The sequence below is a fragment of the Octopus sinensis genome, linkage group LG3 (genome assembly GCF_006345805.1).
Source record: "Octopus sinensis linkage group LG3, ASM634580v1, whole genome shotgun sequence".
Classification (NCBI taxonomy): domain Eukaryota; kingdom Metazoa; phylum Mollusca; class Cephalopoda; order Octopoda; family Octopodidae; genus Octopus; species Octopus sinensis.
Genome location: NC_042999.1, coordinates 57,477,939 through 57,579,369, shown reverse-complemented (window position 1 = coordinate 57,579,369; position 101,431 = coordinate 57,477,939). Strand labels below are relative to the sequence as shown.

The 101,431-nt window shown below is 37.5% G+C and overlaps 2 protein-coding genes and 2 long non-coding RNA genes across 11 annotated transcripts; 2 read left to right on the top strand and 2 right to left on the bottom strand.

Annotated features, from left to right (window-relative positions):
* Positions 1 to 5,511: 5,511 nt before the first annotated feature.
* LOC115209419 (2-acylglycerol O-acyltransferase 2-like) lies at positions 5,512 to 26,364 on the bottom strand. Of its 2 annotated transcripts, XM_029777830.2 has the most exons (5): positions 26,136 to 26,364; positions 19,546 to 20,039; positions 12,755 to 12,929; positions 8,351 to 8,550; positions 5,512 to 6,392 (listed from the first exon to the last, which is right to left on the bottom strand). In XM_029777830.2, exons 2-5 carry the CDS (start codon positions 20,030 to 20,032, stop codon positions 6,238 to 6,240), a joined length of 1,017 nt encoding a protein of 338 aa, XP_029633690.1. In that variant the 5' UTR covers positions 20,033 to 20,039; positions 26,136 to 26,364; the 3' UTR covers positions 5,512 to 6,237. The 2 variants fall into 2 exon arrangements, with proteins under 2 accessions (XP_029633690.1, XP_029633692.1); XM_029777832.2 differs by lacking the exon at positions 26,136 to 26,364 and having other exon boundaries at positions 19,546 to 20,378.
* On the top strand, positions 23,796 to 42,944 carry LOC118762459. The gene is made up of 3 exons (XR_004998211.1): positions 23,796 to 23,808; positions 33,192 to 33,195; positions 42,814 to 42,944. It is a non-coding gene; the product is annotated as an uncharacterized LOC118762459 (long non-coding RNA).
* Positions 42,945 to 47,374: 4,430 nt separating this feature from the next.
* Positions 47,375 to 56,901, bottom strand: LOC118762739. The gene is made up of 3 exons (XR_004998490.1): positions 56,859 to 56,901; positions 53,145 to 53,245; positions 47,375 to 47,432 (listed from the first exon to the last, which is right to left on the bottom strand). It is a non-coding gene; the product is annotated as an uncharacterized LOC118762739 (long non-coding RNA).
* A 13,944-nt stretch (positions 56,902 to 70,845) lies between these two features.
* On the top strand, positions 70,846 to 98,737 carry LOC115209852 (2-acylglycerol O-acyltransferase 1-like). 7 transcript variants are annotated; one of them, XM_029778423.2, is made up of 5 exons: positions 70,846 to 71,098; positions 74,459 to 74,952; positions 83,895 to 84,069; positions 88,477 to 88,676; positions 97,662 to 98,737. In XM_029778423.2, the coding sequence occupies exons 2-5, from the start codon at positions 74,466 to 74,468 to the stop codon at positions 97,814 to 97,816; spliced, it is 1,017 nt and encodes a 338-aa protein (XP_029634283.1). In that variant the 5' UTR covers positions 70,846 to 71,098; positions 74,459 to 74,465; the 3' UTR covers positions 97,817 to 98,737. The 7 variants fall into 7 exon arrangements, with proteins under 7 accessions (XP_029634283.1, XP_029634279.1, XP_036356899.1 ...); XM_029778419.2 differs by having other exon boundaries at positions 71,091 to 71,213; XM_036501006.1 differs by lacking the exon at positions 70,846 to 71,098 and adding an exon at positions 71,376 to 71,413.
* Positions 98,738 to 101,431: the final 2,694 nt, after the last annotated feature.

Below are 101,431 nucleotides of genomic sequence, written 5' to 3'. Positions count from 1 at the left end.
GGATGGATAGTTTGATGGGATCATGCTTCATGTCTACTTACATACATATATAAAAATTTTATAATTATAAGCATAATTATAATTAGGGTTCAGCAAAAATTGCTTCACCACATACCGAAATAGCAGTTAAATGCTATTCCACTGCCATAAGATATCTCCCAGACAGTAATACTCTCAACTCACGCAGGTAAAGAGAAAAAATAACGACTCCACCATCTCTTTAACCCAGAAGCGCGTATATAATTAATCAAAGCCTGGTGGATTCATTATTTTTTCTTTTTACTTGCATGAGTTGAGAGTATAACTGTCTGGGAGATATCTTATGGTAATGTAATAGTATTTAACTGCTATTTCTAAATTTCAGTATGTGGTGAAGCAATTTTTGCTGAACCCTAATTATAATTATGCTTATAATTATAGAATTTTTGTATAAGGTTACTGATAATGGCTCTTTTAACATACTGAACTACTTGGTAAAATTATTAATTATTAATTGATTAATTAATTTTGCCCTTTATTATTGATACATACATACATATATATATATAATGTGATGGCCATCCACTCGTGACCAAGGAACACCATTGCTGACCTTCAGGAATCGAGCAGAGGTCGGCAATGCCTGTGCAGAGTTTTAGGTCCAATAAGGCTTGCACAACACCTCATAGACCCTCTCCACTTTATTGACATTATCCAGAGACAAGCCAGAGCAAGATGTCTGGTGCCAATATGAGATCCCAAAATGTCCAGTGCCATTCCCTGCATGTCTGGTTTTATATCAAAGTGACCTTCTCCTAGAGACATGCTTTAACAAAAGCTGAGGGGCGCCTCACTCCCAGTGGTCTTTCAGCATGCCGGACACCATCCCGGAATTTCTGCGTACCCATGCTAACATTTATTGGATGGCCTTGACTCTCAAGAGGTCCTTCGCCCTTTGACAGGTCTTGTTTTTCATCCATCAGGGTGTCCAATAAACACCCTCCTCACCAAGCAAGCTTAGCGCGGCTTTGCTCAGGATTAAGTTGGTATTATTATGCTAATCAAGCTCTTTATTTCAAAGCAAACTAAGTAATATCGACGTCAAATTTGAATGAAATCCGTTGAAATTGGTAAACTTTTGGCTGAAATTTTGCAGACAATTTGATTGGGAAATCCTATAAGAAATCGGTTTATCGATTTTTTTACACTCATCGATTGTTTTTGTTTGTTTTTTTTGTTTTTGGAGAACTTAAAGCATTCAAAGATCCCACAAGTCCTAAGTAATGCTGGGATCAAGTTTGAACAAAATATTGGGTTGGCCAAAAAGTCCGTTTGTTTTTTGTTTTTTTTTAGTATCAACTGTCCGGTCTTCTAATCACTGTTCTGATATTCTTTTTCTTTAGAAACTGTATTCGGTATAACGACCAAGGTTACATCAGTGTGTAACAAGCCTCAAAGGAGAGAGATTGTAAGTTGTTTGATTGCATTTGAGCCTAGACATGGAAGACCGGGTGGAGCACTATTGGCATTTTATGCTTTTTTACTTCAGAAAAGGAAAGAAAGCAACAGAAACTTGCCAAAAGTTATGCAATGTGTATGGAGAGAATGCTGTTTCAGAACGGGTGTGCCAGAAATGGTTTGCTCAATTTCGATCAGGGAATTTTTCAGTAAGAGATGCACCTCGCTCTGGCCGGCGAAAAGAAATTTACATTGACCAACTGAGAGCTGTAGTCAAACAAGACTGCAGTCTTATGACCAGACAGATATTCTTAACATATCCAAAACAAGTATGGAAAATGAATTGCATAAACTTGGTTACGTTTCTAAACTTGATGTCTGGGTTCCCCATAAATTGACAGAAGCAAATCTTGTCCAGAGGGTTTCCATTTGCTATTCATTACTGAAAAGGGAAAACAACAAACCCTTTTTGAGAAGAATTGTTACTGGAGATGAAAAGTGGGTAGTTTACAATAATGTGAAACGAAGAAGATCATGGAAAAAAGCAGAGGATTCTCCAAAACGAACACCCAAAGCAGGTCTTTGGCATTTATAAGTAGCCATCTCTCCCATTTCCTGGCAAGGATGTAATCAATTTGACTAGTGTGTTCACCAGATTGGTAGGTGAAAAAATCACAGGCAGGTTTCCTGAAGTTAGTATTACAAACCATAAGATCATTTGCATCACAGAACTCCAGCAGCCTGGTTGCTTCCTCAATGTGTGTGTGTGTGTATTCAAACTTAGCTGATATATGGTACCAGTGCACAATATATTTTTTTCAGAATTATTAAATGAAGTATAGAATATTTATATTTTTATACACACTTATTTCCAGGTAATCCACGATAGTAAAATTATATATGTGCATATATTGTGTGTTTTTATTGTCTGGTAAATGTGTTCCAGTAAAGTTTAAATACTTTATATTCATGGGTCAAAGATATTTGTGAAATAAAAAATTTGTCTCTTGTTTAATAATGTCTTTAAAACATGTATTAGATTTTTATTTCTCAGACAAATAAAAGAAAATTATATGAAAACATGTTTTATATTAATTATTTTTACAAGATTTATTGACTTTAGGCCCTAATTAAATGGTCATTGGTACCATTTCTAAATCTTTTCGCCAATAATCCAAATACTCTCTTCTAACTTTTGAGTTCTCAGTTCACAATATTCATACTTCATGATATACAGGCATGCCACCAATCATGAATAGTTATGAGATCATCAGGATCAGTCTTCATCCATTCTCCACCAACCAGAAAGAGACACTGGATCGAGTTTGGCTTCAGGTCACCAATCAGGAATAGATATTTGATCAATCTGGATCAGTTTCAGATTTCAGTTCATTAATCATCATCTTGGATCCATATCCAGATTCTAATTTTGGACTATGTTGTGATGCTCGGCATATATACAACAGCCTATTCTGTGTTAAATCTAGATACATAACATCCCCAGTTACAAGGAATTTTCAAATGTGTATAACAGAGAAACAAATATAAGCTTACCCACACTCCATGAAAGTTCTAAAGAATAAAATTTCAAACATATACATTATTCACAAAGTACTGGTACTTTCTATTTCTTTGAAATCAAGTCCTCATTCAGACATTATTTCAACTTTGTAAAATATATTTCATTACTTTTGATCAATATGTATCTTTCCTTTTTGTAACTGGTGACAATAAAATGATTATAAATGCATGATGCTTGTGTTACGACTGAAATGCTACATGGTGGTATGACATGGGCCTTAAATGCAGAGAATTTGAGAAAATTTGAATGCAGAGAATTTGAAAAAATTGAAAAGAAATAAAGAAAATCATGTTCCACTGAATATGCAATTTAAGTGTGCAAGAAAGACATAGTAGAAATATGTGGAGAGAAAAAACTAAGCATAAGAATGTGTGTAAGAAGGAAGACTGTGCTTGTATGGACATGTGATGCATATAGATGAGAAAAACTGTAAAAAGAAGTGTGAATCACTAAATATCAATGGAGCTTGTGGAAGAGAGGGACACAGACAGGATTAAGTAGTGAAGACTGATCTCATGACCTTGGACTTCATGGAGAAGGTAACAAATGATTGGTGTTATGCAGCTCTTGAGAAGATCTACCCATCTCAGGGGAACTGAGTTCTGGAAGCCCTGTAATTTTATATATGTGAACAACTAGGTCCATTGTGAAATGAGCTAGTGTAAACAATAGTAACACTGCTCTGAAATATAATCTTGGAAAGATGAAATTATTCACAGTGAAACATATACAATAACTAAATGGAAATATTAGTGCTACAATGATCATGAAATAATCAATTCAATAAAAATAAAGTTTTGTAACAGTTCCAGTAAATGTGGACTTGAAATAGTTAAAACGGAAATATAATTAGGTTACCAGGCAAACTGGACAATACAATAACATACAAATTTAAAATAACCATAATAACACATACATATACGATGGGTTTCTTTCAGTTTCCGTCTACCAAATCCACTCACAAGGCTTTGGCCAGCCCGAGGCTATAGTAGAAGACACTTGCCCAAGGTGCCACACAGTGGGAATGAACCCTGAACCATGTGGTTGGTAAGCAAAGTACTTATCACACAGCCACTCCTGCACCTATATGTAAACTCTGTTTGCATAATCAGTTTGATTGGTCACCTTCCTCTGTCAGTTGAGTAAAGTGTCATCCAAGCTGGTGTTTATTGGTAATTAAACTTAATTTTCAATACCTGTGTGTATTTATCAGCTTTGTTTTTGTTAGTATTAACAACTTTTCCTGTGATCATGATTTGAGAAGAGGCACAGCAGTATGCTAAAGATCAGACATAATCTCTTGTGGGCAAGAAATATAAAATAAAGTTTATGATAAACAACACAAACACTTGGTAATTTAATAGCTTTCAATGTGACACTTGTTAAACAGAAATTATTATTATTTAATGAAAATTTAATAAAATCTAATCATAGGTGGAATTATGCTAAATACAACTAAATTGGCTATATCAGTGATTCTGAAAACTTTTAGGTGCGAATTTTACATGAGTAGAAGCCTTTTTTTAACAAATTTTATTCTGAAAATCATCTGCGTAAATTACACAGGTGCGCAAATTACATGGGTTTTTACAGTAGTCAATTTCTTGTTATATAAAAATATAATTTTTTTTGTATTTGCAAATTAAATTCTTTTAACAACTTTAATTGATATTCACAAATGTTGAATTATCTTAAATTAAGTCTTTGATAAAAATGAAATAAACTTTTAATAAATGCATACGGAAAAATGAGTAAAATCTGCATTTTATCTGTGAAGTTTGTTGCATATGTAAGCAGAGTTAAAGAGAATTCTTCTAATTTAATTTGATTATCTTATAGAAAGGTGTATTAGTTCTCTTTAAATGTGAACACTGTTCTTAGATTCAAAGTCATTTCCATTAAAAACTCAAATTAATAAAACAAAATTAACACTGATGAAAGCAGTTCAGCAGAAATAGAATACAATGGTTCTACCATTATTTAAACTTTTTTTTAATATTCATTTACAATAGATCTCAAAAAATGATTCAAATCTTGTGATATTGGTTTCAAATTTCATCAAAAGTTTTTGTTAAAGTAGTTACAAAATGAAGCACATCTTTCTAATTTCCATTTGAAACTACTCAAAATCAAATTTAGCAAATTTTAGAAAACACGGAATGAAAAATACATCATTTAACAAGAGAATCTGCAAGTTTAAAGAATGGTACTGTTAGCCCCTGGAACCTCTGTACCTGCTTGAAACTACAATTTGAAGACTTTTATTGTATTAATCATAATCAAGTCAGTCCTGATTTTAGCATACCCTTTGGTCTGGTGTGAATTTGTAAAAAAAACAAAACAATTTGAAAACAGTTGAAGACACAATATTTGTTTATCATGGAAACAAAATTATTGCATGCATGAAAATGATATATAAACTTAGATATAAGAGAAACATCCTATAAAAGAATCATAGAGATGTATAAAGTAAATGCTTAGCTTGGAATCAATACAGTAAACGGATGAGACTTTAATTTGATTCTAACATGGGGAGGATGCTGTCTATTGTAAATAGCATTGCAAAACAAATCTTGTATTTTTATCTGACAGGTAGATAAATAAAAACATGGAGTTAAATGTCTTACTCAAATATCGAACAGAATGGTTGCGACATTGACGCTGGCAGTATTTGAATTTAGAACTTAAATACTACAAAGCATTTAGCATACCCTCTAAACAGATTCAGTTTAAGAGATGGACACACTGAGTCACTGCCCATGACTCCAATGCTAATCAATGAATGCTGCAATTTTCTGTGGCAATGCACTCTGGTACTTGTGGATTGCTTTACCCAGGACTCTATAAGGCTGTCAAGGGCAGGGTGTCCCTACCATTTCTAATTCCCCACCATCTTTTCTTATTTTCTATTCTTCTTGAACAAATAAACAAAATGTGAAAAAAATGTGATTAACAAAAGAAAAGAATAAACAAATCCAAAATCTTGCTAAAACTATGAACCGTGTGGTAAGTACCTTGCTTACCAACCACATGGTTCAGGATTCATTCACACTGTGTACTGATGAAGACCAAAATGATGAAATTCTAAACTGAAGAATCAGCAAAGAGCTAAATAAATTTATACAGACAATGGAAGAAAATAACTGACCCAAGAAATTGTAACAAAGAAAAAAATAGAAAAATATATAAAGAATTCTGATTTTGAAGATGTGAAAAGGTTATTCAAAGATCAAGTGACTCATCTCATCAATGCCATATTTGCCCTTATATTCTTCAAAAAGTTCATACAGACTATTCAGATAAATCTTGTGGACTTCTTCAACCTGCTCTTCACTTGGATTTTCTATCAATGGAACTTCAATTGGTTTTCCAACTTGAAATGAAAAAAAAAAAAAAAAAGAGGGTGAATGTATTATAGAAAGAGAAAGAAGGTATAGAGTATATGAGGAGAGGACAATGGAAGGATGTGAAGAGAGGGAAGGGGGTGAGATAAGAAAGAAAAGAGAGTGGATAAGAATAGATGAGAGAAAGGAGAAAGAGGAAAAGTGAGGAGAGAATGAAGGACGGAGGAAAATGAAAAGATGAGAGAAAGAGAAAAAGTAAAAGGAGAGAAAAGAGTGAATATAAGTGAAAGAAAAGAGAGAGACAGACAAATAAAGAAAGAAATGATAGATGGGAGACAGGAAGGAGAAAGAAAGAAAGAAAGAAAGGAAGGAAGAAAGAAAGAGGTGTATAAGTCAATGTTTATTGTGATTGGTAAGTAAATCTTTTTCAATCAGCTAAATGGCCATTTTTGACAGTAATGTGAGTCTAAGAGGTTTGTGAGTGAAGCAGCAACATGTTTATTATTAAACATGTGGTATTCTAAGTCATTTTAGAATACCCACTCCATTCTTTTCTCTTATCTCTTTTAACTTAAACTCCTCACTGTTTACCTTACATTCCAGACTTTTGCCCTTTTCGCACTCTTACCCCTCCTCCATACACATGTATTCATTTCAGTTCTTTTTAAATCATTAACATATCTGGTGACCTGAAGTGTCAGCATTTCACAGCTTTTCACATCAGAATGTAACATAATCTTTTACTTGTTTCAGTCATTTGAATGTGGCCATGCTGGAGCATCGCCTTTAGTCGAAAAAATCAATCCCAGGACTTATTCTTTGTAAGCCTAATACTTATTCTATCGGACTCTTTTGCCGAACTGCTAAGTTACGGGGACGTAAACACACTGACATCGGTTGTCAAGTGATGTTGGGAGGACAAACACAGACACACAAACATATACACAGACACATACATATATATATGTATACCACTTCTTAATCTGAGCGGAAGCAATGCAAGCAGTAACAAAAGGAACATTACTAAAATCCACACAGAAAGATCAAATACATACATATATTCATTTATATCTACAGAACAGATATAAAGTCCCACGTTTAAAAATATAATATAATAATATACAAATAAATTAAACATCATATAAAATATATAAATATATAAGAATCAGTGTTGCATACAAAACACAATGAATTTACGCTTAAAATCATAAAACATTTGGTAAATTAAAAACTTGGGATAATAAAACATATAAAGGACATATTAAAACGATGTATTAATATTCCAGAAAAAATACAGAAAAGATAGAAAAAATAAAAATACAAAAATTACAAAATTGTTCATCTATGGGCCGTTTCGGAGACGCGCCAATTAATATGAAACATTTCATATATTCGAAACTGACACTCTCCTCATCAGGATGTTTTTTTATACACAATACACAATACCTGGAAACAAATGTACAATTACATGCCAGGTGTTCTCTTGCACATAGCTGGTATGTAATTGTACTAATAACCAAAACCTTGTTGTTGGAATGCAGATTTTGAAAATTAAATCTGTGGATGCACAGTTTCTTTCTAGGGCTACCTATAAGGGTAGTACTTGCTTATTTTCAGGTCTAGGACATTAACTGTGGTCATGTTGGTGAGTGCTGTTTTATATATATATATATATATATATATATATATATCAAAATAAGTATCAAATGGAAATTGTAGTTGTGGTACCAGTGCTGGTGGCACGTAAAAAGCACCATCCGAACGTGGCCGATGCCAGCACCGCCTTGACTGGCTTCTGTGCTGGTGGCACGTAAAAAGCATCCAATACACTCACGGAGTGGTTGGCGTTAGGAAGGGCATCCAGCTGTAGAAACACTGCCAGATCAGACTGGAGCCTGATTAAATAATGCAGCCTAAATACACTGTGTGTGGAAAAAGATGTGATGGCTATCATGAAGGAAAGAGGCGGAAGAGGGTTAATAATTACCAACAGTATTAACAGGTTTCCGGAAAGGCACAATTCCAAATGTGTAGTTAAAAATACCCCTTCCATGGAAGATTACTGGTGCAATACCAGTATATCTTGTGAATTTCACTTGAAGCCACTTCAGCCACTGTGGTTTCTCAAAACTCAGCTGCAGAAAAAGATCATTCTCTCCAAAAGAGTATACTGGGATCAGAGGGGTTCTGTTTAAAAGAGAAACAGGAAAATATAATTTTTGAATGGTACAGGTTTATTTTTTTAACATCTTCCTTGGCCCAGTCGTCCTGTAACCAGGCTCACACATTGCACTACTATTAAAAGGTTTATTTAATTATGTTAACCTTATCACTTAATCTGATACTACATGGTTTACATCTCTTTAGAGTTACCTCCTGCCCATGAACTGAAAATCTCAACAACATATTTATTCTGGTATACACAAACATGGATAAACATATCCATGAATGCATGCATACACACTCGCACACACACAAACATAAATACACACATACATACACATATACATACATATATACATACCTAATTCTCCTGACTTACTTTAGCTAGAAAATTATTATACGTACAAAACTCTAACAGAATTCTTCCTCTCTTTTACTCAGCATTTGGCAGAAGTACATTCCTGCCTTATTTACTCAATGCTGTCAGTGTTAACATGGTTCTTTCTGTCTTCATAATGTTATTGAGTTTTTTGTGCATAACGGTTGACAAAACCTCTTCAAAACTGGGCAAAGTAACGTTTCTCCAATTATATGAGACTTCCCAGACTTAGCAACAAGCAATGCAATGTTGTACGATGCAATCAACCCATCATTTTCCTGTTTCCTAGTTTCCTGGAGTAGTGTGCTGAATGTTTGTATTTGCTTTTTGAAAGAGGAGCTCAGATGCAAAAAGTGTGATAACGGCTTGTCCTTCTTGTCAGAATGCTTTGCACCAAAGTGATACTTCAAGCGTGAAGGTTTCATCGCTTCATTGGTCAATGTTTGATAGCAAAGAAGGGCACATTGGTAACTGACAGTTCTGAGGAGAGGGAATAAATCCAAACAATAAATAATCACTATTGTACTGTTGACAAATTTTCTTGACTGGAGGCATCAGTAAACAGAAAAATGTGAAAATGAATTTCTGCAGGCAGCATTGGAAAGGCAGTATGGTATTCCCAAAGAGAAGAATCCAACACAGTAGAGTCGGATGACACGTCTCTACTGGAGCAAATACAGATCTAGTTCGTTTGACTGCCAGCATTTCAAAAATTGAAGTTTATCAAAAATTTTAAAGTTTGGCACATTATTATAAGCTTTCCAAGCTAAATTGCTTGAATTATTCAACTTTTTCTAGAAAAATGTTTTATTAAAGAGTTATAGAGGTTTGAAGTTTGATCATTTTCACCCAGTCAAGAAGCACAATTTCAAAGCTGTCGTTTTGTGTGTGACTGCACATTTTGTCAACATCCTGAAAACAGCAATTGTGTTTTAATATGAAACTACAGAATTATGCACGGCCTGTAACCCCTCATAACTTTTTTTATTTTTCAGAGTTTTCAGAAAATGCTTGTGAATTTGAATTCTATATGCCGGATTTCATACGATTATGCAAAAAAAAAAAAATTGTGGTAGAATGTGATTTAAAGCTTAGGCCTATTTGGCTGCTATTTTTAGTACACATGACAACCGTCTCAATGACTGCAACAAAAATATTCAATAAACAAGTCCGCTTTTTTAATACAAACCGACATCTCATCCGAGTAGTCACATCGATGTAAGTGCATCCTTATTCTAGGTATACCTAGATATAAGCAAATGCAGACTTACTTTCTAAAATTCGTTGTCACCTACAAAATGTTCAGATCGCCCACCATTTTCTAGAAATTAGCCATTCGCCCACCTCTAAGTTGAAATCACCCATTGCTGGGCGATATCACCCACTTTGGGAAGCTATGCTCTAAAGGTTATCAATTCGCTGCCTTCTTGTTAAACTAGACAACAGATTAAGTTCATTACTCCGCGACATGAACGATCCTTGCAGGCTACTGAACAGTTTTCATGTAGCAAATTTCATTCACAAGGCATTAAATGACTCAATGCTAAGATTAAAAATACTTATCCAAAGTATCACACGGTGATATTGGAAAAAGACGTTGGCGACTCGACAAGACTTGAACTGAGAATGTAAAGAAACGTAAGCAAAGAGAACGAAGTATTTGGTGATAGTTGAGTGAAACATTGGAAAAAAATCTCGACGAAGTAAAAAAAAATTGTTTCAAGGGAGACAACTTTAAACATTACTAAAGTAAAATTTGTGACAAGTTCGCAATAATGTCGATAGGTTAACAATGGAATGCTGTTGTTGTTTAACCCGAGGTTCTCTTGATCTGTTTAGCCAGAGGTCTGCCTCGGTCAAACAGACCTATATACAAAAGTGTTTCACCCATATCCAGTCCTTGCTTTTGTATGTCTATTTCATCCTAAGCGACTGTAGATGATATCATAGAGATATCGTCTTCTGGCTTATGTCCTTGGTATTTATCTCGAAATAATACTTTATTACGAGATATTGCTAATCAGTCATTAATGAAACTAAAACACAACTGACCAATCAGTCAGTTTTCTAGCCAATAGACAGAAGGAGCCTGGTAGAAATAGCAGCTGAATCTCACATAAACCATTCATTCTACAGTCTTGAAAAGGGAAGAACACTTGATTGTTATTATTAACTTGTGTCCAAATCAAATCTTTTCCATTATTTCAAATCCAAGTAACATTAGTTTGGGAATCTAGGATTGTGATCTGAAGGATGAGAAAATATTTTGAAAAGCTGAAAATAATATTAGCACAACTGGCATGAAATTTTTGGCGGAGTCATAGTGAAAACGACTTTTCATATCAGATAATTTGATCGACCATATTGAATAATATGGTCCCAGATGCATTGTATGTGAAATTAAAAAAATTAGTGACTATCCTAATCAAATAGTTTTCATGTTTAAAATATGTACAACTGCATAATATTGTTTCCAAATATTTAATACTTATCAATACAAACTAAAGAGAGAACTCAGGGTGATTTTTGGAACAGCTAGAAATAACAGTCAAATCTATCTTTAATCATATCCCACCACCTTAGAATTGTAAAGGACACATTAAATAATGTTGTCCTATACAGCCCAAAAGATGGATCCTGGTTTTAAAGGCCAACAACAACATTAGTAATTCCCTTTTAACTGTTTGACATCTAGTGTTTCATGCTTACATTCATCCCACAAATGCTTTATGTGTAGGAAGGCATTTTGTTATAGCTTCCAGCCCTTTTGAATGCTTTTACTATCTCTCATTACTTTCAACTATGTCATTCAAGCTGATATATGAACCTCTACATGCAGCTGAAATTTTACCCACATTCAAATTTGAAACTGTTCACTGATGAAACCTATAAAAAGCTATATAGGAAAAATTGTTTAAGCCTTAATATCAAAACAGTAGTTTATGCATGTTGCATACTCATAAATTGGTTAAAGTTAGGTTAAATAATTTTTATCATCATAGATGTGCTTCTACAATTTCTTAGACAGCTTAAAACAAAAACAGTTTCCCCACATCTGTTAAGAACAGCCAAATATCCATGAAATCACTCCCTACTGAAATGGTTTTCAAACAATGCACCTCGAGGAATGTTTAGATGTGCTGTGAAGTTTTATAAATATAATTTAAGGCTTTATAAAATCTATACTAATACTTGAGTGTCCAAACAAATTTATTATACACAATTTTGTTATAATATCTGAGATCCCTTCGGTCATGATTGACTGTAGGATTGCACCTAGAAATTACCCTCCCAGGCACAAGTCCGGGCAAGGTTGTTTATGGAAGACCAGCAGTCGCCCATGTATACCGGCCTTCCCTTTCCACACCACTGATGTTATCCAAGGGAATGGCATAGGCCGATACAGCTTGGCACCTGTGACGTCACAACTCATTCCTACAGCTGAGTGAATTAGAACAACGTGAAATAAAGTGTCTTGCTCAAGAACACAACACGCAGCCCAGTCCGGGATTTGAACTCACAACCTCATGATTGTAAGCTTGATGTTCTAATGAAGTAATCAATAGTTTTCTATGTTTCTTTTTTCTAAAAACATCATTTTAAAAATTTCCCATAAGAAATACAGAGAGAGAGAGAGAGAGAGAGAGAGAGAGAACTTATTAAATAAGGTAGTCCTGTATAAAAGACAGAATCATTGTGACAGGAATGCTGTTAATCCCAAGTGTCCTAGATCAGTGCTGATCTAAACAACAATATCCACTCTGAACTAAGAGCACAGCCTGTCCTTTTCTGGCAATCTTATTTGTACATCAAACCATTATGCTCTGTTAAATTAAAATATGGACTCACCCATGCTGGAGAGCTAGCTTGATAAATCCTTTCCGGCTTTTGATTTTTAGTTTGAAGCTGCCTGGGTTTGCTTTGAGGGCTTCTACTGCTCCTCCGATGACAATAGTAATAAATTTACCTTTTTCCTTTTGATTTAGAAGCCAGTTCAGACTGTTCTTTGACACTGAACAACAACCTGAGATTAACAGAAATCAAGATTAATTAGAGCAATGAAAGTTTGAAATGAGTTTAGAGAGTTGTCATCTTTATCAGTATCCTTACAAGTATGTGGAAGAAATAGCAGGCAAATCTTTCTCAAATCACACCCTAAAATCTTTAAAAATCACTCTGTCTGTCTGCCTACATGCCTGCATGCCTATCCATCTGTCTGTCAGTCAAATCCATCCATCCATCCATCTCTTCTGCTATATAAATACAAGTGCATATGGTTATGTATATGTGTTTTACCCTAAAAGGCTCTGAAATGGTGCAGCATTGAGAAGAATGAAATTCATTTTCAAAATCTGCATCTCAACAACAATGTTTTCCATAAATAGTAATACAAAAATATAATTTGATAAAAGAAATGACTCAACTTTTAGATCACTAAATCTCTATTTATCACCATCAAATCTCTACTCTTTACTCTTTTACTTGTTTCAATCATTTGACTGTGGCCATGCTGGAGTACCACCTTTAGTCAAGCAAATCAATCCCAAGATTTATTCTTTGTAAGCCTAGTACTTATTCTATCGGTCTCTTTTGCCAAACTGCTAAGTTACGGGGACATAAACACACCAGCATCAGTAGTCAAGTGATGTTGGGAGGACAAACACACACACACATACATACACACACAAACACACACACACACACACACACTTATATATATATATATATATATATATATATATATATATATATATATATATATATATATACAAATTGAGATAGGGATTGTAAATGCAACCCTCCATGGGATAACATATACTTGAGGGTTGCATCATGTGACCTCTTGCGGCGGAAGCCTGAGCAACAAAGGGCTTGTCCCACAGAGAAAGTTTCCAGTTACTTTTGGGTACTACCTCATATATATATATATATATATATAATATATATATATATATATAATATATATATATATATATATATATACAAATTGAGATAAGGGTTGTAAATGCAACCCTCTATGGGATAACATATATCCAATATACTGCTAGTGAAGTACCCAACAAAGTTAATACATAAATGTTAAGGATTGCGATGCAATCAATTCATTTACTGTATTATATGGGCAAAGGTAAAATGATTTACCACAAATTACTAATACAAGATAAGAAAATGGAGAAATACATCTAAATCAAATATCAATTACCAGATAATACTCAATCACATACTTTATTAAACCACCACATAAGAGACTGTAGGGTTAAACATAAAAAAGCAGAACAAATCAGTTCTCACACTCCTATACATATACATAATGATGTAAATAAATAATATAAATTAGTAAACATATATATGTTCCACATTCAATGTTTCAGTTTTTCAACTTAATATTGTGATAATAAATATACACATATTAGTACCTAGATGCAAATATACATAGTCAATAGTACATTATATTACTTTCTACTAATTTCCAAAGTGTCATTAAAGTTAGCATCATTATCGTTGTCAATACCATTAATGCTACCATTATTATCATTCATAATATTATTAATAACACTTACATTAGGATCCAAAGTGGCACATATGTATGTCCGGGTTATGCACTCATATGTATATGTATATCTCCGAAGAGGCCTTATGATATTTTTGTAAATGTCTCATTTATATCTATATATTGACCTACCATAAAAGGCTAATATTGGTAAAATGAGACATACTTATCTACATGGCCGAAACAGCTGTAAGATGTAATCTATACATATATTTATATTTACTTATATTTATATTCTCTTTTTTATATATATTCTACTTATTATACAACATTACTCTTTTATGTACACTTTTTTATGTACATTCCTTTATGTACACTGATTTGTTCTGCTTTTTCATGTTTAACACTAGTCTCTTATGTGGTGGTTTAATAAAGTATGTGATTGAGTATTATCTGGTAATTGATATTTGATTTAGATGTATTTCTCCATTTTCTTATCTTGTATATATATATATATATATATATGACGGGCTCCTTTCAGTTTCTGTCTACCAAATCCACTCACAAGGCTTTGGTTGGCCTGAGGCTATAGTAGAAGATACTTGCTCAAGGTGCCATGCAGTGGGACTGAACTCGGAACCATGTAGTTTGTAAGCAAGCTACTTACCACACAGTCACAATTTTCACTTAATTTTAAAATTTTAGAATCTGTGATAGCAACTGAAAAGGCCTCTTTCTCTCTATTTGTCTATCTCTTTCATTTTCTCATGGTAAACTTTCTCACCCTCTTTAAAAGTATATCACTCACACTGAGTGTGTGTGTGTGTGTTTGTCAGTGTCTGTGTGTATGTATGTGTGTAAGGGGTTTAATTAAGGTGAGAGAGTGATTCAAAAAATATATGTAAAAGATGATTTATTTTAATAGCATACTTTTCTGTTAGTAAATATGTTTTTTCTCAGTTCCATATTTGAAAGATGAGGAATGAATTATATACATTATTTACATTATTTACATTTGACAGATATTTGTCCTCATTTTGTTTGTTAACACAACGTTTCAGCAGATATATTCTCCAGCCTTCATCAGGTGTCTTGGGGAAATTTCGAACATGGGTTCTCATTCCTAAAGTATTTTTCAATGATATTATTATTATTATTATTACTATTATTATTATTATTATTATTATCAAAACAAATCAAAATAGATGAACATCAATGGAATTTGTATCTTTGTGGTGCCGGTGGCACACAAGAAAGAAAACCATCCAAACGTGGCGGTAGCCAGTACCGCATCGACTGGCCTCCGTGCTATAGGCAAGTAACAAACACCATCCGATCGTGGCCGTTCGCCAGCCTCATCTGGCACCTGTGTCGGTGGCACATAAAAACACCATCCGAAGACCCGGCAAGACTAGTCAGGCCATAACCCGTGGCCCCTACCTGGGACGTAGTCAGTCCACCTGTGCATACCTTCCTTCTTGTGACACTTGTGAAGACCTGTTGAGGCAAGTGAAAATCAAAACAAATCAAAATAGATGAACATCAATGGAATTTGTATCTTTGTGATACCAGTACGGTGGCACACAAGAAAACCATCCGAACGTGGCCGTAGCCAGTACCGCATCGACTGGCCTCCGTGCTGTGGGCAAGTAACAAACACCATCCGATTGTGGCCGTTTCGCCAAACTCATCTGGCACCTGTGTCGGTGGCACATAAAAACACCATCCGAAGACCCGGCAAGACTAGTCAGGCCATAACCCGTGGCCCCTACCTGGGACGTAGTCAGTCCACCTGTGCATACCTTCCTTCTTGTGACACTTGTGAAGACCTGTTGAGGCAAGTGAAAATCAATCAAAACAAATCAAAATAGATGAACATCAATGGAATTTGTATCTTTGTGGTACCAGTGCCGGTGGCACACAAGAAAACCATCCGAACGTGGCCGTAGCCAGTACCGCATCGACTGGCCTCCATGCTGCGGGCACGTAACAAACACCATCCGATCGTGGCCGTTCGCCAGCCTCATCTGGCACCTGTGTCGGTGGCACATAAAAACACCATCCGAGCGTGGCCGTTCGCCAGCCTCGTCTGGCACCTGTGTCGGTGGCACATAAAAACACCATCCGAGCGTGGCCGTCTGCCAGCCTCGTCTGGCACCTGTGTCGGTGGCACATAAAAAACACCATCCGAGCGTGGCCGTTCGCCAGCCTCGTCTGGCACCTGTGTCGGTGGCACATAAAATCACCCACTACACTCTCGGAGTGGTTGGCGTTAGGAAGGGCATCCAGCTGTAGAAACACTGCCAGATCTGACTGGCCTGGTGCAGCCTTCGGGCTCCCTGGACCCCAGTTGAACCGTCCAACCCATGCTAGCATGGAAAACAGACGCTAAATGAAATGAATGAATGAAATGAATGAATTATTATTCAGGCCGCTGCCTTGAATTGAAGTAGCCCGTGCTCTTAACCACTATGCCACGGACATATGGCATGGTGGTTAAGAGAGTGGGCTACTAACCCCAAGATTCTGAGTTCAATTCCTGTCAGTGACCTGAATAGTAATAATAATAATAACATCGAAAAATACCTTAGGAATGAGAACCCAGATTCAAAATTTCCCCAAGACACCTGATGAAGGAAGGAGAGTATATCAGCTGAAATGTTGTGTTAACAACAAACAAAATGAGGACAAATATCTGTCAAATATTAATAATGTAAATAATGATTTTTCTCTCACTCTCACACACATGGACTTGCTTGATGTGGAGTAGGGTTTGAAAGATTTAAATAATATTGTTGTTTTTTTTTGTACTTTTCTATTTTTCTCCATCCCATCTTGCACACATATTTTGTCTCTTCTTCCCAACCCTACATTAAACACTTCTCCCAGTCCCACAACTCCAGGAGCAGGACTGCATCAATTTGGAATCCACTTCCTTATACATACTTTTCTTGCAAGCATTGACCTATAAATGTTCAAACTGAACATCTACTGCATCCGTTTCACAAGTCTGAGGCTGGTTACAAATGTTATGGGCACCACCTTACATTTTCTGATCAACTTCTACAAATATTTAAAAATATAGACTGAAGTATTATCTGGCTCTGAACAGAAAATCTGGTCTTTATGATGCAATTTTGGCAAACTTGGATATATGAAGTCACCATGAGAGATCTTCATTGATCTCTCATGGTTAGGAGTCATTTAAGTGCTGAAAGGGCAAAGTACAAATTTGTTCACTTGGTATCCATAAAAAACATGTCTTTGTGCTTTTAAGAATCATTCCTTTTGGTTGATGGATGATGGTTAGAAGGATTTTGAAAAGTTAGCAAAAATCCTCTTTGTAAAGACATATAGGTTCTGTTGTAATACTGGAGGTGGGAAAGCTTGTAGTTTGTACAGTGCTGTTTCATTTCCTTTTTGAAGATTGCTCCCAAAATTTCTGCTTATAAAGTCAGAGCAGTTCTGGCACAAAGCATTTAGGTTGCATGGAGATAATGCTTATGCGAAAAAGATAAGAAATGATAGTATCATCTGCACAGCAGAGTATTTTGTTTAGAATTGATTGCAACTAAATCATAAATGCACAGAATTAAGAATGGTGAATCACTGGGCTACACCAGAGTTTGACTCAAGGAAATCCATCCTGGCACACAAGACAATAATGCAATTTGTCAGAAAGCCTCCAATTCTAGAGATATGTGACAAGTGTAGTGCATAGGTGAGCAACTGTGCTTGAAGATCTCATGCCATACAAGTCCAGAAGCTTTAATTACAGCTGTAATAGCACTGCTTTCACTAAAGTTTTCAAGGGTGAGAATAAAAAGGTATAAAGCCAAAAGCTCATAGTATAACTCTGGTTCTACGATATTCCAGCGGTCTCTGAAAAATGGAGAGAGAGACAAGCAAATGGAAGGATTGGTTGTAACAATTGTTTCTATGACTTGTAAGATGTCAGTTTATGTGCATTTGGCAGAGGCTGCTGAGCAGGGAGAAGAGGCATGAGTATAGGGACACATTGTAGCCCCTTTACAAAAATTAGGATAGGTCCCTGTCAGATAAATTGAAGAGTTTACCAAGGATAAAACAATGTTCTTGAGCACTTTTGAAGGTAATGAAAAGGACATCATTTACAGGGTTAAAGTAATCAGAGAGTGTTTCATATGTAGAAATTGCAAATGTGACAAGACTGATACAATGGAGTAGTTTTATAGAGCTGATACAGTGCTGAGTTGGTGAAGTACAAGGTTAACATGGAAGCTTTTTCAGCCCTCTTGGTTGAGGAATGGTAGTTAAAAGGCTTCTGAAAAGTTAGTAGAAACTCTCTTTGCAAAGACTAGTAGGCTCCACTGCAGTGGAAACTTGTTTATACTATGCACAAAGAAACATTTTGATTTTCCAAAAGTAGTTTTGCAGATATTGCACTGGTGGGTAAAAGCCACCAAGTAAGTTGTTGTAGGTGTCTTCCATTTCAGGCCCTTTCAGACAGCTGAGGTTGATGTGGCTAATACTCAGCTTGCAGGTTATGATCCATAGATTCCTGGGAATGGTTCATAGGTTCAGTGTGGCTTGGTACTCTTGCTCTTATCTTGCCATACAGTGTTGTAGATTATTTGTATGAGTATCTCCAGAAAAAAGCTATAAAGCCATAAACCTTACATTTTAAAGTTACATTTTTATTAGTGCAGCTGCATCACCAAAAACTAGGTCTTTATGTTATATTTTTGGTCATACATATGTTTAATTACAATTCAACCTTCCTTAAACTACAGGTAGTCTTTTTAGAACCAAAGCAATTATTTTTGTTCTGTATACCAGGAAAATTAACTGGGTAAAAACTTAATCTATCTACTGGCTTAATTCTATTTCTAGCTTTTAGGTACTTTTAGTAAAGTTCGACTCTGTTGCAATAATTCAAACCAGATTTCCAGTTTCTTCGTATATTTTCCTGCCACTAATCTTGGAGGCCCTGAGAAAGATTATGGGTGGTGATATTCTTCCTCTAATTTGCTATAAAAATGTATTTTTTAATGAAATGTCAATTACCTTAACCAATATTAATACATTTATAAGGATTTAACATGGATTTTTTTTCAATTCTCCCATGCATCAAAAAAAAAAAAAAGAGAAAAATAGTAAAGGTACTCACCAGTAGTCATCAGAAGATCTCTGTAGAATGGAAAGTGAAACTGTCCTTTTAGGATACACAAATATTGATGCATATTTGAGAAAATTTGGCTGAAACCTGTTCCATTTGTTGCAAAGTTTGCAAAGGCACCAGCACACATGACTCCATGTGGATGGAAACCAACTATATAGTTCTTGGATGGATCAAGCTCTGCTGTCTTGATGAGCTTTATAGGAAAGTAATCAGCAAAGTATTTCCAAACAGGATTGTTAAATTGCCACAGAAGACGACGGCCTCCTTGCTCACATTTGTTGAAGTCATAGATGTACCATATTAAATAAGCCAGAGGTATGAAATAGTATTCAGTGAATAAGAGGTAGATGAAGAAGGCAAGACTTCCAAAGCCCAAACATATGAAACACAGTGTCCATAGAAAGACAAAAGCTGTCTGTATACGTCTTTCAAGAGGAATGAAGATTGGAGCAAACTCTAATCCTAATATCTTCATAGTTAGCCTAAAAGCAATAAAATTTCAAATATGTGTTACCTGAATAGAAAATATCTGTAATCATATGTGTTTCAAATGACTGAACAGTATAAAAGAGAGAAAATGTCAGTAAGCCTTGTGAATTGTATGTAGTAGAATGATAGTAATGTACATGTCTTGACACTGGAAAAAGAGATATGGAAATGCTACCTCAACGTTTACTAAATGAAGAGAATGCCTGGAACAAAAAGGGTGTGTTGCAAGTAGACCCAACAAAAGGACCAACCATTGAAGTTGACAGCTGTATTTGTGAAAACAAAACTAAAGATAAGAAAGTGGAGAAGACAGCTGAGCCATTAGGAACATTCACTGGTAGAGTGATAACTGGTGAAGCAACTCATATGCTGGTCACTCTCATAATCAATCAGGTTGTATATGTGAACCCAATAACTGGCCTAACAGTCACATCACCAACTGCTACAAGGGTAAAGGAGATGCCCTAGAGGGCTGGCTGCAGAGGTATCAAATTAACGGACCAATTTAAGGGTATCCAGCTGTAGAAACACTGTCAGATCAGACTGAAGCCTGGTGCAGCCCCCTGGCTTCCCAGACCCCGGTTGAACCGTCCAACCCATGCTAGCATGGAAAACGGATGTTAAATGATGATGATGATGAATAGAGAACTGATTAAACATATTGTAAAGGAAGGCTGCAAATATCTTCGCATACTAGAGTTGAAAGAAATAATGGAGATGGAAATGAAAGAGTAACTGAAGATGGAATATTTCTGAAGTCTAAGATTGGTGTTGCACTCAAAATTGACCAGATGGAATGAAATCCAAGCAGTTCATGGGCGATAGCATCACTTCAGTATGGAGTTGGTGTCACAATTATAGACACATGACCAGGAGCTGAAAATCTGTGTTAGTGGTTTCCTATTGAGGTGTTGCAACATTCTTTGTATCACAGGTGGAAGCTAGGGTAGTTGTCAGGTTTTAAATTTAATGTAAGAAGTTTGCTTCCCAACCACATGGTCTCTGGTTCAGCCCTACTGTGTGGCACCTTGGGCAGTGTCTTCTACTGTAGCCTTGGACTGATGAAAGCCTTGTGAGTGGATTTGACACATGGAAACTGAGAGAGCCAATGGTATATATATATATATATATGCGTGAGTAAGAACATAAATGTGAAACAAGGTGGGAAAAAATAGTACTCAAATACTGGAGGTAATATACTTTATTATCAAAGCTGAAAAAACATCACAAAATTATCACAAAAAACTACTACTCAGTTTCACGTTCCCATTCATTGGACAGTTGTGATCAAGAATGTGATGACAACTGCCTGATGAATGGGAACGTGAAACTCTGAGTAGCAGATTTTTGTGATAATTTTGTGATGTTTTTGCAGCTTTAATAATAAAGTATCAATATATATATATATATATATATATATATATATATATATATATATATATATATATATATATATATATATATATATATACACATATATATATATATATATCTATATATATATATGAGATATTGCTCAAACTTTTAGGAGAGTGTTACTGCTACACATGCCTGTGTGTGCACATACACACACATGCACATGCTCACACATACACACACACAGGGATAGAAATACCTAATTGGCCGTTGCCAGCCTCTTCTGGCCCCTGTGCTGTTGCCTCGTAAAAGCACCCACTACACTCACGGAGTGGTTGGCATTAGGAAGGGTATCCAGCTGTAGAAACACTGTCAGATCAGACTGAAGCCTGGTGCAGCCCCCTGGCTTCCCAGACCCTGGTTGAACCGTCCAACCCATGCTAGCATGGAAAATGGATGTTAAATGATGATGATGATGAATAGAGAACTGATTAAACATATTGTAAAGGAAGGCTGCAAATATCTTCGCATACTAGAGTTGAAAGAAATAATGGAGATGGAAATGAAAGAGCAACTGAAGATGGAATATTTCTGAAGTCTAAGATTGGTGTTGCACTCAAAATTGACCAGATGGAATGAAACCCAAGCAGTTCATGGGCGATAGCATCACTTCAGTATGGAGTTGGTGTCACAAACTGGCAAAAGAAAGAACTGAAGAACAATACGAAGACAAGAAAAATGTTGACAGTGCACAGAGCCTTCCACCTTAAGAGTGATGCCAATATGCTGTATTTGTGCAGAAGAAAGGGAGGGAGAGGTTTGATCAGTTGCCAGGATTTTATTGAAGCAGAAGAAAATATCTTAAAGTGGTATGTAAAAAAAATACTGTGGAACCATTGTTGAAACATGTGAAGAAGGTTGGCACCATTAAAACTGATAATTGTGTTTAGAAATAAAAACTTAAGAAGGAAAAGGAAGTAAAAAAATAACCCCAGGAAGGAGAGAAAATGTACAGTCAGTTTGCAAGAGATACAAATGCCAAGACAGATACAGAAGACTAGTGGTTATAGATGAGGAGGAGTAACCTGAAGATAGAGACAGAAGCACTTATATGCACAGCACAAGAACAAGCATTAAGGACTAACTATGTGAAGTGCAGAATTGCCGCTACTGATAGTGATAAAAGCAGGATGTGTAGTGAAAGGAGTGAAATGGTATGGCACATCATTATCAATGCTCAAAATTGGTACAACGCAAATACAAAAGACGACACAACAATGTGGCAAGAATAATTCACTGGGAGCTCTGTGTAAATCACGGCCTACAAAGAGCAAAGATGTGGTATGAGAAAACCCCAGAAGGAGTCACCGAGAATGAAAATTGCAAAATCTTGTGGGATGCAATGATTCAGTGAGGTCACTCAACCAGGCACCGGAGTCTGGACATTGTAGTGGTGAAAAAAAAAAAAAAAGAAAGAAAGAACATGCATGATAATTGGCATAGCATGTTTAGTGACAACAGGATCAAAGAGAGAGAAGAAAAACTGAACAACTATGACGATTTGAAATGAGAAATATGAAGATTGTGATCAATGTGGAGATTAGATGTTATGCAATAGTAAGGGGTGCACTTGGAAGTATCAGCGCTCAACTACCAACATGGCTCAAAAAGGTTGGCACAAATGTAACGGTAAGAACACCAACAAAAATCAGCATTGCTTGGAACTGCAAGAATTCTTCACAGGGTTCTTGAAGCATGACCGGTAAACAAGTGTCACCTTAGTCTGCTGGCTGTGGACAGCTGACACTTTCCATCATAGCCAGCAAAATAAGACGAGAGTTTACATTAAATAATAATAACGATAATAGGAGCATTTGGAATGATCAAAAAAGGAACTGAACGTTATCTGAGGATGATCTCTTAACTGGTAACTGGTCACACATATTGAGAAGAGCAGTGTCCCTGTGAATTTTCTTTCCTTTCCCCATTTTAATTACTTTTTCTTGTTTAACATTTTTCCTTTTCCCCCTTTTCTCTCTGTCTTTTTTCTCCTTTTTCTATCACATGACTTTGTAAATGAACAATCTGGTGTGGTAATTTTGGTGGCCTACCAATGTATATAGTGAGTTTCTTTGCTCTAGGTATTGAAAAGATACTCAATAAGAAATGGAAGCAAAATTTAAAGAAGACAATATTATTATTATTCATAATAATAATATTATTATTATTGTTATTATATTTTAAAAGAATTGACGTAACTCTTCACAGAGGTAAATAGACATAGGCACAGGAGTGGCTGTGTGGTAAGTAGCTTGCTTACCAGCGACATGGTTCCGGGTTCAGTTCCACTGCGTGGCACTTTGGGCAAGTGTCTTCTACTATAGCCTCGGGCCGACCAAAAATCTTGTGAGTGAATTTGGTAGACGGAAACTGAAAGAAGCCCGTCGTAGATATGTATATGTATATATATATATTGAATGTCTTCAGTAACTGAGTCTCGAATTTGCGTCATGAAGATATTAACGAGATTAACTGCTGTGGGGGTACCCATGACGCAACCCCTCGTCTGGTGGTAAAATTTTTTATCCAAACTTCATTGTATTACTTTGTAACATAAACCTCAATAGCGTGCAGAGAAAATCAGATGGAATACTTTTGTTTGACTGTTTTTCGAAGGCATTCAAGCATGCTTCTACCCCTTCATCGTGGTCAATATTAGGATATAAGGAAGAAACATCCATGGTTACCAAAAAAAACAGTTTTCGACATGGCCTCGGTGCTTAAAAAAGTTGTTGATTTTAGTCACAAAATCAAAAGTATCCCGAATATAGGAACTTGATCTTTTTGCAACAGAAAGCCATCTAGCTACTCCGACTAATATTATTTAAACGCAAAACCCTCACAACAAGCATTCATGCACACACACACACACACATTGTTTGTTTTGTCCTGTGCTGTCCATAACGTTTTTCTAAATGTAAACCCTTTGTAATTAATAAAGAAATATTATTATTGATTATTATTAGCATTATTGATTATTATTATTATTATAAATTTTGTTTATTATTTTTCCACAGGTCAACGTAGATGTTCGTAGTGGTCAATGCTAAATGTTGTGTTTAAAGGGGCATAGATGCGATAGGCATGTGTATGCCTTTGAGGTAAACAAAGAAATGACTTCGTTTCCTCGTTACAAATAAAGGATCGTTACAAATTATGGATCTTTTCCTTTTGATCGGCAGATCGATAAATTACATTTTTTTAACTAAACAAAAAGTAATTTTTAACTAAACACTTTCAGCCTTAAAAATTAATTTTTTTTTAGTTAAAAATTTTTTATTTAACGTGGGTGGTCCCACGATATGCCTCGTCTTAGCAACGCGCACTAAACGTAAGGCTCACCTCAAAAGCCAGGGCGATCCCACTGTCCCAGACAATATTAAAAAATAAATAAAACAATAAAAGCTAGATATAATATTCCAAGGGAAACGGTATCGCTTGAAGCCACAGCCGGCGTTCTTTTTATATTTCCTTTTATAATAGGACACAATCTAGGTTGAAAATTTAACCCATCTGAATACCCTATCTCTAACACTCCCCCGGTAGCTACTTCACTACGCATAATACGCAGGGAATTGGCAACGAAAGTTCACTCCCAGCCGGAGTGAGGCTGGATACCCTCGCTCCTCCCGGTCTAAAAAAAAAAAAAAAAGAAAGTGGACGTCATGGATGAGGTCCCTAATAAACCTATTCTCGGTCCACTTCTAAAAAAAGAGAGTGGACGTCATGGAGGAGGTGTCCTATACTAGGTACGGCGCGAGTTAAAAGCCCTTCACTACCAGGGTGTGGGTAGGATATATTACACTAGATAGGTCCTGTCAAATCCGGGAATAATTCGGGCACAATATGCGACATCTGTTACATCACTATTCTAAGGGCCACTAAATGTACCATGCGGTGAAGATGGCCTGTTGTCCACCGCAGGGGAAGGTAAAGAAGCAGCCGAACGTGGGTGGGGGGCAACACACTCAACCTGACATGCGGGCCCCGTTCCTAGCCCGCAAGCCATCAGCTTATACGGCACCTGGCAGCCGTATGTTTTTAAACTTATCGTTTCTCTTATACTATTGCGAGGCGGCAATTCCATGAGCAAATGGCCGAAGCGATTAAGTTAAACTTAAAGAGGGTGCAGAGCCACCCCACAGGAAAGGCAAACAAACCACCCTCCTAGCCAACTAGTGTACCTTCCAGCCAACCAACTAAACACCTGAGTGCTTAACTAAACAATTTCAAACTTAAAAATTTATTTTTGTTTAGTTAAAAAGAATCAATTTATCGACCTACCGATCAAAAGGAAAAGATCCATAATTTGTAACGAAAAAGGAAAAGATCCATAATTTGTAAGTAAACACTTTCGAACTTCGGATACTGGTAGAATGTGTCATATAGAACACGAATTTATCGACCTGCCGATCAAAAGGAAAAGATCCAATAATGATGATGATGATTCCTGTTATAGAATTACGAATCCATAAAATAATTTCAGAACACGGCTGGGGATCCTAACAAATGAAAAGCTAAAGATCAGAGAAAATATCAGCGAAAGTAAAATTGAAATTCTGATGGTAAGTTTATGGAGATAGTGAATACTGTTTTTGTGAGACGGGGACATGGTTGGCCAAATCGGTTAACGATACCAATAGGTAATTAAAATGTAAAGGAAGTTAACTTACAAAGCAGCAAGTATGATAAATACTATATGAAGTGAGTAAACAAGTGATTTCGTCGGTACATATACAACCAAACAGGTTTATAAGACTTGATAGATACTGGAAGACTACAAATTCGAAACCTATTTGTTTTGTTGGTAACCCTTCTCATTCTGATCGTAAACCCAAATGTAAATAAAATCACGAACCAGATCTATGACGTATAATACAAGTATGTCCGCTGTGTATAGTAAGCAATTGTGTCGGGGAAATTACAGTGTACAATGTTAAAATAGAAAAAGGACACGTTGACATTCGCACGATTACAAAAGGCAGGGTAGTCACAGCTGCAATGCAGTTGACCAGAAACATGCTCGAATACAGTGGTGATTCGGAAATAAAATTATATGGGGATGTAGCTTCAGAAAATTTCACAAAGCCGACTTTTGGCAATTTTCCGGAACCTCCGTATCCGAAAACGGGGATTTTGGGGAAAAAAAAAATTTACAAAAATAAACAAATTTGAGAGAAAATGAGGGGTGGGGGGCCGAAGTCTTTCCGAAACATTACTCTTCACCCAGCCGCGTAATGTTTTCCACGAGAGTTCCGGACCCCAGTAATGAACTCATTTGCATACAGCCAATCAGAGCAGAGCTATCTTTATCCTTTCTAGTCAGTACCGTGCATCCCTTACTCTTTCCCTCTCTACTGGCAGACAACCTTTTTATCACTATCGAAAAAAAAAATTGCTATCACTACAAGTACTACTGTCTCTCTAACTACCTGTCGGACAAACAAATAGATATATGTAAATAATATTTCTTCCTTCTTGGTGTTGATCCTTCGTTGTTCAATGACGGTGGCATAATAATACACTTGCCCAAATTGAATTGCTGGAGTTATTTCATTTTTTTTTCCAGAAAAATGATTTTTAAAATGTTATAAAGGTTTAAAAACAGCAATTTAGTTTGGGCGAATATATTATTGTGCCAACGTCGGAGTAACCAGTGAACATCGAAGGATCAACACCAAGAAGGAAGGAATATCATTTACATATATTTATTCGTTTGCCCGACAGGTAGTTAGAGAGACTGTAGTACTTGTAGTGATAGCGAATTTTTTTTTCGATAGTGATAAGAAGGTTGTTGTCTGCCAGTAGAGAGGGAAAGAGTAAGGAATGCACGGAACTGACTTGAAAGGAAGAAAGGATAAAGATAGTTCTGCTCTAATTGGTTGTACGCAAATCAGTTCATTACTGGGGTCCGAAACTCTCATGGTCGTTTAACCCTACAAACTTATATTTTCTTTAGGACCTCGATGACTGATGGGAGGAAGAGAAGTTATTTTCAAACGGAGGTCTGGCACCAATGCTTGTAACATCACTCTAAGACCAAGTGGTGATGTTAAGCTGCGCGACGGATTAAGCCTACCAGCCGAGCTGTAACACGAAAAATTGAAGATGTTTTAAAATTTAATTCAATGAGTGGCTGTGTGGTAAGTAGCTTGCCTACCAACCACATGGTTCCGGGTTCAGTCCCACTGCGTGGCACCTACTATAGCCTCGGGCCGACCAAAGCCTTGTGAGTGGATTTGGGAGACGGAAACTGAAAGAAGCTCGTCGTATATATGTATATAGATATATGTGTGTATATGTTTGTGTGTCTGTGTCTGTCCCCCTAGCATTGCTTGACAACCGATGCTGGTGTGTTTATGTCCCCGTCATTTAGCGGTTCGGCAAAAAGAGACCGAGAGAATAAGTACTGGGCTTACAAAAGAATAAGTCCCGGGGTCGAGTTGCTCGACTAAAGGCGGTGCTCCAGCATGGCCGCAGTCAAATGACTGAAACAATTAAAAGAGTAAAAGAGAGAGTATCGCTCTCCGCTTCAAGACTACTGAACGTGTCTGAGGTAAGTATGCCTGTTATTTCTCGCAGTTTAAGTAACATCCCCAGTAACTTGTATAAGGTAATGTAGTTGAGTTTGGTGTTCACTAGTTTAGGGAATTCCTAACCCTGATGCACATCCCTTTGGTAATAACAACAAATGTGAAATCAACCGGCTTCCTTTGCTGTTCGAAACTAGCTTTCAGAATACGATTACTCCGACAGTTTCCCTCGTATAACCAGTTAGTCTTTTTCATTCGCAAAATGAGCACCCTTTAATTTTTGCTCAGATTGCTTTCAATTTTGGTGTATCGATGCAACTCTGAATTTCGATTACGATCAACTAATTACTTTATCTCGTAAATTAAAGAATTTGATGTTATTTGGAATTAAAGTTGGGAAATTTTAGCCAATCAACAAACAGTGAGACATTAACAGCTTGTTACCATGATAACCGCACATTATCTTGATTCTTCACACCACGAGATTTACTTCACCCGCGTATCTTGTTTTAATAAAAATTTATAGTTATCAATTAGAATTTTATTATAGATATTTTTCGCCAATTGTCTCAATATTTTACATATTTTTCATTTATAGCAAAAGTTGTGGTTAATGTTGACTTCGGAAAATTCACAAGATCCGATTTTTCTCCTCGTAACTTTAAGGGAAACGGATATCTTTTAATGAAATTGTATATAAATACCTTTCAAACGACATGCATTACGGATGCCTAATGTACCGCAAACCTCTTAGTTTTGTTCGGAAAAGGGAATTGACTCCAATAAACGAGTTTCTGAAGGTGAGATGCGAAACTGCATTAGCCACTTTTCTTTACATTTTGCAGAAATACGTTTTCTAGGGTGTGGATTACATTAGATTGAAAATTCAGACAAGTTTGAAAAGAATAAGTGGAAAAGCTGAAGTTATAGAAATTAGTGGTAACGAAGTGTGGACACGAGTAGGAAAGAATCCATATAAAATCCTTATAAAAACCACGTTAGTGTTTGTGTGTGTGAATTAAGTAAAATTATATTAAAACAAAATATCTTTTACATACCTCTTAAAAATCACTGGATATATTGATTGCAGATTGTGGCATATTAGATCACCGTAATTCATTCATCGAAAAAAAGAAAAACATTTTCAAATAATTCCGGTCCCCCCACCTCCTTTTTCCGGACAAAAATAAGGGGCTTACGACACGTTAGGCATCCGCAAAGCATTTCGTTTGAAAGGTATTTTATATACAATTTCATTAAAAGATATCCATTTTCCTTAAAGTTACGAGGGGAAAATCAGATCTTGTGAATTTTCCGAAGTCCTCTTCCCACCCCTTCAGAAAACATTTTACCCACAAATGCCGTTATAATCGTAATGTATGCCGTTTGAAAGATATTTATATAAAATTTCATTTAAAAAAAAAAACCTATTTCCTAAAAGTTATGAGAGAAAAACTCGGATATTTTGAATTTTCTGAAGTCCCCACCCCGTTGCTTTCCGCGCATTTTTGCTTTCATATTCGTTTCCCACACCTTTTTTTACACACGTTGCATTACTTTTTTTTTTTTTCGATTCCGTTTCTGAGTAATAACGTCAACATTAATCAAAGTTGTTTGCGGTGTTTATACAGTTTCTTGGCATTATAAAAGTGAATGGAATATGTGAACTTAGTACAGATAATTTGAGATTATTTTTGAATTCTGCATGCAAAAATAGATAAGATTTGTAGTCTTTGCTGACCAGTACTTTACAAATCCCAGCATGAAAGCATTACTCAACTTTGAAGTTTTGGAGACAGACGCCCCCTTTTCACACACACACACGCGCGAGTACTTATATATTAATAGTGTACACAAATACATGACAGATAATCATAATGCTGAAATATGCCTAAAGTAAACCCATGCAGACAAATATATTAATATTACAAATTTAAAAGAATAATAACATATAATCAATGAAACAAAAGAAACAGTAAGATGATACATGTTGATTCTATTAGGTATTTCTGTTTATTTAGAAACCTATTTAGATGGATCTACAGCCATAATATTCAACACCATCTAAACATGACTCTCTTCAGAAGGCTATAATATCATTTGACAGGAACACGGTATAAAGAAATACATGGAACAAGGTGGTAACTTTAAATATCTTTAATGTGACCACACTTATATACACAAGCTGAATGATAAATGGAAATGGTTTGATGCGTGGAGACCATGGTCTTTTCCTGTGCGTTGCTTCCATTTCTGCTAGCTGGCGTGTGGTGTGAGAGAGAGTCAACTAGATTACATCTTCGCTGTCTCGCGTCCCGATGCAGAAAGAGGAAGAGGTGAGTGTCTGAAACTTAATGTTGCATATGTCGTCTATTGTCCAACTAATTAGGCAGCCGCCGTCAGGGGATGTAACTGCGCCTTCACCTACAATGAAGAGGTCCTTTCATAGGGTACAACTTTAAAGTGGACAACGCTTTGCTAAACGCAGAAAATTCCTGGCTATAAATACACAGTTTTTTCGATTTTTAAACCAGTGTAGGGAAAACGACCGCACATAAGGAGTTGGTGACAGAAATGTCTCTTTTTTAACGCTGCACGGTCGCCCTAACAAAATAAGAAACCAGATACATGATATAAATGAATAAGTGCCAAAAAGAATAATAAGGACGACAACCGTTCTACTGTTTGAGAGAGAAGACTTTATTTACAGATGTGTACAATAGGATAAAGTATGGGTGCTAGCAAAGTGAAGTGTATGTGTGCATGCGACAAGTGTTTGTATCTGTGTGTTCGTGTTTGCGACAGAAGTACAAACAAGGTGTATACGGGCAAAACAAAATACAGAGCATAGGAAAGAGTCTCTCAGGGTATTTTAGACAAGATGGAGTTAATTTACTAGTTCGTAATAAGGTTACACAATAGTAATAGTTGTGTAACAGGATGTTGGGGTCACAAGGCAGAATGCCGGTTGAACACATGTCGTGTAGTAGTTGGGGCCTCAGTGCTGTGCCAGGTCTCCTGATACAGGAATTCTTGCAGGTAGTGCTGTGCTGTTAACCATGGTGAAAATCACAACAGCGTGTAAGCTAAACCTGAGCGAGTTGTTGTGTACATATTGGTGTTGCTGGAGATGAAGGCAACAGAGATGGAGACGGCGCAAAGTTGAAGGACGATGATGGTGATGGCGACGGCAGAGAAAGGCGTCGGTGGTGAAAACGTCCTGCGTTGCTGGTGTATGTTAGCGACGTCTGTCACTGGAACTGGAACTGGCTGTGTCGCTCTGTGGTCAGAGGTTAGTCCTGAGAAGGACTGGAACCTAAGACGAGAAATAGTGATTTGCTGGCGCCTTTTTATAACCTGAGGTGGGTTCCAGTGAAACCCCAAAAAGACTGTCATGGGACCTTATCCGAAGGCCGTGATTGGTTGATGTACACACTGGCGCGAAATAAGTCAAGAGACAAACTGCGCCAATGTCAACTAATCGGAGCGGTGGACACAACAAGGTCAAAATAGCCGAAGATGGTTGTTATCTAACACGAGTTCATTTCTAATATATCTCTCAAACAGTGAGGATATCAGCTACGCAACACCTCTGTAACTTTTTTCCCCACAACATCATACCTTCATAGATTGGAAAATTTTATTATTTTCAGATTTTCTTCTGTCTTTAAAAAAAATGCACATGTTGCGAATGAAAAAAAAACTAGATCCAAACGTATAACTGTTATCTATGAACTTGGTCTCTTATTTCGTGGGGAGGCGTATAGCGGATTACATTGACATCATTTACGAGTATTCGACTGTTATTTCTAGTAGGTCCAGCGACAAAAGGAGTCTCCGTGTTTGGTTTGCAAATCTATTTATATAGTCTCAAGTTATTGTTTAGCACCAGCTCAGAAGCGGTCAAACAAATATATCCATCTTGTATCTCGGGATGGTCTTTACGCCTGTAATAACAAGCACATACAGTATTTCGATTTCACTCCTCTATTTTCAACCAACTGGTTAGTTACCTAACCAACTAATTAATTGATCGTTTGTTTTATTTGTTGGTTAAACAATTAATCAGTTGTTTATCAAATTCCTTTCAATGGCGCGACCTCTCTCCTCCAAGTCTGCTTTGATCGATTATTTAAGAGGTTAGGTAACTAACTGATTAACGATAAAGGAGTGAAATTGAACCAGTATGCGTGTTTATTATTATTTGCGCGATGAAACAAACAGCTCACAGATACAAGATTTGTTGTAACTCGTTCACATCAAAAATGTTATAAAACTAAATACAAAAAACAGCAAAAACTGAAAAAAAAAAAATTCCAAACGAAAACTAATTTGGTCTAAGGGAGGCAACCCTTGTTAATCTCTAATGACTATATTCTACCACGTAGGAAACGCTTTTTATGTTCTTGTAGGGCTGTTCAGAAACTTTATGGCATTGCTTGAATGTAGATACTGCCAGTGTCTGATGGAAGGTATTTTACAAACAGCCTTGAAAGGCCTATCAAAGTCAGTGGATCCTTTATTTTCAAGATGGAGGCTACGAAAAGATTTAACTGCTTTTCTGGTGTATCTCTTGAGATCAATATGCAAATAATAAACATACACAGTATAGTTAGACAATTTGTTAATCATTTTACCAATTGATTCATTGATTGTTTTATATCTTTGGCATTAAATATATGATTAGTTGGTTATAGGCGTGTTTTTGAATTATTATTACGTGACTACGTATGGTCCAGCAAAACAGTTCATCCTTTGGAACTAAGGACACTGGAAATCAGCGGTGTGTGTGTGTGTGTATCGCATCTGTCTCAACACGGATAAGGCATAGATATGTGAAAAGAAAACGACTTTAGCCAGTTTTAAAGCGACGGAGGTAATATTTAAGAAGCGTGGTCCCGGTGCACGCACTCGCGCAGGCTAGTCGTGACTAGTCGATCCTACGACTACCAAGCAAAGTAAATAAAACACAAAATAAATAATTTTTTTTACAGAAAGTAAATCATTTTTTTAACAAAGTAAATAAAACACAAAGTAAGGATCGAATAGTCACGACTAGCTAGTGCTGATCCGCGAGTGCGCGCACCGGGACCACTCTTCTTAAATAGTACCGCGATAGACGTTATGTTAAGGTGTTTAGAACTACTCATGGTTTTGCTAGGTGACTTCATAGATAATAGAGATACCGAAAGAAAGTATCGTGTGTTTTATGTACATTAAAAAAACAGAAAACAGGCTCCTTGATTCCTTTTAGCATAAATGCTGGTTGGCCTCGCTGGGGGATGTTGTATTGTCGGAAGATTCCAAAACAGTTGTGATGTCCAGTCCATAGCTGATGAAAGAAATATCCTGTTGCGACAGCTGCGTGCGTATATCAACGCAAACAATATTTTAGATGTTAAATAGGAAAAATTGTAGAGCAAGTCAGTTCCGACCCCTATCGTATCTATAGGCCAGTTTCAACCCCTATCACATCTATTTCCCTCTATAACAACACTATGCTCAAGTGAAGAATAGGAATTAGTGTTGGTTTGGAGTGGTGCATTTCTTGTTTCTCTCATATAAACTGTTGTATAATTGCCCCCAAATAAAAAATTAATTAGACGGAACAAATGTGAAAGTAATTTGATGCTAAAGTTTGTTGATGTAAAGGTTTAGAAAATGTTCTTTTCCCGTATATCCTTCAATTTGCTAAATGAATATTCGCTTTTAAACATTTATCTGTTTCACCTAATGGAATTAAATTCTGCCTTAAGCACGGTGTAGAGTGTGCTTGGCAGTGGGTTCGAAATGCTTGTACCTTATTTTATCGATTGCAATTCTAAACCTAAAGGTTCGCAGCTAAATACTGCCTGACATGCTCCACCAATTCTGTCAACCTACCATATGCCTCTCGATTCATACATATTAAACTCTGATCTCATCTCCACAAAATCCATTTTCAACACAGTACTTAATGAGTAGGCTTATGATCAATAACATTCCAACCGTGATCGTCTCGATATTATGAGGAATAGCTAGAAAATACATTATAAAAAATGCCTATTCCTTATTTAAAACAATAAAGCTTGGATTAAGAGATATTTGGCTGCTATTTCTGCCATGTTGAGCAAATACGTCACTTGGATATGAATACAGTGCGAGTTATTTTCATCTGATTGATAAAATCTATGAACGAAATAGTTGCAGCCTCTTTGATATACCAAGGACTATATTGGCTTTGATATTTTTTGCTCTTACGACAAGTTGTGATTTAAGGGAATCCGGTTTTAATTTGTCGTAGCTCGAGTTGTCACGTAAAAACTCCGTTAGCTCGGGATTAAAGGAAGATAACTAACTATTCAATGCTTCGTCTAGTTGCTAGGCAGGATAACTATATTTTTCTTTGCTTAGTCGAACAGACTGACTGCAGTATTGAATTTTTTCTGTTTGGCTGCCAAGGTCAATTTCTGTTCGAATTGATTTCATATTCATTGCAATGATAATTTTTATAGGCTAATCAATGCTATGAAAATCACTTTCGCCATAAATCAATAAATAAAGTTATTAGCTATTAAATAAAGTTTGGCAATTTTGGGTAATTTAGACCTGCTCCGTCATCCAATTAAAGTTGGTGGCCCTGGGAAGATTGGCGAGATCGATGAATCAGAGTCTTACCTGAGCAGTGGAGGAGTGTGTCGCGAGACCAGACAGGTTTTTCTTTATACGGTGTCATATCGGAATCGTGACATACTGGAAGAATGCACACCCATTCGGCGAAGTTTCAGGCGAAGTTTACTACAACCGAAACTATGCCGGTTATACAACGAAACTATGCCGGTTACAATTTTGAGCATAGAACGGTGAACCACAGCATTGGGTTTGTTAAATCGAAAGATTGTATTAACAATCAATGAGTGGGGAGTACACGGGCCTCTGTAAAGCAGGGTAATAAACGACGCTGTGGAACTCCGTTGTACGGTAGATTCAAAACACCCGAGCATATACTATTTTCTTAAAAAAGAAAAAAAGTTCAAAAGCGTAATTGTATGGCAAGTAACTTCAACTGAGACCGTTAAAATATTTTCTTTGTGAAAGTTGTTACATTGTTTCTGGTTTTATTTTTGTGAAAGAATTAATGCTATAAAGCTAGGAATCGAATCAGCAACCTTTTGTAATCGCCTGCTTATCGGTTTGTCTCCTTTATATTTGTCATGGTTCACATCTTACGTATATGCAAAAAAAAAAAAAAAAAAAAAAAAATCTCAAAGCAAAAATTAAACGACGACATGAAATTTCATCTTTAAAATCATCAAACACACAATAGCCTGCAAAAATATTAAAACTGGAGATTTCTTAGAAATGGTCCGAAGTCCAGAATATACTCAGTGGCTCACTAATAGGTCATGACCTGTCTGTTACCGACACCCGAGTATAAGGTGTCTAAATATAATTACGGCGGCATACCTACACAAATGCGCCACACCCTCGACTTTCCGCAGAAATTTCAGAAAGAAGAAAGAAGAAAAAGGGTATTTTTTTTTTAAATGAAATTTTCTACAAATATTTTTCATCAGGTGGGGATTATGACTATATCAGAATTTAATGTAGGCCAAAAGAAAAAAAAAAAAAAAAAAAAAAAAAAAGAGAGAAAGAAATGAGCGTGCCCACACATATGTAGTGACATACATTACATATATATATCTGCAAAATAAAATTTGAGATTTTGAAAAAAAAAAAAACCCAAAAAACAAAAATGTGGTGTGTTAAATATTTGCGCACGCCCCACTTTTTTCAGTATTAAATTCCAGTAGAAAAATTTAATTAAAAAAATATCTTTCTGAAAGTTATAGGGAAACAAGAGTCGGTGGGGTGGGCATACTTATATAGATGGGATCCGGACAAAAGCCTCACGGTTATCTTTTTCGTTTTTAGAATTTTTAGTTGAATGTATCGACCCTAGATTTTTTTTTTTACTTGTTGTAGTTATTAGATAGCGTCCGGCCATGCTAGGGCACCATGTTGAAAATTTTTTAGATGTCTGTATGGAACCCAGAATTTTTTAAAAAACTTGATGAAAGCCACTTGTGATATTCATTTTTTCCTCCTTTTTACTTGTTACAGTCATTAGGCCGCGGCCAGCTGGGGCACCACCTGGAGGAATTTTATAACCCCACCCCCGCCTCGATTATATTTTTTGGTTATTCGTTTGTTTTTTATTTTTTGAAAATCTTTTTACTTGTTTTAGTCTGCGGCCATTCTGGGACATGCCTTGAAGAATTTTTAGTCGAATTCTTTTTTAGATTCTTTTTTAGGTAATTTTCAACCAGCTCATAAATTTAAACCTAGAAGGTAAAGACTTTAAATGTATATATTAAAATGCTGATCTTTCTGCGACCAAAAATTCAGGCTGGTGCCCCAGCATGGCCGCAGTCCATTGACTGAAACAAGTAAAAAGATTTTTAGAAAATAAAAAAAACCCGACGAGGTTATAAAAAAAAAATTCAAGAGATTTGGCTGTTATTTCTAGCATATGGAGATAACTTCATGCGCTGGCTGAAAACCATAAAAAAAAATTCTGTGGTCGTTACATTCGACTAAAAATTATTCAAAGTGGCGCCCCAGTCCAATGACTGAAACAAGTAAAAAGATTTTTAGAAAATAAAAACCTGACGAGGTTATAAAAAAATATTCAAGAGATTAGGCTGTTATTTCTAGCATATGGAGATACCTTCTAAGCTTAACTTCATGCGTTGGCTGAAACTCATAAAAAAAAATTCTGTGGTCGTTACATTCGACTAAAAATTATTCAGAGTGGCGCCCTAGCATGGCCGCAGTCTAATAACTGCAACAAGTAAAAATTTAAAATCCTAGCGTCGATACATTCGATTAAAATGTCTTCAAGGTGATGCTCCAGCATGGCCGCGGTCGAATGACTGAAACAAAGGTTTAGAAAAAAAAAAAAAACGAAAACTATAACCGTGGGGCTTTTGTCCAACACTCTATATAGATACACCAAAGTGTGTCAACAGAATTGCGTCATACATTTACGACTTAGTAAAGGTTACTATTCAAACGATATCTCGCTTGGTTGTTTTGTAATAGCGCCTCAGTAACTTATTAAAAATTAAGGCAGATTAAGCAAAGATAAATTGAGCAACAAGAAAAAAAATATATTGAGACAAACACAATATTTATTGCATCAATCATTTTATTGAACCAATAAATACAGCAAAAATTGGTCGTGGGTTCGTACTGGCCAAGGGTTACCATGTCTTGATAGGCGTTTCCATAATGACGACTGGGAGAAGGAGAAAGACTATGACGAAAGTTTTCAAACACTAGAGACTAGGCTCACCACCGTATAGCTCCTTGTTAATGCCGGGTTCGAACCTTGATCGCTGTCCCGAGTACCATCGCACTGTTATTAGAAACTATGACGTAATGCTAGATTTTTAATAACGAAAAAATAAAGGAATGACATAACTTAAAAAAAAAAAAAATCATTAAACACTCCGATTTTCAAGTTAGATTATTATTGTTCACTGAGATTTTTTTCTCGATAAAAATTAAATATATTTTCATGAGTATGTGGGATTTTTTTTAAAAGACAAGACAGCTCAATAGAATCTACCATTTATATGCTAATGGCTTCAAGTGTGTGTGTGTGTGTGTGTGAGTGAATGAATGAATGAAGAGAGAGAGAGAGAGAGAGAGATGATGTTTATGATTTCCTTAAGAGGCGTTAAAGAAATCACAAATTGAAAGATCTATTTTTAATTCCTCTCAACATACAGTACGATCTTCATGATGGACGTCAAAGGCAACTTTACTCACAACAATCAATAGACGGATATAAATTACTGTCTAAGAGCGTCAATTAGACAAAATCACGACTCTTAACACTGTCACCTACAAGCCGGCCTCCGACGCCATCTTGCCACGCCCATCTTCCGGATGGTGTATAAATAAGTTTAGGCTAAAATAGCCGACATCAATCATACGCAATATCGTAATATTCCAGCAGAAAAGAAAAACGGAGAAATCTAAAGTTTTTGAAATTGTCAAGAACCTTGGTGGGTTAACAGTGGTTATTGTTTGGAGATGAGCAGAAGGGAAACAAAAAAGACCAACTTTTCAACAACGAACGTAACAGTACCATTAATAAAGTAAAATTAAGTACAAGAGAATCTCCTACATAGAAAGATTTACATAGAAATAGTCTTAAAATGAAAGTAATCACCGGAAGAATGGAGATGAGAAAAAATAATCGAAATGTACCGTAAATCCTCGAGTATAGTCTGCCCTTGAGGAGATTTTAGGGGGTTGTACATCTGAAAAGTCTAAACCTTGTGTATAATATGCACCCCTTCACTAACTTCAGTCAAGGTCTATATAACGTCCTTGGTTTGTAAAAATGTATACGGTAACGTCCTTTATTGGTATTGTATATATAACATAATGCAAACGTGTAGCTTTTTTGTGCATTTTGTTTGCAGAAAATAAAGAAATAACTAATAACGTTTAATAAATGCTGCTTGCTGCAAGTTATGGATGATTCTCTAATGACTTCATTGCTTTCAGGTTCAGCTTAAGGTATTTTCGCCCCCGACATCACAAAATGCGTCTCAATAAACATTGCCAAACAGCAAATAGAGACTTAGACATTGCTTAGAAAATATTTTTCATTTTAAACCTCGTATATAGTACGCACTAGGGATTTTGATCTTTAAATTTTGGGGGAAAAATGCGGGTTATACTCGAGGATTTACGGTATTCTATTTTAGACGAGAAAATTTCCTAGAGACTTTGGCAATTAAAATACCCCAAGAAAAAGAATAATTAGAATACATTACGTATACATATCCAAAAGCAGGAGACGAATCTATTTCTACGTAAAACGACATAAATACTAACAATTATCTATTTTATCTGAAAGAAACAAGGAATTAGAAAACCGAATAAAACAAAAAGAATATTGTAACCCAAAGAGAAAATCACTCACCCGTGAAGACATTTCCAGAAGGGCCACTTCTGCCAGAAATATGTTGAACCAATTGATACAATGATACAGCTCAATCATGTTTCGGACTGAAGGGCCCCCAGGATTCCGAATCATCTCCAGAGCACTGCGAATAGTGATAGCGGGGTCGCTGAGATTCGGTGGGGGCCGGGAACTGGACCCAAGGTCAGAACACCAAGGGAGATACGAAGTAAGCGTAGTTAGTGGGGGAAAACTTTCGTCAGAGACAAAACCCTCTTCCAGTCAGTCATTACGAAGACAGGACGATGGCTTAACCGCCGAAGACGGGGGTTCCCTGCAATGCGCACCAGTTAGACTGTGCTGCCGAGCTCCGAAGAACCGATCGCGCAACGGCCTTATATAGCAGCGGATGACGTCATTGATAAAGTTGCGCAGCCAACCGACGATTGGCTGACTCGGTTTACACGACTTGGAAACATGCAACAACTTGTGTTGTCATGATTCGTTTTTGTTTCTTTCTTATCGTAACCTATGATCGATAAAAAGATAAACAGTTCGGAAAAGGTCACAGAAGTACTTTGTTGTTAGCAACTTTGTAGTAATGTAATATTTTCTATTTGTATTTGGTTTCTAAAACTTTAGATATTGACGTAAACCAGTAACTATAGAAACTATCATATTTTGATCAACTGCTGTTTACCTCTTGTTCAGCTCTGATCGAGTAGACTTAGGATCTGTTTTTTTATTACTGGCCATCTCGTCTTTTTGTATATCTAAAACTAAATTCTCTCACAACGTTAAGACATTAGGTATAATTTGAAGGAAACTTGGCTGCTATTTTTAGTAAGTTGAACAACCTAGTACAAGCTCCCCCGTTGACCTGTTTCGTTCCACGCCCATGATCCTTCATGGCTTATCAGAGCGACTAAGTCAATAGTTTGCAGTATTTAGTGACGTGTCCTTATATTTTTAGTTCAATTTCAGCCGAATTCAACTTCGTCTTTCATCTTTTCAAGTCAATGAAATATGATACCAGCGGAGTAATTGAGACCAATATAATCGCTTGCCAACTCTCCCACTAAATGTGAGGATTTATGCCTTAGAAATGAGTATTATACAATATATATATATATATATATAATATATATATATATATATATATATATATATATATATATATATATATATATATATAAGAGGAGGAGGAGACTCCCTTCGGTCATGACTGACCATGGGATTGCACCTAGAAAATTACCCTCCGAAGCACAAGTCCGGGCAAGATTGTTTGTGGAAGGCTAGCAGTCGCCCATGAATACCGGCCTCCCCTCTCCACACCACTGATGTTATCCAAGGGGCTGACGCAGCTTGGCACCAGTGATGTCGCAACTCATTTCAACAGCTGAGTGAACTGGAGTAACGTGAAATAAAGTGTCTTGCTCAAGAACACAACACACAGCCCGGTCTGGGAATCGAACTCACAACCTCACGATCGTAAGATCTACGCTCTAACCACTGAGCCATGCGCCTTCACACACACATATAATCTATATATATAAAACTCTAGTTGTGTGAGTGTCTGTCCCCTTCGATTTAGATTCCTAACTCCTCCCACATTTTGCGGTGCAGTTTAACCAAATTCGGGTATCTTATAGTCGTGATTCATATCGAGCTCGTCTGACTATTAGCGCGCGTCAACGATGAGTCTACGATTTTAAAAATAATTTAACATCATTTTTTTATTCCATTTTAATGCATAAAATGCATCGTGTGTCGATGGCGGCGGAGTTGGCGTCCACGCTCAAACACCTGCACCTGTGTTTGCTTCTCCCCCTTCTTCCCTCCCTCGTGAAGCTGTGGGGAAGGGAGTGTAAAGAAATCAACGTCGTAATGCGTTGTGAAGGAAACCAGCGTTCTTTTAGAACAACGACTTCATGGCTTGAAGACACCAAAACAAAAATGGCTAAGAAAGCCCGAATTTATAAGGGAAGTAACTCTCTAAAAATGCTTATATAGTTATTTCCCTTACAAACCCTAGCAACGCCGGGCGATACTGCTAGTCTATATATATATAAAACTGTAGTTGTGTGAGTGTCTGTCTCCTACGATTTAGATTCCTAACTCCTCCCACATTTTGCGGTGCAGTTTAACCAAATTCGGGTATCTTATAGTCGTGATTAATATCGAGCCCGTCTGGCTATTAGCGCGCGTCTACGATGAGTCTACGATTTAAAAAATAATTTAACATCATTTTTTATTCCATTTTAATGCATAAAATGCATCGTGTGTCGATGGCGGCGGAGTTGGCGTCCACGCTCAAACACCTGCACCTGTGTTTGCTTCTCCCCCTTCTTCCCTCCCTCGTGAAGCTGTGGGGAAGGGAGTTTAAGGAAATCAGCGTCGTAATGCGTTGTCAAGGAGACCAGCGTTCTTTTAGAACAACGACTTCATGGCTTGAAGACACCAAAACAGAAATGGCTAAGAAAGCCCGAATTGGCATCTATAAAGGAAGTAACTCTCTAAAAATGCTTATATAGTTATTTCCCTTACAAACCCGAGCAACACCGGGCGATACTGCTAGTATTGAATAAAGTTAAATCATAGGTTTACACGTTTTTTATTATGGTATACTCTTTTACCCTTTTACTTGTTTCAGTCATTTGACTGCGCTCATGCTGGAGCACCGCCTTTTAGTCGAGCAAATTGACCCTGGACTTATTCTTTGTAAGCCTAGTACTTATTCTATCAGTCTCTTTTTGCCGAACCGCTAAGTTACGGGACGTAAACACACCAGCATCGGTTGTCAAGCGATGTTGGGGGGACAAACATAGATATATATATATATCTATGACGGGCTTCTTTTCAGTTTCCGTCTACCAAATCCATTCACAAGGCTTTGGTTCGCCCGAGGCTATAGTAGAAGACACTTGCCCATGGTGCTACGCAGTGGGACTGAACCTGGAACCAAGTGGTTGGTAAGCAAGGTACTTACCACACAGCCACTCCTGTGCCTCTGGGGTTGGCAAAATTAGCAACCGGGGAAAAGAGAGTAATTTCTGATTTCTCATTATTTTCCCCCACCACTTCTGTTTCAAATCATTAAGTTGCAAGTATTGTATCATGATTTTATACTGTTGCATCACCTTTAGGAATAAAATAAGTCAGCACAGTTTTTGTTGAAGTTGAGAAAGTTTGGAAACATAATCAGATGACAGGTATTGCATCATCATTTTGTACTCTTGCATCACCTTTAGGAATAAACTCGGTCAGCATAGTTGTTAGTTGAGAGAGTTTAGAACCTGTCAAACGAGAGATACTTTTTTTTTCAAGAATTTTTTTACTTAGTTTTAACCCAATTGTAAGTGAGGTTGCTAATAAAATATCTGGATAATTTTTAGTGTTTTTGTTTTTTCTGCTGGATTCCATCTAATTTGATAATTTCCAAATTTAAAAAAAAAATGTCTAAAATGGGGTAAATGAGTCATTTTTTGTTTTGCGCCCTTTTCAAGCCTAGCCAAGCTCATGGGCCCGGTTTCCAGGTTTCTGTGGCATATGTGTTCCCCCCAGCTGGACGGGACGCCAGTCCACCGCAGCATTACTCAAGAAACAGGAAGAGAGAGTGAGAGAAAGTTGCTGTGAAAGAATACAACAGGGGTCGCCACCACCCCCTGCCGTAGCCTCGTGGAGCTTTTAGGTGTTTTTGCTCAATAAACACACACAACACCCGGTCTGGGAATCGAAACCGAGATCCTCTGACTGCGACTCCGCTGCCCTAACCACTGGGCCATTGTGCCTCCACAAAATGAGCTTTATGTGGGATGCTCAAGTGTCAGCAATCCTAATCATTTGTTTATCAAGAAGCTCTGTAAACTTAATAAGATTCACCAAATCATTAAGTATTTATTATTTAACTGTAATATTTGTAAGTGTTGTAAATTTATTGATAATCTACATGTTATTTTATTTTTAAATCTATATGCAAATTTATTTGTATGTCTACTGTAAAACTAAATGTCAGTCTATTTCTACATGTTGGGGAGACAATTACAAGTTTAAATTCAGGTGTTATTGAAATTTTTAGCCCATAAATTTTTCCTTTTAGCACAATCCACATAGTACAATAATTACATGTAAATCTTTCAATGTTTTATAAATAACACTGTTATATTTTTGTAAACATGGTATCATAATTTTTAATTAAATTTTCACAATCCATAAAACCATTCAGTGAATCAGTTAAAAAAAAAAAAAAAAGATGTTATAAACCATCATTTTTATGGCCCATTGTTTTTGACAGGTAGCTTGCACTATCACACTTACAAGTTATTGATAAAAATTTTGTCATTAAATTCTAAGTACAAAGTCTTTCAGTAAGGAACTTATCAAGTTTCATCCATTGTTTTTGATAGCTATACAATTCTGTATATAATCTATAAATGATAAAAACTATAATTTTTAATGATACAGTGAGTATCTATCAGAGGTAAGTTCAACCAGTATTTCAATCCAGGGCCCTGAGAGCTGCAGAGGGTCCTGTGAATATCATAAAAATGTAGCTCCTTTGAATTTTGATACTGTTCTCTCCTTTTTTGGAACTGGGAAGGAGTCTTGTTCTGTCTTGCAAAATTTCGCTCATCAGCCCTGGATATTCATCATTATCATCACCATTTAGTGTTCATGTTTCATGCACGCATTTGTTGGACAGTTTGACAGGATCTGATGGGTCTAAGGACTGCATTGTGTTCTGCTGTTAACTTTGTGAGGTTTCAAAAGGGATGCCCTTCCCAATGCCAACCACTTTATAGCAGATACTGGATACTTCTTTTCATAGTACTGGCACAAGTGAAGTTGCTATGTAGCTTGCAAGACTACAAACTTCAAGCGAGGTAGCCTTATATAATTATTGTATATTTATTCATAACTTTATTAGTTTGCTTTAAATTTCTTTATGTCATTGGACTGCATTCATATTGGGGTTCTACAATCAAAGAGTTTGTGAATAATATTGACTGCAATTTGATACTTATCTTATTTCTATCAACTGAATGGTTTACTTAACTTCAATATGGAGAGGCAACTTAAGACACTGGTATACACATGCACATGCACACACACACACAACAGACATACATAGCTTTATTTATTAGCTTTACAGTTACATAGATAAATCTTGGCCCTTGATTCACATACCCTCTCTCTCATTCGGAGAGGCACTGAGCACCTACACGCACATATACACACACGGCAGTAATTTCCACCTGCCGAATTCAATCACAAAGCTTCGGTCGACTCGGGGCTATAGTGGAAGACACCTGCCCAAAGTGCCACGCAGTGGGACTGAACCCGAAACCATGTAGCTAGGAAGCAAGCTCCCTAACCACTAAAACTAATAAGTGAATAAATATATACACTCTGTTTTGCATATTGAGTTCAATTTATCCCATTTTTACCAGCAAAGATAGGTAGATAGATAGATAGACAGGCAGGTAGGTAGGTGGGTGGGTAGGTAGATAAATTTCTTTATTGGCCACGCAGGGTTGAACACAGAAGATAGATAGATAGATATGTTTCTTTATGAGCCACACAGGGCTGCACACAGATGGGACAGATTACAAAGTAGAGCTTTACTTTTTTTGGGGAAAAAAAAAGGTGGGGTAGGTTTTCGATCAAAAGAGATTGTAAAAGGGAAAGAAGAAGAAAGGAAAAGAAACAAAAGAAAACAATAGGGATCGTGTATCACAGTGTCATGATGTAAGGTGTAAAGGGGGAAGCAGATAAGGTTTATCCGTGGGAAGAAAAACCTACGGAAAAGACCACGGTAACCTTGGTCATAGATAGATAGATAAGTAGATAATAGATAGATAGATAGCTAGATAGATAGATAGATAAGTAGATAGATAGGTAGACAGGCGGGCAGAAGATAGGCTTTTATAGTTACCATCTAGCAAATTACATTCATAAGTTTGTTAATGTATAGTTTATGTTATTGTGCCATAATGTTTGTATATCTATGTTGTTCTGGGAGCTATTACAGAAATTTAATAATATATTGATTTCTTCTATGCTCAGAAAGGCAATACTCATTTATCCTTTTACTTGTTTCAGTCATTTGACTGTGGCCATGCAGGAGCACCACCTTTAGTTGAGCAAATCGACCCCAGGACTTATTCTTTGTAAGCCTAGTACTTATTCTATTGGTCTCTTTTGCCGAACTGCTAAGTTACAGGGACATAAACACACCAGCATCGGTTGTCAAGCGATGTTAGGGGGACAAACACAGACACACAAACATATACACACACATACATATATATATACATATATATGATGGGCTTCTTTCATTTTCTGTCTACCAAATCCACTCACAAGGCTTTGGTCAGCCCGAGGCTATAGTAGAAGACACTTGCCCAAGGTGCCACGCAGTGGGACTGAACCCGGAACCATGTGGTCCATAACCAAGCTACTTACCACACAGCCACTCCTACGCCTAATGTATATATCTGCTTTCCACAGTAAAAAGATTAACATAATCTTTAGACAGAAGCAATATCACATCATGTGTGAAGGTTGGACTTTTGAACTATAGACAAAGCTTATCTGAAAGGCTTTCACCCTGTCTGTCAACCCAGTTTTACTTGCATTGGTTTTAGGTTATGGTAGATGTTTTCCCAAAATGCCACACAGTAAGATTGAACTAAAAATCTAGCCTGTGCTTGACCTAAAAATCTAACCATTTGAATCATTCACACCATGAGGTGTTAAAAACAACTCAACCATGATGGTACATAGGTAATTTTCAACTGGTACTTAGGTAATTTTCAACCACTTATTAAATGAATCATGTAAAGTGCTTTGTGTGGATTTCCACAACGAAATATTTGTAGTACATGACAATTAGTAGTCAAACATGTTTACACCAAACAAATTTTTCAAGAAGTTGAACTGTGTTGGTATTAGCCATTGGTTTCAAATTTCCAGTGGGTGGGTCAACCACTGGTTCACTGCACATCTGGCAGCACCTTAGTGCAGAACAAATATCACATGTGACTATATTTATAAATAATAATAATGAAATTATTGTATACAGTGCTCAGGAGCACCACAACTTGTCAAAAATGCGTATAAAGCATATGTACAAAAAAGCAAGTTGCAAAACAAGTTTTTAGATTTTCTTAATCTGCATTGATGAAAAATACATTTGCTCATATGAACATTCAGACACACACACACACACCTGGCTTCCATAGTTTCATTTACCAAATTCCACTCAACAAGATACTGGCCAATCCAGGCTTTGATGCAAGTTACTTGCCCCAAATGCCACACAGATCAGGAACCATGTACCATGCGACTGCAAAGCAAACTTCTTAAGTACATAATCATGCTTACACCTATCTGAATTAATATTGCAACAAAAAGAGAAGGCCATGGTAATATTTTCAATTTAGACATATTTTTATTGATATATTTACAAGTAGCTAAATCCACTCAGTGAGCAACTAGTGTCTGTTTGTGATATTTTTTGCTAATCAAAATGAATATCATTGATCTACATTATGTATAAGGGCCTTAGGTTTTATTATGAGGGAATTAAAGAAATTCAGGTGTTCTCAGTGGCTTAAAGACTGCTCATGGATTCAGTTTGCTGGGAATTCTGTTGTATTTTACAGCAGATGTAGACAACATTGGTACTAGGAGCAAAACTAAAGTACATATAATGATAATGAAATTATTGTATACAGTGCTCAGGTGCACCACATCTTGTCAGAAAGTGCATATAAAGTACATGCAGTAATGTAAAAATGTCTGGAAAGCGAACAATGTATGAGTCAGATTCATGCTTGTGTGTGTATGGAGGGGAGAAAATCAGGTGTAGTGTTGGCGAATCTCAGAAAGCTTGGAAGTCTTGAAGGATGCAGTGCTCTGACAACTAACAACTGATGCCGGCAGTTTGTTCCATGATTCAGCAACTCTCAGCGTGAAAAAATATTTCCTGAAGTCATGGGAGCTGTGCTGTTTTCTGACTTTGTAAATATGTCCACGGGTGTTAGATGGGTTGAGTTTGAAAAGGTGCTCAGAGTTATTGTTTGTACGATGGTTGATAATTTTATGGGTATCTGCCTAGTCAGCTGCCAGACGTCGGAGTTTCAATGTGTCCATGCCCAGGAAAGTAAGGCGTTCAGGATATGGCAAATGCCTGATGGAGGGTATTCTTTTGGTTGCACATCGCTGAACAGCTTCCAGATGATTGATATCCTGGGCAAGATAGGGGTTCCAGACCGGTGATGCAAATTCCAGGTGAGGTCTTACCATAGCTATATAAAGCCGCAGATAGATAGCCGGAGAGCGGCTCACAAAGGATTTGGTGAGTGATGCCAAGACACCCTCAGCCTTCTTGACAATTTTAGCGATGTGTTTTGTCCAACGCAAATCACTGTCGACAATAACACCCAGGTCACGTTCACATGAGGATGCATCTGTACAGGAAAAAATAATCTTTAATTTTACAAATTCTAGCTATGTAACTTATGTTTTGGTCTTAAGGCCTAAACTGTTTTTAATATGGGTTATATAAACTTCATGTGGAAGCGCAATGGCCCAGTGGTTAGGGCAGCGGACTCGTGGTCAGAGGATCGTGGTTTCGATTCCCAGACCGGGTGTTGTGTGTGTTTATTGAGCAAAAACACCTACAGCTCCACGAGGCTCCAGCAGGGGGTGGTGGTGATCCCTGTTGTACTCTTTCACCACAACTTTCTCTCACTCTTTCTTCCTGTTTCTTGAGTAACGCTGCAATGGACTGGCGTCCCGTCCAGCTGGAGGGGAACACATACGTCATAGAAACCAGGCCCATGAGCCTGGCTAGGCTTGAAAAGGGCGCATAAATAAATAAAAATATAAACTTCATCATTGGGTAGCTTCAGATTTTGATGTGATGCAACTTTACTCATGAATGAGAGGTTCCACACTTTGCTCCAATCTTCACCATACAAAAATATTGAGAAATAGGGTAGAAGGTAAGGAAACAACTTCAGTGATTATTTTTCACTTTAAATAATGGTTAAATAATAAAGATCCTTTAGTATAATGTTCTTCTCACTAGAGTTTCTAAATGTTGAAGCAACAATCACCTCACACTGACAATATGCAATTGTTTGGAACTGTAACAAAGTAACAGATTGTAAAGTGATTCACCTTAAGGACAATTTCTACAGAGAAAGGAGTATAGTCAATCCAATCAACATACATGTATATTACTGACATTCAGTTTATTGATCCTGGAGAAAAGAAATGGAAGGTTCACTGAAGTAAGCTTTTAACATAAAACCTATACAAACAAATCTAAATTCTATAAAATATTTAGTTTAACAATACTTACTCATCCCACTGATTTCTTACACTTGCATCAAGCCATACATTTTAACTGAGAGTTAATTTGCTTGATCTCTAGTACTCATTGTTTGAAATTTATTTTATTGAGCAACTCTCAAAATATTGATCACGCAATTTTAAATAAGACAGAAGGAAAAAACAAAAAAATAGAAAATGGAGAAACTAAAAACTAAGAATGGGTTAAATAATGAGGTCACGTACATGAAATAAAATTGCTTTGATGTAAGTGAGCTAAAGAAAAAAAAAACAAAACAAAAAAAAACAACTCAATTTTACTGAAAAGTTTTCAAACTGAAAAATACAGAAGAGAACAATGATATGGAAATATGAAGCTTTTAAAGCAGTTTTTTCAGACTGAATTTGATTAATTCACCATTGAGAGATTTGAAAAAAGGATTTTGAAGAAGTGGAAAAAAAATATCAATGTTTATAATGAAAAATGTTTTAATAATTATGAGTGCATAGGCGTAGGAGTGGCTGTGTGGTAAGTAGCTTGCTTACCAACCACATGGTTCCGGGTTCAGTCCCACTGTGTAGCATCTTGGGCAAGTGTTTTCTACTATAGCCTTGGGCCGACTTAAGCCTTGTGAGTGGATTTGGTAGACGGAAACTGAAAGAAGCCTGTCGTGTATGTATATATATATATATATATATATATATATCATCATCATCGTTTAACGTCCGTTTTCCGTGCTAGCACGGGTTGGACGGTTTCGACCGGGGTCTGGGGAGCTAGGGACTGCCCCAGGCTCCAGTCTAGTCTGGCAGTGTTTCTACAGCTGGATGCCCTTCCTAACGCCAACCACTCCGCGAGTGTAGTGGGTGTTTTTTACGTGCCACCTGCACAGGTGCCAGAGGGGTCTGGCATCGGCCACGTTCGGATGGTGCTTTTTATGTGGGGCGGGGTGCAGAAATATATAGGGGAGCACCAGTGGGGAGGGGTGGTTCAGAGAAATGATGACAGGTTCTAGGCAAGTAGAACGTAGGATATCAAGAGAGGGGTAATGCATGGTGAAATAGCGTGTTGAAGAGGGGGTTTCGAAGAGTAAACACCTATAATGGTGGTGGGAGAAGCGACATCCGGTATAGATGGAGCAAAAATATAGAGATATCCGGTATTGGTGGTGGGGGTGGGCAAGGGCGGGTGCACTGGGAATATGCGAAGGTTGAACTGACGGGCTGGCTTAAAAATGCTCTTTGGAAGGGGGGAAAGGAAGAGGGGGGATGGCAGACAACGTAAAAGAGGGAGAGAGAGAAGGGAATAGTGGAACCCCGCGAAAATGGGCCGCCATTGAAAAAAACCCCTGTATGGAGAAATAATATGCAATACGAGGCGAAGCTGAAAATAGTAATAATAATAATAATAATAATAATAAGCAAACTTTCGACCGAGGATCAAAGGGACAATACTAATACTAATAATAGTAATAATAATAATATATATATATATGTATGAATGTGTGTGTGTACATGTTTGTGTGTCTTTTTATCCCCCCAACATCGCTTGACAACCGATGCGGGTGTGTATACTTCCCTGCAACTTAGTGGTTCGGCAAAAAGAGGCCGATAGAATAAGTACTAGGCTTACAAAGAATAAGTCCTGGGGTCGATTTGCTTGACTAAAGGCGGTGCTCCAGCATGGTCACAGTCAAACGACTGAAACATGTAGAAGAGTAAAAGAATGGTAGCAAGAATGAATAGATGCACCAAGATGTATGGAGGTCAGAGTTATTCGTTTACTAATTCAGTCATTGAACTGTGACCATGCTGGAGGATCACCTTCAAAGGTTTTAGTTGATTGCATCAACCCTAGCACTTATTTTATTGAGTTCTTTGTTGAACTGCTAAGTTACAAGGCATAAAGAGACACAATATAAATACAATTATGGACATATATGTGTGTGTGTGCATAGATATCTATATAGATGCACAAACACACACACATGCACACAATGGGCTCTTACACAGTTTTACTCTACAAGGTCCAAAGCTGGAACCATGTGGATGTCAAGTGGGGTTTTGATGAAGAATAAACAGAGCTTTACTGAATTTACAGATTACTGCTAGACAAAGTGTGTAACAGAAGAATAAATTTTAGAGAGAACATTGTATACTGAATGTACTTATCTTGGAATAATGAAGAACATGGAAATTGATAGTTGCAGCATTGTGCAAACATTATATACTTGTTACATCAAAGAATGATGGAAATTCACAAAGTTATCATTTGAATATTAAATGAAGGTATGGAACATAATCAAGTCAAGAAAATCTACAAAAGATTTCAATTAATCAAATACCATTTTAAAATATTATACAGGCACGTACATTTTAGACCCTAAATTGAATAACAAGTCAATAACTGAGAGACACTTAAGAAGTAAAAAAGAAATGATAAATGCTAAAAGTATAAATTTTTTTAAAAAATGGGGCAAGAGAAGAGTGGTATAGCACTGAAAGTGAAGAGAAAGTCTGACTATTGTTCCTTTTTAGTCAGATCATCTTATTTCTTTATTGCCCACAAGGGGCTAAACATAGAGGGGACAAACAAGGACACACAAAGGGACTAAGTTGATTACATCAAACCCAGTGCGTAACTGGTACTTAATTTATTGACCCTGAAAGGATGAAAGGCAAAGTCGGCGGAATTTGAACTCAGAACGTAATGGCAGATGAAATACTGCTAAGCATTTCGCCCGGCGTGCTACCGTTGCTGCCAGCTCAACGCCTTAGTCAGATCATCTTAGTTCTCCAGGTAATTACAGAGGAATTTAAGACAAGCTGTCCCTGGGAGCTCCTCTATGCTGATGACCTTGCTCTTATAGCTGAATCATTACCTGAACTGGACTATCATTTACATAGGAGTGCGTGTGGTTAAGAAATAACAATATCATTAATGCACAGAGGAATGTGGGAGACATAATGGAGCCTTGGGATACATTAGAGTAGATAGGGTGAGGGTCTGATTCAAGAGACGAGAATCCTTTGCCAAGCAACTTAGATGTCAAGTGTTACTAAATAGCTTTACAACTTTACGAATGTCAAGGGAAATAACTTTGCTTCTACCAAAGTTAATCAAACGGATTGCAGCATATATCATATAAACTCATGTATAAGTTATATCCTCATTTCACAGACATTCTTAGCTCGGTATTAGACACACACATATAAATCGCATGCTGTGTTTATCAATATTTATACACACTTGGATGAAATTTCCATCAGAATATTCAAAGCTAAACATATAAATAAAGCATCTAAACCAGTGTTTCCCGAACTTTAATCAGGATGCTGCTCTCTTGGCTCCCAATCACGTTCTTAGTGCCCCTGATCCTTACCATCACATGAACAAATACTTCTTTCTACTGAAATTCTACAATTAGACCTTAGTAAACCTATTATTTTGCTGTTTTTTTTTTTTATATGAAAGAATAAGTTTAAATCTCACTGGTAACTATGTTGTTTGTATATTTTCAATAGGAAGGATGTACTTGGTGCTGGGATATGAACTTCTCAATATCAAACTGAAAGTTACTAAGAAGTAGTTTTTGATTTCACATTTGGTAAATTTTAGCCTGTTTCTTTGCTTAAAAAATTCTCTTACTCAGTAATGCCAAATTTGGCCTCCATTATTGCATCTATTAATTGTTGTCGTTGGTATCCTTTTGTCTCGGGAGACAATGGGGTTGTTCATAAACTAATCCAGTCTGGTTTTTGCATTTCATGTCCTCTCCAGTTTTGCACAGGCCTGGGCTAGATGTAAGAAAATCCTGGGTAGCCCAGTTGTCAGGATTCCTCTCTCGACCTTGCTGACGTAGTCCAAAGGAGCGCAGAGCATTACATTTGGCACCAGCTTGGTTGCAGGAGCTGCCGGAAGAATGTTGAGTCGAACACTAAACCACCTACGGGGTTCCACACCAGATTTCTTTGAAGGTTGTCTCCTTTCCGTAACCCTGGATAGGGGTCCATACGGGGTACTGTCAGCCAGAGCGAGCTGAGCCTGGGACTCGTGTCAGGCAGGGTCATCACTCCCTGAAGTAGTGAAGAAAATCACAATCCACTACCTATACTAGAATTATAGAAGCAAGTTAAATGGGCAAGGGCACTGGAGGCGTTCTTCTGCTGGAAACCCCGGTACTGGGCAGGTAAGCTCTAATATGCCTAAGGTTAGTGATACAAACCATTTGCTCCCATCGGTCATATTGAACCCCAGTAATGAGATATGTGAAGGAAAGAATGTAGGAAACCAGACAAGTAATATTAGTAGTAGTAGTAATAAGGTTAGGGATGGCTCTGGCAGATCATGTAATTGTAGAAACCCTTGATCGGTTCTGTCTGATTATTAATGCAATATATAAATGCATTGTTAAAGATTTGGATAAGTTTTATATAGGCAATACAGTAAATTTTAAGGCTAGGTATAGGGCCCACATGAACTCGTTTTTGAACTAAAAATACTGTAATTCCACTACACTTTTCTCTTATATACGCAGTCTAAAGAGGAATAATAAGAGATAATCTCTGGTATGGTCCTTTATTTCGAGGGCCCCTTACTTCAGTGTAAATATAAATAAGTGTAAGGGAATCCCTTGCCATCCTTAAGTCTTTTGGGCCAAAAACTTTAAATAAATTTACTGAGGAACAGATATTAGTTTTGTGTTAGTAGTAATACCAAGATTGAATATTGGTGTAGAACAGAGGGAATTGTCCAGTGTATTGATTCTTGATTTTGGGAGACTGTCATGATTTTGAAAGGGAGTGTTTTGGTGTTGGAACAGAAGAGGAAATTGTTTACTTACAAGGAATTTCAATTAGAGGCAAAAACGTCGCAGTGGCTATTATTTGTTGCATCACAGCTCTAATCTTATCTCAAACTGTCTTTTCATTCTACGAAGGATTACTGCAATGGAGGACAACTATTTTAATTTTCCAATTTTGCCTTATTTTCTAATCCTTGACTGTGTATTTTTAATAATTGATAAGATGGACATACATATCGAAACTGGTAATATTTTATAGAAGTTACTTAATGCAACAAATATAAAAATACTTATCCGGTTCGATTAAAGTAAAAAAATCTTTAAACATACTTCCATACTGACCCTCTTTCCTCACCTGTCCTTCCTGACTGTTGTGCATATGCTCAAACATCTTTGACCATAGGTCTGCTAGATTAGAACAATTTTGCAGTTATTAATATTTATTAATGACATAACATCTAAATGCAATGGAACAAAGTCTCAAACCAGATTTACCTTTAATCAAAGTCAAATAACTTAATGACTAAAGTTTAGCATCAAATTATCCATGTTATCTCCTCCTGACATTAGATGGAACTCCATCACCCCAAAGTAGAAACCCCCCCCCCCACACTTAGTAACCTCTTGTCTATTGCAGGTGTTACATTCCTAAACCCCAAATGATAGGAGAAAATGCACAAAGTAGAAACAGTACGGTGCTGTATATTTTAAAATTATTTTTATGATTTGCATATCATCATCATCATCATCATCATCATCATCGTTTAACGTCCGTTCTCCATGCTAGCATGGGTTGGACGGTTCGACCGGGGATCTGGGAAACCAGAAGGCTGCACCAGGCTCCAGTCTAATCTGGCAATGTTTCTACAGCTGGATGCCCTTCCTAACTCCGTGAGTGTCTTATTTTATTATAAATGCAAAACAACACCACAGAGGAATTGATGTTAAGCTTAAATAATAAACCACAATATGGTGAGGAATTACTGTATTTTTAAACATGTAATGTGTTTTCAAGTCTCATGAAGAGTATAGATGAGAGTCTTGGTATGTTGTAGTTTCAAATTCCCCTCACTTTTAGACGGAATTACCAGTAGTTGCTTTTTAAGTTATTGCCAAATCCTAGAATGCCTTCATGAGATTCTGATTTAAAGAGTTCAAGCCTTCTGGCTATTCCATCATTATAAGTTTTGAATTATTTTGCTATCCTGGATAGAGTCACAATACCAGAATTCCAAGTTATGACCATCTCCTCCTTATTTTGAAGACAGTAGGGTGATTTGAGCAAGATTTGGCAGCTATTTCTAGCAAGTTGAGCGATTTCATAGAGGCTTCCCTGTTTGTTTGATGTTACTTCGTTTATGTCATGCTATTTTGCTGTTTAGTTCAAGGTCAGTATAATTAAAAACTTTTGAGCCATGCCAAAACCATTCAGGACTTCTCTCCAATATAGTGTATTTAAGACAACATTTACCATCTTTTCAAGCTGGTAAATTTGGTTGCTATTTCTAGCAGGCCAAAAGATTATGTAGGGGGCTGCTGTCTCATGTTCTCTCACTTGTGACTGACAGTGGTCTGTTGTCACTGACAGAGGCATGTGGAACTGCAACTAGAGAGGTGTCTATGAGCATCAAAAGAAACATGATCCTGTCTGGGTATCCGCATCCCATTTAAATGCTGTGGGTGTAGCTATGAACCTGTTTTTTGTCAAACATAATTTTGGAGTTGAAAATTAGTAGGGTGCTGGTTGAGGGTATTATCAATGAAATTATGGCATATTTTCTTATCAGAAAAATTATATAACTTGTCATAGAAGTTCAAGCATTGCCTTAACCCTTTCATTACCAACCTGGCTGAAACCGGCTCTGGCTTTGTAGTACAAATGTCTTGTTTTCATAAGTTTTGAATTAAAATCTTCCACCAAACCTTAGTCACAATTTATGTTGCTAACACTAGCTGAATGATAACCAAGTTATTTTACTAAATTCTTTGTCATATTTAAAATTAATTGAAAGAAACACAGAGTATCTCAACAGAAGAAATATGGTAACAAAAAGGTTAAAATATATAACAGAGAAACAATTCTTAACCCTTCTGATACCAACCCGGCTGAAACCAGCTCTGGCTCTGAGTACAAATGTCTTGTTTTCATAAGTTTTGAATTAAAATCTTCCACCAAACCTTAGTCACAATTTATGTTCCTAACACTAGCTTAATGATAACCAAGTTATTTTACTAAATTCTTTGTCATATTTAAAGTGATTGAAAGAAACACAGAGCATCTCAACAGAAATACGGTAACAAAAGGGTTAAGATTTGTCCTTGAAAATTATTACATGTAAGGAAGACTTCCTGATTGTAGAGGCCATATTACACTATTTTTTTTCATTTATGTGACCGGGTGTCGAAGTGGGGTTACTGGATTGTATGAATTATCTGAGTTTGCACCCACCTGTAGTCACAAAAATTGAAAAAAAATATGGTATCCCCTTTTATTAAAAAAAAAAAAAATTTTTTCACAAACCCCCGTTTTCAGCTACGAAGAATACAAATCTGCAAAAAAACCCCTAAATTCTTCATTTTAAACTTTTTTCAGAAATTTTTCTTTTTCAAAATATGTGGAAAAATATGAACATTATGATTCTGAAAAAAATTTCCAAAAATGTTTCTAGTTAAGGTTAGGGTTTTAGGGTTATGGAAAAAGTGAAAAATGAAGACATTGGGCGACAGAAGGGGGAAGGGGGATGCAGAAATTTCAAAATTCCGATTTTTGGCAATTTTTCCGGAATCTCCATATCCGAAAACGTGGGTTTTTGTCAAAATAATAATAATTTGCGAAAAATGGGGGAGGGGGAGGAAGTCTTTCCAAAGATAGTGTACTAGGTGTAAAATAATGTGTAGTAAACGAATATGAAGAAAAAAAAAATTCGCCGATGAACGGGGAAGTGGTGAGAGGACTCGGAACATTCCCGGTGTGGATTTTCCGAGTCCTCTCCCCCCCCCCGTTCGCCAGCGCGCATTTTTTTTCTCATATTCGTTTGCTACATGTTGTTGTACATCTATTACATCATTTAAATTTTTTTTCTTTTTTGCTAGGGTCAAACACTAGAGTTTAAAGGTCATGGTCCGAGATGTGAATTTTCCGAGTCCTCTCCCCCCCCCCCGTTCGCCAGCGCGCATTTTTTTTCTCATATTCGTTTGCTACATGTTGTTGTACATCTATTACATCATTTAAATTTTTTTTCTTTTTTGCTAGGGTCAAACACTAGAGTTTAAAGGTCATGGTCCGAGATGTGAATTTTCCGAGTCCTCTCCTCCACCCGACCCCGTTCGCGAGCGCACATTTTTTTTTCATATTCGTTTACAGCAAGTTGTTTTACACACTAATACACTATTTTTTTTTTTGCTCGTGTCAAACACTAGAGTTTGACCACATCGGTTCCTATCAAACCGTCCAACCTTATACCAGCATGGAATATGGACGTTAAATATACGCACTTTTGACAAGTTGTGGTGCACCTGAGCACTGTATACAATAATTTCATTATTATTATTATTATTAAATGAGGAAAAGTTTGTATCTAGACAAGAAATGGTGAGCCGTTAAGATGAATAAAGGAAGATAGTAATTATAATTTAAAAAAGAAAAAAAACTAGGTCTTTAGACGATAACTTAGTCCTTAGCAGTAGAAATAATAATATGCTGTCCACTAACTTGTTCTTAATTTAGCCGAGAACGAAAAATATTCAACTTACAAAAGTATTCAGCTACAATAACTCAACAACTTGAATCCCCGCCATTTTTTTTTCAAATTTACAAACTTACTGGCGCTAAGACGCATAGAGTTACTTCCCTTTATATATATATCTATCTATATATATAAAACTCTAGTTGTGTGAGTGTCTGTCCCCTTCGATTTAGATTCCTAACTCCTCCCACATTTTGCGGTGCAGTTTAACCAAATTCGGGTATCTTATAGTCGTGATTCATATCGAGCCCGTCTGACTATTAGCACGCGTCAACGATGAGTCTACGATTTTAAAAATAATTTAACATCATTTTTTATTCCATTTTAATGCATAAAATGCATCGTATGTCGATGGCGGCGGAGTTGGCGTCCACGCTCACAGCTGCACCTGTTTGCTTCTCCCCCTTCCCTCCCTCGTGAAGCTGTGGGGAAGGGAGTGTAAAGAAATCAACGTCGTAATGCGTTGTGAAGGAAACCAGCGTTCTTTTAGAACAACGACTTCATGGCTTGAAGACACCAAAACAAAAATGGCTAAGAAAGCCCGAATTTATAAGGGAAGTAACTCTCTAAAAATGCTTATATAGTTATTTCCCTTACAAACCCTAGCAACGCCGGGCGATACTGCTAGTCTATATATATAAAACTGTAGTTGTGTGAGTGTCTGTCCCCTTCGATTTAGATTCCTAACTACTCCCACATTTTGCGGTGCAGTTTAACCAAATTCGGGTATCTTATAGTCGTGATTCATATCGAGCCCGTCTGAGTATTAGCGCGCGTCTACGATGAGTCTACGATTTTAAAAATAATTTAACATCATTTTTTATTCCATTTTAATGCATAATTTTTCGTGTGTCGATGGCGGCGGAGTTGGCGTCCACGCTCACGCCTGCACCTCTTTGCTTCTCCCCCTTCTTCCCTCCCTCGTGAAGCTGTGGGGAAGGGAGTGTAAGGAAATCAACGTCGTAATGCGTTGTCAAGGAGACCAGCGTTCTTTTAGAACAACGACTTCATGGCTTGAAGACACCAAAACAAAAATGGCTAAGAAAGCCCGAATTTATAAGGGAAGTAACTCTCTAAAAATGCTTATATAGTTATTTCCCTTACAAACCCGAGCAACGCCGGGCGATACTGCTAGTCTATATATATAAAACTGTAGTTGTGTGAGTGTCTGTCCCCTTCGATTTAGATTCCTAACTACTCCCACATTTTGCGGTGCAGTTTAACCAAATTCGGGTATCTTATAGTCGTGATTCATATCGAGCCCGTCTGAGTATTAGCGCGCGTCTACGATGAGTCTACGATTTTAAAAATAATTTAACATCATTTTTTATTCCATTTTAATGCATAATTTTTCGTGTGTCGATGGCGGCGGAGTTGGCGTCCACGCTCACGCCTGCACCTATTTGCTTCTCCCCCTTCTTCCCTCCCTCCCTCGTGAAGCTGTGGGGAAGGGAGTGTAAGGAAATCAACGTCGTAATGCGTTGTCAAGGAGACCAGCGTTCTTTTAGAACAACGACTTGATGGCTTGAAGACACTGAGACAACGATTTAAAAAAAAAATTATCATCATTTTTTATTCCATTTTAATGCATTTTTTTGCTATAACTCTCTAAAAATGCTTATATAGTTATTTCCCTTACAAACCCGAGCAACGCCGGGCGATACTGCTAGTCTATATATATAAAACTGTAGTTGTGTGAGTGTCTGTCCCCTTCGATTTAGATTCCTAACTACTCCCACATTTTGCGGTGCAGTTTAACCAAATTCGGGTATCTTATAGTCGTGATTCATATCGAGCCCGTCTGAGTATTAGCGCGCGTCTACGATGAGTCTACGATTTTAAAAATAATTTAACATCATTTTTTATTCCATTTTAATGCATAATTTTTCGTGTGTCGATGGCGGCGGAGTTGGCGTCCACGCTCACGCCTGCACCTATTTGCTTCTCCCCCTTCTTCCCTCCCTCGTGAAGCTGTGGGGAAGGGAGTGTAAGGAAATCAACGTCGTAATGCGTTGTCAAGGAGACCAGCGTTCTTTTAGAACAACGACTTGATGGCTTGAAGACACTGAGACAACGATTTAAAAAAAAAATTATCATCATTTTTTATTCCATTTTTAATGCATTTTTTTGCTATAACTCTCTAAAAATGCTTATATAGTTATTTCCCTTACAAACCCGAGCAACGCCGGGCGATACTGCTAGTCTATATATATAAAACTGTAGTTGTGTGAGTGTCTGTCTCCTACGATTTAGATTCCTACCTCCTCCCACATTTTGCGGTGCAGTTTAACCAAATTCGGGTATCTTATAGTCGTGATTAATATCGAGCCCGTCTGGCTATTAGCGCGCGTCTACGATGAGTCTACGATTTAAAAAATAATTTAACATCATTTTTTGATTCCATTTTAATGCATAATTTTTCGTGTGTCGATGGCGGCGGAGTTGGCGTCCACACTCAAACACCTGCACCTGTGTTTGCTTCTCCCCCTTCTTCCCTCCTTTGTGAAGCTGTGGGGAAGGGAGTGTAAAGAAATTAACGTCGTAATGCGTTGTCAAGGAGACCAGCTTTCTTTTAGAACAACTTCATGGCTTGAAGACACCAAAATAGAAATGTCTAAGAAAGCCCGAATTGGCATCTATAAGGGAAGTAACTCTCTAAAAATGCTTATATAGTTATTTCCCTTACAAACCCGAGCAACACCAGGCGATACTACTAGTATATAATAAAATTATTGTATACAGTGATCAGGTGCCCCACAACTTGTCAAAAGTGCGTATAAAGCATATGCAGTAATGTACAAATGTCTGGGAAGCGAACAGTGTATGAGTCAGATACATGCTTGCGTGTGTAGTGTTGGCGAATCTCAGGAAGCATGGAAGTTTTGAAGGATGCAGTGCTCTGACAACTAACAACTGATGCTGGCAGTTTGTTCCATGCTTCAGCAACTCTTAGCGTGAAAAAATGTTTCCGAAAGTCATGGGAACTGTGCTGTTTTCTGACTTTGTAAACATGTCCACGGGTGTTAGACAGGTAGAGTTTGAAAAGGTGTTCAAGTTTTTGTTTAATACCGAACCATTTCTTCAGTCAAATTATTGTCGCTTCTCTGGAATCTTATTTGTGGTCACTTTGTTCTGTATAAATAATAGTCGCTAAATCGCTCTCACACCATGCCTTCTGTCTTCAAAATGTGAAGGACACATTGGACAATTTAGTCTATATATTCTGTCTGGAAAAAAAAAAAAATTGTTACAGATGGATTGTCTTTTGACTGATGTAGGCTGCCCTGGGGCTACACAGAATCAGTTATGATTGTAGCCTATGTAGGAACTTCACACGATTTTTACTCTATCTTCCAGAAGCAACAGTCAAATCTCTCTCAATTCACACACTACAATGTTAAAAAAAAAAAGGAGAGCAAAAAGCACATTGGTTAATGCAGTTTGTGGTTCACTCTTCACGAAAAATAAGACCAGATGGTGATGACTAAAATACTTTGATCATAGGTTTAACTATCAGGGCTGAATTAGAGCTAAACTTCTGTCAAATGATATCTCGCAGACTTGTTAGCTCGTTGGACAAAATGCTTAATGATACTTTTCTGGCTTTATGTTCTGAGTTCAAATTCTGCTGAGGTCAGCTTTGTCTTTCATTCTTTTGGGGTCAAAAAAAAACAAGTACCAGTTGAGTACTGGAGTTGATGTGATTAATTGTCACCCTTACCATCAAAATTTCCGCCCTTGTGCCTATGGTAGAAAAGAATTAATATCTGGAATCAAAAAGCCTTTCAGAGTGTCTGCTTGCCCTGCTAGATTTAGTAACCAGATCTCCCTCAAAGCACATCCTATTGTTAAAAAAAATAAAACCACATTTGAATAAAGTAGATCTAGAGATATTATGAAATAATAATGAGCTTGTTGTGTACAGTGTTCTGGTGCCCTACAAGTTATGCCTGGTAAAATATAGAGCAATCATTACTTGAGCCTTTGTTAATAGGTCTGGTCAATCAAGCCTGACCTCGGGCTAAAAAAAATTGATACTGTTTGACTTGGTAACATGGTACCATCTCTGTTATAAGCTGCTGTTTTTTGTCGACTGAATTACCTTATATATCATCATCATCATCGTTTAACGTCCACTTTCCATGCTAGCATGGGTTGGACGATTTGACTGAGGACTGGTGAACCAGATGGCTGCACCAGGCTCCAATCTGATCTGGCAGAGTTTCTACAGCTTGATGCCCTTCCTAACACCAACCACTCTGAGAGTGTAGTGGGTGCTTTTACATGCCACCTGCACAGGAGCCAGTCCAGCGACACTGGCAATGACCTCGCTCGAATGTTTTTTCATGTGCCAGTAAGATGACGCTGGTAATGATCATGCTTGAAAGGTGCTTTTTACATGCCACCAGCATGGAAGCCAGTCAGCTGCTCTGACAACGATCATGCTCGGATGGTGCTCTTAGCACTCCACTAGCACAGATGCCAGTCATCAAATTTAATTTCGATTATATGTTGCTATTTATCATAATATATATGAGCCAATGAAAGAGCTTGCCTCTTGGTCAATATTTCTGAAAAGGAATAAAGGTTCTATGAGAGTTAAAAAGGGGGCAGACAAATTACCATGTTTAGTCAAATTAAATCATGTATATTGTACTCCCATCTTTTTCAGTTTGTCCAGCATCATTTTAAACACTACTGGAAAGAAAGAAGAATTTACTTAGAAACTAACATCATTTTGTGTCAGCAATTATTAAGAGTTGCATTTCATTAATAAAATTTTAGGAGAAGGACAAAAAGTTTCACTTATGTTTTTTTATGGTAGTGGTCAGGGTGGGGGAAGGCTGATATTTGTCAGTTAAAGAACTATTGATCAAGGTGGTCAGTTGATATACTAGAAATGAAAGCCAAAAGTACCTCGTATTTCATCTTTTTGTCTTCAAAAAGGGTAGGGCAACTGGATAATGTAGTCCTAGATACATTGCCTGAAATTAAAATGAGATGGTTACAGCTGAAATGCCATTGACCATAACTCTGTTTGGTCAGAGCTAGCCAGCAGTTAAACAATAACTTTTATGCGAGGTAAAATACCTTTACTATTTTAGATTGCTGAAGTCGGGCAAAAATAATTCTAATTTTCTACATCAACAAATATAAAATATTGCACATTTCTTTAGTAAGTCTTTCTTCACTACTTTGGTAAATAGTATGAAAGTTAATTCTTTGTTAATAAGATCAGAATAAGGTCGAAACATATCTAGAGTTGTCTCATATGAATGACAGTCAAATGAAAATAATGTTAATCTTTAATATCAACCAGCTCTTCTGTAAAATCTGGTTGTTCACAATTACAAATAACCATCAGCGCAGAGTGAACTCTGATCCAATGAGACAGTCTTTGTAATGTTAGTGCTATACTATGGCCCATTTGAAACATATAAGAATCTGTTATATGGTCTCTCAACTTGTTTGAAATAAAAGAAAAATATTCCTCAAAAGACATCCTGAAATCTTAGAAAAATATCACTCACAGTGGATATTGTCTTTTTCACTTCACTAAAAATACAAGATAACTGTTACTTGGAAGCTTTTAATCATGCCTCTTCTAGGTTGGCATCGAACTGAGGCTAAATACAATGACCATGCTTTTTTTTTTATATGGAGGTTAGATATAGATCTAAAACAATACTCAACTTAATACCTTTAGACCATTTAGTGTCTTCAGAAGAATAATCTGTTACAATGGCCTTCTTTTCTCTTATTTAGCTAACTACAAACCTCCTCTGCCCAAGACAGTTACCTTCTGTTTTTTTTTTTCCTTATCACCATTCCTATTGCTTTTCACTTCCAAACTCTGCACTAAATTTTTGACTCAATTCTTCATCCAAAGAGATGCATCCTTCTTAAATTATGGAGGTTGGTTTTATTAGACTCAGAGCCCAGTCTGGTTTGGTTGATTGCAATTCAGAGGCACTAGAGTTTATAGATGAATTTACTTTCACTGCAGTTGTTAAAAGCTATGTGTCTCTTAAAAGGATTATAGGTAAGTTCACTGCCATCAATTCGCCAGAAAGAAAGTTCACTGCAAGGAAAGTTTACCAAGAAAATATATCCATAGTATCATCACCACCACCACCACCGCCACCACCACCACCACCACCACCACCATCATCATCGTTTAACGTCCGTTTTCCATGCTGGCATGGGTTAGATGGTTTGACTGAGGTCTGGAGAGCCAGGAGGCTGCACCAGGTTCCAATCTGATCTGGCAGAGTTTCTACAGCTTGATGCCTTTCCTAACGCCAACCACTCTGAGAGTGTAGTGGGTGCTTCTTATGTGCCACCAGCACAGGAGCCAGTATTGTCATTCATATTGTGTTCATTCCATTCCATTTGGACTCCAGACTCACTACTGTGCACAATAATCCTTACTCTGAATTCACACACTGTCCATGTCTTTTCGGTTTTGCTTGTAGGTGTTAAGAGGGCTGTCAACTACAGTGAACTTTCTAGCCATGGTAATGTTCTTTCCTCCAGGTAAAACCATAAGAAAAAGAAAGAAGGGAAATATAGATTCTGAGTCCAATTCCATTGTGTGTATTTTCACAACATCAAACCAGAGCTAAACATTCACTACCAAATGCTAATTTAGATTTAAGGCAGGCTTAATGAAAACTTAATTAACTGTTGCTTTTGTTTATCATTGTATTTCTCAAATGGTACATTGAGGTTCATTGATGTACTGCAAGGAATATCTATGTGCTCCATGGATTTTTAAAAATATAGTTTAGCACCTTAGGAAATCCATATTAATGTTTGAAAAGTGTTATTTATAATTTTATTGTGCGCATATATGATTAATGAAATAGGATAAGCAACAGTTTTCTATATTTTGTTAAAATTTTTAACAAATATAACATTTACTAAAGAGCCTATCAAAGAGCTTCTACATGGCTACCCAACTCGTTGAAAGTAGTAGCCAAATCACACTCAAATCATATCATTAAAAAGAGAGTACACTCTGGAAAATGTAGTCTTGGATACATGATGTTTAAGTGAAGGTTGGCTAGTCATGGTTAGAACATCTTTAATCATAAGTCTGCTTAGTTAAAACTAGGTTGGATTTAAAAATCTACAACAGTGACAACTTAAAAAATTATTGTGATTAAGGCTCTTTAACAATTTAACTGACAAACTACAACATATTAAAATTTTTGTATCTCTTATCGATGAAGAGGAAGAAAAAAGTCAATTGCTGATATGTTAACTCCTCCCTTAAAGTAATGGTATCTATTTTGTAAATTGCACTAACTGACAAAGTCGATTACTTTATTCCAGAAATAAATGTAATATGTATGATATAATAAGAATCCAAGACCTGTACATAAATCTGCTGATCATGAACTGCACAGGCATAATGGAATGGTTAAGGAGTTTGCTTCACAGGACACATAGTCATGGATTTGATCCTGTTGTGTGATATTGTGAACAAGTCTCTGATATAGGAGCTGGTCTCAGGCTGAGCAACTGACCTTTGTGGGAAATGAGATAGATGAATCATGTTGAATGTATATGTATGTATATGTGTTATTTGTGTGTGTATGTGTATGTATGATTATATATATATGTGTGTATATGTGTGTGTGAACATATATATATATGTATGTGTGTATCAATATATGTATGTGTATCATTAGGCATATGTCTCTGCCTGTCTATCTATCTATCTATCTATCTATCTATCTATCTATCTATCTATCTATCTATCTATCTATCTATCTATCTATCTATCTATCTATCTGTGTGTGTGTATGCGTGGATAAAGATAGATAGATAGATATAGATATATAGATAAATGTCTGTCTGTATGCATGTATGTGTGTGTGTGTGTATATATATATTTATTTATATACATATGTGTGTGTGTATAGTGAGGAAGAGAGAAAGATGCAGGCAGTTAGATAGATAGATAGATAGATAGATAGATAGATAGATAGATAGATAGATAGATAGATAAATAGATAGATAGATAGATAGATAGATAGATAGATAGACGGATAGATATATTGGCTTTTGATAGCAAAGTGCTGTATGCTGCAAAAATACCTTGCTGTATTAGTTTCTTGTAGGTTGCTTAACCACCTCCTGCCCCTATGTCTAGTTTACTTTTGTTCTACTCCAAGATTGAATAAATAAGTAAATAGGTACCAAGTATTGTGGTTGATATAGTTGACCAAAACCCTCGAAAGCATTACCTTAGTATGGCCACAGTCCAGTGACTGAAACCAGTGAAAGAAAAAAGAAAAAGGATAAAGCCCTCAGATATCTAATCTGATACTATCACATACCTAGTTTCTACTAAAGAGTTCATCCAATTCATACATTCACCTTAAGACAACATATGTACTAGATGCATAATGGTGAACAGAGACTAAAATATTTGAACTTTACAGCTTACTAAAAGATAAGTGAGGTTAACTGCCTGGAAAAACTATTTTATCAGTTCTTACTGTACTTCATCTAAAAGATTTGGTTGTATTATCACTTTCAACAAGCCTCTTTAAATCATCCACTCGAGTAATCTCTTATATAAAATCCATTCTGTTTGTCTGTGGGTGTGTGTGGCTTCTAGGATCTCGGGCATCCTCCATCCGATTGCACTCAAATTTGATATGTAGATACTGAGGGTATCAGGGTGTGTATAAGTCTTGAAAAAATTACAAAAATCGATTCCAGGTGAGAATGTGATCGATAAAGCATTCTTTGGAATAGAAAAAAAGTCAATCTTTATTTCTTCTTTTGCTGGTGTCTTAAATTTGGTTTAATTTTTTTTTTCTCAGGCCTATGGAATGGTCGGACAAGTTGTTTTGAGAAAATTTGGTTTGAATGTTTGACAGCTCAGCATCATCCATTGGACAGGGAGCGTTTTGCTCATGCTTTATAAAGGCCTGTGTTTAGCTGCAGTCTATGTAACTGAAAATACATGTTAGACATACTTGAATGATTGAATGATTTACAAGAAAAAGTGTATATAATTACGGAGATGTACTCGCATAGCAAGTGATTTGATCTGAGATCGTGTGCTGGAACGAAAACAGTTGCAGCGTGGAAGGTGTTTGTAAGCCATTTAAGAAACACACAAAAGCCGTTCGATTCACTTCAACATTTAAGTTTAATTTGTCAAAATATTTTCGTCGCTAAAATCCGCGACCTGTTCACTGACAAAAATCCGTGCGATTCACTTCAACATTTAAGTTTAACTTGTCAAAATATTTTCATCGCTAAAATCCGCAACCTGTTCACTGACAAAAATCCGTGCGATTCACTTCAACATTTAAGTTTAACTTGTCAAAATATTTTCGTCGCTAAAATCCGCAACCTGTTCACTGACAAAAATCCGTGCGATTCACTTCAACATTTAAGTTTAACTTGTCAAAATATTTTCATCGCTAAAATCCGCAACCTGTTCACTGTCAAAAATCCGTGCGATTCACTTCAACATTTAAGTTTAACTTGTCAAAATATTTTCGTCGCTAAAATCCGCAACCTGTTCACTGACAAAAATCCGTGCGATTCACTTCAACATTTAAGTTTAACTTGTCAAAATATTTTCATCGCTAAAATCCGCGACCTGTTCACTGTCAAAAATCTGTGCTGCACGGATTTTTGTCAGTGAACAGGTCGCGGATTTTAGCGACGAAAATATTTTGACAAATTAAACTTAAATGTTGAAGTGAATCGAACGGCTTTTGTGTGTTTCTTAAATGGCTTACAAACACCTTCCACGCTGCAAGTGTATATAATAGTACAACAGTATTTAGCACAACAATTTATGCCTGTACATAAATGTGCAAACATACATATTCTTTTTATTTTTATTTGTTTCAGTCATTTGACTGTGGCCATGCAGGAGCATCACCTTTAGTCAAACAGATTGACCATGGGACTTATTCTTTGTAAGTCTAGTACTTATTCTATCAGTCTCTTTTGCCATTACAGAGATGTAAATAGACCAACATTGGTTGTCAAGTGATGGTGGGTGGGGGACAAACACAGACATACAGACACACACACACAACATGCACATATATACCAAATCTACTCATAAGGCTTTGGCCAGCCTGAGGCTATAGTAGAAGACACTTACCCAAGGTGCCATGCAGCAGTGGGACTGAACCCAGAACCATGTGGCTGGTAAGCAAGCTACTTATCACACAGCCATTCATATTTGTTATGTGTGACAGAAGCAATATTAATTTAAAATAGTAATGTATATATCATATTTAAAGCATGTGCATCATTGAAAGCCTGAATTACTGCAGCATTCATCCTGAGATAGTTTTTTTTATGGATGTGTAGAGCTAAAAAGCACAGTAATATAACAGTAGTAGATGAAAATTGTCCAGCAGTTGTGATGACATAGCTAAGTGGGCATATCAGCCTCTTTGGGCTTTGTCATTAGCAAATATCTACTGGAAGTTACATGTAATGACAAAATCCACTGTTACTGATGTAGTAAAACAGATTGTGTTTTGTTAGTCCACTTTCACATACATCAACATGTTCAGGATGCTGATGTGCTTGCATATAGAGGATTTGTGAATGTGAGTATGTACATTCTTGTATTTGTATGTAAAAGTATGAATGTGCGTAAGTTTGTCTGGAAGAACATATATGTGTGTGTGTGTGTATACATATGCATGCATACTTATTGTATTTATGTGTGTGGGATTGGCAGATGTATGCTAGTGTACTTGCAACAACATTGTTGGACTGAAGTTTGGTGGTGTGGGGTGTGTGAAAGAAAGAGACGAGAAGTATATATATCATCATCATCATCATCATCATTATATATATATATATATATATATATATATATATATATATATACACACACACACACACACACATGGCGTTTTTTTTCCTCTGTCTTCCCTTCTCTGGATCTTTCCTTCTCCTATGTTTCCGACGAAGAGCTCCACTCGAAATGTTAAACCCTCCTTCTTTCCTGAGCGTCCAATAATACTATATTTGTTCCACGTCCTCGCGTTGTTGTGTTTTTTTGTGCTTTCTTGTTTGGATTAACTTTATATGTGTATATATATATACACACATACATATATGTATTTATGTGTTTGCTTGCATGTGCACATTCATGTTTGTGAGGGCAAATGTAGGGGGTTACAAGGGAGCATATGGTTGGAAGGTTGACCTGAGGTCTGTATAGGCATTGGTGATTAGGAACCCTATCCTTGGTTGTGAGGTGACCAGTGATGAGGTGCAGCCAGTAGGGTTTGAAGTTCATCAGGAAGGTGTACCTCTGATGGCAGCAATAAGATAGTTCATATTTCTTGTTGATAGATATTGCTGGTTGGTGGAGAATGTGTAATCTTTCATGGAGGCAAAAATGGCAAGTGTTAAATCTGAGTGACTAAGGTGCAGTCCTGTTGATAACGGTCCATTTGATGTTGGGAGTTTCATTCCAAACTTTATGGAGTCTCCAGAGTCGCTGATCTTACTTCTAACAATACCACATAACCTTCCTTGACCAAAAGCAACCCAGATTCTTGTAGCCACCTTGGACTTTCTGTATCCCTCCATTTGGTAATCTGAGCTTCAATAAGCTAGGTTTCTGTAAGAAGCCAGCATGAACAATATTTAACGGAAGTTAAATAATGATGGTGATGATGATGATAATGATGATGATGATATATGTATACATATATCATCATCGTCTCTGAAACGGCCCGTAGACGAACATTTTTGTAATTTTGTATATTTATCTTTTGTGTATTTTCTCTGGAATTTTAATACGTCACTTTAATATGTCCTTGTATGTTTTATTATCCCAAATTTTTACCAATCGTTTTATGATTTTAAGTGTAAATTCAATGTGTTTTGTATGCATCACTGATTCTTATATATTTATATATTTCATATGATGTTTATTTATTTATATATTATTATATTATATTTTTAAATGTCAGACTTTATATCTGTTCTGTAGATATAAATGAATATATGAATATATGTATGTGTTTGATCTTTCTGTGGATTTTGTAATATTCCTTTAATTGCTACTTATGTTGCCTCCCCTCAGATTAACAAGTGTATATATATATATATATATATGTGTGTGTGTGTGTGTTATTATTTTTATTATTGTCAGTATCATTGTTGTTGGTATATTATTGTGATATTACTTTTGTAAATATTTTTGTGTCATCACAACAATAAGTGCCACTCAGAATCTAATGAGCTGATTGGTGGAGAGTAATACGAGGGACATTCAATAAGTAATGCTCCTGACCCACTTGCAGTTGTTTGATCTAGCTGAAATTTTGCATGTGCAATTATATCTCTATAGATTAAGTGGCAAATTACAGCTCTGAACTAATTGTGGTTTCTAATTTACAGGTGTTTGAACTGAGTCAAGTGTGAAATGGAACCTGTTGAGTGTCGAGCAGTGATCCGGTTTTTGTATTTGAAAGGACGCACACCACGGGAGACTTTTGATAAAATGAAAGTAACTTATGGTGATGATGTCCCATCATATGACCTTGCAAAACGCTAGCATCGTGAATTCAAACATGGTTGTAACTCTGTGGAAACAGCTCCCAGATCTGGTCGCCCCACTTCTGCCATTGATGAGGCATCTGTCCGTCAAGTTGAGGCTGCCAATTTGGAAGATCGACGCATAACTATTCGCCAAATAGCCCATAAGGTCAAGATTAGTACCGGGTCTGTGGAAACTATCATTCATGACCATTTGCATATGCAAAAGGTGTCTGCCAGATGGATTCCCAGGTTGCTTACACCTTTCCAGAAGCAAGAACATGTCAAGTGCCCGAGGATGAATTTGGAGATGTGCCAAGAAGATGAGTCAAAATTTTTCAAAAGACTGATTACACAGGATGAAACCTGGGTCCATCACTATGATCCAGAGACCAAAGCCCAGTCAATGCAGTGGAAGCACCGTGACTCACCTCCTCCAAAGAAGGCAAGGGTGCAGCCCTCTGCTGGCAAGGTCATGCTCACAGTCTTCTGGGACCAGGATGGAGTAGTGATGACAGATTTCCTGGCAAAGGGTATCACAATTACAGGAGCCTATTATGCTTCACTTTTGAGGAAATTAAGAGAAGCTATCAAAATCAAGAGGCGGGGCAAGATCAACAAAGATATCCTCCTCCTGCAGGACAACGCTCCGGTCCACAACTCGTGTGTCGCCAGATCAGAAGCACAGGCATGCGGCTATGAACTCCTCCTCCATCCCCCCTACTCTCCTGACCTTGCACCCTCTGATTTTCAACTCTTCCCAGCCATGAAGTTGTTTTTGAAAGAAAAGCGTTTCCCAGATGATGTAGCCTTGATTTCTGAAGTCACGTTGAGGTTGGAGGACCAAGCTGGGATCTTCTACAAAAACGGTCTCCAGAGTTGCATCAAACGATGGGAGAAATGCGTAACTCTGGGTGGTTCCTATATAGAAAAAGACTGTGCCAAGTGTCGTTGCTCTACTGCTATGGGAAGTGGGTCAGGGGCATAACTTATTGAACGTCTCTTGTAGACTGGGTATATTTTAGGGAACTCAAAGAAATCCAACACCACTTGATCACATTCCACCTGAGGAAATGCCAACTCACAGCTCTTGCTGAAAAATGTTTAATTATATAGTAATTCTAAAGAATAATCTTATATAATCCATAACCATAAAAGAGAGTTTGTATGCTTGTGTGTGTGTGTGTGTGTGCATATGTTCCTTATCTATAACTGTTGGGTTGGTGCATAATTATTGTGGCTTTTTTTCAACAAATTTTATTCAACAAAAACAATAGCAATATTTAACAAAATCATCTTTAAATGATGGTTTGACTGTCTGCCAAGCAAATGGGAAGCAGTAATTGAAGTAGATGGTGAATATGCTCTGGAATAATCATTTAAAGATGTTTTTGTTACAGCAAATCCACTCACAAGGCTTTGGTTGGCCTGATGTTATAGTGGAAGACACTTGCCCAAGGTGACATGCAGTGGGACTGAACCGGCGCCTATACAGTGGTTAATAGTTCACCGTTACCAGTTTTACTAAGTAATAGATGTGTTGACTTAAGTGGGGTGAAATGTAAACACTTTTGTGATAAAGCTATTTAGAACAGAAATATATGCCATTTAGCTAGTGATAGTTTATACTTTGTACTATCTTGTGTCTAAATTGTAAACGAAGCCCGATGTGTGTATAATATATGTCAAATAGTAAGTTAAATAATCCGATTTGATTTATTTGTCGTTCATTTCCCCCCTTCTCTTGTCGTCATTTATCCGTTATTTCAGCTTTTGTGTCCGCGGGGGGTAGGAAAACTATACTTAGGTAAGTAAAGACTGTTAACCTTTTCCGTTAACTTTATTTTCTCTCGTTTTTATTTTTAAAATTAAAAATGACATTTCAGAAGAAGCCTGTACGTTGTGTCTCGACCTGTTAGAAATAACAACCAATTTTTCAAAAAATTACATCCTATCGTGTTAGAAAAGAAGGACACCTCGGATAATGGGCAATCCTTCATATTACAGGTAGGTGGTTGGCTTAATGCGATTTACTATCACCACCACCACCACCACTTAGTTCTTGGATTTCGTTAAAGCATTGAAGCCAAGCCTTTGCTTGAAGATAACTTCCTCCCTTCCTCTCATCAATCACGGAGGTCCTAAAAAAGGAGCCACTCTTCCATCCGTAACTAAACCGGAGAAAATACAACAGGATAATAAAATAAAATTCAAACACAGTCAACATTATATTTTCCAAAGAAACAAACAGTTACGTTTCGAAGATGTAAATTTGATATATATTTTTAAAAGTATCAAAATGTAATTGTATAAAATACATATTAATCAAAAGTAGTGACTGTAGCAGATTGTTTTCGAGAGTCATATGCAGGGTTTCTTGTTTTGTCGCTTATAAAAAAATCTGATGGAATTACTACTATATTGGATCAAACAACACCTTTGTTAGATATATATTTTATACAATTGCATATTATACGCAATAAACCTTATTAAAAATACATATTCAAAGAACTGTGTCTCTTTAGGAAATTTAATAACATTCTTGTGATTTGTCCTCAGCCCTGATCGAGCATGCTTATGATCAAAAACACATTCCACTAGTGACTATCCTGTCTTTTTCATCTATGTAGAGAAGCCAGCACGACGTTAGTTAGTGTCCTTCCTTATTTTATGACGGTATGCTGTGATTTGACTACTATTTCTAGTTGATCGTATTCCTATTAAATTCCGTTATTCAGGTTCCTGTTTGTATTTTCCTTTGAGTTGACGGTTGGAATGCGAAGGATCGCCAAAAAAGGTGTCTCTAATTCGGTAGTCTTCTAATATCTACCATGTCTTATAAAATTAATTGTTTCTGATTAGACGAAATCTTTTGCTAACCCACTTCATGTATTTATTAGGTACTAGTATCTATTATATTTGTTAACTTGAATCGCTTGTAAATAATCTTTAGGTAATAATCGGCGATCTTGGACTATAACGTACCCCTTTCGCAAAAGCAGTGCTTACTTTTTCTAGGAACTTTCCATCAACATTTCATTTACTCTTGCTTTCGCTGGTGTTTTCTCTGATCTTTAACTTTCTGTTTGTATAGGATCACCAACTGTGTTCTGTAATTATTTTATAGATTCGCAATTCCCTAGCATGAAAATATTTCGATTTATAAACCTGATGATCAAGCATTAGTCGAAAATGAAGGAAATTTTGTTTATGTTTAACAACGTGGACAGGATTTTCGTCTTTTGTTTAAGATCCATATTGTTATTCAATATTGTAGAAAATTCGTATTACTAGAATATTATTGTTGTTGATATTAATTCACAAAACTGAAAAGAAAGCTAAAAATTGTGGAACGGAAAGGAAACTTAAAGTTTGCGAAAGTGAGAACGGTACGCTATACTCTCATATCGCCTGATGATCAGCTTTCTCTCTTGCAAATAACGTTTTTGTTTTTAATCCGACTGTCATTCTGTTCAGTTTAGTGAGTCAACACACGTCGTTTTCAATTAGAATTTAATTTATTTTCAGTGCTTTATTCATTTAGTTGATTTAAGTTGTTGAATCGGATACTTCACGTAAAGGAAATTAGTAGAAAAAGCAACTGAATTTCAGTTCGTTTGTTGAAACTGCAATAATTACATCCTGTAAAGGTCATATACATTTTAAATATACGTGCAAATCGTGTAGCTGCTCCCCCCATTGCTTCTGTTATTGTTATTGTTTAACCCAAGGTCAACCCTGAATCAAACAGTCCAATGACCAAAAGTATTCTACCCATGATCACTCCGACTACATAGTCTTTCTCTTAACGGCATGATGTAATTTGAGGAAGATTTGGCAGCGTTTCTCGAAAGTCGAGAGTAAATGCTCTTTTGGCTTGTGCACAAGGTTTTATTTGATGTTGTTACGGTTTTTGACCCACAACAAGGTCAGCTGTCGCTCTCAATTCCAGTTCATCAAGTTTGTCTGCCTCTATTTCGACCTCCACCAAAACCTTTAGGCATATAGTAACATTGAGAAATGGAGGGAATGTGATATTCAAACTGTAACTGGGCACCGTTCAATAAATGACCCTGTCCAAACTGCAACTGTGCACCGTTCAATAAATGACCCTGTCCAAACTGCGACTGTGCACCGTTCAATAAATGACCCTGTCCAAACTGCGACTGTGCACCGTTCAATAAATGACCCTGTCCAAACTGCAACTGTGCACCGTTCAATAAATGACCCTGTCCAAACTGCGACTGTGCACCGTTCAATAAATGACCCTGTCCAAACTGCAACTGTGCACCGTTCAATAAATGACCCTACACCAAAGTGTATAGTATGGTCTTTCATTTGATGAATGTGTATGCTGACTTTTTGAAATGGATTTTAGTGGTTAGGTTTGGAGGTAAGAGTAGTACACATGGCATTTGCAGGCCTTCTTAAATCAAGATTGATGCTGTTGTTGTGAGGAAAGGATTTCACGTGCAGGGAAGGCAATTCCCAAGGACTGAGGTTCTGGGAAAGGAATGACTGGTCATAATGTTCAGTGAATTGACCTGGAAAGGTGTTTTACACTACATGGATTAGAGGAGGGTAAATAAGTACGTCAATGATAGTGGAATGAGACAATCTTATATCTTTATTACCCACAAAGGGCTAAACATAGAGGGGACAAACAAGGACAGACAAAAGGATTAAGTCGATAACATCGACTCCAGTGCGTAACTGGTACTTAATTTATCGACCCCGAAAGGATGAAAGGCAGTGGAATGAGACAATCTAAGTCTGAGGAGTGGTTGCCAACCTCAGTGGTTGGTCCCTTTGTTGGTTCTACTTGAAGTAGGCCCTTGTTCTCCCATGCATTCTCCTCATTCAACAAATCTTTGTAGTAACTTTTCCCTGTCTCTTTTGTTTTTCTATTCTCCAAGAGAACGAATACACTATTATCATTATACTATACACAATTTTCCCTCCTGATGTCTTGAATTTTTTTCTAGCCACCTGGAATACATGTGAATATAAATTTTGTGTTGAGATACATATTTGATATTTTATTGTTTTTAGGCCAACAATGAAGATATTAGGATTTGAATTTGCTCCAGTTTTCATACCTCTTGAAAGGCGTATACAGACAGCTTGTGTCTTTCAGTGGGCACTATGTTTCTTATGTATGGGCTTTGGAAGTCTTGCTGTCTTCATCTACCTCTTATTTACTGAATACTATTTCATACCTCTGGCTTATTTAATGTGGTACATCTATGACTTCAACACATGTGAGCAAGGAGGCCGTCGTCTTCTGTGGCAATTTAACAATCCTGTTTGGAAATACTTTGCTGATTACTTTCCTATAAAGCTCATCAAGACAGCAGAGCTAGATCCATCAAAGAACTATATAGTTGGTTACCATCCTCATGGAATTATGAGTGCTGGTGCCTTTGCAAACTTTGCAACAAATGCAACAGGCTTCAACCAAATGTTCCCAAAAATGCATCAATATTTGTGTATATTAACAGGACAATTTCGCTTTCCATTCTTCAGAGAATATCTAATGAGTTCTGGTGAGTACCTTTTTCCCCCTTTTACTGTTTTTTAAAATCATTAGAGAATTGAAAAATCCATGTTAAATGCTTATAAATATACAATATTGGTTAAAATAATTGTCACCTCATAAAAAAAAAATGCCTTTTTTTCTGGTGACTTAGAGGAAGAAGGGTAGTATCCTTAATCTTTTTCGGGGCCTCCAAGACTGGTTGAAGAGAAAGTGTGGAAGAAATTGAGATCTGATCTGAATTATTGCAACAGAGTTGACTTTACTGAAAGTCTGTAAGGGACAAGTGAAGTATTAAACCAGCAGACAGATTAAGTTTCACCTAGTTTATTTTCTGATGTACAGAACAAAAATAATTGCTCTAATTTTATCCCATAAAAACTAACTGTTGTTTAAGGAAGGTTGAATGGGAATTAAACAGATGTATGACCAAAAATATAACATAAAGACTCAGTTTTCGTTGATGCAATTGTACTAATAAAAATGTAACTTAAAAATGTAAGGTTTATAGCTTTATAGCTTTCTTCTGGAGATACTCATACAAATAATCTACAACACTGTATGGCAAGATAAGGGCAAGAGTACCAAGCCACACTGAACCTATGAACCATTCCCAGGAATCTATGGATCATAACCTGCAAGCTGAGTATTAGCCACATCAGCCTCATCTGTCTGAAAGGGCCTGAAATGGATGACACCTACAAACAACTTACTTGGTGGCTTTTACCCACCAGTGCAATATCTGCAAAACTACTTTTGGAAAATCAAAATGTTTCTTTGTGCATAGTATAAACAAGTTTCCACTGCAGTGGAGCCTACAAGTCTTTGCAAAGAGAGTTTCTACTAACTTTTCAGAAGCCTTTTAGCCACCATTCCTCAACCAAGAGGGCTCTCTTAATAGCACACCTGCTGCAAAAGCCTCCATGTTAACCTTGTACTTCACCAACTCAGCACTGTATCAGCTCTATAAAACTACTCCATTGTATCAATCTTGTCACATTTGCAATTTCTACATATGAAACACTCTCTGATTACTTTAACCCTGTAAATGATGTCTTTTTCATTACCTTCAAAAGTGCCCAAGAACATTGTTTTATCCTTGGTAAACTCTTCAATTTATCTGACAGGGACCTATCCTAACTTTTGTAAAGGGGCTACAATGTGTCTCTATACTCCTGCCTCTTCTCCCTGCTCAGCAGCCTCTGCCAACTGCACATAAACTGACATCTTAAAAGTCATGGAAACAATTGTTATAATCAATCCTTTCATTTGCTTCTCTCTCAGAGTGCCATCAGGCACTCGTGCTTCTCTCCCAGTTGGGCAACGCCGGTGGCGGGGGTACTACCTCATTCTTCTATAGAGGGTTAGTAGAGTTTAAGTGTGACGACGTCCTGGGAGAAACTCTGGGCTTCGACGAAAATCAACTGGCCAGCCTGTTCCAAAGAACATTCGGTCCGGGGCCTATGGATAATTTCCAAAAGTCCCTAGCCTGGCAATATTACAGAGGAGCTTTACCGGTTTGAGATAAGCTCTTTAGACATGAGTGTGCACCTTCGCCGGTTTGTGCAAGATGTGAGAGGGACAGTGAAACTGTCCTGCATGCGATTGCGCAATGCCCCAAGGTGGCTGAATTCTGGGCTTATGTCGAACACCTGCTGTCGCATTCAAGAAGAGTACAACTGTCGAGCGAATCTGTAATTAAGATAGTTCCACCGACCTCCCTGTTTTCTCTCGGTATTTGCTGTGGTGAAAGAAGTAGTATGGAAGACGAGAGTGAAAGGAATTGCAACAGGCATGTTCATCTCCAGTCTCGATCTAATCGACTTTTTCGTTTTCCACATGAAACAGAAAATAAGGCTGGAGAAGAAATGCCTGTCGCAAAGTGTGTTTCGTAAAAGATGGAAATCTATAGCAAGTATGTTGCTAGTGAAAGAACCTGTTTAATCGAGAATGTAAAAAAGGAGAAAGCAAAGTCTTCAGTGTGAGTATGTGGTTTGTGGGGTCAACCGCGTCCTCCGCTTCATTTTTTGTTAATCACTCATTCTCATTTAATTGTATATATTTTAATTGTTTGTTTATTCATACGTTTCGTCTCATTCGATACCCTGACCCCCAACGTTTGTTTTGTCTGTCCCTGTATTGTCCCCTCTTTTTCTCAACCTTATGGTGAATAAAGAAATTCTCTCTTTCTCTCTCCCTCTCTCTCTCTCTCTCTCCCCATTTTTCAGAGACCGCTGGAATATAGTAGAACCAGAGTTATACAATGAGCTTTTGGCTTTATACCTTTTTATTCTCACCCTTGAGAACTTTAGTGAAAGCAGTGCTATTACAGCTGTAATTAAAGCTTCTGGACTTATATGGCATGAGATCTTCAAGCACAGTTGCTCACCTATGCACTACACTTGTCACATATCTCTAGAATTGGAGGCTTTCTGACAAATTGCATTATTGTCTTGTGTGCCAGGAGGGATTTCCCTGAGTCAAACTCTGGTGTAGACCAGTGATTCACCATTCTTAATTCTGTGCATTTATGATTTAGTTGCAATCAATTCTAAACAAAATACTCTGCTGTGCTGATGATACTATCATTTCTTATCTTTTTCGCATAAGCATTATCTCCATGCAACCTAAATGCTTTGTGCCAGAACTGCTCTGACTTTATAAGCAGAAATTTTGGGAGCAATCTTCAAAAAGGAAATGAAACAATACTGTACAAACTACAAGCTTTCCCACCTCCAGTATTACAACAGAACCTATATGTCTTTGCAAAGAGGATTTCTGCTAACTTTTCAGAATCCTTCTAACCATCTTCCATCAACCAAAAGGAATGATTCTTAAAAGCACAAAGACATGGTTTTTACGGATACCAAGTGAACAAATTTGTACTTTGCCCTTTCAGCACTTGAATGACACCTAACCATGAGAGATCAATGAAGATCTCTCATGGTGACTTCATATATCCAAGTTTGCCAAAATTGCTTCATAAAGACCAGATTTTCAGTCCAGAGGCAGATAATACTTCAGCCTATATTTTTAGATATTTGTAGAATTATAGCAAGTGATTTGATCTGAGATCGTGTGCTGAAACGAAAACATTTGCAGCGTGGAAGGTGTTTGTAAGCCATTTAAGAAACACACAAAAGCCGTTCGATTCACTTCAACATTTAGGTTTAATTTGTCAAAATATTTTCGTCGCTTTAAGATCGCGACCTGTTCACTGACAAAAATCCGTGCATATTTGTAGAAGTTCATCAGAAAAGGTAATATGGTGCCCATAACATTTGTAACCAGTCTCAGACTTGTGAAACGGATGCAGTTGATGTTCAGTTTGAACATTTATAGGTCAGTGCTTGCAAGAAAAGTATGTATAAGGAAGTGGATTCCAAATTGATGCAGTCCTGGTCCATGGAGTTGCAGGACTGGGAGAAGTGTTTAATGTAGGGTTGGGAAGAAGAGACAAAATATGTGTGCTAGATGGAGAAAAATAGAAAAGTACAAAAAAAAAACAATATTATTTAAATCTTTCGAACCCTACTCCACATCAAGCAAGTCCATGTGTGTGTGTGAGAGAGAGAGAAAAAACATTATTTACATTATTTATATTTGACAGATATTTGTCCTCATTTTGTTTGTTGTTAACACAACATTTCAGTTGATATACTCTCCAGCCTTCATCAGGTGTCTTGGAGAAATTTCGAATCTGGGTTCTCCTTCCTAAGGTATTTTTCGATGTTGTTTTATTGTTATTATTATTATTACTATTCAGGTTACTGTCAGGAATTGAACTCGGAATCTTGGGGTTAGTAGCCCACGCTCTTAACCACCATGGCATAGTGGTTAAGAGCATGGGCTACTAACTCCAAGAGTTCAATTCAAGGCAGCACCCTGAATAATAATAATAATAATAATAATAATAATAATAATAATAATAATAATAATAAGTGTGCAAAAGCTACCTTTATCAAAGGAAAAAATGACAGAAACATCTAACATTAACCTTGACCAACAGAATGTCATAAAAGAATTAAACCCAGTGGACAACTACAAGTATCTAGGGGTAATTGTAGGAGACGGAATAAGGCATTCAGAGATGAAGGAAAGGATCAGGAGAGAATGTTATCGCAGAGTAAGAGCAATACTCAAGACAGAGCTGAATGCGAGAAACAGGATCGAAGCGATCAATGCATTAGCCATACCAGTCGTGACTTACAGTTTCAATATCGTTAACTGGTCAATTACTGAAATATGTAATCTTGACAGAAAAATACGAAAACTGTTGACAATGCATAGAATGCACCACCCTAAGGCAGATACAGAACGACTTTATCTGCCAAGAAAAGAGGGAGGCCGTGGACTTTTACAACTGGCAATAACAATGAAGATTGCTACAATTGGCCTAGACACCTACCTGAAAAACTCTGAGGACTGGATGTTAAAACTTGTCTCAAAACATGAAAACAAGAAAGCATCATACTCAGTAACAAAACTGGCAAAGGAATATCTAAGTGAATTCCGAATACAACAAATTTCGGAATTGGAGATAGACATACAAGAAACAGGCACAGAAAAAGCTAAGCGCATGAAAACCCGTGCTAAATCTGCGGCCTTAGATATTCTGAATGATAAATGGCAAGAAAAACCTCTCTATGGCAAATACCCAAAGAGAGCGAATAATGCAGATGTTGACAAAGTCCTGACCCATCAATGGCTAATGGCCTCTGGCTTAAAATCTGAAACAGAGGGGTTTATCATAGCAGCTCAAGATCAATGCCTACCAACAAGAAACTACCAGGCCAACATATTAAAGATCAGCAGCAGTCCAACGTGTCGTGTATGCCTGCAACAAAATGAAACCATTGATCATGTGGTCTCCAAGTGCAGTCTTCTAGCGCCTACAGAGTATCTCAACAGGCACGATAGTGCTGCACAATATATTCACTGGGTAATCTGCAAAAACCTGGATTTGCTCCATGAAAAAAACTGGTGGGAACACAACCCCCCCTCCCCCCCAGTGCTTGAAAATGACCACATCTCACTCCTCTGGAACTTCACCATTCAAACTGACAGAAAGATAGATGCAAATAGGCCAGACATCATATTGAAAGACTTCAAACAGAGAACATGCCTCCTCATTGATATGACTGTCCCAATCGATATAAACATATCTGTCAAGACCTACCAAAAACTGAGCAAATATAAAGATCTTGAAATAGAAATCAGCAAAATGTGGAACCTGAAGACTAAAACAATACCTGTTGTCATAGGTGCCCTGGGAATGATAGCAAAAGGGGCTGATAGCTACCTAACTCAGATACAAGGAAACCCCAAAATGGCAGAAATTCAAAAGATAGTGTTCATGGGAACTGCTCATATCCTACGCAAAATACTTTCTATGTAATCTCAAGGTTTAAAACAAACACTTTTTTTTTTTCTTAGACATCCACCAGTACAACACAAAAAACAACCAAATATATGGCACACTAGGCATAACAACAACGTGAACTTCCAACCCGTTGTCTCTTGAGGTCTCCGGGTGAAACTTGGAGCCAACTTGTACAAATATAAAGCAAAAGTCAAACATATAATAATAATAATAATAATATTATCGAAAAATACTTTAAGAATGAGAACTCAGGTTTGAAATTTCTCCAAGACACCTGATGAAGGCTGGAGAGTATGTGTTAACGAACAAGATGAGGACAAATATCTGTCAAATGTAAATAATGTACATAATTCCTCATCTTTCAAATATAGAGCTGAGAAAAAACATATTGTTACGGTTGGCTAGGTGCATTTCTGGTGACCCACATAGGAATAATGGCACCATGATGTCTGGTGAAATGTGACGGGTTCTTTGTTTAGTGGGAGACTGATGAGTTTTGGAAGGACCTGTGACCTCGTGCGGTTGAGAAAAGGGTCAGGAGAATGTGAAAGAAAAGGGACAGATTAAGGGCTGAGAGCAAATAGAGATAGAGTATAAGCCGTAAGGGACGGATGGAGAGGCTAAGAGACAGCAGGCGATATAGATAGAGTAAGGAATCAGATAGCAAATAGAAAGGGTAAGAGCGATATAGACAGAGGGAGATGAGGGGAGTGGAAGAAGGACAGAGACGAAGTGAGGTCTGGTAGTTCGCAGTTGGTTGTCAAGAAGGGCGGTCGTTGAGCGGTCGTCGAAGAACACAGACGGATCTGGCAGTCGCTGGCCGGTCCTCGAAGAAGACAGACGGACTCTGGAGGTCAGAGCGAGTGGATGGAACCTTGGATTTAAGGAGCAAGCGTTGGAATTCCTGGGAGCGAGCTGGGATGCGAGGAGGCCTAGGAGCAAGTGATTGGAATATGCACAGAGGGGAATTAGCAGAGTATTCAGAGGATTTAGCAGTATTAAGAGATGAGTGCAGAATGGGACACTGGCGATTCAGTTAGGAATTAAGGTATGTGTTTTGTGCATTGATATGTGTCACGAGGTAAAGAGACTGTAAAAGAGAAGGAAGAGAGAAAAAGAAGGACTCTGTCGATGTAGTCGATAAAGAACATTGTGAATTGAGTAAAGGACTTGTTGAATTGTAACGTGAATTGTTGTGATACGAACATTGTATAATGTATCGAAGTGTTCTGATTGGACTGTGACATATCGTGAACATTATTTGATCTGGACTTGTTGTGTCGTTACTGAACACTGTTATATTGTTACATGCATGTTGTTAAATGCTTTGATCTGTGGTTATACCGTATGATGTATTGATTTGTTGTTTGCCTTAAATGTATTTGATGTGTAGCAATTGATTGTCGTATAAACTGTTGTTTGAATATAAGCCAGTGTTGCCAGTTGTTGCCTTGCCTCTTTGGGTTGTATCTCGGGTTGTGCCTCTGTATCTCTGTGCTGTTGAGGTTGTGGCAGTATCTATCTGTATCTCCTCTCTCCGCCTCTTTGGGTTCCGTGGCGGAACTTGTGTGAGCCGTTCGGGACGGGCGACGACGGGTCATTCCGTAACAACATTTACTAACAGAAAAGTATACTATTAAAATGAATCATCTTTTACATATATCTTTTGAATCACTCTCTTACCTTAATTAAACGCCTTACACACATACATACACACAGACACTGACAAACACACACACACACACACACACACACACACACACACATGCTCAGTGTAAGTGATATACTTTTAAAGCGGGTGAGAATGTTTACCATGAGAAAATGAAAGAGATAGACAAATTAGAGAGAAAGAGGCCTTTTCTGTTGGTATCTGTTGGTTCCAAAGTGTTTCTCTGACACATGATTCCATCAGTTTTGCAATACAGCTAGTGAGACTGACTGGGCGATAGTTGACAGGTGATGTGCGGTCACCCTTTTTGAACAGAGGAATGACACTGGTGGTTTTCCACTACTCCAGAGTAGCACCATTGTTGAGACAGTACTGGAAAAAAATAGAAAGCTGGTGTAAAAGGAAGTACCTGCCACGTTTGAGAAGCAGGTATGTAATGCCATCAAGACCAGGGGAGGCATAGTTGCGCTTATTTTGAAGGTGACGTCGCAGCATTGCAGGTGTAAATTCCATAGTTGTTATGGAATTTGCTGTTAGAGATGGTGAAGATGGTACATTTTGATTTTCAACAGTGAATATGCTTGCATAGCACTCGGCAATGAGTTCTGCGCATTCCTTGGGATCGTCAGTGATCTGGCTTGTGTGAGGGTTGCGAAGAGGGCCCACTGGAGAGTGAGGTCTCTGCTTCGAATGCACATATTTCCAGAAAACCTTGCTGTCAGGATTGGCTGCTATGCACTGTTCAAATTCAAGCACTGCTTTTTTTTTGTCACTTGCTTGAGATGGTTGGAAGATTTATTCCGCTTTTTCCTGTTGGTGTCTGATTTATGCAACTTGTATTCCCGTTCAGCAGTCCGACGTTCCTTCCTGGCAAGTCGGACTGCTGAAGTTTCCCAAATTGCACTTTTTGGGCGGTTCTTATTTTTCTGTTTATGTGGCACTGATGCTGCACATGCTGCCCATATTGAGTCCAGGATACTCTGGAGTATAGTATTCACATCTCCGGAGTTGTAGAATTCATGCCAGTTTGGGTGCTGTAATTCAGTGTGGTACAGGTTCCAATCTGCTCTCTTCCAATCGAAGGAAGCCTCAGGCCAACCAAAGCCTTGTGAGTGGATTTGGTAGACAGAAGCTGAAAGGAGCCCGTCATATATATGTATATATATATATATTATATATAATATATATATATATATATATATATATATAATATATATATATGTATGTATGTATCTGTATGTGTATATGTTTGTGTGTCTGTGTTTGTCCTCCCAACATTGCTTGACAACTGATGCTGGTGTGTTTATGTCCCCGTAACTTAGCGGTTCAGCAAAAGAGACCGATAGAATAACTACTAGGCTTACAAAGAATAAGTCCTGGTGTTGATTTGCTTGACTAAAGGCAGTACTCCAGCATGGCCACAGTCAAATGACTGAATCAAGTAAAAGAGTAAAGAGTAGAGAGATAAGTTGATGGGGATAAATAGAGATTTAGTGATCTAAAAGTTGAGTCATTTCTTTTATCAAATTATATTTTTGTATTACTATTTATGGAAAACATTGTTGTTGGGATGCAGATTTTGAAAATGAATTTCATTCTTCTCAATGCTGCACCATTTCAGTGCCTTTTAGGGTAAAACACATATACATAACCATATGCACTTGTATTTATATAGCAGAAGAGATGAATGGATGGATTTGACTGACAGACAGATGGATGGGCATGCAGGCATGTAGGCAGACAGACAGAGTGATTTTTAAAGATTTTAGGGTGTGATTTGGGAAAGATTTGCCTGCTATTTCTTCCACATACTTATAAGGATACTAATAAAGATGACAACTCTCTAAACTTATTTCAAACTTTCATTGCTCTAATTAATCTTGATTTCTGTTAATCTCAGGTTGTTGTGCAGTGTCAAAGAACAGTCTGAACTGGCTTCTAAATCAAAAGGAAAAAGGTAAATTTATTACTATTGTTGTCGGAGGAGCAGTAGAAGCCATTGAAGCAAACCCAGGAAAATTCAAACTAAAAATCAAAAAGCGGAAAGGATTTATCAAACTAGCTCTCCAGCATGGGTGAGTTCATGTTTTTAGTTAATAGTATGACAGTTGAATGGTTATATGGGTAAAGGGTTGGTTTACCTATATGAGAGTCAAAATATCAAATCCTACAACTACACTAATTAATATACTTGTAACCAAGGTACATAAATCCCCTTGAATTTTGAGTGACTGAGTCAAAGACAGGCTGCACTCTTACTTCAGAATGAATGCTGTTGTTTAACCATTGGTCAGCACTGATCAAGCAAACTTATGATCAAAAGCAATCCAGTTATGACGAACCTGTCTTTTATTCAGGACTATCTTATTTAATGAGTCCTCTCTGTTTGTCAATCTGTCTGTCTGTCTCTCTCCTCTTCTCTCTCTCAAGATAAAGGGTAGGTTACGCCTAGAACACCTTAGTATATAGCAGTGCCCCGTAACCTTTTTCATTTGCGGTACACTTACGTTCCTTTCAAAATTCTGCGGTACACCTGGACTAAAAATACAGGGGGAAAAAATTATATTCAGGTTACACTGAGACATAACTAGCATCATCTCATGGTACACCAGTGTGTCGCGGAATACAGGTTGCGGAGCACTGGTATATAGGTTTGTTCGATCAAGGAAGACCTCAGGTTTAAACAACAGCATCCCATCGTAAAACCATCAACATTATTGCAAACTTGTCACTAAGTTTACTTTAGTGATGTTTAAAGTTGTCTCCCTTGAACCAAGTTTACTTGCTCGAGCTTTTCAACATATATCGCAAAACCATCCCAAATACCTCACCCTATTTGTTTACATTCTCAGTTCGTCGAGTTGCCGACGTTTTTCCTACAATGTTATCGCGTCTACTTTGGATAAGTATCTTTTGTCATAGCACCGAATCATATAATGCTTTGTGAGTGAAATTTGCTACATAAAAACTGTTTAGAAGTTTGCAAGGATCGTTCATGTCTTGGGGTAATAGACTTAATCTGTTGTCTAGCTTAACAAGGCAGCGAATTGATAACCTTTAGAGAATTGAATAGAATGCTTTGATTTATTTGTTCTGACTCTTTAGACTCTGAGTTCAAATCCTATCGAAGTCGACCAATCCCAAGGAGTGGATTGATGGAACTGTTTTGTGGTGTCTATTTACTTTATTTTGGAATGTTATGCTTGCATTTTATTAAAGTTTTGACAAGAGTGTTGCATCAGTATTCGTTCGTTTTATGTGTGCGTGTGCCCTCCCCATCATTGTAGCTTTTTATATTTTAACAATTAATTCTGCTAACTTTATTGCCTTCACAGTGTTTACCGCCTGCACCACCCTGGTGAGCAGCATCCTCTCCTCTCCAACATGGACCAGTTCCAATAGGGAGCTGGATGAAGTTCTCCAATACTGGAGGGAATTGGGCTTATCTACTCCTGAGAGGGTGGAGGACTGTCGGAGTCAGAGATCTTGGGACAACATAATTTTGAAAGCCACCTTCGACTCCTTCATCCAGTCGGACCAGTTTTCAAGGTGCTGCTTACTGTCTGCTAGTGCCAGATACTCAGGTGACTAGATTGATGCCATCCCTGTGGCTAATGTTGGTGGCTTACTCAGCTTGGACGAACTTCGTGTCTCCATTGCCCTCAGAGTGGGAGCTGACGTATGCACAAGTTTGATCTGTCATTGTTGCAGGCTCCTCAACTCCCTAGGCCTCCATGGCCTTTCTCTCCGCATGAATGCTCGTCGCTTCATGTGTCATACAGAGTTGAACCTGATACTCAAGAGGAGCTTGGCCTGGCAAATATTCCCTCCATCTTGGAACCATCTGTGCCCTTGGTTGCGAGGCAGATGCCTTGTCTGGGATGTCACAGCGACTCCTTTGCTTCTTCGCACATCCTGGATGTTGTGGCCAGGCCGAGATCCACAGCTTCTGCAGCTGAGCAGAACAAAATCCTGAAATACCGTGATCTGTCGACCAACTACATTTTCCATCCTGTGGCGTTCGAAATGTTTGGTGGGGTCGGACCACTAACTGCGAGATTCCTGTCTTCACTGGCAACTCGCCTTGCAGAGGTAACTGGTGAGGCTCAAGAGGGCGCTTGGCTGTCCCAGCACATCAGCCTTGCCATCACTCACAGCAATGTTGCAAGTGTGCTGGTGTGCCTCAATAGCCATTAGTCAGGTTTCCCAGTGACCCCAACTTTTCAATCTGAGGTGGTGAATTATTTTGGTTTTTCTTTCTTTTTTTCTCTTTTTCTTTCTTCTTTTTACTTTTATCAATTGTGTTTCTTTTTTTTTTCCTGGGATAAGCATTAGTGGCATGGATAACTGGCAGTCTTTCTCAAAAAATCTTGCCCAAGTGCACACATGCATATGCAAATGAATGGAGCCTTAACCAATGGAGGCCCTAACCTCTTAAACCTTGGCTGCTTCTAATGGCGCCTATTTTATGGTAAGGATTCAGGAAAATTCTCTTGTTTGAGGATAACTTGATCCCTTCTTCCACTAATTTTAGATACCTTGAGAAATGCTTAATATTTCCATCTACTAAGCCATTAGAAAGATAGATTTGGTAGACAGAAACTGAAAGAAGCGCATTGTATATATATATATATATATATATATAATATATATATATATTATATATATATATTATATATATATACATACATACATACATACATACATACATACATGCACATATTCTTTTATTCTTTTACTTGTTTCAGTCATTTGGCTGTGGCCATGCTGGAGCACCACCTTAAAGAATTTTTTAGTTAAACAAATCAACCCCAGGACTTATTTTTTGTAAGCTTAGTACTTATTCTATCGCTCTCTTTTGCTGAACTGCTAAGTTATTGGGACGTAAACATACCAACATTGGTTGTCAAGCGATTGTTGGGAGACAAACACAGACGCAAAGACACACTCACATAAATATATACATATACATATACAATGGGCTTCTTTCAGTTCCTGTCTACCAAATCCACTCTATAGAGGCAGTAGTAGAAGACACTTGCCCAAGGTGCCATGCAGTGGGACTGAATCCGGAACCATGTGGTTGGTAAGCAAGCTTCTTACCACACAGCTATATGCATGCATGTATGTATATAAATGATGGGCTTCCAAACAGTTTTCATCTGCTAATTCCACTCATAAGGCATTGGTCAGTCCTTGGCCATAATAGAAGATACTTGTCCCAAGTGCCATGCAGTAAGACATGAACCTGAAATTATATGGTCCTGAAGCAAATTTCTAAGCCACACAGCCATGTCTGCACCCCTGTATACTATTGGGTTGTCCAAAAAGTTCGTGCCGATTTATAGTAGCTTACCTTTCGACTTATTTTAGAACATGGTTGAGTCCACAAAATAGGATTTGACTACACCTCCATTTAGAGCATAGTTTAAGCTATCTTTTCGTGGAAGAAGGTTTATGTTCCTATAACCTGTATTAATTCTGTAACCCTTTAAAATGGAAGATAAGAAAGTTCATTTTTGGCACTTGATGATTTGGAAACCAGACAAAAATTGCTGCAGCTTGGCTGGGATGTGTTACCCCACCCTCCATATTCACCAGATATTGTTCCTTTGGATTTCCACTTATTCAGATCTCTGCAGAATAGTCTTAATGGTAAAAATTTCAATTCCTTGGATGACGTAAAAAGATAGCTTCATGAATTCTTTGCCATGAAACCACTGCAATTCTGGGAAGAGGGTATTTTCAAGTTAAAGGAAAGATGGAGATGCATTGTGCAACAAAATGGTCCATATTTGGTTGATTAAAAATGTAATGGCAAGTATTTATTGACCCTTTTCTTTGCTTTTAAAATTGGCACGTACTTTCCGGACAACCCAATATATGTATGTATGTACATGTGTGTGTTTACCAGTGTAAATACAAAGTGGTGTTTATGTTCATGGATAGGAAGTAACTCCAAAGGGATATGTCATATTTTTTTTCTTTTTGTTGCCCTTTTCAAGCCTAGTCCAGCTCATGGGTCTGGTTTCCCGGTTTCTGTGGCGTATGTGTTCCCCCCAGCTGGACGGGACACCAGTCCATCGCAGCGTTACTGGAGAAACAGGAAGTGAGAGTGAGGGAAAGTTGTGGCGAAAGACTACAACAGGGGTCGCCACCACCCTCTACTGGAGCCTTGTGGAGCTTTTAGGTGTTTTCACTCAATAAACACACACAACACCCGGTCTGGGAATCAAAACCGCGATCCTCCGACTGCGAGTCCACTGCCCTAACCACTGGGCCATTACGCCTCCACATAAGTCATATAGTATCAGATTAAATGACAAGGTTTGACAAAATTGATTAAATCTCTTGAAGGCAGTTTGCCTGCCGGGTCAAAGGTCAATGATGGGGTCCCAGGGAAGAAAATGTTATAAAGAATAAAATGAGCTGTACATTCTCAAAAAAATATGGTTATGTTTTCCTGTTTCTCTTTTAAACAGAACCCCTCTGATCCCAGTATACTCTTTTGGAGAGAATGATCTTTTTCTGCAGCTGAGTTCTGAAAAACGACAGTGGCTGAAGTGGTTCCAAATGAAATTCACAAAATTTATTGGTTTTTCACCAGTAATCTTCCATGGAAGGGGTATTTTTAACTACACATTTGGAATTGTGCCATTTCGGAAACCCATCAATACTGTTGGTAAGGATCATCATCGTCATTGTCATCATCACTACCACCACCAAAACCACCACCACCACCACCACCACCACCACTACCACCTTCTTCTTCTTCTTCTTCTTCTTCTTCTTCTTCTTCTTCTTCTTCTTCTTCTTCTTCTTCTTCTTCTTCTTCTTCCCTCATCCTGCACCTCCTTCATCTCATCTTTCTCCTTCCACTCCTCTAAAAAGGAAATAGCCCTTGGCTATTGGCCATTGTCCTTTTATGTTGTATATCTTGCCTTACATACAGTTAATCGAATGGTATACGAGGTACATTCCAGAAGGTTTGAGACTTTTTTTTAAGAGAGACAGTTATAGCTGTCCTGGGTTATTGTAATTTTAGTATATCATTACTATACATCTAATAAGGTAATCTTCTTTCTTTATTGCCCACAAGGGGCTAAACATAGAGGGGACAAACAAGGACAGACAAAGGGATTAAGTCGATTACATCGACATCAATGTGTAACTGGTACTTAATTTATTGACCCTGAAAGGATGAAAGGCAAAGTCGACCTTGGCAGAATTTGAACTCAGAATGTAACGGCAGACGAAATACCGCTAAGCATTTCGTCCGGTGTGCTAACATTTCTCCCAGCTCACTGCCTTTACATTACATCTAAAAAGGTAATCTGCCAACTTTTGTTATTCCAGATTGAAGGAAATGGCTGTAACAACACTTTGAACATGCCCTACTAAACACTGCTTGATGCAGCTGACTTGTTCACAGAACACAGTTGGGATGTGAAGACAATTTGGATGCTTGCTGTGCAATAAAGTTTTGTGTTAAGCTGGGAAAAAAATGCTACAAAAACTTATGATACGCTCCAGACTGCCGATGGATTAGCTTGTATGTACCAATCATCTATTTTTCACTGGCACAGGAATCTAGGCAAAGCCAAATCCACTAGAAAACTCATGATGATTCTCATTTTTTCGAGCAAGGGCATCACCTACATCCCTCTGGCCATACAATCAACAAAGAGTATTTAGCGGAAGTTTTGAGTGAGTTGAGGAAGAGATTTCACCACAAAAGGCGTAATCACTTGCACCAGGACAATGCAGCAGTCTACAATTCCATCCTGGCAACCAACTACTTGACAGAGATGGGCATCAAAACTGTCTCTCACACTCCTTACAGTCCATACTTTGCTCCTGGTGACTTTTGGTTGTTCCCTAAGCTGAAAGTGAAGATGAAGGAAGCTGGGAAAAGAGTCCTGGATGCCTTCACTTTGGAGGGGTTTCATGGAACTTTCACAAAATGGATGGAGTGCTACAACAAGTGCACTGAAGTCAAAGGTTTCTACTTTAAAGACAACTAGCTGTATAGCCCGGCGTTGCTCGGGTTTTGTTTTTTTGTTTTTAGTTTGACATAGTTTCAATCTTTTTTGAAAAGTAAAAATTTTGCATCATGTAGCTTGTTATTCTCTTTAAGTGAACATTTTTCTGGTTGAAATACACCGAAAAATGGCGACACAGCAGTCAAAAAATCGTAAAAAATAGGGATTTTCATAGAAACAGAGCACCTTTTTGATGTAAATAATTTTGGGTGTTAACATGGTCCGATTTGAATTTTTTCTTCTATGGAATGAAGAGCAAGCCTTCTTCTATCATACTCTCAATTTTGATCAACTTGTGCTGCAGGGTCTCGGAGGAGATAGTGTTAGTTAAAGGCTACCAAACCTGCCACACACACAACTTCAGCTTTATATGTATAGATTAGAGTTTTGTGCTTCTTTGAAATTAAATGCTTCTCCCGAAAAAGTCTCAATATTTCTGGAATGCATCTTGTAGACACTATTCTTTTACTTTTTTCAGTCATTTGACTGAGGCCATGCTGGAGCACCACCTTTAGTCGAGCAAATCGACCCCAGGACTTATTCTTAGTAAGCCTTGTACTTATTCTATTGGTCTCTTTTGCTGAACCACTAAGTTACGGGGATGTAAACAAACCAGCATCGGTTGTCAAGCGATGTTGGGGGGACAAATACAGACACACAAACATATACACACACATACATACATATATACATATATACGACAGGCTTCTTTCAGTTTCCGTCTACCAAATCCACTCACAAGGCTTTGGTCGGCCCGAGGCTATAGTAGAAGACACTTGCCCAAGGTGCCATGCAGTGGGACTGAACCCAGAACCATGTGGTTGGTAAGCAAGCTACTTACCACACAGCCACTCTTACATCCATTGTTCTAGTGAACATTAGCATCCAAGCCTGATTGTTAAAAATGGGTGGTTGTTGCACAAAGCGGGGCCTAAAACTGATCGAAATCTTTGAAAAAAGACAACATTAAGCATCTCTTAAGTGCTGCAGATAGTTTACATCTGACTTGTCCTTATGTTCTGTGAATATTACTTATGTGACATAGTGACATCATGCAGATTTATACTTCCCTAGATTCAAAAGTCCTTATCTGTAAGAGCATTCAATACAGTATTGTATTGAAAGTGTTTGCTTCAATCTAGCTGAAAATTGGTAGCATGCCTGTAACATAGATGGGGGATGTGGGGGGATTCGACCTAAGTAGGATGACTAGTTGCAAAGTAAACTAGTTGAAACATTTGTTGTTGCTGTTTAGTCACTGGTAATCCCTGATCTTGTAGATCCATAATTGAAATCTTTCCATTTATTTATTTTATGTATGTGCCTTTTTCAAGCCTAGCCAGGCTCATAGGCCTGGTTTCCTGATTTCTATGGCGTATGTGTTCCCTCCAGCTGGACGGGATGCCAGTTGATCGCAGTGTTACTCAAGAAACAGGAAGAAAGAGTACAACAGGGGTCGCCACCACCACCTGCAGGAGCCTTGTGGAGCTTTTAGGTGTTTTTGCTCAATAAACACACAATGCCTGGTCTGGGAATCGAAACCACGATCCTCCAACCACGAGTCCACTGTCCTAACCACTGGGCCATTGCGCCTCCACCTTTCCATTTATAGCCATCACATATTTTTTGAACACAGTTTATTTAGGACTGTAGTATCTAAGAAAGCCAGTGAATGATATGTTGGCAGAGGAAGTGACAATAATGTTAGAATCACAAATGTAAACAAACACCTGCACATATGCACACACACAAAATATACTCTTTACTCTTTTACTTGTTTCAGTCATTTGACTGCGACCATGCTGGAGCACCGCCTTTAATTGAGCAACTCGACCCCGGGACTTATTCTTTTGTAAGCCCAGTACTTATTCTATCGGTGTCTTTTGCCGAACCGCTAAGTAACGGGGACATAAACACACCAGCATCGGTTGTCAAGCAATGCCAGGGGGACAAACACAGATACACAAACACACACACGCATATCATCATCATCATCATCATCATCATCGTTTAACGTCCGCTTTCCGCGCTAGCACGGGTTGGACGGTTCGACCGGGTCTGGGAAGCCAGGGGCCGCTCCAGGCTCCAGTCTGAATCTGGCAGAGTTTCTACGGCTGGATGCCCTTCCTAACGCCAACCACTCCGTGAGTGGATTGGGTGCTTTTTACGTGCCACCTGCACAGGGGCCGGAGGGTCCGGCATCGGTCACGATCGGTTCGAGCTTTTAACGTGTCAGCGGCACGGGGGCAACGAGGTCCGGGGTACTTTGGGATCGGGGTACTTTGGGGATCCAGGGTACTTTGGGATGGGGGGGGTACTTAGAATGGGTAGGGGGTATGTGGAATTGCTGCAGAAAGCAGCCGGGTCTTTGTAGTCACAGCATATCTCCAGAGATCTCGGTCCTTCGCCATTGCCTCAGTGAGGCCCAATGCTCTGAGGTCATGCTTGACTACCTCATCCCATGTCTTCCTGGGTCTACCTCTCCCCCTGATACCTTCAACTGTTTGGGAGTGGCACTTCTTCACACATCTCTCTTCATCCATCCGCAGCACATGACCATACCATCGCAAGCGTCGCTCTTGCACACCACATCTGATGCTTCTTATATCCAGCATTTCTCTCAGGATGCTTACACTCTGTCTTGCGTGCACACTGACACTACACATCCAGCGGATCATGCTAGCTTCATTTCTTTCAAGTCTACGCATGTCTTCTGCCGTCACAGCCCATGTTTCATTACCGTGAAGCATGTCAGTTCGCACACATGCATCATACAATCTACCTTTCGCTCTGAGGGAGAGGCCTTTTGTTGCCAGTAGGGGTAGGAGCTTTCTGAACTTTGCCCAGGCTATTCGTATTCTAGTGGTGATACTCTCTCTCTCTCTCTCTCTCTATATATATATATATATTTATATATATATATATATACATATATACGAAGGGCTTCTTTTCAGTTTCCATCTACCAAATCCACTCACAAGGCTTTGGTCGGCCCGAGGCTATAGTAGAAGACACTTGCCCAAGGTGCCACGCAGTGGGACTGAACCCGGAACCATGTGGTTGGTAAACAAGCTACTTACCACACAGCCACTCCTATACATACACACGTGTGTGTGTGTGTGCCAGCATGTCTGGAGGAGAGAGGAAGTAAAAATGCTAACCTGGCTGGATTTTGTTTTCCTTTCTTTCAGCTAGAAAATAAACTCATTTATTATTTTTATAAGTTTCCTATGGGCTGACAATGATTTGCTGCATGTAGGATAACAAGAGTGACAAGGGACCATCTGCACAACTCGGAACAAAAACCACAGGGTGTTTTCATTTGAAGGGACCAGCTCATCAGTTTTTCACCAATATTTACCTTTCACTTATATACTTGACAAAATACACACACACACGTGTATGTGCATACATGTGTACTTGCTTGTGTGTGTGTGTGTTTGTGTGTTAAATAGTGAATCCTATATAAGACCCTTTGTTTCATTCAAGAACATGTCAGGGAAAAACTAAGATAGTGTTACTCCTTATATTACAAATTAGCAGAGAAAAGTATTCAACAGTGGTGAATCATTGGTGTAACCATGATGTACTGGTGATGTGATGAGCTAGTTTTCTGTATTTGCATTAATTTGTGCTGTACGTGGCCGATGCCAGCGCCGCCTTGACTGGCTTCCATGCCGGTGGCATGTAAAAAGCACCAACCGATCGTGGCCGTTGCCAGCCTACCCTGGCACCTGTGCCAGCGGCACGTAAAAAGTACCCACTACACTCACGGAGTGGTTGGCATTAGGAAGGGCATCCAGCTGTAGAAACACTGCCAGATCAGACTGGAGCCTGGTGCAGCCTCCTGGCTTCCCAGACCCCAGTCGAACTGTCCAACCCATGCTAGCATGGAAAACGGACGTTAAACAATGATGGTGATGATGATGAATATGTAGCATGCACTTTAAGGCAAATATTTGAATATAATTTATTTCACACTGAAATTACTGCTACATGAAAAAGGCTGCAAAACAGCTGTAATCCTATGGATATCAAGTGTTTTAATAAATATATTCACCTCTCTACCTCATGACTTTTATGGTTAATTTCACTGATTAGATCTTCAGGATTTCAGCTGCATGAACATCCTGCATTACACTTCTCTGTATTGGATTATCATGTGGTTTGTTAGCCAAGTCCATTAGAGGAGCTTTCTATGATAGCCACACAATTCTCTGAATTCATATTTTATATTACAAATTTATATATCATCATCATCATCATTTAACGTCCATTCTCCTTGCTGGCATGGGTTAGATGGTTTGACCAGAGCTGCACCACACTTCAGTTGTCTGTTTTGGTTTGGTTTCTATGCCTGGATGCCCTTCCTAATGCCAACCACTCTACAGGGTATACTGGGTGCCTTTTATGTGTCATCAGCACTGGCAATGACTATGATTTCGCTTAGCTTGACATATCTTCTCAAGCACAGCAAATCACCAGAAATCTTGGTCTCTTGTCATCACCTCCATGAGACTCAACATTCAAAGGTCAGAGTTCACCACTTCATCCCACCTCCTCCTTTGTCTACCTCTTCAACAGGTTCTCTCCATAATTAGAGATCAGCTGTCCTCATACATATGCATCGTATGACCTTACCAGCACAGTCTTCTTTCTTGCACACTACATCTGATTCCTCTCATACCCAATTTTTCTCTTAAGACACTTAAACTCTGTTGTATATGCATGCTGACATTGGACATCCAGTGGAACATGCTAACTTCATTTCTTTTAAGCCTTCATGTGTCCTCTACAGTCACAGCTCATGTAGCATGGCAGTTTGCACACAGGCATTATACAATCTGCCTTTCACCCTAAGACACACACACACACACACACACACACACACACATTACTACCGTACATCTAAGACACTCTAGTTGTCAGCTACTTAGCTGAAATAATGTATGTAGAGGACTTTTTAATATATGGGCTCTAAGGAAGAGAAATCCTTTACTACTGAAGCAAAATCTAGAATAATTTGAACATTATTTGATACTTTTTACTGGTGTTGAAAGAAACCAATAATAGAACTTGCTTCTACATGGTCATTTGACAAACTAGAAACAACAGCTGAATCTTTCTCCCAATGAAATTACACCCATTTTAAAAAGGAAGATTGATTGGATACTGCAATCCTAAATATATTATATATGCAAAAAATATGATGTGAAATAATTCCCTGTCTAACTCATACTAACATAGAAAAAAAAAATAAATGAATGAACAAATATACTCTAATGATTGCCAATTAACTGCTTCTAGAACTTCATTATCCAATATAACTTTCACTTTTTCACTATGAAGGTTACATTTAGCTGCTATTTCTAGCAGCCACATAAAGCAGTAATTTTTAAAACTCTTTTTAATGTACAATACACTGAATAATATACTAAGCCTTATAGTACTGCAGCTTTTTAAAAGTTTTATAATATCACAGGGAATAGAGTATTAAAATTGTTTCAATTAGATCTGGTTAAATGCATTGCTATTTACCACAAAGAAATACTCATGCAATAGTACAGTGCTTTAAAAATGTTCAAGTTTTCTAAAATTCTTGGCATTTTCTGATTGACCTCAAAAAATCATGGTACCTTTGGTTATCATAGATGGCACACATATGTGGACCATATACAGTACAGTGTTTGAAAATTTCTGCTGTTAACTTATGATGTGAAAAGTTGCAAAAAGCTGATATGTCAGGTAGTCATTAGGTATACTATTGACTTAAGTGTGCACACACTCTCATTTCTAAATATGTCTTATCTGCAAATTCAGGGACAAGGCTTTCTATAGAGCAAATTTAAAAGTGAAAAGTGAGGAACTAGTGGTGAATACTTGATATAAGAGGGTAATAAAATCTAAGGAATAAAGAATCTGATGTTTTGGGTCCTTGCCCTTCTTCCTAGTGTAAGGGGGAGAGAGAAAGAGAAAGAGAGAGAGAGAGAGAGAGAGAGAGAGAGAGAGAGAGAGAGAGAGAGAGAGAGAGAGAGAGAGAGTTGTTGTATGACACTTAGGTTGTTGGCTTCATCATTGAGTCAAGTTTGCTTGGATTTGTATGACTCTGATCTTCTGCTCATCTTTTATCTTCCGTAGCATATGACAGTTCCTTTTGGTGGCATACTGTATCATCCATTAACTTTGCAAGGTGATTATGAACTATTTTGAACCATATCAATGTCACTTATTAGTTGTTCCTTATTTCTCCAGTAAAGTGAACACTTCTTTTTACAAATGCTGTCTGATGTTTTAGGAAGTGTGTTATATGTTGTTTCTATGGGAGGATGTGCTTTCGAATCATTACCAACGTCGCCTTAGTGGTACCTGTGCTGGTGGCATGTGTAAAAAGATTTGAGCAAGGTCGTTGCCAGTACCGCCTGACTGGCCCCCGTGCCGGTGGCACGTAAAAAGCACCCACTACACTCTTGGAGTGGTTGGCGATAGGAAGGGCACCCAGCTGTAGAAACTCTGCCAAATCAAGATTGGAGCCTGCTGCAGCCATCTGGTTCGCCAGCCCTCAGTCAAAATCGTCCAACCCATGCTTATATGGAAAGCGGATGTTAAACAATGATGATGATGATGATGATGATGCATATGTAAATACAAACCAGCATGGTATCAAGTCCTTTGCTTAGAGTCCATGAAGCAACATAAATTCATCTACAGCACAGAAGTTCCTTTTGAGGCTGTGTGAGCTTAGATTATCTGGACTGTGAGGAAGGATATGGCAAAGGAAAGCGATAAATAAGAAGTTATCTTGAAACTTATCAGAACCACTGCGAAGTAGTTATGATAGTTCTGGTGGGTGGGTCTGAGAATGCCCAAGAGAGAGAGAGAGAGAGGGGGTGGTGGTGTTTGGGATTTTGGTGAGGAAAATGAAGAAAGAACTGAAATGAATGGAATGATATGTATGTGTGGTGTAGAGGGTCGGAGGGTGAAAAGGTCAGAAGTCAGGAGTGCAAGGTGAACAAAGTGGAAGAGAGGAAGATAAGGAATGTGGAAAGAAGGTAGAAAGAGCCAATACCTTAAATAAAGCAAAAAGAAACGGTGAGGAGTTTAAATAAAAAGAGATGGGGGAAAGGAATGGAGTGGCAGGGGAGGTGTTCCAAAATAATTTAGAATACCACATGGTTAATCATAAACAAGACACAAACCTCTCAGACCCACATTTCTGCCAAAATGGCTGTTATGCTTATTGAACATTTACTCACCAATCACCATAAACATTGACTCATGCATCTCTTTCTTTCTTTCTTTCTTTCTTTTCACATCTGTCTGTCTTTCTCCATTTTATATTCACTCTCTTTACTTTTACTTTTTCTCTCTCTTTCTCTCAACTTTTCATTTTCCTCCATCCTTCATTCTCTCCTCACTTTTCCTCTTTCTCCTTTCTCTCATCTATTCTTATCCACTCTCTTCTCTTTCTCCTTTCTCTCATCTATTCTTATCCACTCTCTTCTCTTTCTTATCTCACCCCCTTCCCTCTCTTCACATCCTTCCATTGTCCTCTCCTCATATACTCTATACCTTCTTTCTCTTTCTCTAATACATTCACCCTCTATTTTTTTTTTTTCCATTTCAAGTTGGAAAACCAATTGAAGTTCCATTGATAGAAAATCCAAGTAAAGAGCAGGTTGAAGAAGTCCACAAGATTTATCTGAACAGTCTGTATGAACTTTTTGAAGAATATAAGGGCAAATATGGCATTGACGAGATGAATCACTTGATCTTTGAATAACCTTTTTACATCTTCAAAATCAGAATTCTTTATATATTTTTCTATTTTTTTCTTTGTTACAATTTCTTGGGTCAGTTATTTTCTTCCATTGTCTGTATAAATTTATTTAGCTCTTTGCTGATTCTTCAGTTTAGAATTTCATCATTTTGGTCTTCATCAGTACAATGGAAATAAATAATTTAACCAGTTCATAGTTTTAGCAAGATTTTGGATTTGTATATTCTTTCTTTTGTTAATCACATTTTTTTCACATTTTGTTTATTTGTTCAAGAAGAATAGAAAATAAGAAAAGATGGTGGGGAATTAGAAATGGTAGGGACAACCTGCCCTTGACAGCCTTATAGAGCCCTGGGTAAAGCAATCCACAAGTACCAGAGTGCATTGCCACAGAAAATTGCAGCATTCATTGATTAGCATTGGAGTCATGGGCAGTGACTCAGTGTGTCCATCTCTTAAACTGAATCTGTTTAGAGGGTATGCTAAATGCTTTGCTGTATTTAAGTTCTGAATTCAAATACTGCCAGAGTCAATGTCACAACCATTCTGTTCGATATTTGAGTAAGACATTTAACTCCATGTTTTTATTTATCTACCTGTCAGATAAAAATACCAGATTTATTTTTCAATGCTGTTTACAATAGACAGCATCCTCCCCATGTTAGAATCAAATTAAAGTCTCATCTGTTTACTGTATTGATTCCAAGCTAAGCATTTACTTTATATATCTCCGTGATTCTTTTATAGGATGTTTCTCTTATATCTAAATTTATATAACAGCTTCATGCATGCAATAATTTTGTTTCCATGATAAACAAATGTTGTGTCTTCAACTGTTTTCAAATTGTTTTGTTTTTTTTACAAATTCACACCAGACCAAAGGGTATGCTAAAATCAGGACTGACTTGATTATGATTAATACAATAAAAGTCTTCAAATTGTAGTTTCAAGCAGATACAGAGGTTCCAGGGGCTAACACTACCATTCTTTAAACTTGCAGATTCTCTTGTTAAATGATGTATTTTTCATTCCATGTCTTCTAAAATTTGCTAAATTTGATTTTGAGTAGGTTCAAATGGAAATTAGAAAGATGTACTTCATTTTGTAACTACTTTAACAAAAGCTTTTGATGAAATTTGAAACCAATATCACAAGATTTGAATCATTTTTTGAGATCTATTGTAAATGAATATAAAAAAAAAAGTTAAAATAATGGTAGAACCTTTGTATTCTATTTCTGCTGAACTGCTTTCATCAGTATTAATTTTGTTTTATTAATTCAAGTTTTTATTGGAAATGACTTTGAATCTAAAAACAGTGTTCAACTAGCACAGTTTTCTATAATTAAATTAAATTAGAAGAATTCTTTTTAATTCTGCTTACATATGCAACAAACTTCACAGACAAAATGCAGAATTCACTCATTTTTCCATATGCATTTATTAAAAGTTTTATTTCATTTTTATCAAAGACTTAATTTACTTCATTTAAGATAATTCAAAATTTGTGAATATCAATTAAAGTTGTTAAAAGAATTAAATTTGCAAATAAAAAAATATTATATTTTTGTGTTAAAATATAACAAGAGATTGATTATTTTTAATTTACATGTTATTATTATATTGTCCATTTTGTCTGGTAACCCAATTATATTCTTCACAAATGTACTTCCTTTTTAACTATTTCATATCCACATTGACTGGAAACTGCTACAAAACTTTATTTTCATTTAATTGATTATCTCATGACCATTGTAACATTTATATTATGTTTTAATCGAACCCCGAAGTTTCTAGATGTTCAGTAATTCTGTCGCAGAAAATTCCCTACGTATTAACTTAAAACCTGTTGTTCAAAGATATACCTAAATTCCCTACGAAATATTTCTCTCTCTCTTATTTATATTACATTCTTCTCGAAAACCCGAAGTGTTCTAGATGTTCAGTAATTTCTGTTGCAGAAAATTCCCTACGTATTAACTTAAAACCTGTTGTTCAAAGATACCCTAAATCCCTACGAAATATTTCTCTCTCTCTTATTTATATTACATTCTTCTCGAACCCCGAAGTTCTAGATGTTCAGTAATTTCTGTTGCAGAAAATTCCCTACGTATTAACTTAAAACCTGTTGTTCAAAGATACCCTAAATTCCCTACGAAATATTTCTCTCTCTCTTATTTATATTACATTCTTCTCGAACCCTGAAGTTCCTAGATGTTCAGTAATTTCTGTTGCAGAAAATTCCCTACGTATTAACTTAAAACCGTTGTTTCCTCCGTCGTTATTCCTTTCCCAAAGATACCCTAAATCCCTACGAAATATTTTCTTCTCTCTTATTTATATTACGTTCTCCTCGAACCCCGAAGTTCCTAGATGTTCAGTAATTTCTGTTGCAGAAAATTCCCTACGTATTAACTTAAAACCTGTTGTTATTCCATCCCCAGAATTCACTACAATATTCTCCCTCTCTCCTATTTATATTATGTTTTAATCGAACCCCGAAGTTTCTAGATGTTCAGTAATTTCTGTCGCAGAAAATTCCCTACGTATTAACTTAAAACTGTTGTTCCTTCGTCGTTATTCCTTTCCCCAAAGATACCCTACATTCCTACGAAATATTTCTCTCTCTCTTATTTATATTACATTCTTCTCGAACCCCGAAGTTTCTAGATGTTCAGTAATTTCTGTTGCAGAAAATTCCTTACGAATTAAACCTGTTGTCCCTTAGCTCTCTCTCTCTCTTCCTTCCCCCCTCTCTCTTTCCTCATGCTTCCACCTGATAATCCCCCCCCCCAATCCCTAACTCTTTATAAAGCAGTGTTCGATTTATCTCGTCCCTCTTCTCGATTCTACATCTTGCTGACAAAACACTGACTCGAAAAATGACCAGCTAAGCGAATTTAACTTACAACCTGTCATTCATATTCATTTTTAAGCGTTGATTCGTAACCCTAAATCCCGTTTCTCTATTATTTGTTTCGCCATCTTGTATGCATGGCTTCCTGTCTGTCATGCATTTTAAATTCCTCCTTTAATTTCAGTGTCATCCCGTTGTTATTCCATCCCCAGAATTCACTACAATATTCTCCCCTCTCCTATTTATATTATGTTTTAATCGAAGAACCCCGAAGTTTCTAGATGTTCAGTAATTTCTGTCGCAGAAAATTCCCTACGTATTACTTAAAACCTGTTCCTTGGGGGTGACCCCGCCCTCCCACCCCTTGTTCCTTGGGTGACCCCGCCCTCCCACCCCTGTTCCTTGGGGGTGACCCCGCCCTCCCACCCCTCTACCAGAACCGGAAGTTTCTGTTTTCTATCTTCTTGACCCCCCCCGCACCCCTATGTAGGGTTTATTGTGATCATATAGCGCAAAAACTTTGAAATTTATGCAGGTTGTAGTCTAGAGTCTCAGTATGATATCTGGCAAATGCAAGCTTTCTTTTCAGGTACAGAACACTGCGGCCCCTCATCCCAGGGTCTCAGAGGCCCCACCTCCCACACCCTCAGGGTAGGCACCCTCAACGTTGGCACATTGAAAGGTAGGTCTGGCGAGATAGTCGAGATGCTTGAACGGAGACGTGTTGATGTATGTTGTATGCAAGAGATAAGGTGGAGAGGA

What these genes read in the sequence shown, in the direction of transcription:
- LOC115209419 (XM_029777830.2), bottom strand. Translation starts at nt 20,032, where the DNA reads ATGAAGATATTAGGATTAGAGTTTGCTCCAATCTTCATTCCTCTTGAA. An exon ending in AGATCTTCTGATGACTACTG is followed by an intron (nt 12,930 to 19,545) that starts GTGAGTACCTTT and finishes TGTTAATCTCAG; the next exon opens with GTTGTTGTTCAGTGTCAAAG. An exon ending in GAAACCTGTTAATACTGTTG is followed by an intron (nt 6,393 to 8,350) that starts GTAATTATTAAC and finishes TTTCATTTCAAG; the next exon opens with TTGGAAAACCAATTGAAGTT.
- LOC115209852 (XM_036501006.1), top strand. Translation starts at nt 71,391, where the DNA reads ATGGGCAATCCTTCATATTACAG. An exon ending in AGAATATCTAATGAGTTCTG is followed by an intron (nt 74,953 to 83,894) that starts GTGAGTACCTTT and finishes TGTTAATCTCAG; the next exon opens with GTTGTTGTGCAGTGTCAAAG. An exon ending in GAAACCCATCAATACTGTTG is followed by an intron (nt 88,677 to 97,661) that starts GTAAGGATCATC and finishes TTCCATTTCAAG; the next exon opens with TTGGAAAACCAATTGAAGTT.